Source organism: Symphalangus syndactylus, chromosome 13, assembly GCF_028878055.3.
Source record: "Symphalangus syndactylus isolate Jambi chromosome 13, NHGRI_mSymSyn1-v2.1_pri, whole genome shotgun sequence".
NCBI lineage: Eukaryota > Metazoa > Chordata > Mammalia > Primates > Hylobatidae > Symphalangus > Symphalangus syndactylus.
The window spans coordinates 45,828,287-45,967,453 of NC_072435.2; the positions used below are offsets into that span (position 1 = coordinate 45,828,287).

General features: G+C 50.8%; 6 protein-coding genes across 30 annotated transcripts; 1 reads left to right on the forward strand and 5 right to left on the reverse strand.

Annotated features, from left to right (window-relative positions):
- Positions 1–3,222: 3,222 nt before the first annotated feature.
- Positions 3,223–8,075, reverse strand: LPAR2 (lysophosphatidic acid receptor 2). Of its 3 annotated transcripts, none has more exons than XM_055236137.2 (3): positions 7,902–8,075; positions 6,350–7,091; positions 3,223–4,102 (listed from the first exon to the last, which is right to left on the reverse strand). In XM_055236137.2, the coding sequence occupies exons 2-3, from the start codon at positions 7,089–7,091 to the stop codon at positions 3,789–3,791; spliced, it is 1,056 nt and encodes a 351-aa protein (XP_055092112.1). In that variant the 5' UTR covers positions 7,902–8,075; the 3' UTR covers positions 3,223–3,788. The 3 variants fall into 3 exon arrangements, with proteins under 3 accessions (XP_055092112.1, XP_063472503.1, XP_063472504.1); XM_063616433.1 differs by having other exon boundaries at positions 6,350–7,779; XM_063616434.1 differs by lacking the exon at positions 7,902–8,075 and having other exon boundaries at positions 6,350–7,889.
- Positions 8,076–9,269: 1,194 nt separating this feature from the next.
- GMIP (GEM interacting protein) lies at positions 9,270–23,765 on the reverse strand. 16 transcript variants are annotated; one of them, XM_063616199.1, is made up of 21 exons: positions 23,600–23,757; positions 22,628–22,712; positions 22,069–22,144; positions 21,903–21,960; positions 20,538–20,663; positions 20,388–20,452; positions 20,196–20,303; positions 18,231–18,311; positions 17,988–18,158; positions 17,749–17,886; positions 17,201–17,388; positions 16,752–16,864; positions 16,542–16,622; positions 15,479–15,556; positions 15,250–15,404; positions 14,860–15,048; positions 14,627–14,764; positions 14,342–14,538; positions 13,638–14,025; positions 10,263–10,329; positions 9,270–10,126 (listed from the first exon to the last, which is right to left on the reverse strand). In XM_063616199.1, exons 1-21 carry the CDS (start codon positions 23,616–23,618, stop codon positions 9,753–9,755), a joined length of 2,895 nt encoding a protein of 964 aa, XP_063472269.1. In that variant the 5' UTR covers positions 23,619–23,757; the 3' UTR covers positions 9,270–9,752. The 16 variants fall into 16 exon arrangements, with proteins under 16 accessions (XP_063472269.1, XP_055092061.1, XP_063472270.1 ...); XM_055236086.2 differs by having other exon boundaries at positions 16,542–16,631; XM_063616200.1 differs by having other exon boundaries at positions 16,542–16,631; positions 22,628–22,700; positions 23,600–23,753.
- Positions 23,766–25,554: 1,789 nt separating this feature from the next.
- Positions 25,555–44,290, reverse strand: ATP13A1 (ATPase 13A1). Of its 4 annotated transcripts, XM_063616169.1 has the most exons (27): positions 43,514–44,231; positions 40,174–40,263; positions 39,877–40,067; positions 37,713–37,785; positions 37,371–37,526; positions 37,225–37,294; positions 37,038–37,144; positions 36,432–36,561; positions 36,256–36,311; positions 35,906–36,032; positions 35,694–35,831; positions 35,497–35,617; positions 34,919–35,076; positions 34,344–34,519; positions 34,159–34,269; positions 32,970–33,095; positions 32,070–32,178; positions 30,554–30,640; positions 30,139–30,338; positions 29,965–30,061; positions 27,954–28,114; positions 27,769–27,883; positions 27,484–27,680; positions 26,560–26,702; positions 26,229–26,340; positions 26,004–26,147; positions 25,555–25,889 (listed from the first exon to the last, which is right to left on the reverse strand). In XM_063616169.1, exons 1-27 carry the CDS (start codon positions 43,907–43,909, stop codon positions 25,779–25,781), a joined length of 3,702 nt encoding a protein of 1,233 aa, XP_063472239.1. In that variant the 5' UTR covers positions 43,910–44,231; the 3' UTR covers positions 25,555–25,778. The 4 variants fall into 4 exon arrangements, with proteins under 4 accessions (XP_063472239.1, XP_055092052.1, XP_063472240.1 ...); XM_055236077.2 differs by lacking the exon at positions 30,554–30,640 and having other exon boundaries at positions 43,514–44,290; XM_063616170.1 differs by lacking the exon at positions 32,970–33,095 and having other exon boundaries at positions 43,514–44,232.
- Positions 44,291–48,040: 3,750 nt separating this feature from the next.
- On the forward strand, positions 48,041–70,003 carry ZNF101 (zinc finger protein 101). 2 transcript variants are annotated; one of them, XM_055236132.2, is made up of 4 exons: positions 48,041–48,695; positions 59,213–59,339; positions 59,997–60,057; positions 60,455–70,003. In XM_055236132.2, the coding sequence occupies exons 2-4, from the start codon at positions 59,306–59,308 to the stop codon at positions 61,545–61,547; spliced, it is 1,188 nt and encodes a 395-aa protein (XP_055092107.1). In that variant the 5' UTR covers positions 48,041–48,695; positions 59,213–59,305; the 3' UTR covers positions 61,548–70,003. The 2 variants fall into 2 exon arrangements, with proteins under 2 accessions (XP_055092107.1, XP_055092106.1); XM_055236131.2 differs by lacking the exon at positions 48,041–48,695 and adding an exon at positions 48,711–49,467.
- Positions 70,004–86,513: 16,510 nt separating this feature from the next.
- Positions 86,514–115,800, reverse strand: ZNF14 (zinc finger protein 14). Of its 3 annotated transcripts, XR_010115312.1 has the most exons (5): positions 115,617–115,800; positions 96,748–96,894; positions 96,476–96,536; positions 93,594–95,483; positions 86,514–90,217 (listed from the first exon to the last, which is right to left on the reverse strand). XR_010115312.1 is itself a non-coding variant. In XM_063616352.1 (4 exons), exons 2-4 carry the CDS (start codon positions 96,881–96,883, stop codon positions 93,746–93,748), a joined length of 1,935 nt encoding a protein of 644 aa, XP_063472422.1. In that variant the 5' UTR covers positions 96,884–96,894; positions 115,617–115,800; the 3' UTR covers positions 92,880–93,745. The 3 variants fall into 3 exon arrangements, 2 of the variants coding, with proteins under 2 accessions (XP_063472422.1, XP_055092084.1); XM_063616352.1 differs by lacking the exon at positions 86,514–90,217 and having other exon boundaries at positions 92,880–95,483; XM_055236109.2 differs by lacking the exon at positions 86,514–90,217 and having other exon boundaries at positions 92,880–95,483; positions 96,748–96,874; positions 115,617–115,798.
- A 15,992-nt stretch (positions 115,801–131,792) lies between these two features.
- Positions 131,793–134,631, reverse strand: LOC129460209 (uncharacterized). 2 transcript variants are annotated; one of them, XM_063614896.1, is made up of 2 exons: positions 133,915–134,631; positions 131,793–133,475 (listed from the first exon to the last, which is right to left on the reverse strand). In XM_063614896.1, the coding sequence occupies exons 1-2, from the start codon at positions 134,535–134,537 to the stop codon at positions 133,373–133,375; spliced, it is 726 nt and encodes a 241-aa protein (XP_063470966.1). In that variant the 5' UTR covers positions 134,538–134,631; the 3' UTR covers positions 131,793–133,372. The 2 variants fall into 2 exon arrangements, with proteins under 2 accessions (XP_063470966.1, XP_063470965.1); XM_063614895.1 differs by having other exon boundaries at positions 131,793–133,663.
- Positions 134,632–139,167: the final 4,536 nt, after the last annotated feature.

Sequence of the window (139,167 nt, forward strand, 5' to 3'; positions counted from 1 at the left end):
AAATAAAAAAAATAAAAATAAAAAATAAAGTAGCTGGTCATGGTCCCAGCTACTTGGGAGGCTGAGGCGGGAGGATAAGTTGGGCCCAGGAGGTCGAGGCTACAGTGAGCTGTGTTTGTGCCACTGCACTCCAGCCCGGGTTAGAGAGCAAAACCCTGACCCCAACCCCAACAAAGTAGTACCCTTCAGAGAACTTGGAGGAGTGGGCACTGAAAACTTCAGGGAGCAGCAGAGACAAAAATTTGAAGCCACTTGGTGGAGACGGGAGATCGACAAGAGGAAATGGGACAAGGTCTCGAAGGAGGCCCACGGGGTGCAGGTTAAAACCTGGAAGAGCTGATGTGAACAGCCAGCTCAGAGCACCTGAGACAGAGTTGCCTTTTTTTTTTTTTTTTTTTTTGAGACATTATTCTTACTCTGTTGCCCAGGCTAGAGTGAGTGGCATGACCTTGGCTCACTGCAACCTCTGCCTCCCAGGTTCAAGTGATTCTCCTGCCTCAGCCTCCCGAGTAGCTTACAGGCACCTGCCACCACACCTGGCTAATTTTTGTATTTTTTAGTAGAAATGAGGTTTCACCATGTTGGTCAGGCTAGTTTCAAACTTCTGACCTTAGGTGATCTGCCTGCCTCGGCCTCCCAAAGTGCTGGGATTATAGGCATGAGCCACCTTACCTGTCCCACTGTTGCCATTTGGAGGTCATCAGGGGTCTCTGCTGCATAGAAATTAGTTGGCAGCCTTGGCACTCAAAGTGCCTGGCCAGGGCCATTTAATATAGAAGGACCTGGGAGTTTTGGGTTCTTTGACAATGCATATTTTAGTGGTTTAAGAATTTGGCACAGGTAGCCGGGTGTGGTGGCTCACATCTCTGAGTGACCTGGGTTCAAATTCTAGCTGTTATTCAGCATGGGATTCAAAAGTAGGGACATAACCCCACCTCCCCACTGGTGAGGTGGGAGCAGAGAATGACATCCTGGCACACACTGTGCCTCGGAAGGGGCCTCCCTAAGCATCTCAGAGGGGGCTCATCATGGGTCTGGCACTTATGGGTTGGGTGCTGTGGGGTGAGGTAGGGAAAGCCCAGCTGAGCTTGGGACCAACTCTGGGCTTTGTGGGAATCTGAAGTCCCTTTCCTAGGGGCCTCTCTGGTCCCTCTGGGCATGTATGTGACATCTCCAAGCTGTGTAACCATGGGCCAGATCACAACCTGTCTGAGTCAGTGTTCTTACATAAAAATCAGTAAGACTGGCCGGGCATGGTGGCTCACACCTGTAATCCCAGCACTTTGGGAGGCCAAAGCAGGCGGATCACGAGGTCAGGAGTTCAAGACCAGCCTGGCCAATATGGTGAAATCCCATATCTATTAAAATACAAAAAATTAGCCAGACATGGTGGTGCATGCCTGTAGTCCCAGCTGCTTGGGAGGCTGAGGCAGAAGAATTGCTTGAACCTGGGGGGGCAGAGGTTGCAGTGAGCTGAGATCATGTGAGACTGTCTCAAAAAAAAAAAAAAAAAAAAAAGGCCAGGCATGGCGGCTCACGCCTATAATCCCAGCACTTTGGGAGGCTGAGGCAGGCGGATCACCTGAGGTCAGGAGTTCGAGACCAGCCTGGCCAACATGGTGAAACCCTATCTCTACTAAAAATAAAAAAATTAGCTGGGCGTGGTGGCATATGCCTGTAATCCCACCTACTCGGGAGGCTGATGCAGGAGAATCACTTGAACCTGGGAGGCAGAGGTTGCAGTGAGCTGAGATCGCGCCATTGCACTCCAGCCTGGGCAACAGAGCAAGATTCCGTCTCAAAAAAAAAAAAAAAAAAAAACGCCCAGCTCAGTGGCTGATGCCTGTAATCCCAGCACTTTGAGGCCGAGGCGGGTGGATCACAAGGTTGGGAGTTCAAGACAAGCCTGGCCAAGACGGTGAAACCCCGTCTCTAACAAAAATACAAAAATTAGCCGGGTACAGTGGCAGGTGCCTGTAATCCCAGCTACTTGGGAGGCTGAGGCAGGAGAATCGCTTGAACCTGGGGGGCGGAGGTTGCAGCGAGCCGAGATCGCACCACTACACTCCAGCCTGGAGGAGAGTGACACTCTGTCTCAAGAAAAAGCACCTAAAGTGTTTACCAGTGTGCCAGGCACATCAGAGGAGCTTGAGAAATGGTAATGCTCAAATCCTGCATACCACTACCTGAACCCCACAACCTGTGGCTGGAAGTGTGAATACAGGTGGTGGGGAATGGGATAGAAACGGCTGGACACGTGACCTTGAACCATCAGGGCTCATACAAAAGGGCAGTGGGGAGGGAGGGGGCTCATAGGGTCCAGACACTACCCTGAGCTGCAGAGAAAGACAGGGAGACAGGCAGTGAGATGGAGGCAGAGCAACAGATGGGGAAAACAAAGAACAGAAGCAGAGGGAAACAGATGTAAGACCCCAGTAAGAGAGAGGGGCCGGGCATGGTGGCTCATGCCTGTAATCCCAGCACTTTGGGAGGCCAAGGTGGGTAGGTGGATCGCTTGAGGTCAAGAGTTCGAGACCAGCCTAACATGGTGGGACCCCATCTCTACTAAAAATATAAAGATTAGCCAGGCACGCGGTGGCTCACACCTGTAATCCCAGCACTTTGGTAAGCTGAGGCGGGTGGATTCAAGGTCAGGAGTTTGAGACCAGCCTGGCCAACATTGGTGAAACCTCATCTCTACTATAATACAAAAATTAGCCGAGCATAGTGGCAGATGCCTATAACCCAGCTACTCAGGAAGCTGAGGCAGGAGAATCACTTGAACCCAGGAGGCAGAAGTTGCAGTGAGCTGAGATCAAGCCACTGCAATCCAGCCTGGGTGACAGAGCGAGACTCCTTCTCAAAAATAAACAAATAAATAAATAATAAAAATAAAAATACAGAGATTAGCTGGACGTGGTGGCGCGTACCTGTAATCCCAGCTTCTTCTGAGGCACAAGAATCTGGAACCTGGGAGGTAGAGGTTGCAGTGAGTTGAGATTGTGCTACTGCTCTCCAGCCTGGGCTACAAAGTGAGACCCTGTCTAAAAAAAAAAAAAAAAAAAAGAGATGGAATAACAGCCAGCCAGACTGAAGAAGAGTGAGCACAGGGCCAAGGAGATACCACGTTGAAGGATCCTTTCTGGACCTGGGCCAAGGTAGACAATTCCAGGACACAGGGACAGATACACTGAATTGATAACAAATGTTTTGGAGACCTCAGAGTGAAAAGAAAGGTTTACTCCTTGTATCATCCCCTCCCCGTGGACTGCTTCAATTCTATCGGGGACAGGCCAGCCCCTGAAGGCTGCAAGGAGCCACAAACCTTTCCCAGCTCACACTCTGCACCCCTCAGTCTCTGCTGCTAAAGAATCAGCCTCAGGCAGATGGGGCGTCCACAGTCTGTCCTCATTACCCAGTCACACTGGGTAGCATGGCCTGAGAGAGCCCTTATCTCTCCCCACCTTAAAACCCTCAGTATCACACAGCAGGAACCAGTCCACAGGGCTTACCAAGGATATGCAGTGAAAACAGAAAAATGTCTGTTATAAACCCCCTAAACCTGAGATGGCTGAAGAGCCAGATTCCTGCACCCCATCTGACTCCCCCGGGCAGTGGGAGATGACCTGAAGCCCCCATTCCCTGGGCAGAGTGGTGTGCCTGGGGAGGCCTGGCACGTTGGCCTGCCAGTCAGTCAGTCCCGCTGGTTGGGTTGAGCCAGGAGCACCCACAAGTCATCAGGGGCTGTGGATTTGTTGCTTGCCGCATACCGCTGAAGTTCAAGGTAGCTAAAGGGTGGAGTCCATCAGTGGGTGGCCGTTCTCGGGAAGCATGATGCGAGTGCTGGCACCTCCCTGGGCAGAGGATGTATAGTGGACAGACTCGCGGGTGGACTGGCGGAGGCACGCACAGCAGAGGAGGCGGCGGAAGGTGCGGCGCATCTCAGCATCTCGGCAAGAGTACACAGCAGCATTGACCAGTGAGTTGGCCTCGGCCAACAGTAGGAAGTACTTTTCTACAGCCAGGACATTGCAGGACTCACAGCCTAAACCATCCAGGAGCAGTATCACCTGGCCTGGTGTCCAGCAGACCACGAACGCCCCTGTGGGACAGAGGTGGAAATGAGCAGGGCAAGCTGTCAGAGTCCTCGCACCTACAGCTCTCAGTTTGGGGTTGGAGTGGTCTCCAGAGCTCGAGCAATAGCAGTGAAGTTTGCAGTGCAAGAGCTGCCTGTTTTGCTGATTCTGCAGTGTGACAGGAAGACCTGCTAAGATGGGACATCTATGCTAATTGGCACACAGTGGCCAAGGCACCGGACATTTTGTGTGTGTGTGTGTGTGTGTGTGCGTGTGTGTGTGTGTTTGAGATGGAGTCTCGCTCTGTCACCAGGCTAGAGTGCAGTGGTGTGATCTTGGCTCACTGCAACCTCTGCCTCCCAGGTTCAAGCGATTCCCCCACCTCAGCCTCCCAAGTAGCTGGGACTACAGGCGTGTGCCACCATGCCCGGCTATTTTTTTTTTTTGTATTTTAGTAGACATGGGGTGTCACCATGTTGGCCAGGATGGTCTCGATCTCCTGACCTCGTGATCCACCCGCCTCGGCCTCCAAAAGTGTTGGGATTTCAGGCGTGAGCCACTGCGCCCGGCCTGTGTGTGTTTTTTGAGACAAGGTCTCCTTCTGTCACCTAGGCTGGAGTGCAGTGGCACGATCACACCTCACTGCAGCATTTGACAGGCTGAGGCAGGAGAATCGCTTGAGGCCAGGAGTTTGAGACCAGCCTAGGCAATATAGTGAGACCTCGTCTCTACAAAAAATAAAAAATTAGCCAGGTATGGTGGCACATGCCTGTAGTCCCAGCTACTCAGGAAACTGAGGCGGGAGGATCGCCTGAGCCCTGAAGGTCGAGGCTGCAGTGAGCTATGATGGAGCCACTGTAATCCAGCCTAGGCAAGAGTAAGACCCTCTCTCTTAAAAAAAAAAAATTGAAATTTAAAAATATGGGCCGGGTGCGGTGGCTCATGCTTGTAATACCAGCACTTTGGGAGGCCGAGGTGGGTGGATCACGAGGTCAAGAGATTGAGACCGGCCAGGCGCGGTGGCTCACGCTTGTAATCCCAGCACTTTGGGAGGCCGAGGCGGGCGGATCACGAGGTCAGGAGATCGAGACCACGGTGAAATCCCATCTCTACTAAAAAAAATACAAAAAATTAGCCGGGCGTGGTGGCGGGCGCCTGTAGTCCCAGCTACTCGGAGAGGCTGAGGCAGGAGAATGGCGTGAACCCGGGAGGCGGAGCTTGCAGTGAGCCGAGATTGCGCCACTGCACTCCAGCCTGGGCGACAGAGCAAGACTCCGTCTCAAAAAAAAAAAAAGAGATTGAGACCATCCTGGCCAACATGGTGAAACCTGGTCTCTACTAAAAATACAAAAATTAGCCAGGCATAGTGGCACGCACCTGTAGTCCCAGCTACTCAGGAGGCTGAGGCAGAATCACTTGATTCTGGGAGAATCAAGGAGAATCACTTGAACCTGGGAGGCAGAAGTTGCAGTGAGCCGAGATTGCACCACTGCACTCCAGCCTGGGTGACAGAGCAAGACTCTCTCAAAAAAAAAAAAAATTTTTAAAATACTTATAGATTAAAAAACAACTTAAAGGCTTTTTGTTAAAACAGGCTTAGCACTGCTAAAAACTCCTTTTTTTTTTTTTTCTGAGACAGAGTTCTGGAGTTTCGCTCTGTCACCCAGGCTGGAGTGCAATGGTGCGATCTCGGCTCACCACAACCTCCGCCTCCTGGGTTCAAGTGATTCTCCTGCCTCAGGCTCCCAAGTAGCTGGGATTACAGGCACGCACCACCATACCCAGCTAATTTTGTATTTTTAGTAGAGACGGGGTTTCTCCATGTTGGTCAGGCTGGTCGCGAACTCCCAACCTCAGTTGATCCGCCCGCCTCGGCCTCCCAAAATGCTGGGATTACAGGCGTGAGCCACTGTGCCCGGCCAGCACTGCTAAAAACTCCTAAGGGCTTCCCATGAAACTCACAATAAGACTCCTGTTCGTGCCCCTTAAGGCCTTGCTGAACTCTCCTCCTCACAAGCCCGCTTTCCTCTTTAGAGGCTCTGGCCTGGTACTGCCTCGAGGTTTTTACTTTGTTTCCTCTGCCTGGAACTCTCTGTTCCTATCCTCAGCATTCAGGCCTCTGCTCACATATCACCTCCTTGGAGAACATTCTCCACCTAAGTCATCCCCCTATCGCCCTCTATCAGTTAGCTTGTTTTGTTCATTGCTTCGCAGTGTCTTGTGGGAGATAGGCGGAAGCAGGATCCCTGTGGCCCACTGAGGGCCCCACTTACCCAGGATGATGACAACAGTCTTGACCAGGCTGAGCGTGGTCTCTCGGTAGCGGGGGTGGCAGCTGACGTGCTCTGCCATGCGCTGCACTCGCCGCCGCACGTAGAAAAAAATGCGGATGTAGACGGCCACCATGAGCAGGAAGACAAGCAGGCTCGACAGAGCCCAGACGGCCAAATAGGAGCGGCTGAGCAGGGGTGCCATGCGTGAGCAGCGGTCCAGGGCACAGAGGCAGTGCCAGGAGTGGGCAGGCAGCAGCCCCAGGCCTAGGGCAGCCACCCACACTCCCACAATGAGCATGACCACACGGCCACGGGGCAGGCGGCTGTGCAGCTGCACGGCCATCACACTGCGGTGCCGCTCCACGGCGATGGCCAGCAGCGTGGCCACCGACGCAGTGAGGCTTGTGTCCAGCAAGCCCTGCCGCAGGAACCAGCCCTCAAGTGAAAGTCGAGCTGTGCGCGGACCAGTGTGGAACATGAGGAAGAGGTAGGCCACGCCCGCGAAGAGGTCAGCTGCGGCCAGGTTGCCGAGCAGGTAGTAGATGGGCTGGTGGAAGCGGCGGTTGGAGGCGATGGCTGCTATGACCAGCAGATTGGTCAGCAGCACCAGCACGCTGACAGTCAGCCCCAGTGCCACCACGACCACATCCTTGGGCCGCCAGTGGGAGCTGAGCTCTTTGCCACTGTTGTTATAGAAGAAGCCGATGGTCTCGTTGTAGTAGCACTGGCTCATGGTGACCATCTGGGGATACAAGAGATCAGTGCATGTGGCACTTCTTGGAAAGACACAGGGAGGGGCGGCAGCTGCAGAGGAGGGTCAGCGCAGGAAGGACAAGGGTCTCGAATTCAGATGCCTCAGAGCAAAGTGGCAGTGGTGACGACCACGGTGGCCTGGAAAAAGCAAGCTCCATGGGGCTAGGGTGGGGGTGGAGGAGCAGCTGTTTCTTACCTACTAATAAGACCTGTGTGCAAGACATCACCCAAGTCAATAGGTTTTTGAACCAGAAGAAGTGAAACAAAACCCACCTATGGTCGAATCCCAGCCCACCTGCCGCCAACGTGTGACCCGGTTTGGGTTGTGGGGAGAGGAGGGTTAGGGCAAGACAAAGGGGTGTGAGCTGCGCGAAGAGATGAGGGAGGGTCACTTTGGTGCCGGAGTCAGTGTAGGGAGCAGAGACCCGGGAGCGTGTGCACACAAGGGTGAGGTCACTTGCTAGAACCCTGCGAGGGGGTGATGCCGAGGCGTGGAGGTGATCGGAGTGGACAGAGAGGCGGCCCCAGAAGTTGGTCGGCGGGATTTGGGCGCGAGTGCTTCCCAAGCGGGCGGGGCAATAGGCTGTTCCGGGTGGGACGGAGGACACTGGCGGTCTCCGGGACAAAGACAGCGGTTGGGGAAGGGAAGGCTGGCCGGGCCTCCAGGCGTCTCCAGACTGGGGAAGGGGTAGGGGGTTAAGGGATCAGAGGGCGGCGTCCTGGCCCCGCAGGCACGTGCCGCGCCCTTCCCCCGGGCCCAGGCCCGCACCCGCCCGCCTCCCGTCCGTGCAGGCCTCACCTGGGCCTCCCGTCACGCCGCAGACAAGGCGGGCTCGCGGGGGTTCGGGGCGGGCCCGAGGCCCATGGCCCGGCGACTGCGGCGGGAGCGGTAGAGCGTCCGGGTGCGCCCTGTGCGGGCTGCTGAGAGGGCGCGGGAGGCGGGGTCTCCCCGGCGCCCCGCCCCCGCCACCTGGGGGAGCCCCGCCCCGCCCCGCCACCTGGGGGAGCCCCGCCTCCCCGGCCGCGTCGGGGGCGGTGTCGCCCGGAACCACAGCCCCCCTATTTCCTCCCCCCCTCGCGGCCCCTAGGTCGCCCCTATTTCCGGCGCGGGACCCCCACCCCGGTCCCTGCACACCTCACAAGCCCGCAGTTTCGGGCCTGCGGGGCTGAGTCACTCGGCGACCCGAAAGTTCCCTCCGTGACCCCGCGCTGCCCGGACGGAGCTCCAGGTGGTCTTGGGTCCGCGCCCCCGCTCCGGACCCCTAACCCTCCCAGCCCCACCCCGCTCTCTTCTTCGTGTCCAATCGGCCGCCGAGTTACAAGCCACTCCCTGATCCGACTTGGCTCCCACCGCCCGGACCCCCGCCCAGCCTCGGCTTTCCCAGCTCGCAGTAACAGCGAGCCGAGGCCTCCAGTGCGAGGCCCACCTCTGCGGCCCCAGCTGATCGTCGGGCGCACGCTAGGGTTTTGCAATCCCGCCCTCGTACCCCTCACCCTGGGACAGCGCTGCCCCCTGCAAAGCCCGGCCCTGCCCTGCCCTGTGGCTTCCTCCCTCGGCCTCCCTGCGGTGGCCCCGGGCTCCCACGGTCCGGAGCACACAGCCCCATTGTCCCGGTTATCTGTACTTTGTTATACTGTATTTGATTATGCAGGACCGGATCAGGGACGCAGAGCTCCGGGAGGGCCGGGCTGGCGTGACTCAGCCGGGTGCTGCGACCCAGCCCCAGCTGCCTTTAGGTAGGTGCTGCAGGGTGTTTGAGATGCAAGAAGGAGGCCTTGAGGCCGGGCGCAGTGGCTCACGCCTATAATCCCTGCATTTTGGGAGGCCCATGCGGCCGATCACGAGATCAGGAAATCGAGACCATCCTGGCCAACATGGTGAAACCCCGTCTCTACTAAAAGTACAAAAAAATTAGCTGGGCATGGTGGCACGCGCCTGTAGTCCCAGCTACTTGGGAGGCTGAGGCAGGAGAATCGCTTGAACCCGGGAGGCGGAGGTTGCAGTGAGCCGAGATGGCGCCACTGCACTCCAACCTGGCGACAGAGCAAGACTCTGTCTCAAAAAAAAAAAAAAAAAAAGAGGCCTTGATTCCCCTAATCTGTAACATGGGGGCAAGGAGTGCTACCCATGCTGGCCTCTCCCATAGCAGAGATGCACCCAAGGGCATACAGGACACAGTTTATTAGAGGCCATCAGACCTCAGGCACCACCAGGATGTGGAGTCTGAGCTGCCCACCTCCTCCAGGAAGGTCACTTCGAGTCTGCGAAGGAGGCAGGCAGGTGTGGGGGAGTGACCACAACCAAAGTAGCAAAAGCACCCGTCCCAGGGGTCAGAGACTAGAGTGGACCCCAAGGATCTCATAACCTGTATTGACCCTGAGTATTGACCCTGAGTGACCTCTAAGCCCGAGCAGCCCTGATGCTTGGCAGTGACCTGTGTCTAGTGGGGGGACTCTGGGACATTATCCCCAAAAGCGTTTTAGGCCTCCCCTAGGCCATGTGTTAAATAGTTTTTCCTTATAGGAACCTTGGACCTCTCCCAACCCTGAACTCCTGGCGGTGTGTTTGGCCACTAGGTGGTGGGAGGTAGGAAGATAAGGGTCCATCTTCACAATCTGGGCCTCTTCCTTATTTAAGGTGCCAGGGTGGTCAGAGATGGTCCTCGGCTTCCTCAGCCTGGACGTCCGGGCAGCAGGTGGCCCTGGGCACAGCCTCACTGTCCAGTTTCGAGAGTAGCCGGGCTGTCTCCTGGGTGATCTCAAAATGCTTGGGCAGCGGGGTGCGGCGCAGGGGGCTGCCCTCAGGGGAGGCAGCTGCAGGGCTGGGTCCCCGCCTCCGCAAACTCCCTCTGGGCACTGATGTGATGGGGGTCTCCTCGCACAGCTTGGAAGCCACCAGGGCCAGACTGGACAGCTGGTGGGTTACAGGCCTCACACCGCCCCGGGGATACTTCACTGGCTGGCGGCTGAAGTGGCCACGAGACTGTGTCCCCAGGAGTGAGTCCTCTGGGCCTTGGCTGGACACTGTGTGTGGAGTGGGTGGTCAGTGCAGAGCACCTCCAAGTTCTCTGGATATCCCCCCCAGGAGTCACCTTTTAGCCAAGCCACCCTGGGGCCAGGGCACCCCCAGAACTCCTGAGCCTCTCCCTAACATACTCACCTTCCCCTCCCCCATCTTTGGTGTCTTCAGCCACGTCTTCTCTCTGGTCACTCTGTGGAGTTGGAATCTGCAGGGAGAAACCCAAGAATGAGACCCCAACACTAAAATCCCAGTTCTTTGAGATTCCTGGAGAGCCGAGGGCTTATTCCTGGAAATGCAAAAGGAATAGCCAGTGCAAAAGCCCTGAGGTAGGAGTGTGCCTGGTGTGTTAGGACGCAGCCCCACCCTGTAATGAATGAGGGAAAGGTGGTAGGAAGTGAGACCAAAGAGGAGTGGGCCCAGGTGGCTCTGCCAGCCACCCCTGACTTCGCACCTACTCTGCACTGGGTGTGGACCACCACTGAGCTCCTCCTAGGCACAGGGCATGGACCACCACAGAATGTGCACCTGTCATCCTTTGCAGTTTTGGTGTTTGGGGATAGACGATGCCCTTATAAGTGTACTGCTTGGCCAGGCATAGTGGTGCATGCCTGTAATCCCAGCACTTTGGGAGGCCGAGGTGGGTGGATTATCTGAGGTCAGGAGTTCGGGACCAGCCTGGCCAACATGGTGAAACCCCGTCTCTGCTAGAAATACAAAATTTAGCCGGGTGTGGTGGTGCATGCCTGTAATCCCGGCTACTAGGGAGGCTGAGGCAGGAGAATCGCTTGGACCTGGGAGGTGGAGATTGCAGTGAGCTTAGATTATGCCCCTGCACTCCAGTCTGGGCGACAGAATGAGACTCCGTCTCAAAAATAATAATAAGCGTACTGCTTGCCCTTCCAGCATAGAGCAGTGTCATTCATTGAGTCTGGACCGTGGGCTCCATGAGGGTGGGAAAATCCTTGTTTAGCAAACAGCCAGCCCAAGGAGTGGCTCAGCCCTCTCCACATTAGGACCAGGCGGTGCCTCTGAACTACCATCCTGGGCTGCTCTCTGCAACCTTACCAACCTTACTGTTCCATCCTTAGCTAAATGGTTGGCAGTGTCTACACATTAGACACTGTCCCGAGCACTTTATGAGCCATTCCAGCTCTCAGAGACCCACAGTTCACCAGCAGCCACTTCCCAGCTCTGGGCTGCTGCAGGAGAGATCCTTGCTCTCAGGAATGGCAGATGCAGCAAGATACCAGCAGCACAGGCCTTGGGCATGGACTGTTCTAGCAATCCGGAGTGGCGGGTGCTGCTGTCTTCCTGGTTCACAGCTGAGCTCTGGATCCAGACTGGTGACCTTTGTCAAAGATTCTAGGCTGGGTGGCCGGGCGCGGTGGCTCAAGCCCGTAATCCCAGCACTTTGGAAGGCCGAGGCGGGTGGATCATGAGGTCAGGAGATCGAGACCATCCTGGCTAACATGGTGAAACCCTGTCTCTACTAAAAACACAAAAAAATTAGACGGGCGTGGTGGTGGGCGCCCTGTAGTCCCAGCTACTCGGGAGGCTGAGGCAGGAGAATGGCGTGAACCCAGGAGGCAGAGCTTGCAGTGAGCCAAGATCGCGCCACTGCACTCCAGCGTGGGCGACAGAGCGAGACTCCATCTCAAAAAAAGAAAAAAAAAAAGATTCTAGGCCGGGTGCAGTGGCTCATGCCTGTAATCTCAGCACTTTGGGAGGCCGAGGAGGGCGGATCACCTGAGGTCGGGAGTTTGAGACCAGCCTGGCCAACATGGTGAAACCCCTACTCTACTAAAAATACAAAAAAAATTAGGCTGGTGTGGTGGTGCATGCCTGTAATCCCAGCTACTCAGGAGGCTGAGGCAGGAGGATCGCTTGAACCCAGGAGGTGGAAGTTACGGTGAACCAAGATCATGCCATTGCACTCCAACCTGGGCAACAAGAATGAAACTCTGTCTACAAAAATAAAGGATTCCAACTGTGGCCGGGTGCGGTGGCTCACGCCTATAATCCCAGCACTTTGGGAGGCTGAGGTGGGTGGATTACTTGAGGTCAGGAGTTGGAGACCAGCCTGGCTAACGTGGCGAAACCTTGTCTCTGAGGCATGAGAATCGCTTGAACCCGGGAGGCGGAGGTTGTGGTAGGCCGAGATTACACCACTGCACTCTAGTTGGGCGACACAGTGAGATTCTGTCTCCAAAAAAAAAAAAAAAAGATTCCAACTGCTTACAGTCCCCTTTTAGGGCCATTAACTACTCAGAGCCTTCATTGTTTCATCTGTAAATGATTTTCACTAACACTATCTACCTCTCAGGACTGTGGAGAGGACAACAGGAAGTCTCTATAGTGTCCCCTGCACAGCAGGTGCGCATTCAGTGGTGGTCTGTGCCCTATGCATAGGAGGTGCTTTGTGGTGGTCCACATCCTGTGAATAGCAGATGCAAGTTCGGGATAGCTGGCAGAGCCACCTGGGCCCACTCCTCTTCAGTGTCACTTCGTACCACCTTCCCGTCATTCATTACAGGATGGGGCTGCGTCCTAACACACCAGGCATGCTCCTACCTCAGAACCTTTGCACTGGCTATTCCCTTTGCCTGGAACACCCTTCACCTGATCTCCATGTGGCCAGCTCACTCCTTCATGTCTTTCCAGTCTTTGCTCAAGTCCATCTGCTCTCTAAGACTTGCCCCCGCCATCCTTAGTGCTACAAACTGCCTTCCACCTCCCACCGTGCTGCTCCCTGGTGTTGTGTGTCTTACTCCACTTTTTTTTTTTTTGAAACAAAGTCTTGCTCTATTGCCCAGGCTGGAGTGCAGTGGCATGATCTCGGCTCACTACCTCTGCTTCCTGGGCTCAAGCGATTCTCCTGCCTCAGCCTCCTAAGCAGCTGGGATTACAGGTACACACCACCACACCTGGCTAATTTTTGTATTTTTAGTAGAGACAGGTTTCTCCTTGTTGGTTGGGCTAGTCTCGAACTCCTGACCTCAGGTGATCCACCGGCCTCAGCCTCCCAAAGTGCTGGGATTACAGGCGTAAGCCGCCGTGCCCAGCCATTACTCTACCTTTTCATGATCCATTACCCTTATCATCGTCACCTCATCACATTCCAGATAACTGACTTTTTGTCATGTTTATGGTTGGTCTTTCCCCACTAAAACGCAGGCACTGAGAGGGCAGGGTCTTTGGATATTTAGCTCGTGGATGTATCTGCAATGCCTATGACAGTGCTTGGCCCAAAATACGTGTTCAATAAATATTCTGTTGGAGGAAAGAATGATCACCCATGTTAGCACCTCTGCAGGGCTGTCCCCTTTTGTTACATCATCACTGCCCACTGCTTATTCCTCACTATTCCTTCCAGAATGAACACAAGTTAAATGAGGAAGGGAGGAAGAGAATGAAGGAAATTTTAAAAGGAAAGGAAGGAAGGTGAAAGAGAAGGTAAGAGAATTGAACAGAGGTAAGGCCCTCTCCATGGCTGTGGGCCCAGTGGGTTCCTACCTCGGTAGGCATGGCCGTGGGATGCTGCTCCAGGGTACTGTGGTGCTGGGGGTCTGGGCCGGGGTCCGAGGCTAGGACTGGGGGCTGGGATTCCGGGTCAAGGTGCGGGGGTGGCAGTTGGGAGCTGGTTGTGAGGGGCCCAGGGGCTGGACTGGAGTCTTGGGGTGGGGGCTCAGTGGCCTGGGGGAGCTCATCCATCCCAAAGATCTGCTCGTAGTGCACGATGAGGAACTCCACAAGCTGGGCCTGATGCCCAGAGTCCAGCAGGCAGGTGACAGGGATGGCGCCGGCTCCCCGCGGGCCGTCCAGTGGCCGCAGCAGTGTCGGCCCAAACACAATGCCCAGGTTGTTGGCAGACATCTTGTTTTCCATAAACCGTGCAGCCACCCTGGGGATGGTGTGAAGAGAAAGGTCAGGGTACAGGGTGCAAGGTCATTGGTCTGAGGGTAAGGGTGGGACCCACAGGCCAGCCTAGTGGTGACTTGCCCATGTCACAGGTGTAAGTCGTCTGAGACCAGCAGCCACATATCCAGAGCTGGAGGTCAGGGGTCAGTACCCAAAGTTATGAATCATGGATTAAGGTTCAGAGTTCAGAAAACACAGGTCAAAGGTCAGAGGTCACTGTCAGGGGTCAGCCAGGGAAGTCAGTAGTTGCATGTCCAGGGAAGAGGGTCGCATTTCAAGGCTCAGGGACCCATGCACACCTGAACAGATGGGCCACCAGGTGCCGCAGGGTGTTGTAGTTAGAGTCAGGCAGCTGTACCAAGAGGGTCTTCAGCGAGCGGATAACCTCAGGGCTGGGGCTGGGGGTCCCAGGGTCGTCCCCAGGGTCTGCATGCAAGGTCTTAGCCAGAGAGATGAAGGCATCGTAGAGGTGGAAGGGGATCACGGGGTCGGTGAGCTGGGGGTGGAACGGAGGGCGCAACACGAGTGTGGGTGGGCTGTGGAGGGCCCCTGCCCACATCCCCCTCAGTGTCCTGAGCACCCACCTCCTGAAGAAATCGCTTGAGGACACTCGAGACATCATGAGGCGAGTTTCCCGACAGCTCCACCAACGCTCGGCCATTCTCAAAAGCCTGGCACAGCCGTTCTACGCGGACCCGGGACCCGCTGACCCGGTAAATGCCCTGCAGGGTGAGGGTGAGAAACAGATGCCCGGTTCGTGATAGTCCATTGATTCGGTCAGGTCACTTCTGGGGATGATGAAGGGTCAGGGCAGCACCTGCACATCTAGGGCACGGTGTTCTATCTCAGCCGTGCACTTCGTGACCACAAAGGGTACCTCCTCCGGGAAGTCCCTGGGTAGCTGCAGGAAGTCAACCCCAAAGAGGGGTGTCCGGGCTGGGAGCCGCCTGTGTCCACAGAGGATCAGGAGTGTCTCCAGGCAGCGCTTGTGGCAGGTCAGAAAGCACTGTGGGGAAGGTCACAGGGACAGGGAGGTCATTAGGGACCAGCAGGGGAAGAGAAGGTTACAAGGATCCTCAAGGAATGGGGGCTCATGGGAGACATCAGGTTAGGGTGGGTCCCGGGGGCAGAAAGGCTGTAGGAATCTCAGGTCAGGGAGATGATCAAGGGTCAGCAAAGGTCATTTGGTCATTAGCCCAGGCCACACCTCCTCACACTCCGTCCCGCTGACCATGAAGGCTTCGCACTCGCGGCACTTGGCTGGGCCCCGCAGTCGCCGCAGCCGGTGGGTCTGAGCCGCGCTGGACAGCGTCCACTTCCTGAAGGGGCTGCCCAGCCCATTCTCCAGCCCGTCTCCCAGGTCTGCAGGGAGACAGGGTCAGGAGTGCCTGGTGCCCTGCCCTGTCCCATCCTGCCCTACCCTGCTTCAGCCTCACCAGGGTCTCGCTCCTCAAAGTCATCTGAGGACTCAGTGCCTGTGGACGAAGCCTTCACCAGCCGCCTCGTGCCAGCGCCTGGGGTCAGAGGAATCATGGGAGATTCCTGGGCTATGGGAGACACTCCTGGTTTTTAGCGCTTCCAGAACCACCCACTAATTCCCAAGGGGTCAGAGGTCTGGAGGGGGATTGGACAGGTCAGTGGTTAAGGGTTGGAGAATTGGGTCAGCAACCTGCGGGGGTGGTTCATAAGCTGGATCAAGAGGTTGAGGAAATAGGCCGGGCGCAGTGGCTCACACCTGTAATCCCAGCACTTTGGGAAGCTGAGGCAGGAGGATCACATGAGGCAAGGAGTTTGAGACCAGCCTGGCCAACATGGCAAAACCTCGTCTCTACTAAAAATACAAAAATTAACCAGGCATGGTGGCAGGCACCTGTAGTCCCAGCTACTCAGGAGGCTGAGGCATGAGAATCGCTTGAACCTGGGAGGTGGAGGTTGCAGTGAGCCGAGATCATACCACTGCACTCCAGCCTGGCCAACAGAGCAAGACTCTGTCTCAAAAAAAAAAAAAAAAGAAAGAAAGAAAAGAAAAGGCCGGGCATGGTGGCACACACCTGTAATCCCTGCACTTTGGGAGACCAAGGTGGGTGGATCACCTGAGGTCAGGAGTTTGAGATCAGCCTGGCCAACATGGTGAAACCCTGTCTCTACTAAAAAATACAAAAATTAGCCGATGTGGTGGTGCACACCTGTAATCCCAGTTACTCCAGAGGCTGAGACAGGAGAATCACTTGAATCTAGGAGATGGAGATTGCAGTGAGCCGAGATCATGCCACTGCACTCCAAGCTGGGCGACAGAATGAGACTGTCTCAAATAAAGAAAGAAAGAAAGAAAGAAAGAAAGAATTTTAAAAAAGGTAAAAAAAGAGGTTGAGGAAATAGGTCAGGGGTGTGAGGTAGGTCAGAGGTCAAAGATAGTTAAAGATTGAGGGTCAGAGCTTGGCCAGGGGCTGGAGGATGGTCACAGGTGGAGTGTGGGTCAGGACCAGGTCCTATCCCTACCTGGGCTGGAAGTGGGAGAGTCCAGGGACCGAGACTCGCTGCTGCCACCCACGCTGTCCACATCACTGCCTGGAGTGGGGCCTGGAGTCCCTAGGTGGCACAGGTCAATAAGGATGGTCCCCTGCTCCCGAACCCCACTCTTGCAGCCCACCTATGTGTGGATGGAACGAACTCCTGGCACCACTCCCACCCGGCCCTCATTGCACTCACCTTGCCAGCGCCAGCCTGTGCCTGGATCCTCCCAAGGGCCTGGCTCAGCTGAATTCTCATCCAGCCTTGGAGGTAGAGGCCCAGAGAGCTTCTTTCTGATGTCCAGAGGGGAGCTGAGAAGACAGAAGTTTGAAGGTTTGAATCCCAGGAAACTGGCCTGGGGTGATGGCACCCAGGCATCATGTCTAGGTACCAACTCCAAGCACTTGGGTCTGCAAGCCCTGACACCCATGGGCATTGTGGCCCCTGAAATACAGTAGCCCCATATTCCTGCCCCTGTCCCTAGGACTGGGACAACCCATTCACCCTCCTAAGACCCCCGAGAGCCTGGAGTACTAAATTCCACTAAGGCTTTGCGTTCTCTAACCTCGAGTAACCAGCCTGCGGTGCCAACAGCCTGGCATCGCGATTCAGGGGCTCATTCCCGACTTCCTGCTCCAGTGACCCACCTGTTTGCGGAGGGAACGAACTCCTGGAAGGAGAAGGCGGGCGGCGGGGCCTCGGGCCGCAGCGCCCGTACGAACTCCTGGTAGCGCTGGCCCGGCTCAAAGGGCGCACAGCACTCGGCCAAGGCGGCGAAGGCGCGGGGACCACGCTCCGCCTGCGCCCCCCGCAGCCCGAAGAGACTTAGGGTCACCTGCCGGGTAGAGACAGCAGGTTGGGGAGGGGCGGGGCCTGGGAGCCTGGGGGCAGGGCCAGAGCTGGGGCGGGTCTTGGGAGAGACGCGAACGTGGTCAGGGTTTGGGACGCACCTGGGCGGCCTTGGAACTAGGGCAGTCGGCCAGGGGACCCAGGCGTGGTCAGAGCAGGGGCTGGTCATCCAGGGGACAGGACCCCATGGGGTGGAGCCGAGACAGTGGGTCTGGGGGCGGGAACTGGCTGTCGAGGGAAATGGCCTAGTCGTGGTGTCTCCAGGGTGGCTTAGGGGCGAGGAGTGGGGCACTCAGTCGGGTCCCCAACGGGGTGAGGGGAGGATGGCCTTGGGGATGGGCCTCACCCGCCTCAGCACTTCATCCCCCTGAAACACCAGCTTGCGCACGTGCGACACGATTCGCTTCTTTGCGATCTCCAGGTCCTGCTGCCGCGCGTTGGCCTCGCGGACACAGGCCTGGTACAGCGCCTCGGCCTCCTGCGCCTGGGGAAACGGGAGGCCAGGGGCGGGGTGGGGCGCGTGTGGGCGAGAGTGGAGGGCAGGGGGCGCCAAAGCGCTACAGGGGCTCGGGGCTGGGTGCCCACCTTGGCGTGGGCCTCCTCTCGCGAGCGCCGCCGCCGCTCCTGCTGCTTGCTAGGTCCCAGCGAGGCCTGGGGGGCCGGGTCCTCAGGGGACCCCTGGGAGCGTGCCCGCAGGTCCTCGCTGCGTTGCACATACTGCAGCTGGGCGCGCCGCAGTGCCTGCACCGCCTCATTCTGGGGGATGATGAGGAGGTCAGCCTCCCGGCGTCTCTCTCAGCCTACCCCTCCACCCATTCCAAGCCTCACCATCCGCTTCTGCTCCTTCATCCACTGCTCCTTGAACTCCTTCCGCCACTTCTCAATCTCAGTCCGTTTGGCGGCGAGGGGCTGGCAAGGGTTGGGGATGGGGATGAAGACGCTGCCTTAGGGCCACCCCAGAAGCAGCCACCCAGTCCTTCCATTCCTGCGCCATGTGCTTTGCCACCTCTGGACTCTTTTTTTTTTGAGACGGAGTTTTGCTCTTGTTGCCCAGGCTGGAGTGCAAGTGGGCAATCGTGGCTCACTGAAGCATTGAACTTGAACTCTTGAGTTCAGGCAATCCTCCAGCCTCAGCCTCTCAGTAGCTAGGACTACAGGCATGTGCACTAGGCCTAGTTAATTTAAGAAACAATTTCTTTTTTTTTTTTTGGTTGGCCAGGTGTAATGGCTCATGCCTTTAATCCCAGCACTTGGGAGGCCAAAGTGGGCAGATCACCTGAGGTCAGGAGTTTGAGACCAGCCTGACCAAGATGGCAAAACCCCGTCTCTACAAAAATACAAAAATTATAAAGATGTGATGGCACACTCCTGTAGTCCCAGCTGCTCGGGAGGCTGACGCAGGAGAATCACTTGAACCCAGGAGGTGGAGTTTGCAGTGAGCTGAGATCATGCCACTGCACTCCAGCCTGGACGATAAAGTGAGACTCTGTCTCAAAATATAAATAAATAAATAATTTTTTTTTTGGCAGATAAAGACAGGGATCTCACTATGTTGCCCAGGTTAGTCCCGAACTCCTGGCCTCAAGCAATCCTCCAGCCTCAGCCTCCTAGTAGCTAGCACTACAGACATGCGCACCAGGCCCAGCTAATTAAAAAACTTTTTTTTTTTGTACAGACAGGGGGGTCTCACTATGTTGCCCAGGTTGGTCTCAAACTCCTGGGCTCAAGCAATCCTCCCTCCTTGGCCTCCAGAAGTGCTGGGATTACAGGCATGAGCCACTGTGCCTGGCTGGACCCTTTTCTGAGTCAGTATTCTCCTCCTGGGGTCTTCTCCAGACCTGCTCTTTCCTACCCCTGAGTCCAGAAGTCTCATGTGGTCACCCCATCCTTTCTGCTTGGAAGCAGAGACACCAAGCACTCAGCACCTCGTGCCCCTCCCCACAAACAAAAATGAAGTTTTTGGCTGGGCGTGGTGGCTTACGCCTGTAATCCCACCACTTTGGGAAGCTGAGGTAGGTGGATTACCTGAGGTCAGGAGTTGGAGACCAGCCCGGCCAACATGGTGAAACCCTATCTGTACTAAAAATACAAAAATTAGCTGGGTGTGGTGGCAGGCGCCTGTAATCCCAGCTACTCAGGAGGCTGAGGCAGGTGAATTGCTTGAACCCAGGAAGCGGAGGTTGCAATGAGCCGAGATCGCACCAATGCACCCCAGCCTGGGCAAAAGAGCAAGAGACTGTCTCAAGAAAAAAAAGTAAAGTGAGGCCGGGCGCGGTGGCTCAAGCCTGTAACCCCAGCACTTTGGGAGGCCAAGGCGGGCGGATCACGAGGTCAGGAGATCGAGACCATCCTGGCTAACACGGTGAAACCCTGTCTCTACTAAAAAATACAAAAAATTAGCCGGGCGTGTTGGCGGGCGCCTGTGGTCCCAGCTACTCGGGAGGCTGAGGCAGGAGAATGGCGTGAACCCAGGAGGTGGAGGTTGCGGTGAGCCGAGATCGCGCCACTGCACTCCAGCCTGGGGGACAGAGAAAGACTCCATCTCAAAAAAAAAAAAAAAAGAAAAAAAGTAAAGTGAAGTTTTGCAATTGCACAGGAAGCCCAGCTTGAATCTTTGCTGGGTAACCTTGGGCAAGTTCCCGAGCATCCCCGGGCCTCAGCTTCCTCATCGGTGAAATGGCGATGTTGGTAGTGGTGCCTTCCTCCCAGCTTTCTGGGAACCGAGGGGATCAGGCCTGAAGGACAGCAGGACAGCAGGGTGCCCTCTATAACATTCCGCCCTGCCCCCCTCACCTGGTAGTAGTCTCTTTTCTGCTGGGCCACTGTCTCCATGGCCAGGGCTCCCAGGCTGAGATCGTGCTCCAGAAACAGGGTGTAGATGTACTGCAGAGGCATGTGACTCTGGGGGAGACACAGTGGTGTAGGAGGATACTGAAGATCTGTGGGGGACAAAGGTGGGGTTCTGGGGGGTCTGGTCATGACTACCTGCTGTTGAATGGACACCTTGCCAGCTTCAGCGATCTTCATGGTGCTCTTAGCAAACTCCAGCTCTAGGGGAAGAGAGAGAAGGGCTCTGGGTCTAGCTGGGGTCTGGGGACTGCCTGGTGACTGGGGCTGGGTGGAAGAGGTCCTCACCATAGCTGGCTCTCTTTTCAGTCCAGGCAAGCAGTTCCTTGGCATAGCGGCTCCAGGTCTTGGCATATTCCAGGGCTGCGTCCACACCCCCCTTTGTCCGAATGAGCCGCAAGTCCAGTTCCTTCCCTGGGGAAGATGGATGGACCTCTGACCTTTGCACCCTAGTCAGCTATGGATGTCTTCCCTAAGCCCCCAGACCAGACCAGTGGCACCTGTCCTACAGCCTTACAGCTCCCCAAACACTGCTTTGGGATCACTTGTTCTGGTTGCAATTTTACAGATTCACTGTTTTTTGTTTTTGATTTTTTATTTTATTATTTATTTATTTATTTATTTTTGAGACTGTGTTTCGCTCTTGTTGCCCAGGCTAGAGTGCAATGGTGCGATTTTGGCTCACCAAAACCTCCACCTCCCGTGTTCAAGCGATTCTCCTGCCTCAGCCTCCCAAGTAGCTGGATTACAGGCATGCACCACCACGCCTGGCTAATTTTTTGTATTTTTAGTAGAGACAAGGTTTCTCCATGTTGGTCAGGCTGGTCTCCAACTCCCAATCTCAGGTGATCTGCCCGCCTCGGCCTCCCAAAGTGCTGAGATTACAGGCGTGAGCCACCGCGCCCGGCCTGTGTTTTTTTTTTTTTTTTTTTTTCTTTTTTTGAGGCGGAGTCTCAATCTGTCGCTCAGGCTGGAGTGCAGTGGCCCTATCTTGGCTCACTGCAAGCTCCGCCTCCCGGGTTCACGCCATTCTCCTGCCTCAGCCTCCCGAGTAGCTGGAACTACAGGCATCCGCCACTGCGCTGGGCTAAATTTTTTTGTATATTTAGTAGAGACGGGGTTTCACCGTGTTAGCCAGGATGGTCTTGATCTCCTGACCTCGTGATCCACCCACCTCAGCCTCCAAAGTGCTGGGATTACAGGCATGAGCCACCGTGCCTGGCCCTGTGTTTGATTTTTTTGGACATGGTCTTGCTCTGTCATCCAGGCTGGAGTGCAGTGGCGCAATCGCATCTCACTGCAGCCTCAAAGTCCTGGGCTTAATCAGTCCTCCAGCCTCAGCTTCCAAAGTAGCGGGGACTACAGGCACACACCACCACACCGAGCTAATTAAAAAAATATTTTTTCTTTTGGTAGGGATGGTGTCTTACTGTTGCCCAGCACGGTCACGAATTCCTGGCTTCAAGTGATCCTCCTACCTCAGCCTCCACCCAGCCTGGGGTCTCCCTGAGGGCTGGGACTGAGATCTGTTGTGTGTACTGCCATATTCCCAAAACCTAAACGATGCCTTGCATGGAACAGGGGATCAGTGGTGATTTGTTAAAGGAAAGACTCCTGTCTGTCCCCACTGTCCTGGCCTCCAGACCCCCCTACCTGTGAGGGGTACAGGACCCTCTGGGGAGGGGTCGCTCCAACAGCTGGCTTCGTTGGTCTGTGGGGGAGGGAGACAGTATTCAGAAGGAAACAGGGCAGGGACCTGGCCTTCCTAAGACCCCCTCTGCCTGAGGCCTTCCTCCCTATTCCCTTACTCCCCACTCACAACAGTGGCTGTAGGGGTCTTGTCAGGTTCTGGGTCTTCTGAGAGTAGAGGGTCTCCAGCCAGCATCTCAAGGGTCCTGGGGGATAAAGGTGTGTCAGGATGCCACCTTACACCCAGTCTGTCCTGCCAAGGGGTGCTGGGGACCTTAGGGGTGTTTGTGGCAAACATCACCCCTGTGGCATCCCTTGTGTCTGGGAGGTCCGAAGAATGGTGTTTTGGGGGAATCAGGTGAGTTTTTTTTAAATAGGACTTGAAAAAGGGTCTGAAGGGCCCCAGGTAACTTTGGGGTTCATAGAGTGGGATTATAGGGATCGCAAATGTTTTAAGGGGTTACAAGGATATGTAGGGGTTCTAGGACCACTTTGGGGATTTCCAGTTTATTTAGGGGGACACTTTTAGGATACCCAGGCATTTTGGAGGGTCCCATCCTAGACTTCTCTGGTTATTAGGTATGTAGGCCCAGATGTTACAGGTTCCAAATGGGACTTCAGGGCACCTAAATGGTTAGGGGCTTGGGGCATCTTGGCAGGATTTGGGGGTGATCCAGGCTCAGACTCACACGTTCTCCAGTGAGATTTCGAGGTTGTCCAGGCTCCGGAAGATGTCACTGTACCTCTTCCTGCCCTCAGGAGCTGGGGGAAGTCCTGGGGGAGGTGAGTGTAACACATGGGCTAACCACTGCCTCCCTCCACCCACGGCACCTCAACCAGTCTCATTTGGAGGGGGTGGAAGAGAAAGGGAAAGAGAGAGAGAAAGAGAGGGCTGGGGGGGCTTTGTTGGGGCCAACTCGAGGCAGGCAGATGGACTCACACACCACCAGAGACCAGAGACAGCTGCCCGGGGAACAGAGACACCCACACCCTGGGTCTGCCTGCACCCAGAAGCAAACCAACAAAACAGATGCCCCAGATGCAACCACGCTGTCCCGAGAAGAGAGCCGGCCTGACAATGGAACCACAGGCTAGACAGATGGAAATACACAAGGGACAGCCAGGCAGAGCCTGGGACAGAAACACACATGGAGAGACTGAAGCCATGAGGGACATAAAGACAGAATGACACTCCACATACACAACACAGACACAAAGACGGATGGAAACACCAAGTCGGACCCTGCCACATTTCTGCTGCTGCCCCACTGCCCCCTCTCCTAGGGGGCCCAGACCAGCACTGCCGGCTCCCCAGGGCTACAGAGGAGCCCTGTGGGGATCCTACCGCGTTGCCCTCTCCCTCAGCAGTCGTGGCACCCTGCCCCCATCACAAAAATCAGAAGCAGAAGCAGCCACTTCCCCTTCCTGGGCCCCCTCCCCCAGGCGTCTGGGGTGAGGGATCAACAGGGGGAGGGGGAGTGAAGGGCTGGCGTCCCGAACTCATCCAGGCATAGGGCTTCCCACAATGGAGGATCCCTGGGTCCTTCCGATTCAGGAACTCCTCTCCTGGCTCTCAGGACGGAGTGGGGCAAGTGTGTCCCCTCAATGTAGGAAGCAGGGGATGGTCGGAGGAGGCCCCTCCCGGATCCCCGACCCCCTACCCGGCTCTGCTGCGTCCATGTCTGGGCCCGGGGATCGCTCTGCGGGGACCGGGATGGGGATGGGGTCGCGCGCCGGCGGGGCCAAGCCCCGATTTCCTGCCGCCGCAGCCGCCGCCGCCTGGGTTCCGCGTCGCCCTGCCCAGCGGAGACCACGCCCCCGCATGAGGCCACACCCCCGTAGCCCGGAAGCCTTGATAGTGCCCTTCTCTACCTGAGCCGCCTGAAACTAGGTCGGGCCAGGGCCCCCTGAGCGACCACTCGAGGCTACTGGGCATCCTAAGACTTCATCTAGGCCATAGTTTCCCTCCCAGATCTTTGTGCTACCCCAAATCTCACGGAACCCCAGCCCCCTCCTCCCTGAATGGTTGCAGAGTCCACCCGTCCCGGGGAGCCTCTCCCAGGAGCTCCCACAACCCGCGACCCCGGTGATCCCCTTGCCCGGGTTGTCTCTCGGAGCCCTGAAACCACCTGGGCCTCGCTGGAGCCATGGCGCCCCCTGGTGGAGGCCTGATATTCTGTCCGATTCCAACCAAAATTCTTTTTTTTTTTTTTTTTTTTGAGACGGAGTCTCGCTCTGTCGCCCAGGCTGGAGTGCAGTGGCGCAGTCTCGGCTCACTGCAAGCTCCGCCACCCAGGTTCACGCCATTCTCCTGCCTCAGCCTCTCCGAGTAGCTGGGACTACAGGCGCCCGCCACCACGCCTGGCTAATTTTTTGTATTTTTAGTAGAGACGGGGTTTCACTGTGGTCTCAATCTCCTGACCTCGTGATCCGCCCGCCTCGGCCTCCCAAAGTGCTGGGATTACAAGCGTGAGCCACCGCGCCCGGCCCCCAACCAAAATTCTAATACTGGGGCTGGGGGACGCCCCTTCCGTGACCCTCAAAGCTAGATCAGGCTCAAGAACCCATTTACAGCACACCAGGGAGCAGCCCTTTTAGGTAGGGAGTGGTTTGTCCAGAAGCACCAGTTCTGGGGTTGCCACAAGCTGCTTGTCAGTTATAAAAATGCTCCCATACCCAGCACAGCGGAATTTTGGGGCTGGAAATAGACTTTAGTTTGTGAACTTTGTGTCCAACGGTTTTGGCTGTTAAGGAGGCAAGGATTCTCCGACTGGCTCCGTGCTGCCTACTCTGCAGTTCTTGAGTTGTGATGAGTGAGTCCATTGAAAGGAATAACACTATCGACCTAAGAGCCAAGCCAGGTTTCCAGGTCACATACTGGCTGATGCTCAGCCAGAGCTCCGACTGTGACATGAGATGGTAGAGCAGTGCCGGACCCCAAAGAGCGTGACAGATTCAGTACTTGTTTTTTGTTTTTTTTGAGTCGGAGTCTCGCTCTGTTGCCCAGGCTGGAGTGCAGTGGCGTCATCTCGGCTCACTGCAAGCTCCACCTCCTGGGTTCACGCCACTCTCCTGCCTCAGCCTCCCGAGTAACTGGGACTACAGGCGCCCGCCACCACACCCAGCTAATTTTTTGTATTGTTAGTAGAGATGGGGTTTCACCGTGTTAGCCAGGATGGTCTCGATCTCCTGACCTTGTGTTCGGCCCGCCTCGGCCTCCCAAAGTGCTGGGATTACAGGCTTGAGCCACCAGACAGAGTCAGTACTTGTAATGATACAGATCATATTCCTCAAGTCTGAGACACCACCCGAGAGGAAGGCGTGCTGTTATGTATTATGGGAAAGAAAAAAATACCACACATCCTAAGGCTTCTCTCAGCAACTGAGTTGTTAAAACGTGAAACAGACCTCAAAAATATGGGGATGCTTGTTAAACTAGAAAATATGCACCGAATTTTCTGGGCAGGGACAAGTCCATGTTCAAGTGCTGAAAGTGCTGGAAGGTTTCACCAACATCACACAGCCTGTGGGGAGGGTGCTGGCACCTTCCTCAGTGACCCTCTGTCCCCGAGCCCCCAGCAAACACCGTGTGGCGCAGACGAGGTGGAGGCAGGGCTTTTTAAAATCTCAGATGCTGCTTTATTTACCAAAGGTGCTGGCTTGGGGCTGGTTCTGCTGGCCAAGCCAGCGAATGGCTGTGGGGGTCCCAGCTCAGTCTTCCAAGGGCGAGACTGTACAGCCTTGCTGTGGGGGGTTGGGGGCAGGGTTCCCTCCCGGGGCCCTGGTGGGGTTCCCGCCCAGCGGCAGCCAGGGTGGGCAGTGGGTACCAGCACTGCCATCTCAGGAAGGCACTTTCAGCTTCGGGGTCCCCAGGAAGAACTGCAGGACGCGGTCGGCCAGGAGCGCCAGGCAGAAGTCCAGGAGCAAGACCTGGGCGATGACCAGCTTGAACTGTCGGGGCAGGGAGGGATGGTGAGCTGGAGACCTGCAGCCCAGCCCAGGGTCACCGCCAGAACAGGGACCCATCAAGCTGAGCCCCAGGGTCACCTCCACAGGGCCACTGACCTCCACAGGGATGTCCACGAGGCCAAACTGGCTGTTGAAGTCGGGCGAGGAGCCGAGGAGCAGGCCAATGATGGCCAGGAGTGAAACTGCCAGACTCCACACCAGGGGCTTGTTCTCGGGCAGGCTCTCCATGAAGGGCGGGCCCTGTGGGGATGAGGGACAGATGGCTTCATGGGCTGGGGCTGGGTGGGCAGACGGAATGTTCGGGCGGGGCCCAGGCCTTACTTTGTAGTTGATGGCGAAGGTGGCCATCTGCATGGCCATGGCCATGATGTAGACGGTGCTATTGACCAGGCTTGGCTCAAACTCCTTGTACAAGTCCACGAACTGCTCCTGCCTGCAAGGACACATGGGAGTCAGGGCCCCCTCTCCTGCTCCGGCTCACACACACTCTGTGGCTTCCTGCTGCCCTGGTGCAGAGCTAGGGCTCTGCCTGGCCTAGTGCCCCTCCCTGGACACCCTGGACAACCCCCAGGGTCTCCTGCTGATGTCTGTGGAGTCATCCTCCTGCTACTCTCAGCTGCAGGGACATCACCTCCTCCAAGGCAGCACTTACTTCTCAGGGCTCCGGGCCTGGGCCTCACGGTACAGGTAGACGAGGCTCAGGAAGTGCACAAAGAACTGGAGCATGACGGTGAGGATGGTGTACAGGTTGAAGATGTTGGGCAGGGGCCGTTCTCGGGAGAGGGTCTTGAGGGGCTGCAGCAGCAAGGCGGGTGGGGGAGTCAGGACCTGGGTCACTCGGGGCCACCCTGCCCACGCAGCAGGCAGTAACATCCCCTGCCTCCTGGGAGACCTTGTGTAGAGCTGCCACCAAATTCTGGGGGATTCCATGGGTCGGCACCAGTCCCCGGAGCCCTGCCTGCCTCTCACCCCTGAGCCCAGGGCTGCCTCCATGGCCCTGGCTCTGCCATCCAGGCTCCCTGTGGCAGCGATGGGGGCCTGAGAATCATGAAGCAGATCCTGCCCTCCCTGGAGCCCACGGGACAGGCACAGTCCCGCCCAGCCAATCTCCCACCCCCTCCAGCCACCGGGGCCTCCCTGCGTCAGCCCATGCCTGTTTGGGGCCTTTGTGTTCAGTTCCCGGCCGCTGGCCCCCCTGGTTCTTTACGCCTCGGCCTGAGTGTCAGTGTTGCACAGGCCTCCCCAGCTGTCCACCAGCCTGTCCTGTGTAGCCTGTGATCCACTTAGTTGTTTTTTTACCCTCTTGATGATTGTTTCTTGTTTGTGGGGCTCTGTGGGGCCCACCCCCGGGACCCCTGCCTGTGGACAGGTGTGGACCCTAAGCTGTGTCACCTGGAGGGGTCTGGGAGCCTCAGTCCGCACCTGCCCTGCCGGCATTTCCTGAGCCATCCCAGCTACAGCCCCCACCTCTGGGGCCCTGGGTCCTGTAACTTGGGGATGACAATTCCCGTGCCTATATCAGCCTGGCCCTGGCAGGCCCATGCATCCTTGGACTTCCAGCACCTCTGGGGCCCACCTTGGAACGGGAGATGAAGAGGAAGCAGCCGGCCAGCAGCAGCCCCTGTAGGGTGGCCTGGAAGTCACTGAACTTGACCCCCTCCAGGTAGAGGACGCTCTGGCTGTAGGCCAGGATGAGGGCATTGAGCGCCAGGATCTTGAACATCTGTAGCGTGGTCACCAGTGTGCAGCGGCCCTGCTTGATCACGTGGCAGACTGCAGGGTGGTGGGGAGGCAGGTGTGGGTGTGGGTAGGGGTGCCAAGGGGGGAACGAAGGGAGGGGGAGCGGGGGCGGGCAACTCACTGCACTGGATGGACGAGAGCTTGGAGGTGAAGGGTGCTGCGATGCTGGCATCCCCCAGTTTCACAATGGGTGTGTTCTCGTCCTCGAGGTCTCGCAGCACCTGGCTCAGGCGGTCCTGCAGGGTAGGCAGCAGGCTGTCAGCCCTGGCCAGGATGGGGTGCAGCGCCTCCCCTCTTGGAACTCACCCTCTGGGAGGTTGGCTGCTCCTCGGAGGGAGGGAGCCCCGACCGCTGCTTGGCTGTCCTGGAGGTGGCTCTGATGCCACTGTTGCTCAGGGTTGGGCTGTCCCGGGGCCGCCGTCGCCGCTCGACAACCCGCTCAGGGGCATTGGCCAAGAGCGCCACACCTGGGGAGCAGGAGGGTGTCAGACCCGGAGGAGCGGGCTCCACGGAGGGGCAGATTGCTGGCTTCAGAGCCACTGGTCCTGAAGTCCCCCAGCTGGCTCCCGTGAAGACAGTTCCCAGACTTCCCCATTTCACCTGACACCCTAAGGAGACCTCAGAGAGTGCCCGTGTTGCTTTCTACAAACTACTTTAAGAAAACAAACCAGCAACAACAAACCCCCGCAACAAATGCAATGAAAAAAACACACAACACAAGATGGGTCAAAACTAAACTGATTTTGGCCGAGCACAGTGGCTCACACCTGTTATCTCAGCACTTTGGGAGGCTGAGGTGGGCGGATCACCTGAGGTCAGGAGTTTGAGACCAGCCTGGCTGATATAGTGAAACCCCATCTCTGCTAAAAATACAAAAATTAGCCAGGGGTGGTGGCAGGTGCCTGTAATTCCAGCTACTCGGGAGGCTGAGGCAGGAGAATCGCCTGAACCCGGGAGGCGGAGGTTGCAGTGAGATGAGATCACACCACCGCACTCCAGCCTGCGCGACAGAGTGAGACAGTCTCAAAACAAAACAAAACAAAAAAACCTAAAGTGATTTCAAAAGAAATAGCCAAGGAGCATGATTCTAGGAAGCAAACAACCCTCAATAAATGCTTTAGTAGATAAAAGCAGATAAAAATATTGGAAAAGCAAAAAAACAACGTAAGATTGATCTTTAAAGTTCAATTTAACACCTGTGTTCTTGCAAAAAAAAAAAAAAAAAAAAGAAAAAAAAAGGCCAGGTGAGGTGGCTCACGCCTGTAATCTCAGTATTTTGGGAGGCCAACGCAGGCGCATCACCTGAAGTCAGGAGTTTGAGACCAGCCTGGCCAACATGGTGAAACCCCGTCTCTACTAAAAATACAAAAATTAGATGGGCATGGTGGCTGGTGCCTGTAATCCTAGCTACTTGGGAGGCTGAAGCAGGAGAATTGCTTGAACCCGGGAAGTAGAGGTTGCAGTGAGCTGAGACCGTGCTATTGCACTCCAGCCTGGGCAACAAGAGAGAAACTCTGTCTCAAAAAAAAAAAAAAAAAAAAAAAGACAGGGTTCGGCGGGATGCAGTGGTTCACACCTGTAATCTTAGCACTTTGGGAGGCCAAGGCAGGTGGATCACTTGAGGTCAGGAGTTGGAGACCATCCTGGCCAACATGGTGAAACCCCATCTCTACTAAAAATACAAAAATTAGCCAGGCATGGTGGCACGTGCCTGTAATCCCAGCTACTTGGGAGGCTGAGGCAGGAGAATCGCTTGAACCCAGGAGGTGGAGGTTGCAGTGAGCCCAGATCGCGCCATTGTACTCCAGCCTGGGTGACAGAGCAAGGCTCCATCAAAAAAAAAAAAAAAAAAAAAAAAAAAAAAAAAAAGACAGGGTCTTGCACTGTCACTTAGGTTAGAGTGGATCACACCACTGCCTTGAACTCCCTGACTCAAGTGATCCTCCCGCCTCAGCCTCCCAAAGCACTGGGATTTCAGGCAGGAGCCACAGTGCTCAGCCATCTGTGTGCTTTTGACAGAGAGCTGGGGCTATGAACCCATGGCTTCAGCTCTGGGTTTTCTGAGTCACTCTCCCAACTTGTTGCCTCTCTCCTGGCCTCTGGCCTTCAACCTGCTCTGTTCCTGGGATATTCGCATCCCTTCCTGCCCTCAAAGCCCCTGACCTTGCCACCCCCTCCCATCCCCTGCACTGCTTCCTCACAGGAATTAGTGCCCCCATGGCTGTCACCAAGGGCCGGGTCTGTCTTTCTAGCTCAGTGACATGTCCTCAACACCTGGTCCACAAAGGAAGGAACCACCCTAGCCCACAGCACTCACCCACATCAGCGTGCTTCAGGGCGCCCACGTCGTTGGTGCCATCCCCACACATGAGGGTCACGTAGCCCAGCTCCTTCAGGCTGGTGATGACAAACTCCTGTGTGGGCAGAGACAGGCTGAGCAGGGTCTGCGTGCCTACCTCTGTGCCCCTGACCCCTAGGGCTGTGCGCATACCTTCTGCTTGGGGGCCACGCGGGCGAACACCTGCACGTGGGGGATGAGGTGGAGCAGCTGCTGGGGGTCGGTGGCCTGCAGGTGGGCCAAGCCGTCGCCTGTGAGGCACAGTGCATACTCCAGGGCCAGTGCCTTTGGGGAGCCCCGGGCCAGGGGCAGCACGATGCTGCCGTCAATGGAGCGCCACTCACACTGCCGGCCTGCGGGCAGCACCTAGGGTTAGGGCTGGGGGCTTGGCTGCCCCGGCTCAGAAGCACCCTCCCTCCACTCGGACCCCAGCACCGGCCAGTCTCTCCTCTCTGGAGCCAGCACCTCCCTACCCACCCAGGTGACCCCCAGCCCTTCTCTGGGGACTCCATAAAGAACGTCCCTCAGGTACGCAGGGAACCAAGGGCCTGGGGCCTGAGCTACTTGCCTGAGAGCACAGGACACAGCCAGATTAGAACCTGGGCAGTCTGACCCCAGCTAAGCCATGTCCCCACCTCATGCAAGGCCCCCCAACCTGAAACACACAGAAGGGGGCTATTGTACTCTCCTTGGGAAACCCCATACCAGGCCCTCACCTCATTTATCCCTGTGCCTGTGGCCTCTCTGAAATCCTGTTTTCTTGGGGGTGGGCCCCCTCCCCACTCTGACGGGGCCCGAGTTCTCAACATCCTCTTGCTCCACTTCCCCTTTCTTGCTGGCTGGCCCTGGCTTGGATGCTGGGCGCTAAGGATGGCCAAGGGTGGCCCACCAGCCCTCCTGACACTGGCCTGCTCACCCTGGACCATCTCAAGTGGAAGGGCAGCACACCTCCACCTGGCTTGTGCTGCAGCTGCTGCTAGACCCGCTTCGCTTGTCAATCAACAGTCCTGCTCATCCGCTCCATGCCACCTGTCCACAATCCCCAGGCCCTGGAAGACCCCGGTAGCTGGGGCTGGGACAGGGGGAGGGCAGGGACCGAGTCTTCTGAGAGGTGGCCTGGAGGTTCTGGAAGCCGCTCTGGCCCAGACCTGTGAATGTTTGCTGCCAGCAGCCCTGAGGCAACCCTGTTCCATGTGGTTCTTCTTAGGGCCCTGTCAACACTCATGCAGACCCTGAACTGCGTGCGCCCACGGGGGCTTCACCTCTAGCCCTGGGGCAGGTATCTGGTAAGCCCCACACCTCTAGCTGGGAGGGGCTGGGTCTCTATGTCTGCCTCTTCATCAATCTGAATCCAGGGCATTGCTCAAAGAGGTCACCGGGGAGAGGTTGGAGCCTTGAGCTCTGGAGTCAGGCTGTCTGGATTCCAATTCTTAGCCATGGGGACATCAAGTGACCTGGGCAAGTGGGTTCACTTCTGAGCCTCTGTCCCTTCTCTACAAAGCAGGGGCCCCGAGAGCTGACCCAGCCAGCTTCCTCCTCTGTGGCGTGGGGAAGGCAAGCCACCCCGTGTGGTGCAGGATGGGGTGGAGGGACCAACGCAGTAACACGCACGGAGCGCTCCGCCTGGGGTCTGGTCAGGCTGAGCACTGGGCAAACTGTGCCATCAACTGTGGCTGAGGATGACAGCTGTCCCTGTTCTCGGGAAGGGAGCACTCGGTACATGGGCAGCTTGCCGGGCCAAAGAGGGTGGGAAATCAGGATGACGCTGAGGATGGGGAGTAAGTGTGGTAGGAGCAGTATCTGCCCATGAGTGCACAGGAAACCTGAGCTGGCAGTCAGACTATCGCCTCATTATGGTAAACACCTACATGCCGCACATCCTGGGACCTGTGACCCAGTGAAGGCTCACATGCTGTCTGAGGTGCCCAGTGGGCCAGGGCTGTGAGTAGTGGTGCCGCCGTGGTGCCAGGCATTTGAAGACACTGTGCTGCTGAGGCCTGGCACACAGGTGGGCTGTTGCGATGTGAGCTGTTCTTGGACTCAGGGTCCCCTTTCCCCCACCGTGGGCCAGGCTAGGGCCTCACCTTTCTCGGAAGGAGGCTGCAGGATCAGCGTGTGGGCCTTTTCAATGAAGTGCAGCTCCTGGGCCACGTGGCATGCAGTGAGCGGGTTGTCTCCTGTGATCATGACCACCTTGGGGAAAGAGGGGCAGATGCTCAGCAGGGCACCCTGGAGCCAAGCTCTAGGCCAGAGACAAGGCTGCCAAGTCTCCTTCTAAGGCAGGCCACGGTGGGAGATCCTGGGCCTCTAACCGAGATGCTGAATGGGCTTCCAAGGGCCACAATCCACCCCAATCCAGGTCATTTTACACAAATGACACGTGTATGTGTGTCCTTCTGAAGACACCCTTAGCTTGGATTTGCAATACAAATGAACAACCTGCCCCTGAGCTGGACCCTCTTGGCTTGGTAGCTGCCCATGGGGGTAATATTTCAGCAAAGAGGAGGATGGGACCATGACCTCTGGGCTTGGTGGGGACTAATCACATCACCCATCTGACCCAGAGTCATCATCCTCTGAGACGGCTCACTCACCCCTTATACCCTAAAAAGACACCTTAAGTCCCAAAATATAAAACACAAGCCACCAGGACAGGCAGACAGTGCCCCCCACCCCTCAACTCCCCAGCCTCGGCTTCCTTCTCTCTAGGATGGCGGTGGATTGGGGAAGTGGAGAGAAGCGCCCCCACCTTTCCATGATGCGGGGGGGTGAGGGGAGTGGTCTGTGGAGGTGAGAGGAGCCAGCACAGGCGGGTCCCAGAGTGTCCTGGGGCCAGCGGCAACGTTAGCACCTGAGCTATGATCTTGCTCAGCTAAAACATGCAGCCTGTGAGACCTGCGTGCCCTCCCCACCACGAAGTTGTAATTGTCATCTCCTCGCCTCTATTTCCCATGCGGAGGGTGGAGCCCAGCATCGTCCCATACCCGGTGGGACGCATTCTGGATCTCCCGGATAACGGCCTTGGAGTCAGCCTTGAGCGGGCAGGAGACCACAATGAAGCCGACGAACTTGAGGCTGCACTCCAGGGCCTCCCGCTTGACCTCCCGGGCCTGTGGACAGACAGGGGCACCCTCACCACCTGTCCCTCCCTCTGCCCACACTCTGCATTTCCTGAGCTCTGACCATGCGCTGGGAGCCATGGGGACGATGGAAGGCCCTGTTCCTGTAGTGGGCACATGTGAGGGTTGGGAGGGGAGAAATGCCAGGAGGCTACCAGGCACGCTCGAGGGGTGGGATCTGGCAGTGACTGGGGGGTCTGGGTCCCCCGAATGTGGCTCTATGTCCTGGTTGTGGACATGGGCACATCACAGAGTCCCTTGTGGCTCAGTTTCCGAGTCAACGAAGTAGGGACTCTCCCAATAATATTGGAGTTTAGCCATGAACTCTTACTCACTGGGGCTCCACCACATACCAGAGACTGGGCACAGACCCCTGGCCTTAGGGAGCTCACACTGCACCAGGGGAGATGCATGATCGAGAAAGTCACAGAAATCGGAGTGCTGAGTGCCATGAGAGAGGAGGTGAGAACGGAATCCAGAGAGGGGTGGAAAGGCCTCAGAAGTGGCCACTATGAAGGTGATGAGGACCTGTGTCACTGGGAAGGGGGCTCCGGGTGCAGGAACAGGGCAGAGCATGCAGGCTGTGAGCTGTGGCCTGGGCTCTCCACACAGCACTGCAACCTGAGGCTAAATTCTAGAAGGATCAGCAGCTGTAGGGTGCAAGCAGAAAGAACGAGAGCCCAGGAAGAAGCCAAGCGGCAGACGTGCTGGTGGTGGAGGCGGAGGGTGGGCTTTGTGGAGGATGGATGGGCGAGAGGGCTGAGGATGCCAAGCCCTGCCCAAGACCAGGGCAGAAGAGTAGAGCTAGGGACACACCAGGACTGGGGCAGGTAACGCCTGCGTGTGCTCTGCGTGAACCAGGACTGGGTGGGTCCCAACAGCAGGGGACAGACTGAGTGTCATTTGGAGTCTCCAAAGGTAGAAGCTGGAGGTAGGGCAAGGAGGACAAAATCACAACCATTCAACCTGGCACTGTAGGACACAGAAGGTGACTCAGGGAGGAGCTGACGGGCCAGGCACATGGTGAAGGCGGTGGGGGAGCCTGGGCCCGTACCTGCTGGTGAGTGAGGTGTCCCAGCTCCTTGTACCCCAGCGCCAGGACGCGGGCTCCTTCCCGGGAGATCTCGGTGTGGATGTGGTGGTAGTCGGGTGGGCACTGGGAGAACTGCAGGGAATGCAGGGGGATGTCACGGGCTGCCCCACGCCCCCACCCTGCACCCCAGGCTGGGGCCAGCTCACCATGGAGTGCAGAGTTTCGGGGGCCCCCTTCACGGCCGCGATGTAGCAGAGGTCAGTGGAGCCCAGCTTCTCATACGAGGCAAGCACGGACATTCGCTTCAGGGCACTGGCAAAATGAAAGCGCTGGTGAATTTTCAGCCCCTGAGTTTTAATACTTCGGGGGAATACTTTCTCATCTGGAAACAAATAAGTACGAGTCCTGAGGGGCTTTGCTCCAAAGAGGCAGCCAAGCCCCTACCTCTCACCCCGGCCTCCCCCACCTCCCTCCTGCCTCCCCCAGGGCCTGATCCGGGGCTCTGGGCTAGAGCAGGGGTTGGTCCAGAGCTGGAAGACCTGGGCTTGGAGGACCCTGGCACTGTGGCTTCGGCAAGGGCAGGGCAGATTCCAACCCAGAGGGACACCCAAGGACGTGGCCTGTCCTGGGTCTAAAGTGAGCCTCTGGCCACCCACCTCGGGGAGCTTCAGAGCTGTAGGCCTGCCTGTCCCCAAGATCCTCTGAGCGGTGCAGCCCACCTGCCTAGGGCTATGAGAGCCAGTGGCTCCCCTTTGCTGGGCCTGAGGCCCCAGCTCCTCACCTTTGGTCAGCGTCCAGTCCACGGCCGTCAGCATGGCCTTCTCTAGAGGATCACCCACGAGGGTGCCGTCGTCCAGCTGCATGAGCGAGTGGCATGAGGCCAGGGCCCGGTGTGTTTCTACAGGGATGCTGGACACTGGGGTCACCTCCTTCCCGTCTCTGCAAGGATGGGGAACAGCTGGTTACACAGTGCAGGCGGGTAGGGCGAAGCTGCATCTCCACCAGCGGAAGGACCCCCAAGGCCATTCATTCTGTGCCTGTCACTGGGGGGCCTGGGCGCCAACTGGGTCTTTGTGAGACCTGCACCTGCTTCACAGATGCCCCCAGAAGCCAGGCATTGTGCATGGGGGTCATGCGGTCGCATGGCTGGTGTGGGATGTTCCACGCCTGAGCTGAGCCCCCGTGCCGCTGCCATGGCTGACACCCAGGACTTTGTGGGGAGCCCCTGGAAATGAACCCCTGAGGCAGGGCCTCTGAAGGGCCCTCACTGCAAGGGCTTGGGGTGGATGGGCCACCTGTCTCTTGACTTCCCAGAAACCCCATCTGGGTGACCTTTGCTACAGGGCCCCTGACGCTTACCTCAGCCCGGCCACACCGCGCACCACCAGGCTGTCACTGGTCAAGGTCCCCGTCTTGTCAAAGCAGCACACCTCGACCTTGCCAGCAAACGGGATCCGGAAGGGCTCTGTGCAGTACATGTCTAGGGGCGGGAGTGAGGTCAGGGGTCCTGCTTGGCCCCAGCCCACTCAGCACCCCATCCCATTTGACACACTCACAGAGCTTGGCCAGGGCGATGAGGGAGGTGTTGACGGCCAGGGACAGCTCGATGGGCAGCTCAGGAGGCACGACCGAGGTGAGGATCAGGGTGCACTCCAGAAACAGCTTGTAGCGGTTCCGGCTGGGGTCCTTGGTACCTGTGGAGACAGGGCCTGCCAGCCTGGAGCCTCGGAGGGTGGGCGCAGGGGACCACGGAGGCCGTGGTGCTTACCTTCAATCCATACATAGGCGGCTGCAGCGATGGCAAACACCAGGAGGAAAAGGATGAAGATGAAGGTCTCCAGGTTGTTCGCAGTCACCCTCTTGACCCCGAAGAGGATAGTGCGCAGCAGCTTGCCCTGGAGGAATGGAGGGACAGCCTTTCTGCTGTGTGGACTCCCTCCAGCAGCTCAGGCCTGGAAGCGTGGGCCTGGTCTTGGGGTGGCCTCTGCACCCTGGCCCAGGTCCAGAGCTGTGCTGCCAGAGTCAGCCCGTGGGGCAGATGTTCTGGGGTCAGAAAGGGCTGATACCTTGGCTGTCCAACTGCCCTGGGGCCCGCCCTCCCCAGACCCGGCCCTGCACCTGGGATGTGTTGAATCCGGTCCGCAGGACGTAGGCCACGCATCCGCTGTCAACCGCTGGGGAGTGAAGCAGAGTCACCGTCATGCCTGTCTCCTTGTCCTGACTCCCTCATGATCAAGCAGACGAGCAAAGGGGGTGGGAGCCCAGATACCCCCAGACGCCCATGAGGCACCTACGCTTCAGGCCCGTGGTGGCTTTCTGTGGGGGGATGTGCTGCACCACCTTGGTGCCCCCGAAGATGACGTGTAGCCGGGAGTCGGCCTGGAGGTCCAGCACCCGGTCTGGGCTGAGGTCTTCGATGGGCTCCTGGGGAAGAAGATCGTGAATCTGGATGGCCAGGCCTACCTTGCTTCCTTCTCCATCTGAGTTCCTGGACAGCTGGACCTTGAGGCTGGAATGAGCCAGGGGGCTCACCACCCAACCAGCACATCCCACCCAGCTCCGGGTCCTCACCCTCGCCCCATCCTGTCTTCTCCCCATTGCACTCACAGTGCCTGCTCTCTGGGGCCTGCACTTGGCTTCGTCCGGGACTCACCCCCTCTGGGCTGCTCCCAGCCCACCTTGGTCTGATATCCCAGGGCACCAATGTACCCTGGATGCCCTTGGCTCTCTCATCTCCTTCCTCGCCCCCACCACCCAGCTCCCCAGTCCAGAGAGCTCATCCATGCCCACACTGCCTCCTCCGCCTGTGCCTGAGGGGGATCCCCACCACCCCCTAGGCCTCCACCTCCTGGCCTGTTTCCTCCTGAATAGCTTGAGGATCCCCATCCTCCACCAAGTACCTTCATCTGTGGCACGGACTCCCCCGTGAGCATGGCCTCATCTACGATGCAGCGGCCTCGCAGCAGAAGCATGTCACACGGCACCAGGTTCTCCTGTGGGGAGCGGCCTGCAGGGCAGAGGCAAGAGGGTTGGCCAGAGGCCCTGAGGCTGGGGCTCCCACTGGGACTGAGCAGAACCTGGCCTCACCGATTGAGACGATGTCCCCTGGTACGATCTCGTCACTGGCAATGGGCCTCCACTTGCGGCTTCGGTAAACCTGGGCGGGGCACGGGTGTCAGCACAGAAGCTGCATCTGTGCCGCAACCCCACCTGGGTCTCCCCGGCAGCCACACCTGGATCATGTGGGGCTTGTTGCCCATCTTCCGGATCTCCGACATGTTCCGCATCTGCTGCTGCACCAGCGAGGCCTCGAATGCCACCAGCATGGATAGCGTGAAGACGCTGTAGTACCAGTACTCATCCAGGCACCAGAGCCCCACACAGAACACCTGTGGGATGCCAGCCTGTCTGTCCTTGCCCTACCCGCCCTGTTCCCATGAGCCTCTTCCGCCCGCCAGATCGGACATGTGAGGATGGGGAGAGGCTTCCAGGTTTAGAAGTGGTGGGCAGGCTTGATCCGGCTAGGAAAGCCCCAAGGGAGGAAATAGGGAGATGGGCCAGAGCTGCTGCCTTACCTGAAATACAAAGAAGGGGGCTGTGGCTCTCTCCTTGAAAAGCTCCGAGAAGTCAGGCACCACCATCTCGGCCCTGCAAGAGACCAGGCCCCATCCTGTTCCCAGGGCAAGGCCTCTGGGGTATGGAGTCTCCACCCTGACCCCTCCAACCTGAGCATGGCAGGCCGCTCTCAAGAAACCAAGAGCCATATGTGGGTGTCGGGAGCCCTGGCGAGCTTCCAGGTAGGAGGATCCATTTGACTGTGGCTCTCCCTCATCCTGGCTGCGCCTGGGGTAGACAGGCTGCCCGCCCACAGCCCTCAGCTCTGCATTAAACAGATGAAGCTCCTGAATCTGCAATATGCTCTTCCCGGCAGCCTGGGGCTGGTGTCAGACGAGAGCCCATCATCTGGTCGAGTGACGCAGCAAGTAGAGAAGGAACCTCTGATTGAAGGATGGAGGCCCTGAAGCTACAGATAGCAGAAGACACTGAGACCCAGCCCCACCAAAGCTGAGATTTTCTACGATTCCTGAATTAAAGCCCCAGAATGGGTCGAGTAGGGTGGTTCACGCCTGTAATCCCAGCACTTTGGGAGGCCAAGGCAGGAGGAGTGCTTGAGCCCAGGAGTCAGAAACTAGCCTGGGCAACACAGCGAGACCTTCTCTTTACAGAAAATTTAAAAATTAGCTGGGGGTGGTGGTGTGTGCCTGTGATCCCAGCTATTTGAGAAGCTGAGGCAGGACGAATGCTTGAGCCCAGGAGTTCAAGGCTGCAGTGAGCCATGATCACGCCACTGCACTTCAGCCTGGGTAACAGAGTGAGACCCTGTCTCCAAAAAAAAAAAAAAAAAGCTCGAGAATGCAAGGACTCGGGCCTAAGGGTGTGTTCTGCAGTACTCTGTGCCATGGTCCAATCTGATCAGGGCACCAGTCATGTCAACAAGGGTCATTCTCGCTCTGCCCTTTAACTGCATGGACGTCTTACGTACGGGATGTGAGAAGAGGAAACCAAAGAGCAACCCCACTGCTATCAAACAATAAGCCCTTCTGTTGTATCTTGCTGGGTACCTTTGCGTGAGTAAGAACAGCATGAAAGGGAACGTAGTTGCCACAGGCCATTAATGTGACTGGCCAACTTGGGGTAGGGGAAGTTGCTAAATGTTTCTTATAAATCCTTGTATTAGATTGACAGTTGTAGTCAACATATTTGTAATCTCTGAACAGTGATTAAGTCAGGAAAGAGCTCCCTAGGTGTTCTGTGGGTTTCCAGGTTGAGGACCACCGTAACAAGGCCATGACGGGGTTTGGAGCCCAGTTCTCTGGCTCCCAGCCATGTGTCAGCATTTGCAGTTTTGGTGAAGATGAAGGGAGAGGGTGTGCACCGCACATTGGCCATTGTACTCAGTACAAAAGGGCAGACATGGTCACTGTCTTCGTCACCATTCCTGAAGCGCTGAGATGCGTAGACTCGAAACAGTGAGGACTGAAACATTTAGGTTGGGTGCAGTGACTCATGCCTGTAATCCCAGCGCTTTGGGATGTTGATTTAGGAGGACTGCTTGAGGCCAGGAGTTTGAGACAAGCCTGGGCAACATGGCGAGACCCCATCTCTACACAAATAAACAAACATTTTAAAAGAATTTAAAATGAAGCTGTTGCTGAGGAGGGGCCACAGACTAGACTCCTGTGAAGAACCTTACACTCAAGGTCTCACACCCCAGGGCACGGGCTTCCAGCTGCAGACCCTCTGGGGTTCCTGCCAGCAGGCAAGTTCAGGGGAGACTGGACTCAGAGCACGTTGCTCAAACGGCATCACAGTCACCTGGGACATTTGGCTAAAAGGGCAGATTTGGCCGGGTGCGGTGGCTCATGCCTGTAATCCCAGCACTCTGGGAGGCCAACATGGGAGGATCACCTGAGGTCAGGAGTTCAAGAACAGCCTGGCCAACATGGTGAAACCCCCGTCTCTACTAAAAATACAAAAATTAGCCAGGCGTGGTGGGGGAAGCCTGTATTCCCAGCTACTTGGCAGGCTGAGGCAGGAGAATCCCTTGAACCGGGGAGGCGGAGGTTGGGGTCAGCTGAGATCGCGTCACTGCACTCCAGCCTGGGTGACAGAGTGAGACTCAATCTCAAAAATAAAAAATAAAATAAAAATAAAATAATAGTAAATAAATAGACTCACTTGTTGCTCCCAAATTTCTTCTCAGCTGCTCGGATCTCTGAGTCTTCCTGGAAGCCTCTGTTGCTCTGATAGTATGAGAAGGCGTTTCCCACAGGAAAGGCCACGGGGAGAAACTGCTTCTTCTCCAGGGCATCGTAGGAATACTTGATCTTCTGGAATTCGAAGGACAGCACCTCGAGCCCGTCTTCGCCCTGTGGTAGAAGGTGTGTTTGCTTTAGAGGCCCCTGACCTTGGGGTGTCAACGCCTGGGAATCCCACTCAAGCCCCTCCTCCAGGAGCCCAGCAGGCAGTCCCTACCTCATTGCGGTGCAGGGCCACGAGCTCCGTGGAGCCATTGTTGGGGGTTGGCACCACCTTCACAAAGGTCGCTTTGCTGGGGTCGTACTCCTGACAGAGACAAAGAAAGCACTGCGGCTTAGCTCTTCTCAACCTACAGTTCCAAGACCTCCCTGGGAGGTTTTGGGTATAGCAGCTCTATGGGTATATTCCGAAATGCCACTGGGCTCTGGTGCTGCCTCTGTCACTCCCTCGTCTGTCATCAGGACAAAGGAGACCACCTTGCTGTGCCTCTGGTGCCACACTCAAAGCTGGGAGAACAAGGCTGGGCGCGGTGACTCACACCCATAATCCCAGCACTTCGGGAGGCCAAGGCGGGCGGATCACTTGAGGCCAGGAGTTCGAGTTCAGCCTGGCCAATGTGGCGAAACCCTGTCTCAACTAAAAATACAAAAATGAGCCGGACATAGTGGTGCACACCTGTAATCCCAGCTACTTAGGAGGCTGAGGCAGGAGAATCTCTTGAACTGGGAGGTGGAGGTTGCAGTGAACTGAGATTGCAACACTGCACTCCAGCCTGGGTGACAGAGTGAGATCCTATCTCAATTAAAACAAAAAAAGCAAACAAAAAAAACCAGCCAGGCACAGTGGCTTGCACCTGTAACCCCAGCACTTTGGGAGGCCAAGGTGGGTGGATCACGACGTCAGGAGATTGAGACCATCCTGGGTAACACGGTGAAACCCCATCTCTACTAAAAATACAAAAAATTAGCTGGGCATGGTGGCAGGTGTCTGTAGTCCCAGCTACTTGGGAGGCTGAGGCAGGAGAATGGCATGAACCCAGGAGGCAGAGCTTGCAGTGAGCTGCGATCGCCCCACTGCACTCCAGCCTGGGCGACAGAGAAGGACTCTGTCTCAAAATAAAAAGGCTGGGCGCAGTGGCTCACGCCTGTAATCCCAGCACTTTGGGAGGCCGAGGCAGGGGGGGATCACGAGGTCAGGAATTTGAGACCAGCCTGGCCAATATGGTGAAACCCCGTCTCTACTAAAAATATAAAAATTAGCTGGGCATGGTGGCAGGCACCTGTAGTCTCAGCTACTTGGGAGGCTGAAGCAGAACAATCACTTGAACCTGGGAGGCAGAGGTTGCAGTGAGCCAAGATTGTGCCACTGCACTCCAGCCTAGGCAACAGAGCCAGACTCCATCTCAAAAACAAAACAAAACAAAAACCCAAAAAACAAAACAAAAACAACAACAACAACAAAAAAAGCTGGGAAGCTGGGTGCACAGGTAACACCTAATGCCCAGGGCTCTGCTCTGCTGATGGTGACATGAACTCAAATAGGAAGAAGGCTGCCAGGCACCCACCCAGTACGTCCTCACATGAGCCAAGCCCCTGCCCCCATCACAGGCCCCCTGGCCTCCTGCTCAGCTCTGCCTCTTCCACCAACCCTGCTCACTACACTCCACAGCTCCACACGCACATGGGGCTCGACCCTGCCTCAGCAAAGGGCCTTGGCATGTGCTGTTTTCTCTGCCCGGAATACACATTCACACAGCTCCCTTGCTGCCTCAGGCTTTTGCTGAAACATCACCTTCTCAGGGGCCCCTCCCTGGCTGCCCCATCTAAAGTTCCCCGCAATGTCCCATCCTGTCCTGATGTTAGATGTCATCTCTCTTTAGCATCAACTGCTGACTATGAGTTCTCCCTCCCAGTAATACCACAAAGGCAGGGGGATTTGCCTGTTTTGTTCACTGCTGTTTCCCCAGCATCTAAGACACAGAAATGTTGAATGGAGCTCATTCAGTGCTCCCTGGATCCCGTGAACCGCATCCATCCCTCTGCTGCTCTGCTAGACCGAGCTGCATGGAGATGGGGGGAGCACAATGATGACCCACAGAAACAAAGCGCCACCGCCACCGCATAAGTGGTTCATGGGCCTCCAAAGCAGGCAGCAAATAACAACAATCACATAACTACAAACGTGACGTCACGGAAAGAGGCTATACACTGTGATGGCCCCAGGGCGGGCACTTTGCAGATATCATCTCCGCTTCTCACGATGGCACCCAGTAGGTGTTACGGTTCTCAGTTTACAGAAGGGGGAAACTGAAACTCAGAGAGCAGAAGCAGCCCTTTCTGAGATCTGAATCAAACCCAGATCCACATCTCCTGGCTGATGGCTGTTCAGCTCCTCCCACTTCTCCATCCCTGGAGAGGAAGTTAAGAGCTAAGCTGCTTAGCTGAAGGTCAAAAGGCAGCTGAAGTTTGAGCGGTGCCACAGTCCCCTTAACCCCTCCTCTATTTTGTCCCTCATTGGTGTCTTTCATTGTACTACCTCAAAGCCACCAAGTTGAGCTCCTCCCCTGGGATAGATAGTCTCTTTGAAGGACAGAACAGCTTCAGTCTCTCAGGAGAGGAGAATGAGGATTCTACCCACATTCAGAGCCAGCCAGGGTGGGGGGCTTCTGTCTTTCTGTAGCCCTTGATGCTGTTCCCTTTTCCTCTTCTTGAGGCAAACACACTCCTGGGATCAGAGGGGAAGCTTCCTGATATACCTCAGTGTCCATGGCTCCAAACCTGCTGGTGTCACCTGACGCAGGCCCAGAGAGAGATGGCAGTCACTGCTTCAGGCCCAGGGAAGCTCACAGTCACCAACTCCTCCGACGACACTTGGTCACTCAGAACTCTAAACTGTGGGTCAGGAGCGCGACCTTGCTTGCTGTTGTATCCAAAGCAGAACTCACTATCACCACCCTCATTTTGCGGAAAGACATCATGTAAGTGACTCGCTCATAAACACCTCTGCCTCTCTTCAACATTGTAATTAACTGCATTTCATGCTCCTTTCCATCACAGTATAGAAGACCACTAAGCACTGGACAGCAAGACTTGGTTCAGTCTAAGAACCAACTAAGCTTCATAGATGGGGGAAACCTATCCCAGTGGTCTTGCCTTACACTTTGAAAACCAAGGTAGGAGACAGATGAGATGGAAGGTAGGGCCGTTTCCAGAACAAGAGTAGTCGCTAATATGGGAACTAGCATTAACAACTCCTACCTGACCTGGGCGACGCATGCTGGGCCCTGCGCTAAGCCTTTGACAAGTATTACATTACTGAATCTAAATAACCATAACAGGGAAGACTTCAGAAAAAGGAAATAACCCGCACCAGGCATGCAGCAAGTCAGCAGCGGGGTCATGATTAAGCCTGCGCCAAGTGTAGAGGGTGCCCCTGGGAACCCAGGCCAGGCAGATGAGTGGCCCAGGTCGCGATGGTGACCGACAGGAAGGCCGCAGCTGGGACCCACGGCGAGGCCCGACAGTGCTGGGGGTCGGGCTCGCGCGTACACACTTACCGGGGTGCAGGTGAGCGCGCAATGCGCGTGCACAGACCAATGCCCCGAGAGGACAGTGAGCGCGTGCGCGAGGCAGATGGTGGCAAGCACGAGCAGCGCGGCTTCGGGGATCTGCACCCAACTGCTGCCCCAGCCCCAGCAGCCAGCGGCTGCGGCACCCAACCAGGCCGGGTAGAGCAGCCCCGCGAATGGCAGCACCGTGAGGCGCCGCAGCAGCGCCAACCGCCGGTACGGCCACACGGCAGCGACCAGCTCGTCACCGTTAGCTATGAGCGCCGGCCCGGCGGCAAGGAGCGCGCGCGGCTGCGGCCCGGGCTTGGGCTGCCCGTCAGGCCGGGCCCCGCAAGGCCGGGCCCCGCAGGGCACCGCGTTGCCCACCGCCGCCGCTGCCGCCATCTTTCCTAGCGCCGCGCTCACTTCCGGGCAGAGGAACGCCTCACTTCCGAAGTTTTACTTCCGGTAAGCCCTGAGCGCCGCCATGGCAGCCTGGACTAGGAAGGACCAGGGCAACAGAAAAGGCTGGTCCCGGCAGGGACTACTTCGGGTGCCGCCATGACAGGCTGTGGCCGGAAGAAGAGGCAGGGCGTCGCCATGACAGAGAGGGACTGAAAGACCTAACGCTGCCTGCCTCTGCTGCCACGCCGGACTGAGACCGGAAAAGACAAGGCCGGCAAGGCGGGCTCGGCGCCACCATGACAACCTGAACCAAAAAAAGCGAGCCCTCCTCCTTGACTACACCAGCACCACCTGTCACGAGGGGCGAAGCCTGGACTCTGCGGAGGCGGGGTCGGAAGCGCCGATGTTCAGGAGGCGCGGCCTGTTGCGGGGGCGGGGCTTGTGAGGGGCGGAGTCAGGGACCGCCCCGGAACACAACCACACTGGACAAGAGCCTTAATGTGATAGATAAGAATTACAAAAGCTAGCCGGGCGCGGTGGCTCACACCTGTAATCCCAACACTTTGGGAAGCCGAGGCGGGCGTATCACCTGAGGTCAGGAGTTCAAGACCCAACATGGTGAAACCACGTCTCTACTAAAAATACAAAAATTAGCCAGGCATGGTGGCACATGCCTGTAATCCCAGCTACTCGGGAGGATGAGGCAGAATTGCTTGAGCCCGGGAGACGGAGGTTGCAGTGAGTCAAGATTGCTCCACTGCACTTCAGCCTGGCCAACAGAGCAAGACTGTCTCAAAAAAAAAAAAAAAAAAGAAAAATGAATTACAAAAACTTACCACTTTAGGCCGGGCGCCTGTAATCCCAGCACTTTGGGAAGCCGAGGCGGGCGGATCACAAGGTCAGGAGATCGAGACCGTCCTGGCTAACACAGTGAAACCCCGTCTCTACTAAAAATACAAAAAATTAGCCAGGCGTGGTTGCAGGCGCCTGTAGTCCCAGCTACTCGGGAGGCTGAGGCAGGAGAATGGCCTGAACCTGGGAGGCGGAGCTTGCAGTGAGCCGAGATCGCACCACTGCACTCCAGCCTGGGCGACAGAGCAAGACTGTCTCAAAAAAAAAAAATTATATAGTTCTATATTATTAACTGTACTGTTGCATAAATGCTATTTGAACAAAACCACAATAGGACTACTTAAGAGTACCAATTTTTTTTTTTTTTTTTTTTTTTTTGAGACGGAGTCTCGCTCTTTCACCCAGGCTGGAGTGCAGTGGCGCGATCTCGGCTCACTGCAGGCTCCGCCCCCCGGGGTTCACGCCATTCTCCTGCCTCAGCCTCCCGCGTAGCTGGGACTACAGGCGCCTGCCACCTCGCCCGGCCAATTTTTTGTATTTTTAGTAGAGACGGGGTTTCACCGTGTTAGCCAGGATGGTCTCGATCTCCTGACCTCGTGATCCGCCCGCCTCGGCCTCCCAAAGTGCTGGGATTACAGGCGTGAGCCACCGCGCCCGCCCAAGAGTACCAATTAGTAGGATTAAACAGTATGTGTGACAAACAGTAACAATATTTTGTTTCTTTTTGTCCTCTGATACAGCAAATTTATTTAAACTTAAAATTTATTGGATATTTAAATTTTGTAGCTTATATTGTTGCATATTCTTTTTTAAATTTTTTGAGATGAAGTCTCACTCCGTCGCCCTGGCTGGAGTGCAGTGGCGCGATCTCGGCTCACTGCAAACTCCACTTTCCGAGTTCAATCGATTCTCCCATTTCACCCTCCCGAGTAACTGGGATTACAGGCGCTTGCCACCGCGCCGGCTAATTTTTGTACTTTTTTTTTTTTTTTTAGACGGAGTCTCACTCTGTTGCCCAGGCTGGAGTGCGGTGGTGCGATCTCAGCTCACTACAACCTATGCCTCCTGGGTTCCAGTGATTCTCCTGCCTCAGCCTCCCCGGTAGCTGGGACTACAGGCGTGTGCCACTATGCCTGGCTAATTTTTTGTATTTTCAGTAGAGATGGGGTTTCACTATGTTGGCCAGGTTGGTCTCGAACTCCTGACCTTGTGATCCTCCCACTTTGGCCTCCCAAAGTGCTAGGATTACAGGTGTGAGCCAGCGCTCCTAGCCTAATGTTTTGTGTTTTTAGTAGAGATGGGTTTCGCCATGTTGGCCAGTCTGGTCTCAAACTCGTGGCCTCTAATGATCTGGCCGCCTCAGTCTCCTAAAGTGCTAGGATTACAGGTGTGAGCCACGGTGCCCAGTCCTAGTCTTTATTTTGTTTCCTTGGAACGGAGTCTCACTCTCGCCCAAGCTGGAGTGCAGTGTGGCAATCTTGGCTCACTGCAACCTCTGCCTCTTGGGTTCAAACGATTCTCCTGCCTCAGCCTCCTGAGTAGCTGGAATTACAGGCATGAACCACCATGCCTGCTAATTTTTGTATTTTTAGAAGAGACAGGGTTTCATCATGTTGGCCAGGCTCGTCTGGAACTCCTGGCCTCGAGATCTGCCTGCCTCGACTTCCCAAAGTGCTACAGGTGTGACCCGCTGCGGCCACCCACTGCATATTCTGTTTTTTTTTTTTTTTTTTTTTTTTTTGAGATGGAGTCTCACTCTGTCGTCAGGCTGGAGGCTGGAGTGCAGTGGCGTGATCTCAGCTCACTGCAACCTCCGCCCTCCGAGTTCAAGCGATTCTCCTGCCTCAGCCTCCCGAGTAGCTAGGATTACAGGCGCCTGCCACTGCACCTGGCTAATTTTTTGTATTTTTAGTAGAGACGGGGTTTCACCTTCTTGGCCAGGCTGAGTCTTGAACTCCTGACCTCGTGATCCACCCGCCTCGGACTCCCAAAGTGCTGGGATTACAGGCGTGAGTCACTGCGCCTGGCCCTGTTTTTTTTTTTTTTTTTTTTTTGAGATAGAGTCATGCTCTGTCGCCCAGGCGCAATGCTGTGATCTCAGCTCACTGCAACCTCCCCCTCCTGGGTTCAAGCAATTCTCCTGCCTCAGCCTTCTGAGTAGCTAGGATTACAGGCAATGTGCCACCACACCCGGCTAATTTTTGTAATTTTAGTAGAGACGATGTTTCACCATGTTGGCCAGGCTGATCTCCTACTCCTGACCTCATAATCCGCCTGCCTCGGCCTCCCAGAGTGCTGGGATTACAGGCGTGAGCCACCGTGCCCGGCTGCATATTCTTAAGATATACGACTTTGTAAAAGGAGAAAAGAAATGTAATAGGACTTAATAATCAGATAGTATTGAATAAGATAATCTTCAGTAAAAATAGGAATAACATGTTTCTGTCCCATTATACAGTTTGATATACTTACTTTTTCAGTTTTTTCTCCAATATTAATTCTTTCCCATACAAGGTCCAAGCTTCTGCTCTTGGAGTCTGGGACTGGACCCCTTTCTGGTAGTAGTATAGAATGTTTACTCCAGGCCAGGCACGGTGGCTCATGCCTGTAATCCCAGCACTTTGGGAGGCCAAGGCGGGCGGATCACGAGTTCAGGAGATCGAGACCATCCTGGCTAACACGGTGAAACCCCGTCTCTACTAAAAATACAAAAAAAAAAAAAAAAAAAAAAAATTGGCCGGGCATGGTGGCACATGCCTGTAGTTCCAGCTACTCGGACTCGGGAGGCTGAGGCAAGAGAATCACTTGAACCTGGGAGGCAGAGGTTGCAGTGAGCTGAGATCGTGCCACTGCACTCCAGCCTGGGCGACAGAGCCAGACTCTGTCTCATAAAAAAGAGAAAAAAAAGTGGTTTACTCCAGTTTTTCCCTGCATTTAATATTTTTTTTCCCTGGCCGGGCGCGGTGGCTCACGCTTGTAATCCCAGCACTTTGGGAGGCCGAGGCGGGCGGATCACGAGGTCAGGAGATCGAGACCACGGTGAAACCCCGTCTCTACTAAAAATACAAAAAATTAGCCAGGCATGGTGGCGGGTGCCTGTAGTCCCAGCTACTCGGAGAGGCTGAGGCAGGAGAATGGCGTGAACCCGGGAGGCGGAGCTTGCAGTGAGCCGAGATTGCGCTACTGCACTCCAGCCTGGGCGACAGAGCGAGACTCCGTCTCAAAAAAAAAAAAAAAAAAAAATAAAATAAAAATAATAATAATAATATTTTTTTTCCCTTTAAGGCATGTTTTTATTTTCTTGGCTGAAAACGAGTAGCCTAAGTAAGGTGTAGGAAGCCTTGGCCATGGGACCAATAGCCTCATCTTAAATTCCTGATTTCTGGAGGACATCAGGGCCTCCTACCTGTTCCAGTGTGACCTGGGAGTCTCTCCAGCTCTAAGGCGGAGGGATGGGTTCACTGAACACGGAGTCTGGAATTCCATGCACACTTATGTGACCGGTGTTCCGGAAAAAGAAGCAGGAGGCGGCTGGGCGCGGTGGCTCACGCCTGTAATCCCAGCACTTTGAAAGGCTGAGGCCGGCGGATCACGAGATCAGGAGTTCGAGACCAACCTGGCCAACATGGTGCAACCCCATTTCTACTAAAAATACAAAAACTAGCCGGGAGTGGTGGTGGGCGCCTGTAATCGCAGCTACTCGGGAGGCTTAGGCAGGAGAATCGCTTGAAACCGGAAAGCGGAGGTTGCAGTGAGCTGAGATCGTGCCATTGCATTCCAGCCTGGGCAGCAAGAGCGAAACTCTGTCTCAAAAAAAAAAAAAAAAGAAGCAGCAGGAAGGACCCACTGAGTACAGGAAGCCGACAGGGCCTGCTCTGGAAAACCAGGAGCTGTAAAGTCAGCCGAAAGGACGAAGAGACTTGAAGTCAATCAAGTAAGTTTTATTAACCTGCTGGGCTGCTCCCCCACAGTTAGAGGAGGCAGCCCCTCTTACAGACTACAGCAGGGCTTTATAGGGCGAGGAACTGGGTTGGGGTGTGAGAACTGAGTCGGGGGTGCAGGTGTCCTGACCGCATCCTGGAGATGTTTTTGCCAGCTTTGTTATGCAAGGTGGGCAGGTGTTCTGACCGCATCCTGAAACTGTCTGCCGGTTCAGCTGAAGTCTCTTGAACAGTTACTGGAAGGGTCAGTGGGGAGGAGGTCTACTTCTAGCCCGGTGGGAGTTGTGTGGCGGTCACAAAGGACTGTATTGTAAGACTGATGGGGGAAGGAGGGGAACAGTCTGGTTGTGTTGACCCTAACAGGAGCAAGTTCTGCTTCCATGCAAGTCCAAGTCCAGGGTCCCAGAGAAAGTCCCGCCCTGCGACGGGCTGCGGGTAGCACCTGTCAGTCACCACACACACAGCGGGCGGATTATCTGAGGATTCCGATCACCTCTCCTGTCGCTCAAGCCCCAGGGGCGGGACCTGGGGCGCCATCCAGTCAGAGGCCCTGTGGGTCAAACTGTCCAGTCAGGTGCGCCGGGAGGAGGGGCTACTCCCAAAGCCCGACGCGGTCTGTTTTCGCGCGGGCCCCGCATTCGGGTCCGGGTTTTAGTTCCTCAGGGAGGCCCCTGGTGCCCCGGATACAGCAGATTCTGTCGTGTGGGACCTGTTCTGGCTGCTCCAGCCCCAGGGAGGACCCAGGACACCCGGAAGCCGGAAATGGTGAGAGTGCGGAGCCGGGCGTCCGGAGACCTGAGGAGGAGCTGGTCGGAACCGGCAGTGGCTGGACCTGGGCCTCCCCGCGGCGACTGTGGGGTCTGGGACCCGAGTCCCTCAGGCGCAGCTCGACCCTTGGTCCCCTCGGTCGCAGGGTGGAGCTGGACCAGCCGCCGGGACCCCGGGTGTCCTGTCCCGGCCCCGGAGCCTTCTCAGGGCAGCTCCGCGCCCGCAGCCCCGCGTCTCCCCAGATCGTGCGGGGGCCACAGGATTGTCTTAGGGGGAATCCCGCCTCGGGTGTGGGGTTCGTGCGGGAGGAGCCGTGGCCTGTGGGGTCCCCCGTTCCTCCTCCCATAGGCGGTTTCCGTTTCCTTCGGAATCTTCCAAAGGTGTAGGAAGCTGGGTTTCAAACCCATGACCCCGTCCCCCAGCCTCGCTCCTCCCAGGGCTGCAGTAAATCTCTAAATTTCCCCGCATTCCCCAGCCCTAAGTTCTCCCTCCACTACATCCACTTCACATTATTATCATTATTTCTATTATTTTTGAGACGGAGTCTCGCTCTGTCGCCCAGGCTGGAGTGCAGTGGCACAGTCTCGGCTCACTGCAGCCTCCGCCTCCCGGGTTCAAGTGATTCTCATGCCTCAGCCTCCTGAGTAGCTGGAATTACAGGTGCCGGCCACCACGTCCGGCTAACTTGTATTTTCAGTAAACAGGTTCACCACGTTGGCCGTGCTGAAGTCATGATCTCAGGTATCTGCCTGCCTTGGTCTCCCAAAGTGCTGGGATTACAGGCTTGAGCCACTGCGCCTGGCAAGACCCAGTGTTTTAACTGTCATCTTTTCCAAGGAGCCCTAGATGGCACTTCTCAAAAGGTTCATTTTCCGTTTGTGAACATTTCACATGCGAGCAAAGCAGAAAATAACACCCTGACACTCCAATGTTAAAAAAAAAAATCACTGTGCCTGCCCTCTTTTTACCTTCCCTAGGCGAGGACACCTTATCAGACAGTCTTTGGGTGGAGGCTCCTCTTGGGAACTTCACACGGTATTGGGTCCTCAGCCCACCCTCCTATCTTTCTGGTCCTAGGTTTCAGGACCGTCCAGGGATTTCTTCCAGCTGCCCTAGGAAGAATGGGTGAAAAGTCTGTCCTGGCGTGGTTAATCTTTCCTGGTTGTTTGATGAGCCTCCTAGGGAGGAGTTCTTGTCTTTTGAAAAGAGATTTCCTTAGGAAATTCCAGAGGGAGTCCCTGCTGGCCCTTGGGGGTGGGGTGGGGCCAGAAACAGTAGAAAGAAACTTCTTCCTTCTGAGGCAGCTCAGGCTGGAATGCAGTGGCACAGTCATGGCTTACTACAGCCTCAACCTCTGGGGCCCAAGCAATCCTCCTGCCTCAGTCTCCCAAGAAGCTGGGACCACAGGCATGCTCCACACCCGGCTAATTTTTATTTTTTGTAGAGACAAGGTCTCACTATGTTGCCCAGTCTGCTCTGGAAGTCAAAAGCGATTCTCCTGCCCAGGTGGCTCACGCCTGTAATTCCAGCACATTGGGAGGCTGGGGCGGGAAGATCTCTTGAGCCCAGAAGTTTGAGACCAGTCTGGGCAACGAACGTGGTGAGACCCCATTTCTACAACAAATACAAAAATAGCCGGGTATGATGGCGCATGCCTGTAGTCTCAGCTACTCAGGAGACTGAGGTAGGAGAGCCATCTGAGCCTGGGAAGGTTGAGACTGCCGTTAGCTGTGATTGCGCCACTGCACTGAACGACAGAGTGAGACCCTGTCTTTAAAAAAAAAAAAAAAAAAGGAAATCTTCCATTATGGCTGCAGAATATGAATACATTTCCACAAAAAAAGGCATAGTAGGCCGGGTGCGATGGCTCATGCCTGTAATCCCAACACCTTGGGAGGCAGAGGCGGGCGGATCACGAGGTCAGGAGATCGAGACCATCCTGGGTAACACGGGGAAACCCCCCCTCTCTACTAAAAATACAAAAAAATTAGCCAGGCGTGGTGGCGAGCTCCCAGATACTCTGGAGGCTGAGGCAGGAGAATGGCATGAATCCGGGAGGCGCAGCTTGCAGTGAGCTGGAGATCGCGCCACTGCACTCCAGCCTGCGCGACAGAGCGAGACTCAGTCTCAAAAAATAAATAATAAAAAAGGCATGGTAGATAAGCAGAAATTAGTGATTTACAAAGATTCACCAGCACATCAGCTTCTCTCCTTTGCAGGTTGGGGAATTTGTGATGGTGGATAACTCTGTTCTGTTTTATGTTACCTGGATTTGACAGATTAATGCTGAATCCTTTGGGATAAGTTTGGCAACATCTAGAAGTAGTCAGATATGATCTTTTGTTTACTGAGTGGTTTATTATGGAAAAAATACTGAATGACATCTGAAAGTGATAGATACTCATCTCTTTTCCTAAGGATACTAATCTTACTCCTAGGGCTCTCTCATGATCTCATGTAATCCCAGTTATTTCCCAGAGTTGCTGCCCCTAATATTAATACCGTCACCTTAGGTGTTAGGATTTCTTTTTTTTTTTTTTTTTTGAGACAGAGTCTTGCTCTGTCACCCAGGCTGGAGTGCAGTGGCTCCATCTCAGCTCACTGCAAACTCTGCCTCTCAGGTTCAAGGGATTCTCCTGCCTCAGCCTCCCGAGTAGCTGGGATTACAGGCGCCCGCCATCACGCCCACTAATTTTTGTATTTTTTTTTTTTTAGTAGAGACAGGGTTTCACCATGTTGGTCAGGTTGGTCTCGAACTCCTGACCTCAGGTGATCCGCCTGCCTCGGCCTCCCAAAGTGCTGAGATTACAAGTGTGAGCCACCGTCCCTGGCCTTTTTTTCTTTTTCTTTTTCTTTTTTTTTTTTGAGATGGTCTTGCTCTGTCACCCAGGCTGGAGTGCAGTGGCGCGATCTCAGCTCACTGCAACCTCTGCCTCCCTGGTTCAAGCAATTCTCCTGCCTCAGCATCCCAAGTAGCTAGGACTACAGGTACCTGCCACCACGCCTGGCTGTTGTTTTTTTTTTTTTTTTTTTTTTGAGACAGAGTCTTGCTCTGTCGCCCATGCTGGAGTCCAATGGTGCAGTCTCAGCTTACTGCAAACTCCGCCTCCCAGGCTCAAGCGATTCTCTTGCCTCAGCCTCCTGAATAGCTGGGATTACAGGCACGCGCCACAGTGCCAAGCTAATTTTTGTATTTTTAGAAAATGTTGGCCATGCTGGTCTTGAACTTCTGACCTCAGGTGATCCATCCGCCTCGGCCTCCCAAAGTGCTGGGATTATAGTCGTGAACCACTGCGCCTGGCCTGATATTTTTCAATGTATACTTTTTTCATCATAATCATTTTATTCGTGAGACATTTTCAGACTTCAAGAAAAATTTCAATAGGCTTTGTTCTTTTCTAAAAATTTACTTCAACGGCTTGTAACAGCAATACAAGATGAACTGAGGGCAGGAACACTGGCAAACACCTGTAATTCTAGGTACTTGAGAGGCTGAGGGGGGAGGATCGATTTAGCCCAGGAGTTCAAGTCCAGCCTGGGCAACATAGTGAGACCCCCATCTCTTAAAAAATGTGTGTGTGTGTGTATATATATATAAATTATATGTATGATTATATATATAATATATTTATAAGTTATATGATTTTATATATATTTATATATTTTATGTAAAATTATATATATTTATAAATTTATTTATTTATTTTGTTTTTTTACTTTCGAGACAAAGTCTCGCCCTGTTGCCCAGCCTGGAGTGCAATGGTACAATCTCGGTTCACTACAACCTCCACTAAAGCGATTCTCCTGCCTCAGCCCTCCTTCACACCCGATAGCTGAACCTGGTAGTTGAATCCTGAGTAGCTGGGATTACAGGCGCCCTCTACCATGCCTAGCTAATTTTTTGTAGCTTTAGTAGAGACAAGATTTCACCACGTTGGCCAGGTCACGATCTCCTGACCTCATGGTCCTCCCGCCTTGGCCTCCCAAAGTGTTGGGATTACAGGCGTGAACCATCACATTCAGAGAATGGGCTTTTTTTTTTTTTTTTTTTTGGTCTCTGTTGCCCAGGCTGGAGTGCCATCGCACGATCTCAGCTCACTGCAACCTCCGCCTCCCAGGTTCAAGTGATTTTCCTGCCTCAGCCTCCCAAGTACCTGGGATTACAGGCACCTGCCACCACGCCCAGCTGATTTTTTGTATTTTTAGTAGACACGGGGTTTCAACATGTTGGCTAGGCCAGTCTGAAACTCCTGAGCTCAGGCAATCCTCCCACTTCGACTTCCCAAAGTGTTGGGATTACAGGCATGAGCCACTGTGACTGGCTGGTATTTTTATTTCTGAAAAACAAAACAAAACAAAACAAAAAAAAACAGACATGGGATTTTGATAGGGATTGTATTGAATTTGCAGATCATTTTGGGTAGTATTACCTTCCAAATAATGTAAAGTCTTTTTTTTTTTTTTTTTGACACAGAGTCTTGCTCTATCACTCAGACTGGAATGCAGTGGCATGGTCTTGGCTCACTGCAACGTCCACCTCCTGGGTTCAAGCGATTCTCCTGCCTCAGCCTCCTGAGTAGCTGGGACTACAAGTGCATGCCACCACGCCTGGCTAATTTTTTTTTTTTGTATTTTTAGTAGAGGTGGGATTTTACCATGTTGGCCAGGCTGGTCTCAAACTTCTGACCTCAGGTGATTTGCCTGCCTTGGCCTCCCAAAGTGGTGGGATTACAGATATGAGCCACTGTGCCAGCTTTTTTTTTTTTTTTTGAGACGGAGTCTTGCTCTGTTGCCCAGGCTGGGGTTCAGTGGCATAATCTCGGCTCACTGCAACCTCCACCTCCTGGGTTCAAGCAATTCTTCTGTCTCAGTCTCCGGAGTAGCTGGGATTACAGGCACGTGCCACCACACCTGGCTAATTTTTGTATTTTCAGTAGAGACAGGTTCAGTAGAGCAGGCAGGTTCACACCATTGTCCTGCCTCAGCCTCCCCAGTAGCTGGGACTACAGGCGCCTGCCACCACACCAGGCTACTTTTTGAACTCCTGACCTTGTAATCCACCCACCTCAGCCTCCCAAAGTGCTAGGGTTGCAGGCATGAGCCACTGCACCTGGCCAAATAATGTAAAGTCTTTGAACACATGAACACAAGATATTTTTCAATTTGTCTTTAATTTCATTCAGCAACATTTTGTTGTTTTCAGTGTGCAAGTAGTCTTTTGACTTCTTGGTTTTGTAATTTCTAAGTGTTCAATTCTTTCTTTTTTTTTTTTTTTTTGAGACAGAATCTCACTCTGTCGCCCAGTCTGGGCTATTTGGTGTCCTGGGTTTTGTATTTGTTGAGGTTTTTTAAATTATTATTATTATTATTATTATTTTGAGACAGAGTCTCGCTTTGTCACCCAGGATGGAGTGCAGTGGTGCGATCCCAGCTCACTGCAACCTCTGCCTCCTGAGTTCGAGGGATTCTCCTGCCTCAGCCTCCCAAGTAGTTGGGATTACAGGTGCCTGCCACCACGCCCGACTAATTTTTGTATTTTTAGTAGAGACAGGGTTTCACCATCTTGGCCAGGTTGGTCTTGAACTCCTAACCTTTTGATCCATCTGCCTTGACCTCCCAAAGTGCTGGGATTACAGATGTAAGCCACCATGCCCAGCCTATTGTATTCTTTTTGGTGCTATTGTTTGTGGTATTGTTTTCTTAATTTCTTTTTCACATTATTCAGTTTTGGTGCATATAAATGCAACTGACTTTTTTGGTCTTGAGACAGTCTCCCTCTGTTGCCCAGACTGGAGTACAATGGTGTGATCTCGGCTCACTGCAACCTCTGCCTCCTGGGTTCAAGTGATTCTCCTGCTTTAGCCTCTCGAGTAGCTGGGACTACAGGCGTGGGCTACCACACCTGGCTAATTGTGTATTTTTAGTAGAGATGGGGTTTCACCATGCTGGTCAGGCTGGTCTTGAACTTCTGACCTCAAGTGATCTACTCGCCTCGACCTCCCGAAGTGCTGGGATTACAGGTGTGAGCCACCACACCCAGCCCCATTGTTTTTCATATTTGAACCATCCTTGCATTTTGTGGATAAATCTCTCTTGATCATGTCATATAATCCTTTAAATATGCTGTCAGGTATGATTTGCTAGCATTTATTTGAGGATTTTTTGCATTGATATTCATAAAGGTAGTTTTTGAGTTTTCTTTTTTGTAGTGTGTGTCTCTGGTGTCAGCATAATTTTGACCTCATAGAGGGAGTTTGGAAATGTCCCCTCTTCAGTTTTGGAAGAGTTTGAGGAGGACTGATAGCAATTCTTTTTTAAATTTTTGGTGGATTTCAGCAGTGAAACTATTTGGTGTCCTGGGTTTTGTATTTGTTGAGGTTTTTTAAATTATTGTTATTATTATTCTTTTGAGACGGAGCCTCGTTTTGTCGCCCAGGATGGAGTGCAGTGGCGCCATCTCGGCTCACTGCAACCTCCGCCTCCCAGGTTCACACCATTGTCCTGCCTCAGCCTCCCCAGTAGCTGGGACTACAGGCGCCTGCCACCACGCCAGGCTACTTTTTTGTATTTTTAGTAGAGACGGGGTTTCACCGTGTTAGCCGGGATGGTCTCGATTTCCTGACCTTGTGATCCACCTGCCTCTGCCTCCCAAAGTGCTGGGGTTACAGGTGTGAGCCACTGCACCCAGTCAATTTATTATTTTTCTTAATTTATTTTATTTTTTTGAGACAGAGTTTCACTCTTGTTGCCCAGACTGGAGTGTAATGGCGTGATCTCGGCTCACTGCAACCTCTGCCTCCTGGGTTCATGCGATTCTCCTGCCTCTGCCTCCCAAGTAGCTGGGATTACAGGCGTCCGCCACCACGCCCAGGTAATTTTTTGTATTTTTAGTAGAGACGGAGTTTCACCATGTTGGCTAGGCTGGCCTCGAACTCCTGACTTAAGGGGATCTACCCACCTTGGCCTCCCAAATTGCTGGGATTAAAGGCATGAGCCACCATGCCTGGCTGGTTTTTTTTTTTTTTTTTATTACTATGCCAATCTCCTACTACTATAGCTCTGTTCAGATTTTTTGTTTTTTCATGACTCAGTCTTGGAATATTGTGTGTGTGTAGACATTTGTCCACGTAATCAGTTATATAATTTGCTGAAGTATTCTAAAGGACTTCTGAAATTAAGCCTGAGTTGTACAGTTTTTTGTCCTCTGCTGTATATGTATTCTGCTGCTGTTTCTGTGAGTGTGAGGGGTGAGGTGAGGGGAATCATTCTATCGACCTATGACTTAGCCTCATTTAAAGATAATAGGCTGGGCACAGTGGCTTATGTGTATAGTCCCAGCACTTTCAGAGGCGAAGGTGGGCAGATTGCTTTAGCCCAGGAGTTTGAGAGGAGCCTGGGCAACATAGGGAGATCCTATCTCTACAAAAAATACAAAAATTAGCTGGGTGCGGTGGTGCCCACCTGTAATACGGACCAAGGTGGGATGATCACTTGAGCCTGGGAGGTTAAGACTGCAGGGGCCGCCGGGCGCGGTGGCTCACGCTTGTAATCCCAGCACTTTGGGAGGCTGAGGCGGGCGGATCACGAGGTCAGGAGATCGAGACCACGGTGAAACCCCATCTCTACTAAAAGTACAAAGAATTAGCCGAGCATGGTGGCAGGCGCCTGTAGTCCCAGCTACTCGGAGAGGCTGAGGCAGGAGAATGGCGTGAACCCGGGAGGCAGAGCTTGCAGTGAGCCGAGATCGCGCCACTGCTCTCCAGCCTGGGTGACAGAGCGAGACTCCGTCTCAAAAAAAAAAAAAAGACTGCAGGGGCCATGATTGTACCATTGCACTCTAGTCTGGACAACAGAGTGAGATCCTATCTCAAAAAAAAAATATTATATCAATCTTTATTTATTTGGAGAAAGTCTCACTCTGTCACCCAGGCTGGAGTGCAGTAACACAATCCTAGCTCACTGCAGCCTTGAATTCCTGGGCTCAAGCAATCCTCCTGCCTTAGCTTCCCAAGTAGCTAGGACCACAGGCACCTGCTAACATACCCTGCTAATGTTTTAAAAAAAATTTTCTAGGGATGGCTATAACTTTTAATTTTTTTGTTTTTTTGAGGTGGAGTCTTGCTCTGTTGCTCAGGCCCACCACGCCAGGCTAATTTTTCTATTTTTAATAGAGACCAGTTTTCACTTTGTAGGCCAGGCTGGTCTTTAACTCCTGACCTTAAGTGTTCCGCTCTACTACTCTACATGCCTGCTCTGTTATTAACCAAGTTTTCATGTGAATACTGGCCCACTGAAGACTCTTCTTTTTCCTTGATCTATTTGTTTATCTCTCTGCTAATAGTATGCTGTCCTGAATGTGATGGTTTGGAAATCCTTGGTGTTTGTTAGGCAAGCCATCCACCTGCTATTCAGAAGGCTTTGACAATTATTAGACGTTAATTCCTGCACACCAGGTGGTGGGAGTTTTGGAAAAGTAGCTTTTGTTGACCTAAAATGTCTGTTTTGGGGATTTTTTTTTTTTTTTTTTTTTTGAGACAGAGTCTCACTCTGTTGCCCAGGCTGGAGTGCAGTGGCATGATCTCAGCTGACTGTAATCTCCGCTTCCTGGGTTCAAATGATTCTTCTGTCTCAGCCTCCCAAGTAGCTGGGACTACAGGCATGTGCCATCATGCCTGGCTAATTTTTTGTATTTTTAGTAGAGATGGGGTTTCACCATGTTGGCCAGGCTGGTCTCAAACTCCTGTCCTCAAGTGATCCACCTGCCTCGGCCTCCCAAAGTGCTGGGATTACAGGTGTGAGTCACCACACCCAGCTGTATTGGGTATTTATGAAATTTTATAAGGATATCATTTGGAAGAAGGGACATCTTATTGAGTTTTTTCTAGGAACACATGTTATCTTTCCACTTACTCCATACTGCTTTGACATTACCTGATAGAAATTTAAAAATTCTTCCATTAGGACAATTAAATATTGATCATGAGTCTTATTTACTACTTGATTAAATTTGGTCTAGAGTAAACTGCTTGCAAGCTTCAGGATATTCTCTCTTAGTATAACCACATGGGATGAGCTCAGTTCCCCAGTGGACAAGTTGTGACAACACGTGACATATTGTCTCCCAGGAAAGCTCATTAAAGACTCTGTGCCCAGAGTGTTTTTCTGGGGCTAGTGCCCTAGGCACCGCTTCTAGTTTGGAACAAAAGAGTAGGCTTTCAGAAGGAAAACAGTTCAGTCAATACCATCCTGTTTGTCAATACCATAAACCGTTTAGCCACAGTGAGCCACTTTGTCACTTAAGTTGATGGGATCCCTCTCGTAGTCTAAGTTGACCCCGATAGTAGCAGAGGTCGAACTTGGTGAACAGGCCTTTCTAAGGATACCCAGACTCAGGACTGCTGAAATGAGCGCTTTCTGCACACCAGGTGGTGGGAGTTTGTTGTGATGGGTACTAGAGATCGACTCTGCAAAGAGCATTCGGGGCAACGCAGCAACACAACTGACTCCCTGGACCCACCACGGAGAGGGTCCTCCTCTGTGGCTGGCTCTCTGAGTAGGTCAGTTCTCACACCGGAACTGCTGTGAGGGAGGAAGTGCGTGTAGATAGAGAGGAGGAGGCTGATGACTCAATCGTGGAGTGAGTGTTTGGAGAGCCCGGCGTCATGGGATTACTCATGTATTGAGTAGAGATCCCCAGTGCTGAGTCTCACCCCTCCTCCTCCACACCTGTGGGATGTTTCAGGACTCAGTGGCCTTTGAGGATGTGGCTGTGAACTTCACCCAGGAGGAGTGGGCTTTGCTGAGTCCTTCCCAGAAGAATCTCTACAGAGATGTGATGCTGGAAACCTTCAGGAACCTGGCCTCTGTCGGTAAGAAGGACAACATTTCCTTCCTTAGCCAATTAGAAGACAATTGTGCTTTGGTCACCAGTGTGGTTGCACAATTTGGAATGTGGAAAGAGAATACGTTGGTGAATAAATCGGGCATCGTGGGCCAGGTACAGTGGCTTACCCTTGTAATCCTGGTGCTTTGGGAAGCTGCAGTGGGAAGATTGCTTGAGTCCAGGAGTTTGAGACTAGCCTGGGCAACATGATGAGACCGTCTCTTTAAAAAAAAAAAAAAAAAGGTGGGGGGTGGGCAATTGTGGCGGCTCACGCCTATAATCCCAGCACTTTGGGAGGCCAAGGCAGGTGGATCACCTGAGGTCAAGAGTTTGAGACCAGCCCGGTCAACATGGCGAAACCTTGTCTCTACTAAAAATACAAAATTAGCTGGGTATGGTAGTGCATACCTGTAATCCCAGCTACTCGGGAGGCTGAGGCAGGAGAATCACTAGAACTCAGGAGGCGGAGGCTGCAGTGAGCAGAGATTGCATCACTGCACTCCAGCCTGGGTGGCAAAGTGAGACTTTGTCTCCAAAAAAAAAAAAAATCAGGCATTGTGGCAGTGTTTAATGAACTTAGAACCTAGTGATTTTTCTGTAATTTTAAATAATTCATAATGATTTCTCTGGGTCTACATTTTAGGAATCCAATGGAAAGACCAGAACATTGAGAATCTGTACCAAAATCTGGGGATTAAGCTAAGGTAATCTCCACTCACAAGAGGAAGCAGTGTCTCTTGAGGGAATCTTAGCATGTCAGGAAAATTAAAAAAAAAAAAACACAAGACAAATAAGTACAATGTTAGGTTTTTAACTGATTATTAGAAGATTGCCACCAAAAATCTATCCTTCAATGTAATGTAGATGTCGAGTGTCTGGACAGGGTACTAAGAACCTGTGACATGGACGTCACTGTTTGGATAATTGCTATGGGGAGCTGGGTAGCAGAATCATCAATACACTTCCTTTCTAATAATTCTGACCCAGGAGAATACCTCCACTTCTCCTGATTTTGGTAGCAGCATAAGTCTTAAGACATGTCAATTAGTAGAAAAGCATTAATAAACCAAGCATTGATAATGCTTTTGTCATTTTTCATAGAAGTCTGGTGGAGAGACTCTGTGGACCTCAAGAAGGGAGTGAACACAGAGAAACTTTCAGCCAGATTCCTGATTGTCACCTGAACAAGAAAAGTCATACTGGAGTGAAACCATGCAAATGCAGCGTGTGTGGGAAAGTCTTCCTCCGTCATTCATTCCTGGACAGGCACATGAGAGCTCATGCTGGACATAAACGATCTGAGTGTGGTGGGGAATGCAGAGAGAAGCCCCGTAAACAGAAACAACGTGGGAAAGCCTCCATTTCCCCCAGTAGTGGTGCACGGCGCACAGTAACACCAACTCGAAAGAGACCTTATGAATGCAAGGTGTGCGGGAAAGCCTTTAATTCTCCCAATTTATTTCAAATCCATCAAAGAACTCACACTGGAAAGAGGTCCTATAAATGTAGGGAAATAGTGAGAGCCTTCATGGTCTCCAGTTTCTTTCAAAAACATGGAAAAATGCATACTGGAGAAAAACGCTATGAATGTAAATACTGTGGAAAACCTATTGATTATCCCAGTTTATTTCAAATTCATGTTAGAACTCACACTGGAGAAAAACCTTACAAATGTAAACAATGTGGTAAAGCCTTCATTTCTGCAGGTTACCTTCGGACACATGAAATCCGATCTCACGCACTGGAGAAATCCCACCAGTGTCAGGAATGTGGGAGAAAACTCAGTTGTTCCAGTTCCCTTCACAGACACGAAAGAACTCATAGTGGAGGAAAACTCTACGAATGTCAAAAATGTGCCAAAGTCTTTAGATGTCCCACGTCCCTTCAAGCACATGAAAGAGCTCACACTGGAGAAAGACCTTATGAATGTAATAAATGTGGTAAAACCTTCAATTATCCCAGTTGTTTTCGAAGACATAAAAAAACTCATAGTGGAGAAAAGCCATATGAATGTAAAAGGTGTGGTAAAGCCTTTGGGTGCTGCAGTTCCCTCCGAAGACATGAAATGACTCACACTGGAGAAAAACCCTTTGACTGTAAACAATGTGGTAAAGTCTTTACTTTTTCAAATTACCTTAGACTTCATGAAAGAACTCATTTGGCCGGGCATAGCCAGTGCTTTGGCAGGAGGTAGGGGGATCACCTGAGCCCAGGAGTCTGAGACCAGCCTGGGCAACATAAGAAGGCCCCATATCGGCTGGGTACCATGGCTCATGCCTGTAATCCCAGCACTTTGGGAGGCCGAGGCGGGTGGATCACCTGAGGCCAGGAGTTCAAGACCAGCCTGGCCAACATGGTGAAACCCCATCTCTACTAAAAATACAAAAAAATGGCCAGGTGCGGTGGCTCACGCCTGTAATCCCAGCACTTTGGGAGGCTGAGGTGGGCGGATCACGAGGTCAGGAGATCGAGACCACGGTGAAACTCTGTCTTTACTAAAAAAAATACAAAAAATTAGCCAGGCGTAGTGGCGGGCGCCTGTAGTCCCAGCTACTCGGGAGGCTGAGGCAGGAGAATGGCATGAACCCGGGAGGCAGAGCTTGCAGTGAGCCGAGATTACGCCACTGTACTCCAGCCTGGGCGACAGAGCGAGACTCTGTCTCAAAAAAAAAAAAAAAAAAAAAAACAAATTAGCTGGGCATGGTGGTGGGCACCTGTAATCCCAGCTACTCGGGAGGCTGAGGCAGGAGAATCGCTTGAACCTGGGAGGTGGCTGTTGCAGTGAGCCGAGATCACACCATTGCACTCCAGCCTGGGCGACAAAAGCGAGACTCCATCTCAAAAAAAAAAAAAAAAAAAGAAATTGCGTGGTGGCTCATGCCTGTAATCCCAGCACTTTGGGAGGCCGAGGCAGGCGGATCACAAGGTCCAGAGATCGAGACTATCCTGGCCAACATGGTGAAACCCCGTCTCTACTAAAAATACAAAAATTAGCCAGGCCTGGTGGTGTGTGCCTGTAGTCCCAGCTACTCGGGAGGCTGAGGCAGGAGAATCACTTGAACCAGGGACTTGGAGGTTGCAGTGAGCTGAGATTGCGCCACTGCACTCCAGCCTGGTGACAGAGCGAGACTTCGTCTCAAAACAAAAAAAAAAGAAAGCCCCATATCTCCAAAGATAAAACAAATTAATTGGGTGGGGTGGTGCATCCCTGTAGTTCTAGCTGCTCAGAAAGCTGAGGTGGGAGGAACCCTTGAGCCTGGGAGGTTGAGGCTGCAGTGAGCTGAGATCGTGCCACTACCATCCAGCCTGGATAACAGTGAGACTCTGTCTCAGAAAAATAAAAAAGGGAAAGAAATAATTTTCATTTATACAGGAGAGAAATCCTATGAATGTAAGGAATGTGGGAATACATTCAGTTTCCAAAGATATGAAAAGACTAACTGGAAAAAAATCCAAAGACCTCAGATATTCGAGTTCTATTCAGAGCCATAAAAGGACTCATACTGGAGAAAAATTGTAGAAATGTACAGAATATGGGGAAACTCATTGCTCTCATCTCCATTGAAAGACACGTGTCAGTGCACACTGGAGATGGATGATACGAATTGAGGAATACACGCTGGATGGAAATGTTAGTAGTTTGGAAAATACAGGAAACTTCAATTTTAACAATAATTAAAATTCACATGGGCTGTGCACAGTGGCTCTCGCCTGTAATCCCAACACTTTGGGAGGTTGGGGTGGGTGGATTGCTTGAGGCCAGGTATTCGAGACCAGCCTGGCAACCTGGAAAAATCCCATGTATACAAAAAATACAAAAGTTAGCCAGGTATGATGGTGTTCGCCTGTAGTCCCAGCTACTCAGGAAGCTGAGGGGGGAGGATTGCTTGAGTTTGGGAGGTCGAGGTTTCAGTGAGTGGAGATTGTGCCACTGGACTCCAGCCTGGGCGACAGCGAGACCCTGTCTAAAAAATTAATCATGTGAGAACATCCACTCGAAAGAAACCCTATAAATGTAAGTAATTTTGAAAGCCTGATGCAAATTAATTATTATATAATGCTCGAAAACTTAATCATCAATGAGTTATTACACAAAGTTATATAGCATTTATCAGTGGCTCATTCTTTTTTCTTTTTTTTTTTTTTGAGACGGAGCCTCGCTCTGTCGCCCAGGCTGGAGTGCAGTGGCGCGATCTCGGCTCACTGCAAGCTCCACCTCCTGGGTTCACGCCATTCTCCTGCCTCAGCCTCTCCAAGTAGCTGGGACTACAGGCGCCCGCCACCACGCCCGGCTAATTTTTTGTATTTTTGGTAGAGACGGGGTTTCAACGTGGTCTTCATCTCCTGACCTCGTGATCCGCCCGCCTTGGCCTCCCAAAAATGCTGAGATTACAGGTGTGAGCCACCGTGCCTGGCCTTTTTTTTTTTTTTTTTTCCTGGAGACACAGTCTTACTCTGTTGCCCAGGCTAGAGTCAGTGGCGCGATCTTGGCTCACTGTAGCCTCTGACTTCTGGGTTCAAGCAATTCTGCTTCAGTCTCCGAAGCACCTGGGATTACAGGCGCACGCCACCATGCCCAGCTAAATTTTTGGTATTTTTGTAGAAACAGGGTTTTTCCACATTGGCCAGGCTGGTCTTGAACTCCTGACCTCAAGGAATCCACCCTCTTCAGCCTCCCAAAGTGCTGAGATTATAGGCATGAGACACTGCGCCCGGCCTTTGTGGCTCATTCTTAAAAAGGATCTTTGGGGCCAGGCGCGGTGGCTCACGCTTGTAATCCCAGCACTTTGGGAGGCCGAGGCGGGCGGATCACGAGGTCAGGAGATTGCGACCACGGTGAAACCCCGTCTCTACTAAAAATACAAAAAATTAGCCGGCGTGGTGGCGGGCGTCTGTAGTCCCAGCTACTCGGAGAGGCTGAGGCAGGAGAATGGCGTGAACCTGGGAGGCGGAGCTTGCAGTGAGCCGAGATTGCGCCACTGCACTCCAGCCTGGGCGACAGAACGAGACTCCGTATCAAAAAAAAAAAAAAAAAAAAAAAATGGATCTTTGGATTATGGGTTTCCACTTTTGCAAGGAAATGTGAGAGGGCCGGGCGCGGTGGCTCACGCTTGTAATCCCAGCACTTTGGGAGGCCGAGGCGGGCGGATCACGAGGTCACGAGATCGAGACCACGGTGAAACCCCGTCTCTACTAAAAAATACAAAAAATTAGCCGGGCGCGGTGGCGGGCGCCTGTAGTCCCAGCTACTCGGAGGCTGAGGCAGGAGAATGGCGTGAACCCGGGAGGCGGAGCTTGCAGTGAGCCGAGATTGCGCCACTGCACTCCAGCCCGGGCGACAGAGCGAGACTCTGTCTCAAAAAAAAACCAAAAACCAAAAAAAAAAAAAAAAAAAAAAAAATGTGAGAATTCCATAGATAACTCTTTAAGCAGTGGTACCTGAGGTTTTATAATAGGAAGTGTTTTTATCCTATGTCAGTAAAATTTTTTTCTATCCATTTTAGTTTTCATTTTTTTTCTACCCATTTTAAAGAGTGTTGGATCTGTGGGTGAAGTGAAATTTATTTCTAATATGTAAGCAGGTTTAATTTTTATGTAGTGTTTTAATTGTTCTGTGATTAATGGGCCATTACAAAATGAGTCTATTTTTGTTTTCTTTTGTTTTTGAGACGGAGTCTTGCTCTGTCACCAGGCTGAAGTGTAGTGGCGTGATCTTGGCTCACTGCAACCTCCACCTCCCGGGTTCAAGTAATTCCCCTGCCTCAGCCTCCTGAGTAGCTGGGACTACAGGCGTGTGCCGACGTGCCTGGCTAATTTTTTGTATTTCAGTAGAGACCGGGTTTCATTGTACTGGCCAGGATGGTCTTGATTTCCTGACCTTGTGATCCACCCCACTTTGGCCTCCCAAAGTGCTGGGATTACACGAGTGGGCCACCATGCCCAACCCATGAGTCTTTTTTAATAGAGATTTCTTACTGGTGTTATGTGGCAGGTTCTGCATATTCCTCACCCATCATATGTATTCCACTTTCCCTTATTATGGGGAAAACTACTCTTTTTAATGGGGAAAACCACTCTTTTTGGCATGATACAATGTTTACTCCATTTTCTTTGCTAATAAGGACTTGGTATCAATTTATCAGTATGTAAAGTTTACCATAGAGTATTGTCTCATGTGAATCATTCCCATTTTTAGCCCTTTACTCTTTGTCATTATTTCTGAGTATTATTTGGATGGTTCATTTTGACTTAAGGACAGCCCTGTGATATGACAATATTTTTATCTAATCTGATGGAGAAATGATGTTAGCTGCAGGTTTTTAATAAATGCCTTAATTCAGTTTGAAGAAGTTCCCTTCTGTTCATTATTTATTGAGTGTTTCATCAAGTGGTATTGAACTTTTTCAAATGATTTTTTGCATCTATTGGGATGATCCCTTTTTTTTTTTTGAAACAAAGTGTTTCACTTCTTGCCCAGGCTGGAGTGCAGTGGCATAATCTTGGCTCACTGCAACCTCCACCTCCCGGGTTCAAGTGATTCTCCTGCCTCAGCCTCCCAAGTAGCTGGGATTACTGGTGCCCTCCACCATGCCTGGCAAATTTTTTGTATTTCTAGTACAGATCGGATTTTACCATGTTGGCCAGGCTGGTCTTGAACTCCTGACCTCAGGTGATCCGCCCGCCTCAGCCTCCCAAAGATCCTGTGGTTTTTAGTCAGTTTTGCATTGCTGTAAAGGAATGCCTGACACTGGGTAATTTGTAAAGTAGAGATTTCATTGGCTTATGATTCTGTAGGTTATAGAGGAAGCATGGTATCACATCTGCTGGGTGATAGGCCTTGGAGCTCTTACTCTTGGCGGAAGGTTAAGTGGGAGTAGGTATGTCACATGGCAAGAGTAGGAGCAAGGGGGAGAGAGGGGAGGTCTCAGACTTTCTTGAGTGAGCACTCACTCATCCCTAAGGGAGGGTGCTAGGCCATTCATGATGGATCTGCCCCAATGGTACGATACTTCCCACTAGGCCCAACAGCCAACACTGGGGATCACATTTCTTTTTGAGATGGAGGTTTGCTGTGTCACCGAGACTGGAGTACAATGGCGCGATCTTGGCTCACTGCAACCTCCACCTCCTGCGTTCAAGTGATTCTCCAGTCTCAGCCTCTCAAGTAGCTGGGATTACAGGCGCACCACTATGCCCAGCTAATTTTTGTATTTTTAGTAGAGATAGGTTTTCACCATGTTGGTCAGGCTGGTCTCGATCTCCTGACCTCGTGATCCGCCCGCCTTGGCCTTCCAAAGTGTTGGGATTACAGGCGTAAGCCACTGCGCCCGGCCTGGGGATCACATTTCAACATGAGATTTGGAGAGGACACATCTAAGCCATATAATTCCACCCCTATCCCTCCAAATCTCGTGTTCTCATATTGCAGAATACAATAATCCCTTCTCAATAGTCACCCAAAGTCTTAACTCATTCCAGCATTAACTCAAAAGTCCAAAGTCTCACGTGAGACTCATGAAATGAAATGTCCATGTTGTGGGGGTTGGGGGGGGGGGCGGGACGGAGTAAAACTGCAGGGCCTTTGTATGCAATCACTTAAGTTGTTATTAGCTTAAAATAGACTTCGATAGCTAAGATTCTTTATGTAACCCTCATGGTAGCCCAGAAGAGAAAACCTATAGCAGATACACAAAAGAGAAAGGAATCAAAGCAGAAAATCATTAACTCTCAAAGAGAGACAGAAAGAGAGGAAGAGAGGAATAAAGGATCTAGAAAACAGTTAAAATGGGAATAGTAAGTCTTACCTATCAACAATTACTTTATTTTTTTTTTTATTTTATTTTATTTTTTGAGACAGTCTCTGTTGCCTAGGTTGGAGTGCAGTGGTGCGATCTCAGCTCACTGCAACCTCCGCCTCCTTGGTTCACGCCATTCTCCCGCCTCAGCCTCCTGAGTAGCTGGGATTACAGGTGCCTACCACCTCGCTGAGCTAATTTTTGTATTTTTAGTAGAGACGGGGTTTCACCCTGTTGGCCAGGCTGATCTCGAACTCCTGACCTCAGGTGATCTGCCCGCTTCTGCCTCCCAAAATGCTGGGATTACAGGCATGAGCCACCGTGCCTGGCCTCTATTTATTTAGAGACAGGTTCTCGCTGTGTCGCCCAGGCTGGAGTGCAGTGGCGTGATCTCACCTCACTGTAAACTCTGCCTCCCAGGTTCAAGCAATTCTCCTGCCTCAGCCTCCTGAGTAGCTGGGGTTACAAGCACATGCCACCACACCTGGCTAATTTTTGTATTTTTAGTAGAGACGGGGTTTTACCATGTTGGCCAGGCTGGTCTCGAGACCTCAAGTGATCTGTCTGCCTCAACCTCCCAAAGTGCTGAGATTACAGGTGTAAGCCACCATGCTTGGCCAACAATTACTTTAAATGTAAATGGATTAAATTTCCAATCAAAATATATGGAGTGGCTGAATAGATTTTTAAAACCCATAAAAAACACTACTGAACTCGGCCGGGCACGGTGGCTCATGCTTGTAATCCCAGCACTTTGGGAGGCCGAGGCGGGCGGATCACGAGTTCAGGAGATCGAGACCACAGTGAAACCCTGTCTCTACTAAAAAAATACAAAAAATTAGCCGGGCGTGGTGGCGGGCGCCTGTAGTCCCAGCTACTCGGAGAGGCTGAGGCAGGAGAATGGCGTGAACCCGGAAGGCAGAGCTTGCAGTGAGCCGAGATTGCACCACTGCACTCCAGCCTGGGCGACAGAGCAAGACTCCATCTCAAAAAAAAAAAAAAACACTACTGAACTATAAGCTGCCTACAAGAAACTCCCTTCATTATTATTGTTACTATTCTTTGACACAGTCTTGCTCTGTCGCCCAGGCTGGAGTACACTGGCATGATCTCAGTTAACTGTAACCTCCGCTTCCTGGGTTCAGGTGATTCTCCTGCCTCAGCCTCCCGAGTAGCTGGGACTGCAGGCGTGCACCACCATGCCCGGCTAATTTTTGTATTTTTAGTAGAGACAGTGTTTCACCATGTTGGCTAGGCTGGTCTCGAATTCCTGACCTCATTATCTGTCTGCCTCAGCATCCCAAAGTGCTGGGATTATAGGTGTGAGCCACAACTCCCTTCATTTTTATTTGTTATTTTTTGAGACAGAGTCTTGCTCTGTCGCTCAGGCTGGAGTGCAATGGTGCAATCTTGGCTCACTGCAAACTCCACCTCCTGGGTTCAAGGGATTTTCCTGCCTTAGGCTCCAGAGTAGCTGGGATTACAGGCGCGCTCCACCACACCTGGCTAATTGTTTGTATTTTTGGTAGAAACGGGGTTTCACCATATTGAACAGGCTGGTTTCTAACTCCTGACCTTGTGATCCACTAGCCTCGGCCTCCGAAAGTGCTGGGATCATAGGTGTGAGCCACTTCGCCCGGCCACAACTCCCTTCATTTTTAAGGATACACTGGTTGGGCGCAGTGGCTTACACTTTGGGAAGCCAAGACAGGCAGATCACTTGACACCAGGAGGTCGAGGCTGCAGTGAGCTGTGATTGTGCCACTGCGCTCGAGCCTGGGCAATGGAGACCCTGCCTCAAAATTAAAAAAAAAATGGTATATGCAAACGATGTAATATTCCTTAGCCTTATAAAAGGACATCCTTTCACATGCTACAACATGGATGAATGTTGCGGGAAGTCAGGGACCCCAAACGGAGGGACTGGCTGAAACCATGGCAGAAGAACGTGGATTGTGAAGATTTTATGGACATTTATTAGTTCCCCAAATTAATACTTTTGTAATTTCTTACGCCTGTCTTTACTGCAATCTCTAAACATAAATTGTAAAGATTTCATGGACACTTATCACTTCCCCAATCAATACCCTTGTGATTTCCTGTGCCTGTCTTTAATCTCTTAATCCTGTCAGTTGAGGAGGATGTATATCGTTCCAGGACCCTGTAATAGTTGCGTTAACTACAAAAATTGTACAGCATGTGTGTTTGAGCAATATGAAATGTGGGCACCCTGAAAAAAGAACAGGCTAACAGCAATTGTTCGGGGAATAAGAGAGATAACCTTACACTCTGACCGCCGGCGAGCGGGGCAGAACAGAGCCATATTTCTCTTCTTTCAAGAGCAAATGGAAGAAATATCGCTGAATTCTTTTTCTCAGCATGGGGTATCCCTGAGAAAGAGAATGCGCACCTAGGGGGAGGTCTCTGAACTGCCCCCCTCCCTGGGGCGTACCTGTCTCTTATGGTTGAGACTGCAGGGGTGAAATAAACTCCAGTCTCCCATAGCGCTCCCAGGCTTATTAGGAAGAGGAAATTCCCACCTAATAAATTTTGCTCAGACCGGTTGATCTCAAAACCCTGTCTCCTGATAAGATGTTATCAATGACAGTGGTGCCCAAAACTTCATTAGCAATTTTAATTTCGCCTCGGTCCTGTGATCTCGCCCTGCCTCCACTTGCCTTGTGATATTCTATTACCCTGTTAAGTACTTGATGTCTGTCACCCACACCTATTCGTATACTCCCTCCCCTTTTGAAACTCCCTAATAAAAACTTGCTGGTTTTTGTGGCTTGTGGGGCATCACGGATCCTACCAACGTGTGATGTCTCCCCCGGACGCCCAGCTTTAAAATTTCTCTCTTTTGTACTCTGTCCTTTTATTTCTCAAGCCAGCCCACGCTTAGGAAAATAGAAAAGAACGTACGTGATTATCAGGGTAGGTTCCCCAATAGATGAACCTTGAGGACATTATGCAGAAATAAGCCAGTCCCGAAAAAACAAATACTGTGTGATCCTACACAGATGATCCGTGGAAAATTGTCAAATTCATAAAATCAGAAACTGAATGTTAGTTGCTAGCAGGTAAGGAGGAGAGGGGGAAGTGAAGAGCCGTTATTCAGTGGGTACAGAGTTTCAGTTTTTTTTTTTGAGACGGAGTCTCTGTCTCCCAGGCTGGAGTGCAGTGGCGCAATCTCAGCTCACTGCAAGCTCCGCCTCCCGGGTTCACGCCATTCTCCTGCCTCAGCCTCACTGAGTAGCTGGGACTACAGGCGTCCGCCACCACGCCCGGCTAATTTTTTTGTATTTTTAGTAGAGACGGGGTTTCACCGTGGTCTCGATCTCCTGACCTCGTGATCCGCCCGCCTCGGCCTCCCAAAGTGCTGGGATTACAAGCGTGAGCCACCGCGCCCAGCCTCAGAGTTTCAGTTTTGCAAGATGAAAACTTTCTGGAGATTGGTTGCAACCCCAGGTTAGTATAGTTGGTATTACTGATCTGTACGCTTAAAAATCATTAAGGGCTGGGCATGGTGGCTCACACCTGCAATTCCAGCACTTTGGGAGGCCGAGGCGGCCAGATCGCTTGAGGTCAGGAGTTCGAGACCAGCCTGGCAAGCATGGTGAAACCCTGTTTCTACTAAAAATACAAAAATTGGCCGGGCGCGGTGGCTCACGCCTGTAATCCCAGCACTTTGGGAGGCCGAGGCAGGCGGATCACGAGGTCAGCAGATCGAGACCATCCTGGCTAACACAGTGAAACCCCGTCTCTACTAAAAATACAAAAAATTAGCCGGGCGTGGTGGTGGGCGCCTGTAGTCCCAGCTACTCGGGAGGCTGAGGCAGGAGAATGGCGTGAACCCGGGAGGCGGGGCTTGCAGTGAGCCGAGATGGTGCCACTGCGCTCCAGCCTGGGCGACAGAGCGAGACTCTGTCTCAAAAAAAAAAAAAAAAAAATTAGCCAGGCGTCGTGACGCATACCTGTAATCCCAGCTACTCGGGAGGCTGAGGCAGGAGAATCGCTTGAACCCGGGAGATGAAGTTGCAGTGAGCCAAGATCATGCCACTGCACTCCAGCCTGGGACACAGCAAGACTATGTCTCCAAAATAAAATAAAATAATAAAAAATATATAAAATGGGCATACACACATAGCCCTTCAGACAAATAAAATCAAGACCTTGTCACTGCACATACAGCTGCAGACACAACCAACTCACAAGCCCTCCAGAGTAATGTCCCAGTGACACCAACGGATTCCCCCAGACAGGCAGAGCCCAGGCCCTTGGCACTCCATCCCTACCGGCACTCCATCCCTACTGCTTTCCCTCCCTCCTCGGGGACTAAGGCCCATCTGATACATTTTACATATATATAAATAAAATATATATTATGTTTATCTATAAATATATATTGTACTTTATTTAATATTAAATATTAATATATTTTTATTTAATATTAAATATTAATATATTTATATATATAAATTATATATTTATATATTATATTAATATATAGTTATATATAAATAAATTATATATTAATATATAGTTATATATAAATAAATTATATACTTATATATTATATATAAATATAAATAAATATATTTATATATGTGTATATATATATTTTTTTGAGATGGAGTCTCGCTCTGTCACCCAGGCTGGAGTGCAACGGCGCGATCTCGGCTCACTGCAACCTCTGCCTCCCAGGTTCAAGCGATTCTCCTGCCTCAGCCTCCTGAGTAGTTGGAATTACAGGCCCCTCCCACCACGCCCAGTTAATTTTTGTATTTTTAGTAGAGATGGGGTTTTGCCCTGTTGGTCAGGCTGGTCTCGAACTCCTGACCTCAGGTGATCTGCCTGCCTTGGCCTCCCAAAGTGCTGGGATTACAGGCATGAGCCACCGTGCCTGTCCCAGAGACCCCATATCTTAAAAAATTAAATTAGCTGGGTGTGGTGGCGTGTGCCTGTGGCCTCTGAGGCAGGAGGATAACTCGAGGCCTGAATTTGTGACTAGCCTGGGCAATATAGTGAGACCTGGTCTCTTAAAAAAATACTAAATCTTTATCACTTACAAAGAAATGGGAACTCTGAGACCCCACCAGTTTAAATAAGTTTTTGTGGCCCAATGTAAGTTAAACAGGGTGTTGAAGGATTGGAACTTCTGTTTTATTTTAGAGATGGTCTCACTCTATCTGGAGTGTGGTGGCGTGATGATGACTCACTGTAGCCTCAAGCTGGGTTCAAGCGACCCTCCAGCCTCAGACTTCCAAGGAACTAGGACCACAGGCTCTATCAACCACACTTGGCTATCATCTATCTATCTATCTATCTATCTATCTATCTATCTATCTATCATCTTTCTATCTATCTATCTATCTATCTATCTATCTATCTATCTATCTATCATCTATCTATCTGTCTATCTGTCTTATCTATACAGTCTCGCTCTTGTTGCCCAGGCTGGAGTGCAATGGTGTGCTCTCGGCTCACTGCAATCTCTACCTCCTGGGTTCAAGCAATTCTCATGCGTCAGCCTCCTGAGCAGCTGGGGTTACAGGCTTGAGCCACCACTCTCTGCTAATTTTTTGTATTTTTAGTACAGATGGGGTTTTGATATATGGGTTAGGTTGGTCTCGAATCCTGTCCTGAAGCGATCCACCCGCCTTGGCCTCCTAAAGTGTTTGGATTACAGGTGGAGCCATTGCACCTTGCCAGATAAAAGTTTACACTGCTCTTTTTCTCTCTAGTTTTTGTTTGTTTTGTTTTTTTTTTTGTTTGTTTGTTTTTAGACAGAGTTTCACTTTTTGTCCAGGCTGGAGTGCAATGGCGTGATCTCAGCTCACGGCAACCTCTGCCTCCCGGGTTCAAGCGATTCTGCTGCTTCAGCCGCCCGAGTAGCTGGGACTACAGGCATGGGCCACCATGCCCGGCTATTCTTTTTTTTTTTTTTTTTTTTTGTATTTTTAGTAGAGACAGGGTTTCACTATGTTGGCCAGGCTGGTCTCGAACTCCTGACCTTGTGATCCGCCCGCCTTGGCCTCCCAAAGTGCTAGGATTACAAGCATGAGCCACCACACCCGGCCTCTTTTTCTTATTTTTTGTGACACTGGGTCTCACCCAGGCTGAGTGCAGTGGCAGGATCACTGCTCACTGCAGCCTCGACCTCCGGGGCTCAAATGATCCTCCTGCCTCAACATCCCGAGTATCTGGGACTATGGGTGTGCGCCACCATGCCCAGCTAATTTTTTTATTTTTTTTCGAGACGGAGTCTCGCTCTGTTGTCTAGGCTGGAGTGCGGTGGCACCATCTCGGCTCACTGCAACCTCTGCCTCCTGGGTTCAAGCGAGTCTCCTGCCTCAGCCTCCTGAGTAGCTGGGACTCCAGGCGTTCGCCACCATACCTGGCTAATTTTTGTATTTTTTAGCCAAGATGGGGTTTCACTATGTAGGCCAGGCTAGTCTCGAACTCCGGACCTTGTGATCTGCCTACCTTGACCTCCCAAAGTGCTGGGATTACAGGCATGAGCCACCGGGCCTGGCCTTTTTTTTTTTTTTTTTGAGATGGAGTTTCACTCCTGTTGCCTAGGCTGGAGTGCAGTGGTGCAATCTTGGCTCACTGCAACCTCTGCCTCCTGGGTTTAAGTGATTCTCTTGTCTCAGCCTCCTGAGTAGCTAGGATTACAGGTGCCTGCCAGCACGCCCAGCTAATTTTTGTATTTTTAGTAGAGACAGGGTTTCACCATGTTGGCCAGGCTGGTCTCTACTCCTGACCTCAAGTGATCCACCTGCCTCGGCCACCCAAAGTGATGAGATTACAGGCGTGACCTACCATGCCCAGCCCAGCTAAATTTTTTTTTTTGTTTATTTTTTGTAGAGATGGTCTCCTTTGCCCAGGCTGGTCTCCAGCTCCTGGATGCAGGCAATCTTCCTGCCTTGACCTGGCAAAGTGCTAGGATTACAGGGGTGCACCTGGCATGGTTATGGTTTAACATTATGAATATAATTCATGCCACAGAATGGTGCACTTAAAATGGATAAAATAAAATTTTGTATGAAAAATCCTTTAGCTCTATGAAACACCCAGTTAGGCTGGGCACGGTGGCTTATGCCTGTAATCTCAGCACTTTGGGAGGCCGAGGTGGGAGGATCATTTGAGGTCAGGAGTTCCAGCCTGGCCAACATGGTGAAACCCCATCTCTACTAAAAATACAAAAATTAGCTGGGTGTGGCGGGCGACTGTAATCCCAGCTACTTGGGAGGCTGAGGCAGGAGAATTGCTTCAACCCAGGAGGTGGAGGTTGCAATGAGCTGAGATCGCGCCACTGCACTCCAGCCTGGGAAACAGAGTGAGACTCTGTCTCAAAAAAAAAAAGAAACACCCAGTTAAGATGATGAAATAAGCGCCTGAGTGGGAAACTATTTTCAAACTACACGTGCAGCAAACAACTAGTATCTTGAATATATAAAAAAAACTCTTCCTTCCTTCCTTCTTTCCTTCTTTTCTTCCTTCCTTCCTTCCTTCCTTCCTTCCTTCCTTCCTTCCTTCCTTCCTTCCTTCCCTCCCTCTTTCTTTCTCTCTCTCTCTCTTTCTCTCTTTCTCTTCTTTCTTTCTTTCTTTTTCTTTCCTTCCCTCTGTGGCCCAGGCTGGAGTACACTCGGCTCGCTGCAGACTCTCTGCGTCCGGCTCCCGTGATTCTCCTGCCCTGGCCCGCGGGCTGCCTGGGATTGCCGGCGCGCGCCACCACCCCTTCCTGGTTTTTCTCCTTTGGCTGGAGGCGCGGTTTCGCCATGTCGGCCAGGCTGGTCTCCAGCTCCTGACCTCGACTGGTCCGCAGCCTCGGCCTCCCGAGGTGCTGGGACTGCAGACGGAGTCTCGCTCACTCGGTGCTCGGTGTTGCCCAGGCTGGAGTGCGGTGGCGTGGTCTTGGCTCGCTGCAGCCTCCGCCTCCCAGCCGCCTGCCTTGGCCTCCCAGGGTGCTGAGATTGCAGCCTCTGCCCGGCCGCCGCCCCGTCTGGGAGGTGGGGAGCGTCTCTGCCTGGCCGCCCATCGTCTGGGATGTGAGGAGCGCCTCTGCCCGGCCGCCCCGTCTGGGAGGTGAGGAGTGCCTCTGCCCAGCTGCCACCCCGTCTAGGAAGTGAGGAACGTCTCTGCCTGGCCGCCCATCGTCTGGGATGTGAGGAGCGACTCTGCCCGGCCGCCACCCCGTCTGAGAAGTGAGGAGCGCCTCTGCCCGGCCGCCCGGTCTGGGAAGTGAGGAGCACCTCTGCCTGGCCGCCCCATCTGGGATGTGGGGAGCACCTCTGCCCGGCCGCCCCGTCTGGGAGGTCTACCACAGAGGCCAGAAGCAATGTGGGGGCTGGATGTGGTGGCTCACGCCTGTAGTCCCAGCACTCTGGGAGGCCGAGTTGGGTTGATCACTTGAGGCTAGGAGTTCGAGACCAGCCTGGCCAACATGGCGAAACATATGAAAAATACAACAGACAAACCAACCAACCAACCAAGCGACAACAAAACAGGTCTACCCTGGAGTCATACTCTAATTTTTTCTATTTTCCTCTCTTTCTGATCCTTTATCCCACTTTCTTTTTCTTCCTCTTCCGTCTCCTCCTTCTTTGTCAAATAGAGGATTGAGTTATTATCATTGATCCATACAAAGTCCCTCTCTCATTTATTTTCTTTAATTCCCACCCCCCATTTCTATTCCCCGTCTTCCCATGTGCAACCTTCCTAATATGTTTGATATGCATCTTTTTGTTTGTATGTACTTTTAGAAAATGTTTATTGTTTTGTGTGCAAAAAAAAATATTATTTTAAAATGAGTTTAAAATATGATTTTAAAATACATGTTGCAAAAACTGAAAGAACAGCAAGCAGAAATGAACAAATCTATAGTTGTAGGTAGGAAGGGATATTTAACATATATCTCTGAGAAATTGAAAGACAAAAGAGGTTAAAAAATTATTGTGTCTTGGCTGGGTGTGGTGGCTCATGCCTATAATCCCAGCATTTTGGGAGGTCGAGGTGGGAGGATCACTTGAGCTTGGAGTTCGAGACCAGCCTGGGCAACATGGTAAAACTCTGCCTCTATAAAAGAAATACAAAAATTAGCCAGGTACAGTGGCCCATGTCTGTAGTCCCAGTGACTCGAGAGGCTGAGATGAGAGGATGGCTTGAGCCCAAGGGGGTGGAGGTTGCAGTAAGCCAAAATCATGCCACCGCACTCCAGCCTGGGTGACACAGTGAGTCCCTGACTCAAAAAAAAAAAAAAAATTATGTCTATAGAATATTTGAATAAAACAGTGAATGAGCTTGGCCTAATACATATTCTTTTAGGTTGAGTTCCCTAGAAGCAGACCCTGAGACAGGGATTTGGAGAAATGTGACTTATTGAAGGAATGATCTTCAGGGAAACAAGAGCCTCTAAGGGAGTAAAAAAAGCAGAAAAGAGAAAGGAAAGTACCCGGCAAGATCTCAGCCAAATTCTGTTTTTGGCCTTATCTGGAGTGGGGAAGGAGGCTTGGAATGTTCCAACCGTATTATAGAGTTGTCATGCCTTGAAGCAAGTAAGGAAAACACAAAGGCTGAGGAACTGTTCCATATGAGAGAGACTAAAGAGAAGTGAACACTAAGTTCAATACATAATTCTGGTTTGGATCCTGAAGAATGAAAAAATATAGTAATAAAGGACATTAGAACAATTGCCAAATTTTGAATAACGATTGGAGATTAGATAACAGAGTTGTATCAGAGTGAAATTTCCTAATCTTTGATCACTGTACTATAGTTATAAAGGGAAATATCCTCATTCACAGAAAGAACATACTGACATATATAGGACTTGCTATGATTTGAATGATTTGAATGTGTCTCCCAAAAGTTAATGTGTTGGAAACTTAATTGCCATAGTAACAGTTTTAAGAGATGGGGTCTGGCCGGGCGCGGTGACTCACACTTGTAATCCCAGCACTTTGGGAGGCCGAGGCGGGTGGATCACGAGGTCAGGAGATCGAGACCACGGTGAAACCCCGTCTCTACTAAAAATACAAAAAAAAATTAGCCAGGCGTGGTGGCGGGCGCCTGTAGTCCCAGCTACTCGGAGAGGCTGAGGCAGGAGAATGGCATGAACCCGGGAGGCGGAGCTTGCAGTGAGCCGAGATTGCGCCACTGCACTCCAGCCTGGGTGACAGAGCGAGACTCCGTCTCAGAAGAAAAGAGATGGGGTCTTTAAGAGGGCTCAACCCACATGAAGGGATCAATGAGCCAAGAGGGCTCAACTCACATGAAGGGATCAATGTTTTGATCATGGGAGTGGATTAGTTATCATGGGAATGGATTCCTGATAAAAAGGATGAGTTTCACCTGAAAAAAAAAAAACTGTCACCCTTGTTTAGAAACACGGACATCTAACAGTGATGTCACCATATATAATAAAGGGATTCTAGGTTTGAGCCACCACTCCTGACTCTTAAGAGAATTTTGAAATGTAAAAAGCCATGATATCTCCAAGGCAATCAAATTCCTATTCTCACTGGTATATTTAAGAAAAACAGGCCACACGCATTTGCTCACATCTGTGATCCCAGCACTTTGGGAGGCTGATCGCTTGAGCCCAGGAGTTCAAGACCAGCCTGGGAAACATAGTGAAATCCCATCTGTATTAAAAATAAAAAAATTAGCAGGGTATGGTCACCTGCTTCTGTAGTCTCAGCTGCTCAGGAGGCTAAGGTGAGAAGATTGCTTGAGCCAGGAGATGAAGGCTGCAGTGGGCTATGATTGAGCCATTGCACTCCAGCCTTGGTGACAGAGTGAGACTGTCACCAAAAAAAAAAAAAAAAAAAAAGGCTGGGTGTGGTGCCTCATGCCTGTAATCCCAGTACTTTGGGAGGCCGAGGTGGGCGGATCACTTGCGATCAGGGGTTTGAGACCAGCCTGGCCAATATATTTGGTGAAACCCTGCTTCTACTAAAAATACAAAAGTTAGCCAGGCATGGTGGTGCGCACCTGTAATCCCAGCTACTCAGGAGGCTGAGGCAGGAGAATCGCTTGAACCCCGGAGGTGGAGATTGCAGTGAGTCAAGATTGTGCCACTATACTCCAGCCTGGGCGACACAGCAAGACTCTGTCTCAAAAAAAAAAAAAACGAAAAGAAAAAAGAAAAACAAAAAAGGGGTATGTAAATTTAGCATAAACCTGGAAACCAATGCTGTTAACAAATTGGACCAAAACTCCTAATGAGTTTACTTATTTCAACCACTTTATTCAAATATGCATATCCTACACAATACACCCAGTTAAAGTGTATAATTCATAGGTATAGTAGATTCACAGACACATGCAATCATCACCACAGTGGATTTGCCTCACCTCAAAGAGAAACCCCTGTACCCTTTAGGTATCCACTCCCTCCATCCTCCCATCTTTTTTCCTCAACACCCAGCCCTAGGCAGTCAGCAGTTGACTTTCTTTCTCTGCAGATTTCTCTGCTCTGGACTTCCATGTGAATGAAATCATACCATACGGGGAATTTTTAACTGGGTTTCATTTATTATAGTTTTTTGAAGGGATATCCATGTTGTAGTATGGTCCTGTACATCATTTAGATTATGATGGAATTATTAATATTTTCCATTGTCTGGCTATTACATATTTTATCCATGCATTCAATGATGGATTGGTTTCTACCTTTTGGCTGTCATGAATAACACTGCTATAAACATTCATGCTCAAGGTCTTGTGTGGACATATGTTTCTATTTATTTCTACCTACAACAAAAACTGATGTCATATGGAAATTCTGTTTAGTAGTTTCTTTTAAATTTAAAAGGTTTGAAGATTTATTATTTTTTTCTTGTGGCAAAAACTCTTAAGATTAAATATACCGGCTGGTCATGGTGGCTCACGTCTGTCCCAGCACTTTGGGAGGCCGAGGCAGGTGGGTTACCTGAGGTCAGGAGTTCGAGACCAGCCTGGTCAACATGGTGAAACCCCATCTCTACTAAAAATACAAAAATTAGTTGGGCATGGTGGTGTGTGCCTGTAATTCCAGCTACTGGGGAGGCTGAGGCATAAGAATTGCTTGACTCTGGGAGGCGAAGGTTGTAGTGAGCCAAGATCGCGCCACTGCACTCCAGCCTGAGCAACAAGAGCAAAACGCTGTCTGAAAAAAAAAAAATTAAATATACCATGTTAACCCCAAGTGTATAGGTCAGCAGTGTTAAGTCTATTCACACTGTTGGGCAACAGATCTTCAGACCTTTTCAATCTCGCAAAACCTAAAATCTATATCCATTAAACACTACTTCCAACTGCCCACCACCCCAGCCCCATTCTACAGCCCCCATTCTCAGCAACGACCTTGCTGCACTGTTTCTGCATTTTGACTACTTCAGCTAGTCCATATGAACGGAATCCTACAGCATTTATTGTTTGATGACTGCCTCATTTCACTCAGCCTAATGTCCTCAGGGTTCATCGGTGTTGTACCAACCGACAAAGTTTCTTTCTCTTCTCTTTGAGATCTTTTTGTAAAATCTTTGTGATATACACCCATAAGTGGAATTACTGGATCATATGGTCATACTATTTTTCTTTCTTTCTTTCTTTCTTTCTTTATTTTTAGATGGAGTCTCACTCTGTTGCTAAGCTGGAGTGCAGTGGCATGATCTCGGCTCACTGCAACCTCCATCTCCCGGGTTCAAGCCATTCCCCTGCCTCAGCCTTCTGAGCAGCTGGGATTACAGGTGCGTGCCACCACGCCCAGCTAATTTTGATATTTTTAGTAGAGGTGGGGTTTCACCATGTTGGCCAGGATGGTCTCGATTTCCTGACCTCGTGATCCACCTGCCTCGGCCTCCTAAAGTGCTGGGATTACAGGTGTGAGCCACCATGCCTGGCCTTCATTTTTTTACAACCTGTTCTTCACAATGCTGTTTTTCATAATGGCTACACCACTTTACAATCCCACCATAAATGCATAAGCACTCCAATATCTCTATGTCTTTACCAACACTTTTTATTTATTTATTACTTATTGAGATGGAGTCTTGCTCTGTCGCCCAGGCTGGAGTGCAGTGGCATGATCACAGCTCACTGCAACTGCCGCCTCCTGGGTTCAAGTGATTCTCCTGCCTCAGCCCCCGGAGTAGCTGGGATTACAGGCACGTGCCACCACACCCAGCTAATTTTTGTTTCACCATGTTGGTCAGGCTGGTCTCGAACTCCTGACCTCGTGATCTGCCTGCCTCGGCCTCCCAAAGTGCTGGGATTACAGGCGTGAGCCACCGCGCCTGGCCTGCTATGCTGATGTTGGCCATTCTAATTGGTGTGAGGAAATATCTCATGCGCTTTTTTTTTTTTTTAAGACAGAGTTTCTTGTTGCCCAGGCTGGAGTGCAGTAGCGTGATCTCAGCTCACTGCAACCTACGCCTCCTGGTTCAAGTGATTCTCCTGCCTCAGCCTCCCAAGCAGCCAGGATTACAGGCATGTACCACCATGCCCAGCTAATTTTGTATTTTTAGTAGAGACAGGGTTTCACCATGTTGGTCAGGCTGGTTTTGAACTACTGACCTCAGGTGTCCCGCCCGCCTTGGCCTTCCAAAGTGCTGAGATTACAGGCGACAGCCACCATGCCCGACCTCATTATGCTTTTAATTTGCACTTCTTTTATGATCTCTGATGGTGAGTGTGTGTGTACAGATATTTCAATGGCATCCTTTTGTATTTTGCAAAAACAGGGAGTATATATATACTATTTTTGCAAAATAGCAGTTGAAATTTTGGTGCAGATTGTATTAAATCTGTAGACCACTTTGGATAGTGGAGACATCTTAACAATATTAAGTCATCTGGGCTGGATGCAGTGGCTCACGCCTGTAATCCCAGCACTTTGGGAGGCCAAGGCCGGTAGATCACTTGAGGCCAGTTTGAGACTAGCCTGGCCAACATGGCAAAACTCTGTCTCTACTAAAAATACAAAAATTAGCCAGATGTGGTGGTGCATGCCTGTAATCCCAGCTACTCGGGAGGCTGAGGCAGGAGAATTGGTTGAACCCAGGAGGCTGAGGTTGCAGTGAGCCAAGATCGCGCCACTGCACCCTAGCCTGGGAGACACAGTGAGACTCTGTCTCAAAAAACAAAAAAAAATATAAAGTCATTTGATCTATGAGCATGGAATTCTCTGAGAATACAGAAAAACACAGTAGTTCTTTTTCTTATTATCAAACAATAACATGCAACACTTCTGCGACCAGATGTGGGGGGTCTTTCCACACATACCAAGCAAGCAATTCTGCAGAGCATTCCTCTCCAGCAGACACCAGGAGGCTGCCCCCTAACTGATCTAAATTCTGATGCAACTTGGAGATAGCATCAGATTCCACAGGTTCAGGTCCCAGTGCCATAAGACTGCCCTCACCTCACGTGCCAGTTAATTAATTAATTTTTTTGAGATGGAGTCTTGCTCTGTCACTGGAGTGCAGTGGTGCGATCTTGGCTCACTGCAACCTCCACCTCCCGCGTTCAAGCCATTCTCCTGCCTCAGCCTCCCGAGTAGCTGGGACTACAGGTGCCTGCCACCATGCCTGGCTAATTTTTGTATTTTTAGTAGAGTCGGGGTTTCACCGTGTTGGCCAGGATGGTCTCGATCTCGACCTTCTGATGTGCCTGCCTCGGCTGCCCAAAGTGCTGGGATTACAGGCGTAAGCCACCGCGCCCGGCCTGGAATTTTTTTTTTTTTTTTTTTTTTTTTTTTTTTTTTTAGACGGAGTCTCGCTCTGTCGCCCAGGCTGGAGTGCAGTGGCGCAATCTCGGCTCACTGCAAGCTCCGCCTCCCGGGTTCACGCCATTCTCCTGCCTCAGCCTCTCCGAGTAGCTAGGACTACAGGCGCCCACCACCACGCCCGGCTAATTTTTTGTATTTTTTAGTAGAGACGGGGTTTCACCGTGGTCTCGATCTCCTGACCTTGTGATCCGCCCGCCTCGGCCTCCCAAAGTGCTGGGATTACAAGCGTGAGCCACCGCGCCCGGCCTGGAATTCTTAATAGGACCATTAGGATTAAACAAATCTTACTGGGGGTCTGAAGAAATGATGTAATCAAGCGCCCGGCTTGATTACATCATTGGATATTGGTGATAGACTTAAAACTTCAGCCCCTCTCTCCTCCAGGTGAGGCAGGGAACTTCAGGCCAATTCGTGCTGACTTCCTAAAGCTGGGTCAAAGGAAAACACCAAGGTCTGGGAGCAGAGAATCTAAGGCCAATTAACGCCAACGACCTAAAGCTAAACCAAAAGGAAAAACCCTATCTCCCCAAGCCTGGAGCAGTAAAGGATCAAAGGCTACTTTCCCTCCAGCCCTCCCACTTCCACCACATCTCAGATGGAAAGTGCCCCGGATTGGCTGCGGGCCAAGCACGGCCCATCCCTTCATCTTCAGAGGGCACCAATTCACCTCAGCCTTTAACTAGCCACCAGCCAAATCCTTCATCCAGATAAGGGGTAACTGATGGGGACCTCGAAAGGAGTACTTAAAACCCAGAAAACTTTGTAACTGGTCCCTTGAGCTGCTTGCTCGGGCCCACTTCCACCCTGTATTGTGCTTTCTCCCTTTAATAAATCGCTGCTTTTGCGGCTTCGGTCCTGGGTTTCGTTCCTTTGTGTGTTTTGTTCAGTTTTTTTTTTTTTTTTTTTTTTTTTTTTTTGAGACGGAGTCTTGCTCTGTCACCCAGGCTGGAGTGCAGTGGCGCGATCTCGGCTCACTGCAAGCTCCGCCTCCCGGGTTCACGCCATTCTCCTGCCTCAGCCTCTCCGAGTAGCTGGGACTACAGGCGCCCGCCACCACGCCCGGCTAATTTTTTGTATTTTTGGTAGAGACGGGGTTTCACCGTGGTCTCGATCTCCTGACCTCGTGATCCGCCCGCCTCGGCCTCCCAAAGTGCTGGGATTACAAGCGTGAGCCACCGCGCCCGGCCATGTTTTGTTCAGTTCTTTGTTCAAAAACTCCACGGACCCGGACAAGTAACACAGGGGAGTCAGGGGTGAAGCAGAGTATCCCAACCATCTAATCACACGGTTGCTTCCCCTGGCAACCACCCCATCCTGAGGCTATGCACCGCCCCCAGTCACTAGTCACCTCAACATCACTTTGATTCCAAGGCTTTTAGGAGCTGTAGGCCAAGGAAACAGGAACAAACCAAAATAAATATTTCATAATATCACAGATGTCTTTCTACGTATTTGTATCTTTCTTTCTTTCTTTTTTTTTTTTTTTGAGATGGAGTCTCCCTCTTGTTGTCCAGGCTAGAGTGCAGTGGTGTTATCTCGTCTCACTGCAACCTCTTCCTCCTGGGTTGAAGTGATTCTCCTGCCTCAGCCTCCTGAGTAGCTGGGACTACATGCATGCACCACCATGCCCGGCTGATTTTTGCATCTTTAGTAGAGATGGGATTTCACCATATTGGCCAGGCTGGTCTCAAACTCCTGACCTCAGGTGATCCGCCTGCCTCGGCCTCCCAAAGTGCTGAGATTACAGGTGTGAGCCACTGCGCCCAGCCTTTTTGGTTTCTTTTAGCAATGCTTTGTAGCTTTCAGTGTAGAAGTCTTTTATTTTCTTGGTTACATTTATTCTCAAGTATTTGTTTTTGTGCCATTGTAAATGGGATTGTTTTCTTAATTTTCTTTTCTGCCTGGTCACCACTAGTGTGTAGAAACACAATTCATTATTATTTTTTTCTCTGATTTTGTTTTTTTCGCCTTTGCTGAAATCCCGTAGAGTCAGCCCTCCATATTTCTGGGTTCTGCCTCCATGGATTCAACCAGCTATGAATTGAAAATATTCAGAAAAAAATTGGATGGCTGTGTCTGTAATGAATATGTGCTTTTTTCCCCCTTATTATCTCCTAAACGACTTATTATAAAAATTATTTACATAGCAGTTGCATTGTATTAGGTATTATAAATAACCTAGAGATGATTTAAAATATATAGGAAGATGAGTGTAGGTTATGAAAAAAGAACTTTTGGCCAGGTGCGATGGCTCACACTTGTAATCCCAGCACTTTGTGAGGCCGAGGCGGGCGGATCACGAGGTCAGGAGATCGAGACCATGGTGAAACCCCGTCTCTACTAAAAATACAAAAAATTAGTCGGGCGTGGTGGCGGGCACCTGTAGTCCCAGCTACTCGGAGAGGCTGAGGCAGGAGAATGGCGTGAACCCGGGAGGCGGAGCTTGCAGTGAGCCGAGATTGCGCCACTGCACTCCAGCCTGGGCGACAGAGCGAGACTCCGTCTCAAAAAAAAAAAAAAAAATACTGTGCCATTTTATACAAGGGCCTTGAGTTTCCATAAATTTTGGTACCAAGGGGCACACTGGAACCAATTCCCCAGGGATACTGAAGACCTACATTAATTTTAAGTTTTAAAAATGGAATCTTTCTTTTTTCTTTAGACAGGGTCTCGCTCTGTCACCCAGGCTGGAGTGCAGTGGAGCAATCTTGGCTTACTGCAACCTCTGCTTCTGGGGCTCAAGCGATCCTCCTGCCTCAGCCCCCCAAGTAGCTGGGACTACAGGTGTGAGCCACAACACTTGGTTGATTTTTGTATTTTTGTGTGTGTGTAATAATAATATATATATATATATATATATATTTTTTTTTTTTTTTTGTAACTGTCTCTGTTGGCCAGGCTGGAGTACAGTGGTGCGATCTTGGCTCACTGCAACCTCTGCCTCCCCGGTTCAAGCAATTCTCACGTCTCAGCTTCTTGAGTAGCTAGGACTATAGGTGTGTGCCACCACGCCCAGCTAATTTTTGTATTATTAGTAGAGGCAGGGTTTCAGCATGTGGGCCAGGCTAGTCTCGAACTCCTGACCTCAAGTGATCCACCCACCTCAGCCTCCCAAAGTGCTGGGATTACAGGTGTGAGCCACTGTGCCTGGCCAAGTTTTGTATTTTTTGTAGAGATAGGGTTTCACCATGTTGCCCGGGCTGGTCTCGAACTCCTAAACTCAAGCAAGTTGCCCTCCTCGGCCTCCCAGAGTGCTGGGATTACAGGCGTGAGCCACCACGACTGGCCTAAAAATGGAATCTTTAGGGATTTATTCACAGGGATCTTGCCATTAACAAAAAGAGATAATTTTATGTATTCCTGTCCAATATGATGCTTTTTTTTTTTTTTTATTGTGTAATTGGTCTGTGAGGGCTGGTGGTGTGTTGAACAGAAGGAGTGTCCTTTTTCTGGATCTTAGAGGAAAAGCTTTGTCTTTTACTGCTGAATATGGTGTTAGCTGTGTTTTCAAATATGGCTTTTATTACGTTGGGTATTTTTCTTCTATTCCTAGTTTGTTAGGTTGTTCTTTTTTTAATCCAGAAAGGGGTGAATTTTGTCAGACGCTTTTAGTATACATTGAATTTCCAAATGGCTCAAATTATGGACTTTTGTTTCAGGTTTTGTTGTTGGAATAAAGAAAACAAAAATCTATTTTCCTTCCTTCACTTTTTTTTTTTTTTTTTTTGAGATGGAGTTTCGCTCTTGTTGCCCAGGCTGGAGTGCAATGGTGCGATCTTGGCTCACTGCAACCTCTACCTCCCAGATTCAAGCGATTCTCCTGGCTCGGCCTCCCTAGCAGCTGGGATTATAGGCGCCCATCACCAGGCCCAGCTAATTTTTTTGTATTTTCAGTAGAGACGGTGTTTCAGTATGTTGGCCAGGCTGATCTCGAACTCCTAACCTCAGACGATCCACCCACCTCAGCCTCCCAAAGTGCTGGGATTATAGGTGTGTGCCACCGCGCCCGGCTCTCCTTTACTTTTTGTTTTCTGCTCACTGGAAATACTTTGGGGAGGGGAGGGCCCTCTCTATTACAGCATGTGTATTTTTTTTTTTTTTTTGAGACGGAGTCTTGCTGTGTCACCCAGGCTGGAGTGCAGTGGCGCGATCTCGGCTCACTGCAAGCTCCGCCTCCCGGGTTCAGGCCATTCTCCTGCCTCAGCCTCCCGAGGAGCTGGGACTACAGGCGCCCGCCAACACGCCCGGCTAATTTTTTGTATTTTTAGTAGAGACAGGGTTTCACCGTGTTAGCCAGGATGGTCTCGATCTCCTGACCTCGTGATCCGCCCGCCTCGGCCTCCCAAAGTGCTGGGATTACAGGCTTGAGCCACCGCGCCCGGCCTCAGCATGTGTATTTTTTTTCCTCCAGAGATCTTCAAATAACTACTATCATTTAGGGGCCTCTTGCATGGTGAGAGATGCTTTGTGTGGTTTAAGGACACAGGGCTTTATTTAGGTCTGAACTAACATCTTTGCTGAGCTACAAGGATGCCATGAGGGTTATTTCTGACAACCTTGGGGGATCCGGGTCTTTGTTGCATTAGAGGCATGAGCAGCAGCAGCAGCAGCAGCAGCAGAGGTATTTAAGGGTCCTGGAGAGTGTGGACCTCAAGATACAATCTAATAGCAGCTTCCCAGTCCCCACTCTTTTTATTCTTTCTGTTTTTCAGTTGACTGCTTTTTCAGGAATAACTACCTGATGGGCCCACAACTTGCACAGAAAAAAAAAAAAAATCTCCCCACCAGCCTGCACCCTAGATGAAGGCCAATACCCAGCATTAGTCACAGCTTCATTCTAAAATACACAGCCACAGCTAGGCCAGGTGCAGTGGCTCATACCTATAATCCGAGTTCTGGGAGGCCGAGGCGGATGGATCACCTGAGGTCAGAAGTTCGAGACCAGCACGGCCAACATGATGAAACCCCATCTCTACTAAAAATACAAAAATTAGCTGGGTGTGGTGGCACCCTCCTGTAATCCCTGCTATTCGGGAGTCTGAGGCAGGAGAATCGCTTGAACCTGGGAGGCAGAGGTTGCAGTGAGCCAAGATCATGCCACTGCACTCCAGCCTGGGTGACACAGAGAGACTCTGTCTAAAAAAACAAAAACAAAAAAAACAAAAAAACCACAGCTAGGTCCCAGCCAAAACATATGACCCAGGACTGTGTAAGAGGGGCTGCAATTAGCCGGGCGCGGTGGCTCACGCCTGTAAGACCAGCACTTCGGGAGGCCGAGGAGGGCGGATCACGTGAGGTTGGGAGTTCGAGATCAGCCTGACCAACATGGAGAAACCCCGTCTCTACTAAAAATACAAAAAATCAGCCAGGCATGGTGGCACATGCCTTAATTCCAGCTACTCAAGAGGCTGAGGCAGGAGAATCGTTTGAACCTGGGAGGCAGAGGTTGCGGTGAGCCGAGATCGTGCCATTGCACTCCAGCCTTGGGCAACAAGAGCGAAACTCCGTCTCAAAAAAAAAAGAGGGGCTGCAATCCCATACTTCTGCTCCTCAATGTAAAGGAATTATGCAAACTGCTGACTTAGCTCAGCTGAATCCGGAACCAAGGCTGGCTAGGCCTCAGCAACGCAACACAGGGCAGCAAGCAGCAGCTCAAAGTACACACTGGCTGCCGGGCAGCAGAGCAGGTTAGCAACCCGGACGAGAGAACAGACCCGTGGCGTGGTGACCAGCATCCAGACATCTTGTTCATGGTGCCAACTGCCAGTGTTGCCTGAAAACGTGTGGTTCTGATGTTGACACGCATGGCTATGTGGCAGACACATAGTGAGTGAGTATAAAAAGGCTTATTACATAATTGAGGTCTCAGGGCGCTCACAAGCAGGTGTGAAATGGCTTGAGAGCAAGGAAGATTGCATTAATTCCTACTGTGAATGGTGATGCAGGAATCCTCAAATAAACACCAGCAAACCATAGGAAGCAACATTAAAAGCATTACATAACATAGCCAAGTGAGATTTATTCTTGGAACATAAAAATGGTTCAAAATATGAAAACTGATCATTGTCATATACCACATTAGCAAAATGATGGAAAATGACAATTATCTCAATTGATGCCATATATGAAAAACCCACATCATTTTGACAGTGAAAAACTGGATCCGGAAAAAAAGGATGTATGCTCTAACAGGTTTTTTTTTTTTTTTTTTTTGAGACAGAGTTCTCACTCTGTTGTCCAGGCTGGAGTGCAGTGGCACCATCTCAGCTCACTGCAGCCTCCACCTCCCAGAGGTTCAAGTGATTCTCCCGTCTCAGCCTCCCGAGTAGCTGGGACTACAGGCAGATGCCACCACACCCAGCTAATTTTTGTATTTTTAGTAGAGACGGGGTTTCACCATGTTGGTCAGGCTGGTCTCGAACTCCTGGACTCAAGTGGTCTGCCCACTTGGCCGCCCAAAGTGCTGAGATTACAGGTATGAGCTACTGCGCCCGGCCCTAACTAGTTTTACTCAATGTGTTAAGGGAGATGCTGTCTGGGAAATCAGGCAAGAAAATGAAATGGAAGCAATTCTAGATTAAAAAATATATACACGCAGCCCCACAGCCTCCCAGACCGACATACAAGAGATCATAACCATTTTCACTGTACACACAGGTGGACACACCCAGAGACAGACACAGAAACTCACAGATAAAAATGGCCCAGAGATACCAACAGATGCTTGCAGAGACACACAGACCCCAGGCCTGCCCCCTCTACTCCAGGTTGCTCTCCTTCCTGAGGAATAACCACTATGATCTACTGTATATTTTTGCTTATTCTCTTGTTTCTTCTCTTCTAGAATGTCAGGTTGGAGGAGACAGGGATATTAGTGTAGATTTGTTCATTACACCAACTAGAGAGCCTGTTGTATCAAGGAGATTAATACTTATTGAATTGGCCAGGTGCGGTGGCTCGTGCCTGTAATCCCAGCACTTTGGGAGGTGGAGGTGGGCGGATCACCTGAGGTCAGGAGTTTGAGACCAGCCTGGCCAACATGGTGAAACCCCATCTCTACCAAAAATATAAAAATTAGCTGGGCATGGTGGTGCATGCCTGTAATCCCAGCTACTCCAGAGGCTGAGGCAGGAGAATTGCTTGAACCTGGGAGGTAGAGGTTGCAGTGAGCCAAGACTGTGCCATTGCATTCCAGCCTGGGCAACAAGAGCGAAACTCTGTCTCAAAAAACAAAACAAAACACAAAAACACTTATTGAATTGTAGGACTCAAATAGACACACAAACAGGTTGTACACAAACCTCGCCATAAGCTCACATACACTTAATCTTCAAAGACTGAATTGTTCTCACCCACATCCCATGTAGCAGAGAGGTGCTTCCAGCCCCCAAGCCTCTCACAAAAAGTGGCTCTTTAGCCCATCCTGATGGGGAAGACATTTTACACTACTTGAGCATATAGACTCTAAAAAGTGCTTTTCTGTAAAAGTAGAAAATGTGAGTTCAAGGATGCAAAAGTAAGGGCTGGAAATGGATTGATGCTGCTGCTCCAGCCCTTCAACTGTTATAAATTGTAGGTGATTCCAGAAACATCCCTCATGACTTGACCGTGTGTCAGTTTGCTTTTCCACTGAGAGCACAGTGGTGGCAGCAAAGACATGGATCTCATGGCTCAGCTTCATGCCCTCCTCTGAGCTCTTCCTGGTAGCCCTCACCTTCACTAAGGGCACATCTGCCAGCAGACCTTGCTCCAGATGGCCTCACAGGACCCCACCATGCTCAAGCCTTGCAAGGCTGCCCCCTGACCCACATCTGCCGTTGGGGTAGGATGGAGGCCTACAAAACTCAGACTAAACATCTTGAAGTGACAGAAATATCACTTCTGGTATCCAGGGAGAGACAGGAAGTTGCTGTGAGGTTGGACGGTGAGCTGGCTTCCCTCATTCCTGCTACAACCCTGGCGGGACACTCTGACTTGCTATCTAGGTAACAGTGGGCACTGCCTCCACCAAAGGAAGGGCCTGACACCTACCATGGCTGCACAGCTCAGCAAAGGAGGAACTCTTCGGTGCTGTCAGGACACAGTTTCTTGGGAGTTCAGTACACCTTGCATTCTGGGAGTGACATGAAGCGAGTTGGCTCCATGGCCGGTGGCGCCTCTCTGATATGGCGGCTTCCAGTATACCACAAGGCTGGAGTTCTGCAGGGTGGGTTCTGTTCCACGAAGCAGTTAAGTGCTGGCCTTGGAGGCAAGGCTATGAAACCAGCCCTGCAGCAGCACACGTGACACGCACTGAGGAGAGAAGACCTTGTCATTGTCAGTGCCTAAGCCAGATGGAATGTGCCAGAAAATCTGGGGTGGGCAAATTAGGGAAGGTAAGAAGTAGATTGTGTCCTGCAGTATATGGCCATACTACCCTGAATGTGCCTGATCTCGTCTGACTGTGTTCTGTAGCTGGGACACGGTAGGGCATGTCTCTATGACGCCACTGTTGGTTTTGAGACTTCTGTGGTGGTTGGTGCAGAGCTGGTGGTTATGGGACAGTGGATCCTGTATGGTCAAGGGGCATGACACACATTCTGCCACAGCTTCTTCAGCCCTCACTTTAGAGCTACCTGGATTGTCACAGAGAAATGTTCCAGTGTGAACTTTTATTTATTATTTTTTTTTTTGAGACAGAGTCTCTCTGTCACCCAGGCTGGAGTGCAGTGGTGTGGTCTCGGCTCACTGCAACCTCCACCTCCTGGGTTCAAGCGATTCTTCTGCCTCAGCCTCCCGAGTAGCTAACAGGCACGTGCCACCATGCCTGGATAATTTTTTGTATTTTTAGTAGAGACGGGGTTTCACTGTGTTAGCCAGGATGGTCTCAATCTCCTGACCTTGTAAGCTGCCCGGCTCGACCTCCCAGAGTGCTGGGATTACAGGTATGAGCCATCGTGCCCGGCCTTAGTGTGAACTTTTAAACACATTTACCAGCAAGAATCTACAGTGTGGGTTTGGATGGGAAACGGAGCTGGACGTGACCTTCAGATGGCCTTGGAATAACATGATGCTGACAGCCATGAATTAGGGTGTCCACAGGCAGATCCCACTGGAGAACTATGGGATGCACCTTTGTTTTCAGAACCACAGCATCCCCAAAGATCTGACCTAAGGACACTGAGGAAAAGTTAAAGGCAGATTGTGGGAGCCCTCTCAATTCTGTGCAGTCACGTATGTGAGCTAAGGGCTGGGAGTGTTTCTTAACTTCAGACGGGGTTCCAAGAAAGGCCTGTTGGGACCCAAGTCCTTTCTCCTCAGTCCTTCAATTCATCCTAAGGTGGTGGAAAGGGTTGCATAAGTAATGGAAGACATTTCCATATTGCTTACATTTAAGAAGCTGCTCTTAAATGTGTGCATGGTTTCATGGTCTCAAAATCAACTAGGATGCACAAGAAACTCTTAGAAATGACAGAAAAGAAGTTAAATGAATATGAAACTGAAGAGTTTCGTTTCCATGGATATTTAAAAACCAGTCAACTTGAAATGGATATTCAGATTAAAAAGATAAAACATAAGATTGATAATCTTACAGCAGAACTGGAAGGTGCATCTTCAAAATGTCTATATCTGGCTGAAAACAATCAAGTTCTTCAACAGGAATTATTATCTATGAAAACGATACAACAGAAATGTAAAGAATTTGAGAATAAAAAGGTGTTGGAACAAGAAGTGAGAGGAGTTAGCTAGCTTGCCTTAGGTAAACAGCAAGGGAAGGGTTTTTGGAGAGCCCCCGACCCACTGGTCAGTGCCTTATTCCCACATTTAACAAGTTCTCTGATTGGATTAAAAAATAATAATAATTAGCACAGGGAGTCATGCCTAGAGATATGCCCACAGCTGCACAGACAGAACTTTTAGCCCACTCAGATAAGGAAACTTGCACAAACCTTTAGTCCACTTAAGTAAAGGAACAAGGCCCAACATAGAAATGCCTTCGTCCTTTGTATAACTAGTGGGCTTCCAGGAAATAGCCTCTAGTCCTTTTATTGGCATATACCTGGTGGGCTCCGATAGGTTCTGGTGGGCACTTCCTTTTTTTAAACATTCTTTAGCCTCTATGAATCATCACTCAGCCTCTGATTGGTCCCAGGCCAAGGTCCTGGGCCAGGCTGAATCATGCTTTGCCAAGACAGCCTTCAGACTAGTCAGCACATTTCTTCCCCTTTCCAGTCTCTAAAAATCCCAGACCCAGCCTCATAGTGGGCAACCCATTTGGGCTCCACTCTCTGCTGCAGAGAGCTTTCTTTTTTTGCTTATTAAACTTTTGCTCCAATCTCACCCTTGTGTCTGCCTTCCTTAATCTTCTTGGAAGTAAGACAAATAACTCCACATACTACCTCAGAAAACAAAAAACTGCTACACTGTGGTGCACTGGCAAGCCTGTAACAGAAGTAGTAAATCTGAAAAGTCATATGGAAATGAACGTGATATAGAATATGTAGAGAAGTTTAAATGAGAGAATGAAGAAAGAGCAAGATAAGAAAGAGAAAAATTAGAAGTCCATCTACGGAACGAATGAGATACTAGCAGCAGTCTGCACCAAGCTTCTACAGACAAAGTGCGTCAAATGTTTACTCTCCATTTTTACTATAGGCCAGTCCAAGAGTTACCTTGTGCTGAAAATCTTAATAGTGTGGGTCTCAACAGAGAACATATTATGAGAGAAAACTTAAGGATCCCTACCTCATACCCAGAGACCTCAAATAGCAGCATGAACTACTCAACCAAGATTCAGCCAGATTGGATAGAAAAAAATAACTACAGAAGTAAAAAATGCTGTTGCTGAATTGGAAATTAGCTCTCATATGGTTTCTTCTGTAGAATCCACTGAAGAATGAGTCACATCTAAATCAATATGTCCTTTGGAAAGCATAATGAGAATATGTTCCAATTTTAAAGAAAAATGTTATAATTTATAAGATCGTAGAATTTTATTACTGGGCTGTTTACGTGATACTTTCTTTCTCATTAAATATAACCTGACAATGTTGTTGTATCATCAACAACAACAAAAGAACTAGGATGAATAATTTCCCACATTCTTAATATTTATAGGGTTTCTCTCCAGTATACATTCTCATGTGTGCTCAAAAGGCTGTGTGAAGGCTTTCCCAAATTTCTTACATTTGTAGACTTTCACCCCACTCTTGAGTCCTTTCATATATTCACAGTCTAGAGGACAGTTGAAGATTTTCCCACTTTTTTTTTTCTTGAGACAGTGTCTCATTCTGTCGCACAGGCTGGAATGCAGTGATGTGATCTCAGCTCACTGCAACCTCTGCCTCCAGGTTCAAGCGATTCTCCTGCCTTAGCCTCCCAAGTAGCTGGGATTAGAGGCATGCGCTACCATGCCTGGCTAATTTTTTTGTAATTTTTAGTAGAGATAGGGTTTCACCATGTTGACCAAGCTGGTCTCGAATTTCTGACCTCAAATGATCTGCCCACCTTACGCCTTGGCCTCCCAAAGTGCTGGGACTATAGGCATGAGCCAACAAGCTTGGCCTTTTAAAAAAACAAAACAAAACAAAACAAAAACAGATTTCACTGCAGCAGGAGTCCTGTCTTTGAAATGAATTAGGTCAACTGAAGGCTTAATCACAATGTTTACATTCATACGGTTTCTCACCAGTGGGAATTCTTTCGTGTTCAAAAGAAACTGGAACAATCAAGGGCTTTAGAACAATGTTTGTATTCACACAGCTTCTGTCCAGTATGAACTCTTTTGTGTATTCAGAAGGAGCTGGAACAACCAAAGCCTTCAGAATGTTGCTTATATTCTTAGACTTTCTCTCCCATATGAGTCCTTTCATGCAGTCGAAAGTGACTGGAAGAAATGAAGCCTTTTCCACATTGTTTGCATTCATAAGGTTTCTCTCCAGTGTGAGACCTTTCATGAATTCGAACAGAACTTGAAAATCTGAAGGCTTTCCCACATTGTTTACATAGATAGGGTTTCTCTCCCGTGTGAGTTCTCTCATGCATTCGAAATTTACTGGAAGAAATGAAGGCTTTTCCACACTGTTTACATTGATATGGTTTCTCTCCAGTGTGAGTCCTTTCATGCAATCGAATTTGACTGGAACGAAGGAAGGCCTTACCGCACTGCTTACATTCAAAAGGTTTATTTCCAGTGTGAATTTTTTCATGTTCTCGAAGGGAACTTGAAAAACTGAAGGTTTTACCGCATAGTTTACATTCATAGGGTTTCTCTCCAGTGTGTGTTCTTTCGTGCAGTCGAAAGGAACTGGAACGAATGAAAACTTTTCCACACTGTTTACATTCATAGGGTTTCTCTCCAGTGTGTGACCTTTCATGAATTCGAAAATAACTTGAACACCTGAAGGCTTTCCCACACTGTTTACATTCATAGGGTTTCTCTGCATTGTGAGTCCTTTCATGTCTTTGAAGGGAACTTGAAAAACTGAAGGTTTTACCACATTGTTTACATTCATAGGGTTTCTCTCCAGTGTGGGTTGTTTCGTGTTCTCGAAGAGAACTTGAAAAACTGAAGGTTTTATGACACTGTTTACATTCATAAGGTTTCTCTCCAGTATGAGTTCTTTCATGCAATCGAAGAGAAATGGACCAACTGAATGATTTACCACATTGTTTACATTCATATGGTTTTTCTCCAATATGAGTTCTTTCATGCACTCGACAGGAATTACAAGAGTTGAAGGCTTTCCCACATTCTTTACATTTATAAGGTCGAGCCCCAGTGTGTGTTACTACATGTGCTCGAAAGCTTGCAGAATAAAAGAAGGCTTTTCCACATTCTTTACATTCATAGGGTTTCTCTCCACTATGAGTCCTTTTATGCCTTCGAAAAGAACTGAGAAAACTGAAGGCTTTACCACATTCTTTACATTTGTAGGGTTTTTCTCCAGTGTGAGTTCTTTCATGAGTTCGAAAGTATGTGGGACAACTGAAAGCCTTACCACATTGCTTACATTCATAGGGTTTCTCTCCAGTGTGAGTCCTTTCGTGTCTTTGAAAAGATTGGTAACATATAAAGGCTTTCCCACACTGTTTACATTCATAGGGTTTCTTTCCAGTATGAGCATGTTTTTGAAAAGACTGGTAATATATGAAGGTTTTTCCACATTGCTTACATTCATAGGGTTTCTCTCCAGCATGAGTCCTTTCATGTCTTTGAAATGGCTGGTAATATATAAAGGCTTTCCCACACTGTTTACATTCATAGGGCTTCACTCTAGTGTGAGTTCTTTCACGTTTGCGAAAGCAGTGGCGATAACTGAAGGTTTTCCCAACTGCTTTACGTCTACATGGTTGCTTTTCATATTCCTGATACTCATTTGGTTTCTGTTCAGTGTGAGATCTCATGTGCCTATTAAGGGACGAATGATGCATGAAGTCTCTTCCACAAAAGCTGCATTCATGTGGTTTTGCTCCAGTAAAAGTTTCCTTGTTGATATTAACATTGGGCATCTGGCTAGTGGTTTCTCCACATTTGCTACCTTTTCTACTTTCACAGAGTCTCTCAACCATATGACATCTGTAAAAAATGAGCAGCACATTATTAGTGGCTTTTTAATTATTTTGTATTTATTAGTAGGTATGAGAATTACATTTTAACCATTTTCAGAAAAAGTGTAGGATATCTGCCCTGTCTGAATTGTTTGAAAGTTAATATATTCAATGCTCTGGAAGAAGACTCAACCATAGTTATGATCAAAACAGTCAATTTTTTTTGTTGTTGTTTAAATAAGAGATGGAGTCTCATTCTCTCACCCAGGCTGGAGTGCAGTGGCACGATCACAGCTCACTGAAGCCTTGAATTCCTGGGCTCAACCAATCCTCCCATCTCAGCCTCCTGAGCAGCTGGGACTAGAGAGTGCCACCATGCCCAGCTAATTTTTTTTTTTTTTTCGAGATGGAGTCTTGCTGTGTCGCCCAGGCTGGAGTGCAGTGGCACGATCTAGGTTCACTGCAGCTTCTGCCTTCCGGGTTCCAGCAATTTTCCTGCCTCAGCCTCCTGGGTAGCTGGGATTATAGGAGCATGCCACCACGGCTGGCTAATTTTTGTATTTTTAGTAGAAATGGGGTTTTGCCATGTTGGCCAGGCTGGTCTTGAACTCCTGATCTCAGGTGATCCGCCCGCCTTGGCCTCCCAAAGTGCTAGGATTACAGGCATGAGCCACTGTGCCAGGCCTTTTTTTTTCCCCCCAGATGAGGTCTTGCTATGTTACCCAGGCTGGTCTTGAATTCCTGGCCTCGAGTGATCCTACCTCAGCCTCCCAAACTGCTGGGATTACCTACATGAACTATTGTGCCTGGCCAAAATAATAATATTTATAGAAGGGGTTTCTAAATGCTATTTCAAAGTGATTTATTTTTCACATCCTGAACATCTATGATGTTTTTAAGAAAACATTTTCAGTGAAAGTTTTCTAGGAATAAGTAAATTTGAAGCTGTGCTTAATTGTTTTGCTTGCTTTCTTTTGAAATTCCCCCATGGGCCACTATTTTTCTGTGGATGCAACTCACCTTCGATTTCTCCCCTGGTTTCTGTGGTCATCTTCAATGTCCTGGTCTTCCCACTTTTTTCCTAAAATGCATACCCAGAAAGACCATTATAAATTATTAGAAATTATAGAAAATTGTTACAGTCTAGTTTCATGATTAGCTGTGACTCTGTCTGATTCAATCACCAAAAGATTCCCTTTCCACATTTCAAATCCTGGAACACAGCTGTTGAGCAAGAAACACTTGTTCTGTGTTCTATATTTAACTGAGGAAAGAAATGTTGATATCCTTACCTAGGCAGACCAGGTTTTTGAAGGTCTCCTGCATCACATCTTCATAGAGCTTTTTCTGTGAAGAATCCAGCAAAGCCCACTCCTCCAGGGTGAAGTTCACAGCCACATCCTCAAAGGAGACTGAGTCCTGAAACATTCCACATATGTCTACAGGAGGGTGGGTAAGACTGGCAGTACTGGGGATCTATACTTGATTTGTAAGAAGTTCCCATACAATTCTGTGTTCTCCAAACATTTGGTGTATGACTTGGCTGTCAGAACTACGACTGTCCACACTGACTTCCTAAAATTCATGCTGTCATGAACACACAGAAATTACTTCTATTTTTTTCTTTTTTTTCTTTTTTTCTTTTTTTTTTTGAGACAGAGTCTTGCTTTATTGCCCAGGCTGGAGTTCAGTGGTGTGATCTTGGCTCACTGCAACCTCCGCCTCTGGAGCTCAAATGATTCTTGTGCCTCAGCCTCCCAAGTAGCTGGGACAGGTGTGTACCATACCCAGCTAATTTTTTGTATTTTTAATAGAGACGGGGTTTCACCATGTTGGCCAGGCTGGTCTGGAACTCCTGAGCTCAGGCAATTTGCCCGCCTTGGCCTCCCAAAGTGCTAGGATTACAGGCATGAGCCATTGTGCCTGGTCAATTACTGCTAAATTTTTACTGTGATCATATGAAACCTTATTGTTCTCTAAAGGTGGACTCAAGCTCACACTGGAAAAGAGAAATGCTATACAAATGAAACAAATTTTAAGACCACTAATCCCTTGAAAGAAAAACTCATTTCCTACTTATTACGCACCATATCACTCAGCATTTCATTACACATGGAATCAATCTGGATAAGGTTTTAATAAATAAATACACCTTCAAGAACTGTAGGCTTTTATTTTATTCCCATCAACAAACGAGAGGCCAGGAGGCCTGTGGAAAGCTAAATTGTCACAAGGAGCTGCTGGCCATGTCCTGAAGGACTCCAGGCCACTACTGCAGTGGGGTAATTAAGGAATCAGAGAGATTGAGGGGTTGAGGAGGAATTATTTAATTACTTAGGTGCACCGACCTAGTTGGATTAACATCCAAAGAACTGAGCCCCGAACAAAGAGTCAAGCTACCTTTTAAGCATTTTGTGGGGCGGGAGGAGATTTGTGCAGGGGGAAGTGTACTACAGAAGCGAGAAACAAAGACAGTTAGTCAATTAAAACATGTATTACATTATTTCTTACTTTTCAAGGAACAACAACATGTTTTACGACTAGAGATTATCTGTTTAGTGACCTTGCAGCTGCACAGCTAGAGAAACAGTCTTCACAATGCCTGGGAAAGGGAGATATAAGGCTCACTAGCCACAGAAAAACAGGCAGTCAATTTTTAAGGGACTTCAGATCTTTCTCTTCCTCAGGGGGAACTGGTTTTTCTTACATACAACTGAGTTTCTGCTTATACATTTTAAAAATTTCTTTTAATTCCTGTTCCACTATCAGTACTCAAATCCAGCTGGCTGAATGAAAATATTCCTTTGCAGAAGTATTAATTTCAACTTGTTTGTGTAATATTTATCACAGGCTCAGTTCTTCCTTTTTCTCTCTCTCACATTTCATGGATCTAGGAGGTTACTGGGAAGTTAGAGCTCAGGCCTGAGGACAAATGTATGGCAACTTAGACCTCTACAAAATCTATATACCAGGAGAGGGTTTATTATGCGTTTACTTGGGACTTTGGGAAGAGTCGCGTAGGCTGGCTGGGGGTTTTCACTGAGGTTAGGGTGTGGGCTAGTGTGGGAGTTCAAGCATACAAGCAGGGGCTAATGTGGATTGAATGTCTCACCAGCACCAAATGAGGGTGACCCAGGCTTTCTTCCTACCACATCTGGATGTAGGGTACATAGTAGAAAAGGAGGAATGAGATTTTATTTATTTCATTTGTTTTGAGACCAAGTTTCGCTGTTGCCCAGGTTGGAGTGCTGTAGCGTGATCTCGGCTCACTGCAACCTTCGCCTCCCAGGTTCAAGCGATTCTTGTGCCTCAGCCTCCTGAATAGCTGGGATTACAGATGTGCACCACCACACCTGTCTAATTTTTGTGTTTTTAGTAGAGACAGGGTTTTGCCATGTTGGCCAGACTGGGCTTGAACTCCTGGGCTCAATCGATCCGCCTGCCTCCACCTCCCAAAGTGCTGGGATTATAGGTGTGAGTCCCCATGCCTGGCAATAATGAGATTTTAAAGCTATCATCCATCAAACATCACAAAAAAATGAAGTCAGAGACTTCCAATTTCTGGTCTTACAAGTAAAGAACGTAGAAATTGTCAATCCCAGCCGTGCAAGTAAAAAATAAACAAACATCAAATCAATTACTCTTCTTAGATCCATTAAAGAATTGAGGGTCATAAGGCAAAGTTTTCTCTCTAAAATTTGAGAGACAAATAGGAAAAGTAACAATTTTGTAATATTCCCAGAACATAATGTTCTTCTTAAGAAGACCTGTTCTCAAAAAAATCCATTTCAACAAAAGCCCAACCTACTATGATTTTACCAAAGCCTATGTGACATGGGGGCAGGGACACAGAAGCATGTGTGAAGGTGAACCGTTTTTCGTCTTCCCAACACCAATACAAGGTGTCTTTTCCAATACCATTCTCCAAGTCTCTGACATCAACTATGCCCTAAAATTAATTCAATTCTAAGTACCCAGAATTAGACTCCACAGGTTAAGGATTCAGTCCCACAAGACTGCCCCCATGTCAGATGCAAGACACACGGTGGGGTGCCCAGGCCACCCATGCTTCTACATGCCAACTACAAATCTGGAGTTCCCACACCACCCTTTATAGTTCAATAATTCACTAGGGCCTCCCTCAGAAGTCAGGAGAGTGATTTACTTAGCATCACTGGTTTAATTACAAAACATACAACTCAGGAACAGCCAAGTGGAAGAGGCCCATTGGTCGGTATGGGGAGGAGGTGGGATGATTCCATGCATTCCCTGGGTGTGCCATCCTCACAGCACCTCAATATGTTCACCAACATGGAAGTTCTCAGAACCCCAATATTTATGAAGGTCCCAACACACAGATATGATTGATTAAATCATTACACGCTAATGATTAATTCAATCTCCAGCTCCTCTTTTCTCTTGTGAGGCTGGGGGCTAGGGCTGAAAGTTCAAGGGTGGGTCTTTCTGGTCACCAATCCTAATCCTAAAGTCATCTAGGATCTCCTAAGAGTGCTACTTTGCAAACAAGGAGGATCCTTTCACCCTTCTCACTTGCGAAATTCAAGGGATTTAGGAGCTGTGTGCTAGGAATCACATACAAAGACTAAGTATCTTTCTTATCAAATCACAAAACATCGCAGCTCGGCACAGGCTCACTAAAAGACTGAGATCAAATCATAGGACTATAACATGTTTCCCTTCCACCTACACCTTACCACTATTGTCATTAGGGTTTCTGTTTAAAAACAGGTGACTGCAATGAAAGAATATTGCACTGTTTCTTTCTGCATGTTTCAGACTTTATTTAACAAGTGTCTAGAGAACCCCAAAGATGACAGAAGAGAGAAAAGCAAGGACACCAAAGGAAATTTTAACCTCTGACATCAGTTACTGAAAACAGTAAACAGAAACAAAACCCAGTAGGATAAACCTAAAACCTCACACTCAAGGCCTATTTACCTCAGTTTCTTTTTCCCAGTACATCTTGTCCAGTTTTCAACAAAAATTATATGAAATACGAAAAGGTTTTAAGAACAGAATTAGAAGACAGAGGTCAGGCACCAGAACCAGATTAGGTATAGAAGAGATGTTGGAATTGTCAGATCAGAAATTTAAACCAAATATGATTAATATACTAAGGGTTCTCATGGAAATGTTGAACAATACGAAAGAAAAAATAGACAATTTAAGCAGAGATATAGAAATTCTAACAAAAAATCAAAAAGTAACGAAGGACATAAAATACACCACAACAGAAATGAAGAACAGCCTCACAGGTTCATCAATACAGTGGATATGTCTGAAGAGATGATGAGTGATCTCGAAGAACTGTCAGTATAACCCGTCAAACTGAAAAGGAGAAAAAAGACATCAGAAGATCCAAAAACTGTCAGAAAATTACAAAAAGTGGAACATACACATAATAGCACTGACTAAACAAGAAAGAGAAAGAAACAGAAGAAACAACTGAAGCAATAATGACTGATAATTTCCCAAAATTAATGTTATACATGAAAGGACATATCCAGAAATGCCAAGCAACATAAATACCCCCAAATCCACACCTGGGTGTATCATATTCAAGGAGAAAATTAAAAGACAAAGAAAAACCTTGAAAGAAGTTACAGGGGGAACAAACAACATCTTTGTTATAAAAACATATAAGAATTAAGTCAGATTCTTTTTTTTGAGACATTGTCACACTCTGTTGCCCAGGCTGGAGTGCAGTGGCACGATCCCGGCCCACTGCAACCTCCACTTCCTGGGTTCAAGCGATTCTCCTGCCTCAGCCTCCGAGTAGCTGAGATTACAGGTACACAACACCACGCCCAGCTAATTTTTTGTATTTTCAGTAGAGATGGGTTTTGCCATGTTGGCCAGGTGGGAGTCAAACTCCTGACCCCAAGTGATCTGCCCACCTCAACCTCCCAAAGGGCTAGGATTACAGGCGTGAGCCACTGGGGCCAGCCCAAGACTCTTTACAGAAAGTGAAAGCAAGAAGAGACTGGAGTGAAATGTTTAAAACATCATAAGACAAAACCCCCGACCACATAGAATTCTGGATAGAGCAAGAATATCCCTCAAAATGGAAGAGAAATAAAAGCTTTATGAGATAAAAAAAGATAATCTGTCACTAGCGTACCTGCCTTGAAAGAACTGTTAGAAAAAATTCCCTACAAAAAAGAAAAATGATAAAGAAGGGTATTAGAGAAAAAATAAATACAAGTAAAATACAATCTCTTTTTTGCAATCTGACAGATGAGTTTGTCCAAAACACTAACAGGAACAATATATTTGTTAAGTCCAGCTTATGAATAAATGATATGTATGGCAGCAATGTTACAAAGGACAGGAAAGGAGGAATTGGGAATACTTTTTCATGAGGTACTTGCACAACAAGTGAGGTAGTATAGTGTTCTTTAAAAGAGTCTTGGGTTACTTGTAAGCATGTATTACAAACTCAAAGGCAATCACTAAAACTTAAAAAACAACAATAAACTATAATTGATGTGCTAAGTGGGGAGAAAAATGGCATCAGGTAAAATGCTTAATGAAAGCAGATAAGGTAGAAAAAGAATGGAAGCTGGGAAAGGAAGAACAACAACAAATAGAAAAACATAAAAAGAAAAAGGGAGACATTAATACAACTAAATCAATAACATGTTAAACATCAATGGTCTAAATACAACAAATGGTGGACAGATACTGTCAATAATGGATCAAATATATGGTGTTGAAAATAAACACACTTTAAATATACAGGTATAGATACATTAAAAATAAAGGAATGAAGAAAGATATGCCAAGCTAACACTAAGAAAAAGAAAAGTAACATAGCTATGTTCATTTCAGACAAAGCTGACTTCACATCCTGGAAATCTCAGTGACACAGGGGCATTATGTAATAACAAAGTAATCAATTCACCAAGAAGACAAGGCAATCCTTAGTGTGTATGTGCATAAAAACAGAGTGGCAAAATAATGAGGCAAAACTGATGGAACTGCAGGGAGAACTGCATGGAGCCATGAAGTATAGCTGGAGACTTCAACACCTCTCTATCAGCAACAGCAGATCCAGCAGGCAGAAAATGAGGAAGGACATTGTTGAACGGAACAGTACCATCAAACAACTGGACTGAACTGAAAATCAAAACACTTAGACCAGCAATAGCAGGATATACATTCTTCTCAAGTTCACATGGAACATTCACCAAGATAGCCCACATTCTGGAACATAAAACATATCTTTTTTTTATTTTTTGAGATGGAGTCTCGCTCTTGTTGCCCAGGCTGGAGTGCAATGACACAATCTTGGGTCACTGCAACCTCTGCTTCCTGGGTTCAAGTGATTCTCCTGCCTCAGCCTTCTGAGTAACTGAAATAACAGGTGCCCGCCACCATGCCCAGCTAATTTGTTTGTATTTTTAGTAGAGACGGGGTTTTGCCATGTTGGCCAGGCTGGTCTCAAGCTCCTCACCTCAAGTGATCTGTCTGCCTCGGCCTCCCAAAGTGCTGGGATTACAGGCATGTGCCACCATGCCCTGACAGGAAATTGGGCAGCTCAATTTTCTAAGAGCTCCTAAAATAATTGGAAGCCCCTAAAATTAAAAATAATCAGGGAACTCATTTTACATCAAGGACTACACAAGTGACATCAGATCAATGAGATACACAATGGAATTTCCACCTACCCTATAATCCCACAGCAGCAAGATGTATATGGAAATTAAACAGGCTACTAAAAAGAGAATTGAAAACCCTAGACAAAATGAGCACATCCCAAGAAGCTCTTAACCCAGCATGTTTTAATTTAAATAAAAGAGAAAGAGTTCATAAGAACAACCTCCTACTCTTACTTTATTTATTTATTTTTATTTCTTTATTTATTTTTTTGAGACAGAGTCTTGCTCTGTCACTCAGGTTGGAGTGCGGTGGTGCGATCTTGGCTCACTGCAACCTCCACCTCCCGGGTTCAAGTGATCCTCCTGCCTCGGTCTCTCAAGTAGCTGGGATTACAGTCACGCACCACCATGCCCGGCTAATTTTTGTATTTTTAGTAGAGACGGGGTTTCACTATGTTAGTCAGGCTGGTCTCAAACTCCTGACCTCATGATCTGCCCGCCTTGGCCTCCCAAAGTGCTAGGATTACAGGCATGAGCCACCACCCCCGGCCCTTCCTACTCTTACTTAAATCAACCAACCTTAATAGTCACAAAGGATAAGGAAGACAATGATACAAAGATTACACCTTACAAGGGGAGCATTTGACTAAATTACAACACTATCTCCCAGCAGGACATCTTGGCCCACGGATATGAAAATACTTATTGACTACAGGTAAAAGAGACTTAGAATTATGCAAAATCTCCAACTTTTCTCCAAATTGTCACTAGACCTAGATTTGTTACACCTTTTACAACAGTGGCACTACACTGTTTTCTTCAAGTCACTGATTGCATCAATATTACCATAAGAATAATTGAAGGTGTACTTCAATTCAGTTTTACGTGACACTCACCTAGTATTTTTAACTTCAACATCACCTGTAGCCATCACTGGAATAACTCATTTACTTGCTTAAGAACAACAACCTGGGCTTGGTGCGGTGGCTCATGCCTGTAATCCTAGCACTTTGGGAGGCCGAGGTGGGTGGATCACTTGAGGTCAGGAGTTCAAGACCAGCCTGATCAACATGGTGAAACCCTGTCTCTACTAAAAAATACAAAAATTAGCCAGGTATGGTGGCAGCCACCTGTAATCCCAGCTACTAGGGAGGTAGAGGCAGGAGAATTGCTTGAACCCAGGAGGCAGAGTTTGCAGTGAGCCAAGATCACGCCATTGCACTCCAGCCTGGGCGACAGAGCAAGACTCAGTCTCAAAAAAAAAAAAAAAAAAAAAGAAGAAGAACCACCTGGCTACAAATTTGTGTAGCTTCTCAGTTGGTCTTACCGCCTTTCTTATTCACCTCTGCTAGTCATCAGAGTGACTTTACTGTCTTGTTATTACTTAAATTCCAACCACATAAACCAGGGTAACACAAGCATACACACCACTGCAGACAAATGACAAATTACACCATCTGCTTGCCAAGCACAGTATCTGATTAATAATTTGCAGACTGACAGCAACAGTGCACTCCCAGCATGGAGACTTAGTTTCTCCAAGATCACCTTTAGCCTTTCTAAGATCTCCTATGTCTCACCTTATTCTACATATGGCTAGCCAGTTTTCCCAACACCATTTATTAAATAGGGAATCCTTTCCCCATTTCTTGTTTTTGTCAGGTTTGTCAAAGATCAGATGGTTGTAGATGTGTGGTATTATTTCTGAGGGCTCTGTTCTGTTCCATTGGTCTGTATCTCTGTTTTGGTACCAGTACCATGCTGTTTTGGTTACTGTAGCCTTGTAGTATAGTTTGAAGTCAGGTAGCATGATGCCTCCAGCTTTGTTCTTTTGGCTTAGGATTGTCTTTGCTATATGGGCTCTTTTTTGGTTCCATATGAACTTTAAAGTAGTTTTTTCCAATTCTGTGAAGAAAGTCATTGGTAGCTTGATGGGGATGGCATTGAATCTATACATTACCTTGGGCAGTATGGCCATTTTCACTATATTGATTCTTCCTATCCATGAGCATGGAATGTTCTTCCATTTGTTTGTGTCCTCTTTTATTTTGTTGAGCAGTGGTTTGTAGTTCTCCTTGAAGAGGTGCTTCACATCCCTTGTAAGTTGGATTCCTAGGTATTTTATTCTCTTTGTAGCAATTGTGAATGGGAGTTCATTCATGATTTGGCCCTCTGTTTGCCTGTTATTGGTATATGGGAATGCCTGTGATTTCTGCACACTGATTTTGTATGCTGAGACTTTGCTGAAGTTGCTTATCAGCTTAAGGAGATTTTGGGCTGAGACGATGGGTTTTCTAAATATACAATCTGCAAACAGGGACAATTTGACTTCCTCTTTTCCTAATTGAATACCCTTTATTTCTTTCTCCTGTCTGATTGCCCTGGCCAGAACTTCCAACACTATGTTGAATAGGAGTGGTGAGAGAGGGCATCCCTCTCGTGCCAGTTTTCAAAGGGAATGCTTCCAGTTTATGCCCATTCAGTATGATATTGGCTGTGGGTTTGTCATAAATAGCCCTTATTATTTTGAGATACATCCCATCAATACCCAGTTTATTGAGAGTTTTTAGCATGAAGGGCTGTTGAATTTTGTCAAAGGCCTTTTCTGTATCTATTGAGATAAATCATGTGGTTTTTGTCTTTGGTTCTGTTTTTTTTTTTTTTTTTTGAGACGGAGTCATGCTCTGTCCCCCAGGTTGGAGTGCAATGGTGCGATCTCAGCTCACTGCAAGCTCCGCCTCCCGGGTTCACACCATTCTCCTGCCTCAGCCTCCTGAGTAGCTGGGACTACAGGCGCCTGCCAACACGTCCGTCTAATTTTTTGTATTTTTAGTAGAGATGGGGTTTCACCGTGTTAGCCAGGATGGTCTCGATCTCCTGACCTCATCATCCACCCACCTCGGCCTCCCAAAGTGCTGGGATTACAGGCTTGAGCCACCAAGCCCGGCCACCGTCTTTGGTTCTGTTTATATGATGGATTACATTTATTGATTTGTGTATGTTGAACCAGCCTTGCATCCCAGGGATGAACTCAACTTGATCATGGTGGATAAGCTTTTTGATGTGCTGCTGGATTCAGTTTGCCAGTATTTTATTTAGGATTTTTGATTCACTATTCATCAGGGATATTGGTCTAAAATTCTCTTTTTTTTTGTTGTGTCTCTGCCAGGCTTTGGTATCAGGATGATGCTGGCCTCATAAAATGAGTTAGGGAGGATTCCCTCTTTTTCTATTGATTGGAATAGTTTCAGAAGGAATGGTATCAGCTCCTCTTTGTACCTCTGGTAGAATTTGGCTGTGAATCCGTCTGGTCCTGGTCCTGGACTTTTTTTGGTTGGTAGGCTATTAATTGTTGCCTCAATTTCAGAGCCTGTTATTGGTCTATTCAGGGATTCAACTTCTTCCTGGTTTAGTCTTGGGAGGATGTATGTCCAGGAATTTATCCATTTCTTCTAGATTTTCTAGTTTATTTGAGTAGAGGTGTTTGTAGTATTCTCTGATGGTAGTTTGTATTTCTGTGGGATCGGTGGTGATATCCCCTTTATCATTTTTTATTGCATCTATTTGATTCTTCTCTTTCTTCTTTATTAGTCTTGCTATCGGTCTATCAATTTTGTTGATCTTTTCAAAAAACCAGCTCCTGGATTCATTGATTTTTTGAAGAGTTTTTTGTGTCCCTATCTCCTTCAGTTCTGCTCTGATCTTAGTTATTTCTTGCTTTCTGCTAGCTTTTGAATGTGTTTGCTCTTGCTTCTCTAGTTCTTTTAATTGTGATATTAGGGTGTCAATTTTAGATCTTCCCTGCTTTCTCTTGTGGGCATTTAGTGCTATAAATTTCCCTCTACACACTGCTTTAAATGTGTCCCAGAGATTCTGGTATGTTGTATCTTTGTTCTCGTTGGTTTCAAAGAACATGTTTATTTCCGCCTTCATTTTGTTATGTACCCAGTAGTCATTCAGGAGCAGGTTGTTCAGTTTCCATGCAGTTGAGCAGTTTTGAGTGAGTTTCTTAATCCTGAGTTCTAGTTTGATTGCACTGTGGTCTGAGAGACAGTTTGTTATAATTTCTGTTCTTTTACATTTGCTGAGGACAGCTTTACTTCCAACTATGTGGTCAATTTTGGAATAAGTGCGATGTGATGCTGAGAAGAATGTATATTCTGTTGATTTGGGGTAGAGAGTTCTGTAGATGTCTATTAGGTCCGCTTGGTGCAGAGCTGAGTTCAATTCCTAGATATCCTTGTTAACTTTCTGTCTCGTTGATCTGTCTAGTGTTGACAGTGGGGTGTTAAAGTCTCCCATTATTATTGTGTGGGAGTCTAGTCTCTTTGTAGGTCTCTAAGGGCTTGTTTTATGAATCTGGGTGCTCCTGTATTGGGTGCAGATATATTTAGGATAGTTCTTCTTGTTGAATTGATCCCTTTACCATTACGTAATGGCCTTCTTTGTCTGTTTTGATCTTTTTTGGTTTAAAGTCTGTTTTATCAGAGACTAGGATTGCAAGCTCTACTTTTTTTTGTTTTCCATTTGGTTGGTAGATCTTCCTCTATCCCTTTATTTTGAGTCTATGTGTGTCTCTGCACATGAGATGGGTCTCCTGAATACAGCACACTGATGGCTCTTGACTCTTTGTCCAATTTGCCAGTCTGTGTCTTTTAATTGGAGCATTTAGCCCATTTACATTTAAGGTTAATATTGTTATGTGTGAATCTGATCCTGTCAGTATGATGTTACCTGGTTATTTTGCTTGTTAGTTGATGCAGTTTCTTCCTAGCATCAATGGTCTTTATAATTTGGCATGTTTTTGCAGTGGCTGGTACCAGTTGTTCCTTTCCATGTTTAGTGCTACCTTCAGGAGCTCTTGTAAGGCAGGCCTGGTGGAGACAAAATCTCTCAGCATTTGTTTGTAAAGGATTTTATTTCTCCTTCACTTATGAAGCTTAGTTTCGCTGGATATGAAATTCTGGGTTGAAAATTCTTTTCTTTAAGAATGTTGAATATTGGCCCCCACTCTCTTCTGGCTTGTAGAGTTTCTGCCGAGAGATCTGCTGTTAGTCTGATGGGCTTCCCTTCATGGGTAACCTGACCTTTCTCTCTCGCTGCCCTTAAGATTTTTTCCTTCATTTAAACTTTGGTGAATCTGACAATTATGTATCTTGGAGCTGCTCTTCTCAAGGAGTATCTTTGTGGCATTCTCTGTATTTCCTGAATTTGAATGTTGGCCTGCCTTGCTAGGTTGGGGAAGTTCTCCCGGATAGCATCCTGAAGAGTGTTTTCCAACTTGGTTCCATTCTCCCCGTCACTTTCAGGTATACCAAGCAGACGTAGATTTGTATTTTCACATAGTCCCATATTTCTTGGAGGCTTTGTTAATTTCTTTTTACTCTTTTTTCTTTAAACTTCTCTTCTCACTTCATTTCATTCTTTGATCTTCAATCACTGATACCCTTTCTTCCACTTGATCAAATCAGCTACTGAAGCTTGTGCATGCATCAAGGAGTTCTCGTGCCATGGTTTTCAGCTCCATCAGGTCATTTAAGGTCTTCTCTACACTGTTTATTCTAGTTAGCCATTTGTCTAATCCTTTTTCAAAGTTTTTAGCTTCTTTGTGGTGGGTTCGAACATCCTCCTTTAGCTCAGAGAAGTGTGTTATTACCAGTCATCTGAAGCCTTCTTCTCTCAACTCATCAAAGTAATTCTCTCCGTCCAGCTTTGTTCCATTGCTGGTGAAGAACTGTGTTCCTTTGGAGGAGAAGAGGCGCTCTGATTTTTAGAATTTTCAGCTTTTCTGCTCTGGTTTCTTCCCATCTTTGTGGTTTTATCTACCTCTGGTCTTTGATGATGGTGACGTACAGATGGGGTTTTGGTGTGGATGTCCTTTCTGTTTGTTAGTTTTCCTCCTAACAGTCAGGACCCTCAGCTGCAGGTCGGTTGGAGTTTGCTGGAGGTCCACTCCAGACCCTGTTTGCCTGGATATCACCAGCGGAGGCTGCAGAACAGCAAATATTGCAGAACGGCAAATGTGGCTGCCTGATCCTTCCTCTGGAAGCTTTGTCTCAGAGGGGCACCCGGCTGTATGAGGTGTCAGTTGGCCCCTAATGGGAGGTGTCTCCCAGTTAGGCTACTCAGGGGTCAGGGACCCATTTGAGGAGGCAGTCTGTCTGTTCTCAGATCTCAAAATCCATGCTGGGAGAACCACTACTCTCTTCAAAGCTGTCAGACAGGGACGTTTAAGTCTGCAGAAGTTTCTGCTGCCTTTTGTTCAGCTATGCCCTGCCCCCAGAGGTGGAGTCTACAGAGGCAGGCAGGCTTCCTTGAGCTGGGGTGAGCTCCACTCCGTTCGAGCTTCCCGGCCACTTTGTTTACCTACTCAAGCCTTAGCAATGGTGGACGCCCCTCCCCCAGCCTTGCTGCCGCCTTGCAGTTCGATCTCAGACTGCTGTGCTAGCAGTGAGAGAGGCTCTGTGGGCGTGGGACCCTCCGAGCCAGGCACGGGAGTGCCTGGTGTGCCGTTTGCTAAGACTGTTGGAAAAGTGCAGTATTAGGGTGGGAGTGTCCCGATTTTCCAGATACCATCTGTCTCAGCTTCCCTTGACTAGGAAAGGGAATTCCCCGACCCCTTGCACTTCCCAGGTGAGGTGATGCCCTGCCCTGCTCCATGGGCTGCACCCACTGTCCGCCAAGCCCCAGTGAGATGAACCCGGTACTTCAGTTGGAAATGCAGAAATCACCCATCTTCTGCATTGCTCATGCTGGGAACAGACTGCAGCTGTTCCTATTTGGCCATCTTAGAACCTCAAGGCCGAGTACTGTTATATCTTAGTTGTTACAGTGTTATATTTAATCAGATACACATTACATATCCAATAATTAATACAAAACAAAGGATTGACACAAATAGACTAAAATAGTTAATTTTTTTCTTTTTTGTAGTGATGGGGTCTCCCTATGTTGCTGGTCTCAAGCCGTCCTCCCTCCTCGACCTCCCAAAGTGCTGGGATTATAGGTGTGAGGGAATGCACACAGCCTAAAATATTTTAGAATATAAAAGGGATATAATAGATACAACAACAACTACTACTACTACTTCTGTTCCTACCACTCCTACTAAAGCCACGATAAAAATTCCTGAGCATAGATATCCAACAATGCCAACTCATACCTAAAATCACACGATTACCAGAACACACTCCACATATACTTAATGAAAATATATTATTTTTTGAACAACTGCCAGAAAAATCAAGGGACTAATAATATGTAGTCTCAGACCATTTGAAATGAATGCCTAAAGAGTTTCTACACACACATCCAATCAATGCATCTTTATAGACGCTTGGCATGTATTCCCACACACCCCTTAGAAGACCACATAAATGCGACTCAACCAATGTATGTAGCTATAATCAAGCATTCAATAACATCTCAAACCAATGGACAGCACACATAATAATAGAAAAATGTTACCAGAAACAGACATGCCAATCAAAACAGATCATTACCTAGCCTGGCCATCATGGTGAAACTTCGTCTCTACTAAAAATACAAAAATTAGCCGGCATGGTGGCTCATGCCTATAATCCCAGCTACTCTGGAGGCTGAGGCAGGAGAATCGCTTGAACCCGGGATGTGGAGGTTGCAGTGAGCCGAGATCGCGCCACTGCACTCCAGCCTGGGCAACACAGTGAGACTCTGTCTCAAACAAAACAAAACAAACAAACAAAAAAACACAACAACAAAACAAAACAGATCATTAGATACATTAGATAAAAGCAATCTGTCAGACCAAACACTAATCCCAGTACCACAGTCAAACCATATACTGGGGCCAGGCGCAGTGGCTCACGCCTGTAATCCCAGCACTTTGAGAGGCCGTGGTAGGTGGATCACAAGGTCAGGAGTTCAAGACCAGCCTGGCCAACATGGTGAAATCTTGACTCTACTAAAAATACAAAAATTAGCTGGGCATGGTGACGGGCACCTGTAATCCCAGCTACTCAGGAGGCTGAGGCAGGAGAATCACTTGAAACTGGAAGGCAGAGGTTGCAGTGAGCCAAGATCAAGCCACTGCACTCCAGACTGTGCGAAAGAGTGAAACTCCGTCTAAAAAAAAAAAAAAAAAAAAAACATATACTGGAAGAACTAACATGACAAGCTTAAATATGACATATACTCCTACAAGTCATTTGTTGATACTTGATCTGAATTCTGGTACCAACCCGGACTTGAAGGAAGTAAAGATTATGATTACAAAGCAGATCTAAAAGATGGTACAACACCAGACACAGCTATCACACCAATCATTCATATTACATATACCCAACTTTCAGACCTCCACGGGAAAAAATGCCAATGCCACTGGGATACCCACTGGACTGTGATATATAATAGAAGAGGATAAGACATACTATAATGATTCTCTAACTTTCCACTTTTGGGAAAGTTTGCCTTCCCCAGCCTTGTTATAATTATGCCAAAAGTCAAACTTATTTGACAGAACCACAATTCTTTGACAGAACTAAAAAAATCCTCATTAGTAGAATTCGATTGGAAACAAAGATTACACTCAGTAATCTTTTTCCCCCCAACAAGATGGAGTCTTGCTCTGTTGCCCAGGCTGGAGTACAGTGGCGCGATCTCAGCTCGCCGCAACCTCCGCCTCCCAGGTTCAAGCGATTCTCCTGCCTCAGCCTCCCAAGTAGCTGGGATTAAAGGCACCCGCCACCACACCCAGCTAATTTTTGTATTTTTTAGTAGAGACAGGGTTTTACCATGTTGGCCAGGCTGGTCTGGAACTCCTAACCTCGTGATCCACCCACCTTGGCCTCCCAAAGTGCTGGGATTACATGTGTGAGCCATTGTGCCTGGCCCACCCAATAATCTTAACTGATCCTGATCACTTTACACACACAACTTTTTTTTTTTTTTTTGAGACAGAGTCTTGCTCTGTCATCCAGGCTGGAGTGCAATGGCGCAGTCTCGGCTCACTGCAACCTCAGCCTCCTGGGTTCAAGCAATTCTCCTGCCTCAGCCTCCCAAGTAGCTGGAATTACAGGCGCCTGCCACCACATCCAGCTAATTTTTTGTATTTTCAGGAGAGACAGAGTTTCACCATGTTGGCCAGGCTGGTCTCGAACTCCTGACTCAGGTGATTCACTCACCTCGGTTTCTCAAAGTGCTGGGATTACAGGCATGAGCCACCACGCCTGGCCTACACACACGACTTCTGAAACACATGCTAAAACAACAGAAGATTATGTAGACAGAGTTGTCCTAAATGTACTTGTTTTCAAGGGTACCAATTAAACACCACAACTGAGAAACTTATAAAAAAAAATGTACAGAATCAACACCACCCAATCAGACATATATTTTAAGGGACAACCAACATTAATATGCTTCCACTTTAACATATATTAGAGCTATATTTCATCATCCTACAGGTGAAAAACCTTACCCTCACCCATTTTTCAATATAATTTACTAAAACGGCTACACATACCTAGACCAACAAGCTTTACAAATCAAACTGAATGAACAGACACAGCACCATTCAGAATCTGACATAATTCAACACATACTAAATTCACATTCATGGCAAACTTGGCTACAATATATGCAAACTACCTTTATTTATTTAGTTTTTTTTGAGACAGAGTCTCAAGGCTAGAGTGCAGTGGCATTAGCTCACTGCAACCTCCGCCTCCTGGGTTTAAGCAATTCTAATTCTCCTGCCTCAACCTCCTGAGTAGCTGAGATTACAGGTGTGCGCCACCATTCTTGGCTAATTTTTTTTTTGTATTTTTAGTACAGACAGATTTCGCTATGTTGGTCAGGGTGGTCTTGAACTCCTGATCTCAGGTGATCCGCCCGCCTCGGCCTCCCAAGGTGTTGGGATTACAGGCATGACCCACCATGCCCAGCCCGCAGTTTTATTTCTTAAGAGCAGGGTTTGATTTTAAACACAAACTTAACTCCCAAATGTCAACTACCACTTTCATACTCTCCTCTATCTCACAGACAATGAAATACAATCAATGATAACTCATATAAATGACCTCACAGAATATCAAAAGGTGTTTAATTACAATATCAATTACAAGGTAGGCACCTTAAAAACCAATCTATTTACATTAAGAAACTTGACGGTGAAAGACTGACTGCAAACCCAATGTACTAAGTGAAGTACTTTACTAACTCAGACTTGGAATAACATAAGAAACCCAATACAGGCCGGGTGCAGTGGCTCATGCCTGTAATCCCAGCACTTTGGGAAGCTAAGGCGGGTAGATCACCCGAGGTTGGGAGTTCGAGACCAGCTTGACCAACATGGAGAAACCCTGTCTCTACTAAAAATACAAAATTTTAGTATTTTGTGGTGGCACATGCCTGTAATCCCAGCTACTAGGGAGGCTGAGGAAGGGGAATTGCTTGAACCTGGGAGGCGGAGGTTGCGGTAAGCCAAGATCATGCCATTGCACTCCAGCCAGGGCAACAAGAGCGAAACTCCATCTCAAAAAAAAAAAAAAAAAAAAAAAAGAAAGAAAATATAAAAAAAGAAACCCAATACAATCAGGAAAATTATTTACAAAACACTGGCATAAAGCAGCTGTAGTTCAACTAGATGCTCATCAGGATGTGAAGATTCAAGGTAACATATATTACGCCTACTTGAATTAAGGAGACTCACTACTAGCTTCTGACCCAAGTACACAGACAGATAAAAGATATATTCTAGAAATAACCGCCTTAGAAAAACCATTATCTATTGATGATTATTTTATACAAAAATAATTAGTATTCCCATTCTGAAAAACTATATACTACACCTTTCAGGATATGGTACCAAAACTACATATGGTACCCAAACTGACATATCAGCATCAAAAGAATACCCACAATCAGCCAGGTATGGTGGCTCATGCCTGTAATCCCAGCACTTTGGGAGGTTGAGGCAGGCAGATCACCTGAGGTCAGGAGTTCAAGACCAGCCTGACCAACATGGTGAAACCCCATCTCTGCTAAAAAATAAAAGAATTAGCCGGGCGTGGTGGTGGGCGCCTGTAATCCCAGCTATTCAGGAGGCTGAAGCAGAATTGCTTGAACCAGGGAGGCAGAAGTTGCAGTGAGCTGTGATCACGCCATTGCACCCCATCTCAAAAAAAAAGAAAAAAAAAAACTACCCACAATGACTCTAGACTTAGGAACCTTCCACTGGATAATTGCTCAGAGAAAAACACACTGACCTATTACAATCACAACATACACTTACAATCAGAATGTATCAAAGTGGTGTATGTCATAAACATCACTCTCACAAACACCTCAAAGCTTACCACTTAGCCAGGCGCGGTGGCTCACACCTGCAATCCCAGCACTTTGGGAGGCCGAGGCGGGCGGATCACAAGGTCAGGAGATCGAGACCACCCTGGCTAACAAGGTGAAACCCCGTCTCTACTAAAAATACAAAAAATTAGCTGGGCGTGGTGGCGGGCGCCTGTAGTCCCAGCTACTGGGAAGGCTGAGGCAGGAGAATGGCTTGAACCTGGGAGGCGGAGCTTGCAGTGAGCCGAGATCGCGCCACTGCACTCCATCCTGGGCGACAGAGCGAGACTCCGTCACACACACACACACACACACACACACACACACACACACACAAAATGCTTACCACTTATATGGAACAAATGACATACAGAGATTTTGCATCATCATGGCACTGCAACATAGGCGAAATCTCTCGGGTAGAAACCACACAGATAAACACACACAAACAAGAAAATTTAAAAGAACTTGAACAAGCTCACAATAAATTCCATCCAGAAGCCAAAGAAACTAAAAATCGCACACATTCACGCAAGGGAACAAAATTACCCAGAGCGAAGGGAAACTGAAATTCAGGGTGGCTAGAATTAATATTTGATCAAGGAGTCCAAAGGGAAGAAACACAAACTTTCTGATCAGTTAAGATAAGGAGTCCCCTTCCCCGCAGTTCGAAAAGAAAGCCCACATTCAGAAGGTCAAAAACATCCCCAGGCTTGAGTGCTGGGAGCACTAGAGGGGGTCAGTCCCTGGTGATGAGGACAGGGGCGTTTGAACAGCCACAGGAACCTGACCCCGGCTGCAAGGACCTGCCCAGGCTTCGGTTCTCACAAGTGAGGAAACGCGCCCGTGGATTCATCGTAAGGTTTCCAGCCAAGTGGATTCTTAAACGCACAAACCCCACAGACCGAGATGGGATCTCCCCAGGACCCTCCCGCTGTCACCGAACAATCCGGGGAGACGCGGGGCTGCGGGCGCAGAGCTGCCCACAGAGGGCTCCAGGGCCGGGGGCCGAGGTCGCCCCGCGGGGACTGGACAGGACGCTGGGGCTCCCGACTGCCGGTCCAGCTCCCACGGAGAGGACCGAGGGCCAAACTGCGCCCGCCGTGGCCCCCGGGTCTGCAGACCCCGGAGTTGACTGCAAGGAGGTCCCCGGCCTCGGCCACAGACGGTTCCAACCAGAAACCTCCCCTCGGACACTGGCCCCGCACACTCACCATTTCCCAGCGTCCGGGAAGTCACGGTGTCCTCCCCACGGATCTGTCAGTACCTGCAGGTCACGGCGCGACAAAGGATGCGCTAGAGCCACCTTCGGCCTTCAGGAGCAGGTGAAACGCAATCTTGCCATGGGCCAGGAATGGCGACGTCCGCACTGCGCAGGCGCAGCGTGGCCCCGCTCACATCATTTCAGCTGAGGTCCTGATTGGACAGATCCAATGGCCCCGCCTCTTTATCGCTGAGTGACAGCGGAGCAGGAAGGGGCGTGGTTGAGCTGGCCTGGCTTCAGTCCAGCTTTTCCCTGCCAGGATTTTTGCCTTTAAACCGAATGTATTCTTTGCCTCCCATCCATTTTAAGTGTTCTCTTCAGTACTGTTAAATACATTCACGTTGTGAAGCCAATTTCTAGAATTGTTTTCATCTTGCAACACTGAAGTCTGTCTCGTTGCACAACTCCCCGTGCACCTCTGCCCTCAGGGTCTTTTGCAACCTCCATTCCACTGTCTGAGTTCGTGAATTTGACTGTGGCAATCTCATGTAAATGGCATCATAAAGTATTTGTCCTTTTCTGACGTGCTTATTTCACTTAGCATAATGTCCTCGAGCTTCACCTTGTAGTATGTGTTAGGATTTCTTTCTTTCTTTTTTTTTTTTGAGACGGAGTCTCGCTCTGTCGCCCAGGCTGTAGTGCAGTGGTGCATCTTGGCTCACTGCAAGCTCCGCCTCTTGGGTTCACGCCATTCTCCTGCCTCAGCCTCACTAGTAGCTGGGAATACAGGCGCCCGCCACCACGCCCGGCTAATTTTTTGTATTTTTTTTTTTCAGTAGAGACGGGGTTTCACTGTGTTAGCTAGGATGGTCTCAATCTCCTGACCTCGTGATCCGCCCGCCTCGGCCTCCCAAAGCGTTGGGATTACAGGCGTGAGCCACCGCGCCTGGCCTTTTTTTTTTTTTTTTTTTTTTAAGAGACAGGGTTTTCCTCTGTAGCCCAGGCTGAAGTGCAGTGGTGTGATCATTGCTCACTGCAGTCTTCAACTCCTGGATTCAAGCAAGCCTCCATCCTGAGCCTCCTAAGTATCTGGGACCACAGGCATGCACCACCAGGCCTGGCTAATTATTTTAATTTTAATTTTAATTTTTTGTAGAGATGTGCGTCTCCTTCTGTTGCCCAGGCTGGTCTTGAACTCCTAGTTTCAAGCGATCCTCCTGCCTCGACCTCTGAAAGTGCTGGGATTACAGGTGTGAGCCACTGCCACCGGCCAATTTACTTCTTTTTTTTTTCTTTGGAGATGGAGTTTCGCTCTTGTTGCCCAGGCTGGAGTGCAGTGGCGCTCAGCCACCGCAACCTCTGCCTCCCAGGTTCAAGTGACTCTCCTGCCTCAGCTTCCTGAGTAGCTGGGATTACAGGCACCCACCACTACTCCCAGCTAATTTTTGTATTTTAGTAGAGATAGAGTTTCACCATGTTGGCCAGGCTGGTCTCGAACTCCTGACCTCAGGTAATCCGCCCTCTTTGGCCTCCCAAAGTGTTGGGAGTGTGAGCCACCTCTCCTGTCCCCAATTTACTCCTTTTTAATGCTGAATTATATTCTATTGTATGTAGATATCACATTTCTGGATTTTTCTGGATCTATTTATCTTTTTTTTTTTTTTTTTTTTGAGACAGAGTCTTGTTCTGTTGCTCAGACTGGAGCACAATGGCGTGATCTCGGCTCACTGCACTCCACCTCCTGGGCTCAAGCAATCCTCATGCCTCAGCCTCCAGAGTAGCTGGGGTTACAGGTGTGTGCCAATATGCCCAGCTAATTTTTGTAATTTTAGCAGAGATGGGGTTTCACCATGTTGCCCAGGCTGGGCTCAAACTCCTGGGGTCAAGAGATCTGCCCACCTTGGCCTCCCAAAGTGCTGGGATTACAGGCATGAGCCACCTCGCCTGGCCTTATTTATCCTTTCGTGGACACCTAGGTTGCTTCTACCTTTGGCTATGGTAAATAATATGTCTATGAACATGGGTGAACAAATATGTGAGTTGCTGCTTTCGGTTTTTTAGGGTATGCTCAGAAGCGGACTTCCTGGATCATATGATTACTTTGTATTTATTATTTATTTAAGGAATGGCCATACTTTTTCCTAGCAGCCATAGCATTTTCCATTCCCACCAATAGTGCACAAGAACCTCAAAAGGTGTTCTCACTTTTTTGGTGGTGTCCTTTGAAATACAAAAGTTAACAATTTTGCTGGGCATGGTGGTTCACGCTTGTAATCCCAGTACTTTGGGAGGCTGAGGCAGGAGGATCGCTTGAGGCCAGAAGTTTGAGACCAGCCCAGGCCAACATTCCGAGACCCTGTCTCTACAAAAAATAAAAAAATTAGTTGAGTGTGGTGGCGTGCACCTGTAGTCCCAGCTACTCAGGAGGCAGAGGCAGGAGGATCACTGGGGGCTGGAGGGTTGAGGCTGCAGTGAGCCATGACTGTGCCACTGCACTCCAGCCTGGGTGACAGCGCAAGACCCTTTCTCACACACACACAAAAAGATTCATTCTATGCTAGGCATTGATATTTTATTTATTGTTTTATCATTTTATTTTTTGAGAAGGATCACGCTCTGAGATTATGCCTGAGCTGAGACTTAGAGTGAGGTTAGCCAACTCTTCGAGTGAGGTAAGGCTAGCTCTCCAACTTTAGCCCTTTTCCCTGTTCGCCTTTCTCTCTGCCATTACTGAACTGCTGGTCATGCCCTCCTCACCAATTTCTCTCTCTCCTTTTTTTTTTTGACAGAGTCTCGCTCTGTTGCCCAGGCTGGAGTGCAGTGGTGCGATCTTGGCTCACTGCAACCTCCACCTCCCGGGTTTAGGCAATTCTCCTGCCTCAGCTTCCCAAGTAGCTGGGATCACAGGCACGTGCCACCACGCCTGGCTTATTTTTGTATTTTTAGTAGAGACGGGGTTTCCCTGTGTTGGCCAGGCTGATCTCGAACTCCTGACCTCAAGTGATCCTCCTGCCAAGGCCTCCCAAAGTACTGGGATTACAGGCATGAGCCATCACGCCTGGCCGATTTAGGAACTCTTTAAAAAATGTTTAAATAAAGCATTTTTGTATCGTCTTTTTTTTTTTTTTTCTTGAGGCAGAGTCTTGCTCTGTCGCCCAGGCTGGAGTGCAGTGGTGCGATCTCGGCTCACTGCAACCTCTGCCTCCCAGGTTCAAGCGATTCTCCTGCCTCAGCCTCCCGAGTAGCTGGGATTATAGGCATGCACCACCACGCCTGGCTAATTTTTGTATTTTTAGTAGAGATGGGGTTTCACCATGTTGCCCAGGCTGGTCTTGAACTCCTGGCCTCAAGTGATCCACGTGCCTCAGCCTCCCAAAGTGCTGGGATACAGTACAGGTGTAAGCCACCATGCCCAGCCAATTTAGCAACTCTTTCTAAATGTGGTAATACAGATACCTCAAAGCTAAAATAATATTCCTAAGCCTTTAACTTTTTAAGTAATGGAACGTTGTGTCTCAGCAGAATATTGAGTTGCCTTTCTTTTTTTTTTGAGATGGAGTCTCACTCTGTTGCCCAGCCTGGAGTGTAGTGCTGCAATCTTGGCTCACTGCAACCTCCACCTCCCCGGTTCAAGTGATTCTCCTGCCTCAGCCTCCCTAATAGCTGGGATTACAGCCACGCACCACTATGCCCAGCTAATTTTTGTATTTTTAGTAGAGACGAGGTTTCACCATGTGGGCCAGGCTGGTCTCGAACCCCTGACCTCAGATGAGCCACCCACTTCGGCCTCCCGAAGTGTTGGGATTATAGGCGTGAGCCACTGCGCCCGGCCGAGTTGCCTTTCTTCTCAACTAAAAATATGCCTGTTTGTATCACCATGGCCGTGCCTGTCTATTGTGTATTTTAATTCAAATCAAACTATCATAATAGTTATGCTAATAACACATAAATAAGAGTTTAATAAATTTGTTTATTATATCAGTTATGTGATCTATATAATTTCTCTAGTCTCTACTTCATTTTATATTCTCAGCCAGATGCCCAGTAGTGGTTTTATCTTTTTAAAGTGTGAGATAATCTCCCCACTTCTCCCAATTCTTTCTTCTTTCACTCTTTTTTTTTTTTTCTTAATTTATTTTTTTTTTAGAAAGGGTCTCCCTCTGTCACCCGGGCTGGAGTGCAGCATTGCGATCGTAGCTCATTGCAACCTCACCTCAAGCAGTCCTCCTGCCTCAGCCTCCTGAGTAGCTGGGGCCACAGGCCCATGCTCCCATGCCTGGCTAATTTTTCCATTTTTGTAGAGATGGGGTCTGCTATGTTGGCCAGGCTGGTCTCAAACTCCTGGCCTCGAGGGATCTCCCCGCCTCTGCCTCCCAAAGTTCTGGGATTACAGGCATGAGCCACTTTACCTGGCCCCAAATGATGGCTTTCTTATTCTTTCATTTCTTCAACGTGGATAAAGAACTAAAACAAAACAAAACCAACAAAGAGGGGAGAAGGGAAGGAAAGCATGTTAATTTGCTGCTCAAATGCCCCCAGATGTGGTGGTCATGTCAAGCTGACTTAATGTGTTTTTGATCTGTCACTGGTTTCCTTTGAGCACTTCCCTACTTTCTGGCCTAACATAAGATGATGAACATAAGATGATCCAAGCTTATCTTGTATTTTCTCTGCTCCAGCCCTGGAACCGGCCATTTTTCTTAGAAGCAGGGGTGGAGAGCATCCTCCCGCCATGCACCTTCACTAGGCCCCAGTGGGAAGAACTGCTGCCCATCTGCTCAGGTGTGGTGAAACTAGCAAAGGGTCTCCTGGCTGCCTGGGGAGAGTCTCTGTATGTGGTCCTCAGCCCAGCCTGGAGGGTCTTGGGCTGGCTACCATGCTGCCTCTACTGTGTCTCTAGATCCAGGCTCTGCTGGAAGAGCCCTGGGAGGCCCAGCAGAAGGGGGAGACTGGTCTGACAAACATCCCTCTGTTCCTCTGGCTCCAAGGCTCAGGAATAGGGCCAGGTGACATGTCCAGGTGGTGCCAGGACCCCTCACTGTCCCCTTGGAGATGGGCCCAGACAGCCTTGTGGGGGCACCTGGAGCCTGAGGCTGACCGTCCCTCCCTGTGTCCTGGATGAGGAGCCCTGTCCTGAGAAGACCCCCAGGGGCTGGCCTGCGGGTGCAGCCACAGGAAGGGGAGGGTCTGTGGGCTGAGTAGGGGGGGCACTGGTAGAGGACTTTGGGCACTGCGTGTCAGTGGTCTGATCAGCGGGGGCCTTGTCATTAGGAATCTGGTCAGAGGATGGGTGTGGTGACTCATGCCTGTAATCCCAGCACTTTGGGAGGCCTAAGTGGAAGGATCGCTTGAGTTCGGGAGTTCTAGACCAGCCTGGGCAACATGGTGAAACCCCTTCTCTACTAAAAATACAAAAAGTAGCTGGGTGTGGTGGTGTGCACCTATAGTCCCAGCTACTCAGGAGGTGGAGGTGGGAGAATTGCTTGAGCCCAGGAGGTCAACTCTGCAGGGAGCCAAGATTGTGCCACTGCACTCCAGCCTGGGCAACAGAGTGAGCCCTGTCTCAAAAAAAAAAAAAAAAAAAAAAAAGTAAAGTCCAAAAAAAAAAAAAAAATAGGAACCTGGTCAGGGAGGATTGGTCAACAGGGACTTGGTCATCCAAGGCCTGGTCAGTGGGGCCTTGTCATTGGGGAACTGGTCAGTGGTACCTGGTCAGCAGGGACTGGGTCAGTGGGGCCTGGTCAGCTGGCTGCTGGGTGACCTCGTGTAAACAGTTTATCCCTGATGCCTCCTTGCCTCCATCCCTGAGTCACAGCCCCCCAGAGGTCTACTGGGAGGAAGAGGTGAGAAGGTGAGTTGAATCCAGGCCTGCCCCTCAGACCTAGCACTTTACATACTACCTGAGTCCCCCAAGGGAGGGGCCAGCTCTCTGCCCTCTGTCCTCAGCCCTCTGCCCTCAGCCCTCTGCCCTCAGCTCTCTGCCCTCTGCCTTCAGCCCTCTGCCCTCTGCCTTCAGCCCTCTGCCCCCACTCTGTCTGCATCCCCAGGACAGACCCATGTGGAGAGGGCAGAGACTGAGGAGCGCCCATGGATGCTCTGATGCTGACCATGGGCCCTAGGGTGACAGTGATGAGGACGTGGGTGTGCACGTGAGTGCGACACACACACTCACACATGTGTTCACCCACGCGGGATGCTCACATGCACAGACACATCACACATACTCAGGTTGACAGTTCAGGGGGTGGAGAATGCTGACTCTCGGCCCTTTGTGGGTACTGTGACCCCAAAACATCACCATGCCAAATGCCCACCTGCCTGCCTCTGTGTCATGCAGCAGTCAGAGGCACATCGGTGTCTGTGAGTGTTGGGCATGTAGGGCTCTTTTCTAGGCGAGAGGCACATCTCCGAACAGCTGCCAGATCTGACTCAAGAGCATGACCTGCTCTCTTCCTTCCCTGCTGACTTGGGGACAGTCACTACCTGGTGGGTGATGCTGGTCTCTGGGCAGCTGCCAAAGAGGGTCATTCCTGGGCACTCATCAGTGCTTGTTCTGTGCTGACCATGTACACAGTTTCTTATTCATCCTCATGGTGACTCCAGGGGGTGGGTGCTGTCCCCAAGTATACCCATTCGACGAGTGAGACATCTGAGGTTATAGGGGTGGTCACTGGTCCAGGAACCCAGATGTGACCCTGGGCCATGCTCTCACCCATGCCCTGTGCTGTGTGGGACTCACTCCCTTACGTGGTGCCCCTTATGCCCTTGATCCCAAATCTTTCTAAAATTTTCGACAGCAATAGGACAGAGCCTGGCCTTGGAAGAGCCCCTGTGGGTGGGGTGGAGGGTGGTCTTCCATCCAGGCCTGTGTCCTAAGGTGGGTCCCTGCAAGAGAAGATCTCATCAACCCAGACTTCGGGTGCAGTCAGTGGGGGTCGCTGTGGGACCCACTGGACATATGGGGTCTCCTGTCTGGGAGTGGGGTGGGGAGCCCTCTGTCCTTGGGCAGTTGTGGGAAATGAGGGCGCCCCAGAGGGTTGGCTGGAGGGTGATGATCATTCCTCCTCTTCACCGTGGACTAGGGCTCTTCCCCACAAGGCCCTTCCTCTGTCTGTTCCTCTACAGGCCTCACCCTTTCTTTGTTCCGAATGTTCATGGGATGGGGCCCTCTGGGGTTCTCCAGGACCAAGTCCTCAGAGTTCTCGTTCTTTCTCAGTGACCCCGGAACATGAGGCTCCTTCCTGTATTGACAGCTCAGAACTTGGGATCCACTGTCCCTCCACCTGAGACATCTTCATGAGCAGAGAGGCTGCGTTGACCCCAAACCAAGCACCCTCCCGTTTGGCTGGTGTTATTCTTGAAGCAGCGTCACTGGCCAGAGGGAGTGGAGATGGGGATGAAATGGAGCAATCACGAGGTGTCTTGTTCCCTGTAAGAAACTGGGCATCTTCATGGTCCCTGCATGATCCCAGGAGGCTGAGCATATGGAGCTCTCTGATCCCTGACCCCAGTCTACCTGCAGGTGTCTGAAATAGCGCACCACAGGGCCCCTCACCCTCGGCAGATGGACACCGTTCCTCCCGTATGTGCCTGATTCAGGGCATTTGGGGACAATGGGCCTCTGTGTCCAGGTCCCCCTGTTCTCAAATCCTCAGGAAGAAGCCCACCTCTGGCTGGGGCAGGGACTCCAGAGACCCCAGCAGGCATGGGGACCCTAGGTCTGGCCCCTTTTCACCTGGAGCGGTGGTGGCATGGGGTTCATCTGGCCGGTGGCGTCTCAGAGTTGGGTGGAAGCGGTTTGGGTGTTCTCTGAAGCACCCAGGTGCAGTGTGACCTTTGGACAATGTTGTCTCGCAGGATGGACACAGAAAAGGATTACAGCTGCTCTGCCCGCGCATGAGCGGGACATCATTGACAAGTGTGAGGAGGTCCGGGTCGGGCTGTCCCTCGAGGGAGGCGAGGCCACCCGTCTCCAGCTGTATCCTGGTTGGAGTGTCCTGGGCTCCCTCTGGATGCAGGACCAGGACCAGCTGCTGGGAACTTCATGCCCCCACACCCCTCACCTTGGCCCCCTCACCCTGAATCCCCTCTGGGTCACAGGGATGCTGAGCAGAGGTGCCTGCAGACGCGGGGCCTGAGGATATTGACAGCTACAAAGTCACCGATCACCTCGGGATTCCGCAGTGAGTCCTCTGTTCCCACCCTCACCACCCAGGGATGGGTTTTGTTTTTAGAAAGGCCTCACTGAGGCAGGACACATCTCCCCATCTCGTGCCAACCTCCTTTCTAGCATAGAAACTCCTCCCCTGTTAAAGTCCTTTACATGCTCAAACTGCCTGCTTTGGGTTCCTATTGAACTTATACTCCACCCTGTGGTACAGGGGCTAATATGCTGGGCTGTTACGACTTCAGCCCAGGTTCAATTCCTGGTCAGGGAACCAGTGCCACTTGTCTTATTTGCATGACTCTTTACCCTTTGAGAGGTGAATCCGGAAAATCTGCAACAGGTCTCAGTTAATTTAGAAAGTTTATTTTGCCAAGGTTGAGGATGTGCCCATGATGGTCTCAGGAAGTCCTGACGACATGTGCCCAAGGTGGTTGGGACACAGCTTGCTCTTTTTTTTTTTTTTTTGAGACGGAGTCTCACACTGTCTCCTGGGCTGCAGTGCAGTGGCGCGATCTCTGTTCACTGCAACCTCTGCCTCCCAGGTTCAAGCAATTCTCATGCCTCAGCCTCCTGAGAAGCTGGGATTACAGGCACCCGCCACCATGCCCAGATAATGTTTTGTGTCTTTTTTTTTTTTTTGAGACAGAGTCTTACTCTGTTGCCCAGGCTGGAGTGCAGTGGTGCCATCTCAGCTCACTGCAAGCTCCACCTCCTGGGTTCACGCCATTCTCCTGCCTCAGCCTCCCAGGTAGCTGGGACTATAGGCGCCCCCCACCACCCCTGGCTAATTTTTTGTATTTTTTAGTAGAGACGGGGTTTCTCTGTGTTAGCCAGGATGGTCTCAATCTTCTGACCTCGTAATCCACCAGCCTCAGCCTCCCACAGTGTTGGGATTACAGGCATGAGCCACTGCGCCTGGCCCACAGCTTGCTTTTATACATTTTAAGGAGACATGAGACGTCAATCAATATATGTAAGAAGTATATTAGTTCCATCCAGAAAGGTGGAGACAACTCAAAGCAAGCCCCCACCCCCCGGGGGAGGTAGATGGAGGCTGGGAGATCAGACCTTGCAGGGCACTTGGGGACATCAGGTGGGACAGGCCCCAGGTGCACCCTCAGTGCACTGGGCAGGTCTCAGGATCCTGGCCTGGTAATGTGGTCACTCCCTCGAGGACTGCTGTTGGGGCCCAGTCACCCACACTGGGCCATACACGTCCTTTCTCAGGACTGGACATTCTCAGCTCCCGCAGAGGGCACTGCCTCTAGCCCAGGAGGGGCAGCCCCATTGTGTAGCCCAAGCCCATGCTCTACAGGACCCTAGTGGTCCCTGCCCCACCCACACACCCCTCTTCTCCCAGGTCCTGTCCCTTCACAGGCGTCAGCCCACAGGGAGACCCTCTTCCTACCTTCCCTGTGTGTCTCCTGGGCTGAGACCAGGGGTGGGGCGGGAAGAGACATGGCTGGTCCTTCCCTAGGACCGCTAGGGGAGGAGGAGGACAGCTCTCGGCCCAGCACAGGCCTTCAGCTCTGTCTGGGTTGCCTTACGGTGAGACAAAACTGCCATCCATCAGTGCCCTGGAGGCAAAGGTAAGACCTGCTGCCTGAGAGGCTGGTCCAGGGGCAGGAGGACTTGGCAGGTGGTCAGCAGCCTGTGGGCACCAGCGATGGTGAGTGGGAGTGACAGGCTGTCCCTGCGAGGGGTGGCAGTTCCTACTGTACCTGACTCCAAGACTCTCACCATTGGTGGTTTGACCAAACTCCAAACTGAGAACCGCAGTCACGGTTCAGGGGTTGCTGTCTGCTTGCACCAGGACCCCACCTGGAGGCTGGTACTTGACCAAAGTCCGGTGTCTGTGGCCTGAGGATGGCATGTCCCAGGTCATGAGGCCAGGTCATGGACGCCTGTTCAGTCAGAGGGTCTCAGTCCCCGGGGCCTGCCCTTTCCTGGTTCTTTTTGTGGTTCAGTCCCGTCAGGGCCTTGGAGCCCACGATACAGCTTCCAAAGTCTGCTCCAGGAAGCCTTGGCAGCTCCTCTAAATTGTGGTGATAGTTGACAGCAAAGACGTCAGGAGATGAGAGGCACAGAGAAATGGCTCCAGACTCTTTAAGACGGGCAGGGATATAGGAGCAGCAAGGAGGTGACATGGGGAGAGAGGGCCCCCATGACCACTCTCTACAGAGTCAGGGGAATGGGCTCCCATGGCTGGGTCCTGGCACTGCCTGCCTCTCAGAGGGTGGGTGACACACTGTCCTCACCCGGGACAGCAGGTCTGGTCACCAGCTTTCCTGTTTGTCCCTGCAAACCTCAACTTGCAGGAGACAGTGTGATGCCAGGGCATGAGCCAGCACTAGCTCAGCAATAGGGACACCCCCTGGCAAACTGAAGGAATAGGTCGAGATGAGAATTCATAACTCTGAATCGTGGGAGGGAGGCCTGGTCCTAGGTAGACCGCACCTCTCCTGAAAAACCATCAAGTCAAAGGCTGGAGACTTCCAGAATCCTCAGGCTCCCATCCTCCCTGGGGCTGCCCCAGAGCCTGTTTCTCCAGAGTGTTCTGTCCCAAGTTGACAGACAGCGTGTATAAAGGCATTCTCCATAGATGTGGGGCCAAGTGTGGTCACACTTCCTGGAAGTTGAGAATGCGAAGGCAGAGAACTGGTGGAAATAGGAGGTATGACCCTTCCGAAGTCAGCCAGAGCAGGACAAACAGGCCAGGCTGTGTTGGGAGCCCAAGCCTCCAGCTGGAGGGAACGCAGAGCCTGGGTTGAAGGTGGAGGGGGCGTGGTCAGATGGACATCCTAGGCAGAGACGGTGATGCCAGCACCAAAGGTGAGCTGAGCTCCAGGACTAGTTGGATTGTAAGGAACCAAGCCAGAGGAGGAGCTTTCTGCAGAAAGGAAACCAACCAACCTTCCTTCCTTCCTTAAGGGCTGCCTGTGGACGACTGCCGTGTGGGGCAGCGAGTCTTCTCTCTGTTCAGAGGCTGCTTCCTCTTCTTGGCCCTGCGCTGGAGGTCATGAAGATGAAGGGAAAGAGGTCCCCCCGGGAACTTCCACCAGATCAACCTGGATGTCAGCCATACACTACGAAACCACATGGTGTTCTGGCCACAATACAGTGTCAAGTAAGGCTTGCAGGGCTGGAGAGTTCCTGGGGAGATGGGGTGAACCAGAGGGATGGGAGCTTCACCAGAGCAGAGGCAGGGGTCACCCAGGAGGGGTGACAGAGCCACCAAAAGCTTTCCAGGCCCAGGGAGCAGCTAGCACAATGGACTGAGTGCCTTCCTGGCTGCAAGCCCTGGGCCTGGCTGGGATATGTGGGGTCAGAGCCCAAGTGGCTCCCGAGCAAACAGAGAGCAATGAACAAAATCATGAGAAATGGTGGAAAGTTCGGTGACCTACGGGAGGGCGGCAGGATGAGGGGCTCGGGAGCCTTCCCAAGCAACACTGACAACACCAAATGCCAGGACGATGTGGGGCCCCGGGGACCCTTGTCCCTGCCAGGTGGGAATGCGACAGGGCACAGCCCCTTTGGGAGCCCGTTGGGCGACTCTTCACGAAACTCAGTGGACTCGCGCCACATGTCCAAGAAGAGTCTCAGAGACTGATCCCACTGATTTGAAAACTGATGGCCATGTAAAAACTGCATGCCACGTCCACAGCTTGATTCACCACCACTCACAGTTGAAGGCCACCAAGACAATCTTCAACACGGGAATAGTAAAATCCACTTTTACCAAAACATTTCATAAAAGTCAGTGACCCTGAAGAGCTCACTGCTTATTCTGCATGTCTTCTGGACCTGGAATTGGATTCCTTGTTGGAACACGATAGAACAAAGCAGCATCCGTGTGAACTCAAGCCCTCTTTTCTCTCTTTCCTAGGCTGCAGCATGTCTTTCTTGTCCTGGTGGCGTATTCTGCATCTAATCCCGTGAGTATTCCCAGGCAACAATATTCCCGGGTCACATTCCCATATTCATAGGCATGGATGTCTTGGATCGGGGGTGTCATTGCTTCTTTAAAATTCAGTATCTGACACCTACCAAGACGCAGCGGGTAAGACTCAAGCTCGCTGCTGGCTTGAACATTCAAGCAAGGCAGAGAGGGAGGGTCTCAGAGGGGTCATGCTGAGATGGAGAGGGCTCAGGCACAGACTCCTGGTCTAACCTGAGCCTGACCCCCAATCTCAGAACAAGAAATGACACCCTCCTCCTGGGCTTGCCCCAAGGCCCAGGAGCTGGTCAGTGTCCCAAAATGGTCCTCCCAGGAGGCATTTTTGACAAGTTCCCAAAGTACTTGATGGATGTCGCTCTTGTCACGAAATGAGTGTGGATCCCGCGGAAGCTGTTTCTTCATTGGAAAACTGGCAGGGATCCAATATCCCCTCCGCCCAAACCCCACTGGAGCACAGCAGACAGGGAGGGGGTTCCCGAAGTGCCTGCTCCCACTGTGCCCCAGTTTCCAGATCACTCCTGGAGGGACAGCCACTGAGCTGGCTCCAGGGGCTGCACACACAGGGTCTGGACCCAGCCTCCCTCTCATACCTGGCAGGCAGCCTCTGGGTCTTCCCAGGACCCTGTATGCGGTGGGCTCCCAGCCTGCCCTGTTGGCCAGCCTAGCTCACAGATGCTGTCCCAAGCCTGGCACGGTGGCCTCCCTGGCCTGGCATCTGAGGGGGAGGGACATCCATGGTCCTCTCCTATGTCGTCTCGGGCCACGTGGGCTTGGACGCTCGCTACAGGAGTCTCTCTGGACTCCTTGTCAACTGAGACGTGCGTGACCTGCTCAGTCCTGACACCCAGTGTCAGGAGAGGGGTGAAGAGGCTGCACCCCAAATCCCCCAGGGCCTGTGGCAGGCCTCCCCAATGACATCAGCCCTCTCAGGTGACCTCAGCGCTCCCAGGTGACATGCTTCCATGGTGACTCTGGTTCTTGCAGGAGCTGGGCTACTGCAGGGCCATGAGGCGCATTGCTGCCACTCTCCTCTATCTGCCCGGAAAAGACATCTTCTGAGTGCTGGCCCAGCTGCTGGCTGGTGAGAGGCACTCCTCGCAGGGTAGGTGGACAGCTGCCCACGGGGACTCACACAGCCAGGCCTGGGGACGGTCACCCTGGCTAGGTTATCCCAGCTTCCAGGCAAGGAGACTTCCTTGGGTCCCCAGCTCATTTGGAGCCTCTAGGATGTTGCCTGCTGTGGGTCATGCAGGAGCCTGGGACTGGATAGGGACCCCCATACCCTGAGTTAGATGCCTCTCATCCCCATCAGCAGAGGGCATCGCAGCCTCCCTGCGGCTGCCTTCTGTATCCCGGAGCCTCGGTCCTCCAGCCCCGACTTTGCGCAGGCAACGCTCACCTCCCTGAGGGTCCTCCTGCCTCCTGGTGGCTGCCTGTGCTCCTAGCCATCCTCGCCACCCTTGGACAGGCAGATGAAACCCAGACAGTAATGCTTCCTCATCGCATGTCCCCTAGCCTGACTCCATGAATGTCCAGAAGACAGTAATGCACCCCCAGCACCCACCCCGCTCACCCTGCTGGCCCCTGCCTGCCACGTTCCTCCCTCTCGGCCTCCACGGCAGGCCTCTCCTCCTAATACCTCAGCTCAGGGCCCCACTGGGCAGCTCCTCCCGCCAGGATCCAGGGGACATTCCTGCCCCTCCCCGCCCTGGGCCAAGGCTGCATGCTGGAGTGGCCAAATGGGAGGGTGGGAGGCCTGGGGGTCTGAGGACCCCTGCCAGTGCCAGCTCTTCCAGCTGACGGCTCCACATCTTGGGAGCAGGCTTTGATTTTGTGATAGGTGGCGGGCTCTCAGGATTCTGCAGTTCAAATTGTGCCAGGCTCCAGAGACTCTAAGCCCACCTGGGACATGTGCTATGCACATCATCCCCGAAGCTTATGAGGACTTGGTGAGGAGACGGTCCCCTCGGCTCTTCCCCAGAGGCTTGGGGATCGGGGGTAGAGGGAGGTTCTGGCTCCTCCTCATGGCGGGGTGGGAGGTGGAGTCTCAGCAGGGGCCAGACCTGGGATGTGGAGTTCTCCGTGGGATTGTAGTTGGGTTTCCTTTTTCTGCTCTGGAGCAGGCAGAGGCTCTGGGACGGGGACTGGGCTCTGGCTGAGCTGGGCTAAGGGAAGTGTGTCCACCGAAGGTCCATGCGGGGGGCAGGTGTGGAGGGGTGCCCTGGGGACCGCCCAATGTTCTGCCCCTCAGGGAAGGGCTGCAGAGTGGCCTGAAATAGGGATGTTTTGGCGGCAGCCCAAGGGGCCCTGAGGGCCTCTGCTCCTCCCATCAGGGCAAGGATGAGCTGCGTGCCCAGAATTCCATGTTTACACTGGCTCCTCTGGTGCTTTAAATGGGGGTAATAAGGCACTGGAAGCTCCTAGCCCAGGGACCCTCCTGCCCCGCGCTGCCTGGCTCCCCCAGCCCAGGGGTCCGGCTTCCCCAGGAGGACCTGGCTCACCCCCACCCAGCAGGAGGCACAGGCGGGTCCCCACAGGGCGCACAAGCCAGGCAACACCCGAGAGGGGGCATCCCACAGCAGAGGCCAGGGCCAGTTCTAAACTCGGAAGAGCCCAGGGAACTCCAAGGCCCTGGGGAGCCCCTCCCTCCAGGAGCCACATCCCTGCTGAGATGAGTCCCCTCCGTGGGGAGCTGCAAGATCTCTTCTGACCCAGCCTCACGGTGGCAGCTCATCCCATGGGGAGGGGTTCCTGGCACTCCAGGGGACTGAAACCACAGTGGGCCCTGCTTAGGCCACCAGCTCCCAGCCTGGAAGGGCCAGGTCCTCTCACACCTGCTGTCCCCACAGATCCCCTTCAGGTTCAGCCTGAAGATTGAAGGATGCAGTAATGGCAATGGCGCCCATGGCCTTCAAGGTTCACAGAAGCAAGTCCCCCTGTGTCTGAGGTTTCCTGGGGAGCTTACGGGACAGAGCCTGGCTGGCCTGAGGCCACTGTCCCCATGACCTTCTGCTTTCATCAGAAGGGATGGCCAGGCCTGGCCTGTAGGGCTGGGCAGGGCATAGTGAGTTCTCCCAGACCCTGAGCCCACCCTTGAAATGAGTGATCCATGTGAAAGGTGGGAGTGTGGTGGGCACCTCCCTGCCCGGGCCTCCCCAGGCCATGGCCTCCTGTGCACAGCTGGACCCCAGGGGTGGCCACAGAAGGACCCAGTGCTGCCCAGTGGGAGATGGCATTGTTGGAAATGGGGTGTGGACACCAACCCCTCCCAGGAACCCCTCCCGGCCTGATGCCCTTCTTGTCCCTTGAGCGACCATGAACCTGTCCCAGTCCAGCCTGTGGGAGGGAGTTCTTTCAGGACCAGTTCTCCCAGGCCTGGGCCCTGGAGGATGCCACAGTGCTCAGGCACTCTGAGGCCTTTGTGGGGGAACTGATGAGCCAGTGCTGGGACCCGCCACCCCCTGGTGGGCTCCAGCACCAGGTCCCCTCCCAAGTCATCCTCTGGAGCGTTCGATAGTGGAGAGGGCCCCAGCCCCACCAGCCCTACTACCTGGCCCTTCCTCCTGCACCTCTTTTTCTGCCTTTTCCTCCTCTACACTAAGCAGCTTCTGGGCAGGTGCTGAGCGCATATGTACTGGACATGCTGCTCAGACAGGCAGGGGCTAGAGAAAGACCCCTCAATGCCCCCTATGCTTTTTACATCCTCCCTCCTGAGAGGATGCTCAGGACCTCTCACCTGAGAGGTGCGAGCTCCCTGAACCACCATCCCAACATCAACAGATGCCAAGAGGAGCAGGGGCCGCTCACTCCAGAGTGCCCCTCCAAGGATGTCAGGGCAATAAGCCTTGAGCCAGGGGAACAAGAGAATCAGTGTCACTGATCCAGAGGATTCGGGGAGAGGACACGGGTGGGAGCCCTGGCCAGGGCCAGATCCAAGAGTTCAGCCAGGTGTGGGAATGGTCCAGTCCAGGCATGGAGTGGACGGTCCCGGAGGGCAAAGGGGGCCCCGTGCCCGGGACCATCTCACCCACTGTGGAGACAGTGTCTCGTGTGAGGTGGCAAGGGGGCTAGGTGACAGCCAAGGCCTCTCCCACCTGGTTCTGAATCAGGGCTGTTACCCAGGCCTCACAGCCCTGGGATGAGGAGGTGAAGGAGGAAGTCTGGAGCCAGCCTGAATCCTAAGCCACTGCCCCAGGAGTGACATGAGGTGCCCCAACGGCTCCCCGTGCCCTGAGGGATCCACACACCCCTTGCTCTGTGATCAGCAGCCTGCAGGGGTGTCCTCAGAGTCAGACTCAAGAAGCCACGCAGGAATGCCAAGGACACCAGAAACTCAGGTCTGTGGGGCCCAGCCTTGTGAGGACTTAATGGACTTGGAGGAGAAGCTGACCACTCGCATCTGCTGTTTTTTCAGCCAAACCCGATCGAGAGTCCTTGGTATCCAGGCCTCTGTGAGCATAGCCCCTCTGCAAGGGAGATGGGCTGGTCTGCCGCTGCCTACCAGCTTAGCCCCAGGGGCCCATGCAGCCAGCCCCTTACCCCGGAATGCAACCCTGGTCCTCTCCCACCCTGACCTGGCTGGCAGTCTCCAAGACTGAGGCCCAGGGGCACGAAGAAGCTTCCAGAAAGCTCAGGGCAGCAGGTTGCTCTCTGGGGATCCTGAGGATTCAGAATGGACCCATGCATTTTCTGAACTCCCTCCCGAAGCTGCCCAGAGACTTGGCTGTCAGAGATCCATGCTTCCGTTTGTAAAATTTTGAACAGGGATGCTGTGCTCTGTCCCTTCCACATCCACCCTACACAGCCCCAGGACCATCAGTGGGGCCCAGCCCTGCAACCCCATCTTGGCCACAACACTAGGCCCTGCTGGGCCCCGTGAAAACTGAGAGGCAGGTCCAGAGATAAGTCCCTTGCATGGGGGCACTTGCATCGGACCCCTCTTGGTGGGCAATGACTAGCATGGCATGGAAGGAGCCAGGGCAGCTCCCAGCCAGTTGCTCTGCAGCCCCAGATGGCTCCTGGGCATTATGAAGTCCTTCTCAACAGGGAAGCTGGTCCCTTTCAGGCTGCCAGAGGGAGGGGTGAACGTGGTGTCCTCCCAGCCCTGGCCAGCCAGGAGCATGCCCTATGGCCTCTGATTTGACTTGTTGGACAGAGTCCCCTCCCAGGGCACAAGTCCTAGGTCCAGAGGGGCCCGGCCTCCACCCCAGCTCTACTTGGTAGGGGAAGGCACCAGGGGTGCCATGGGCCTTTAGTTGCAGCACGGATGGCCACGCAGGGGACATGGCACACCTCACCCGGTTGTTGTACCATTTCAGGTCAGAGAACCCCGGCAAGAACTTGCTGCAGGAACACGCGGTGCTAAGCCTGTGCGGGAGCAGGACATCAAGGGCTGTTCAAGAGCATCCATGGCTACGGTGACTGTGGCCTCTTCTCAGCCTCGTCTGTGTCGGGCAGGTGATCTATGACTCCAAGCTGGGACTGGCAGGTGATGGTGTCCCCAGCATCTCAGCCACGCTGCCAACATGCTGTCGGGAGGCTTTGAGGCCGTGCCCGGTATGCTGCCCACTTCCTTGAGACCCCTTCCTGACACTTTCCAGCAAGTGTTACAGCTGCAGCATGTGCCACCACTGAATACCTTTCAGCAGCCGGTGCAGGCTTGATTGCAGGCGTGCCCGACAGCCATGGCCTCAGCAGCTCTTTCGTGGCAACCAGGACAGTCAGGGCAGTGATGGTGATGATGCCTAGGACGCCAAGTGGGATGGCAGCTCCATGACGGTGGATGAGCCTAGTGGCGGTTCACACCTGGTCCTCAGTGGCTCCCTAGGCCCCCGTGGTGGCAACAGCTTGGCCACCATGAGGCGCAGTCTCAACCGCTTCCCCACCTGTCAAGTCAGGCAGGGAGTTCTTGTGCTTGGCGAGGCGTTGGGCTCTGTGAAGGATGGGGACAAGGTGTGCGTGGCTCTGTGGCTCTATGGCCTCAAGTGGCAGGAGAACCCCTACTCCTTCCAGGGCACTACCAGCAACACCGCTCAGTAGAACAAGTTCAAGGGCATGAATAGCGTCCTCTCCTGCAAGCTGGTGACCGTGCACAGGCAGGTCCCAGTGCATGGCGCAACAAGCACTTGGACCGGCTGGATGCGTGTCTGCTGACATTCCTGGCTATGTCTGTGCCCCACCTACCTGAGAAGTGGGCCATGGGCTGCTTCCAGGAGGACTTCATCTCCAAGCACAGGAAGAGCACGATCTGCGGGATGAGCTACACGGCCGGCCGCCCAGTGCTGGCGCAGTGCCACGTCCTCCAGCACTTCCTGATGTGCCTCAGCGGCACCAAGAGAAGGCCTGGAAACAAGGCAAGAAGGCCTTCTGTATGGCGCAGCACCTCTTGAGGAAAGAAAATAAGAAAACTGCCTCTGATCCAAGCAGAGCAGGTCAGCGAGAAGGTGGGCATCACTTGGGCGAGTGGATGTGGGTATCGAAGATGAACACTGGATACGTGGCCTGGTCATGGGAGGTGGGTGGTGCGAGAAAGGTGACGTGGTGGGTGCCAGCTCGTTCCTGACCCTGAGCACGCCACCACCACTGCCCTCGACCTGCAGGAGGTGGAGAGCATGATTGACAGCTTCATAGGCTTTCTCAAGAAGGTGGATGACGGTGCTGCTGCTCAGCCACAGGGCATGGAGTTCACGGCAAGCAGGTGGGGGGCTTTGAGAAGCAGCATCAGCAGGGGGCCAGCCCTCCCGTGGCCTCAGCCAGGCTTTGGAGTGGGCCCAGCAGGCCTTCTGGGTGGGCCTGAACCAGCCCATCACCTTCACCAGAGGTGCCTACGATACCATCATCAAGCTCTTCCCAGATTGGCCCAGGCAGGACCTGGATTCTGTCTCGGACCTGTTACTGCTGGCCAAGTGGCAACGCATCAAATTCCCAGACATCCTCCACGTTCACAGAGGAGCTCTTACCAAAGTCACGGGGAGCAGGAGACTCGTGGGAGGAGGAATGATGGAGGTGCGGGGGCTGATGGCGTTCAGGAGCGCGGGACACGAGTTCTTTGGCCACTTTGGCTGAAATTCACCATCTCCATCCAATTCGAGGGAGAGATTTGAGATCACAGATGCAGCAATTTTTACGAGTGCAATATATTTTTTCCAAAAATCGATCTAGAATTTGGAAGCAGCTCTTTATAAAGATGAGAGTGTTGAGTGACTGGATGTTGGATTGGGGACTTTTTCCAGTTCAAGGATAATTTCTACAGCAGAATAAAAACTGCTATCAAAGAGCCATGGCCAACTATCTGTGGTAGTACAAGGATGGTTTTGTGTTCAACTGAGGCCAGTTTAGAACAGAGAATTATGTGGGAAATAAACAGAGAACATGGCGATGGAACCATGTGTTGTAACTTCGTAGGCATCCATACTATGGAAGTTCCTTCCTTCTCTCCTTCCTGCTGCCTGTGCCTCCTCCCAGCATCGGGCATCCCCACGTCCTGGGCCTGTGCTGGGAGAGATATAAAGGACACCATTGGCTATAGGCTGGAGGACTGGCACGGTCAGGGGAGCCCGTGAAGTCAGAGTGGCCCCTGAGGACCAGTCCTGGGATGACTGGGTCCAACTGACCAGGCCCCTTCTGACCAGGGCCCCATGGACTGGGCCTCTGCCATGACCTGGCCCTCACTGAATGGGCCCTGATGATCAGGACCCCACTGAAGAGTCCCCCCTGATGAGGCCCCACTGACCAGGCCTTACTGACTGGGCTCCCCCTGACTAGGCCCCGGCTGACCAGGTTGTCACTGACCAGGCCCCACTGGCAGCTGCTCCACCCCCCAGCCAAGCCAGGCCCCCACTGATTGGGTCCAGTGATCAGTCAGCCAGTGGCCAGAGCTGCACCGACCAGGTCCCCGCCGATCAGTTACTTATTAACCAAGCTCCTGAAAACCAGGTTCGCACTGACTGGGCACAAGACCCCACTGACTAGGTCTTTGTGACAAGGCCCTCACTGCCCAGACTCCACTAACTAGGCCTCATGAATGAGACTTTCACTGATAATTTCTTTGCTAGTCATGCCTCCACTGTCCGGGCTTCTAGTCATCATGTCCCCTTGGGCCGCGTCCCTCCTGACTGAACAGGCCCACACTTGAACAGGCCCCCAATGTCTATTCCCCGCACTGACTAGGCCCTCACATCCGAGTCCCACTGACCAGATATTCTGGCCAGGTTTTCACCGACTAGGTCCCACTGCCAGACTCTAAGAACTAGGCCCCACTGGCCAGGCCCCCTCTGACCAGGTTTCTGCTGACAAGAACCTGCTGAAAGGTGTTCGCTGACTAGGTCAGTCCTAACCAGATCATCCATGATCAGGTCCCCACTGATCGTGTTTCCACTGACCAGGCCCAAAGGACTAGGCCCCAATGACCAGGCCCAGCACTGAGCAGCCGCTGCTGACAAGGTCCCCATGGAACAGGCCCCCACTGTCAGGCCCCCACTCACTAGGCCACAATGACTATGTCTCAGCTGACCAGGCCCTGATGATTAGGTTTAATGGGCAAAACCTTCGTTGACCAGGTCCCACTGGCCAGGTCGCCACCGACCAGGTCCCCATAGATGAGACCCTGAGTTACCAGGACCCCACTGACCAGACCTCTACAGACTAGGCCCCAATAACCAAGACCCACTGACCAGGCCCTCACTCGCTGGGCTCCAACTGATGAGATTCTGACTGACCAGGCCCTTAATGACCAGACTAGGTCATTTATTGACTAGGCCCCACTACCCAGGACCCCAATTACCAAGCCCCCACTAATCAGGTCCCAAGTCACCAGACCCCCACTAACTGTCCCAACTGACAAGGCCCCCACTGCCGAGGCTTCCACTGACCAGGTCCACACTGACCAGGCCTCAAGAGATGAGGCCTGACTTACCAAGAACCCACTGACCAGAGAGACCTCCACTGACTGGGCCCAACTGGCAAGGGCCCCACCGACAGGGACCAACTAACAAGGTTCCAACTGACCATGTTTTTACTGACCAGACTTTACTGAATAGGCCTCGCAGCTCAGTATCCAGTGACCAGACCCTCACTGACTAGGTCTCACTGTAAGGCCTCAAGTGACCAGGCCTCACTATCCAAGACACACCCATGAGGCTTCCACTGCCAGGCCCCCACTGACTGGGCCCAACTGATGAGGCCCTCACTGTCCTGGTCCTTCACTGATGAGGTTCCAAATGACCAGGTCCTTAGTGACCAGACCTTTACTGACCAGCCCCTACTAACCAGGACCCCACTGACCAGGTCCTTAGTGACCAGACCTTTACTGACCAGCCCCTACTAACCAGGACCCCACTGAACAGGTCTCCACTGACGAGATCCCAGTTGATCATGTCCCCAGTGTCCAGGTTTCACTGACTAGGCCCCACCAACGTGGTCCCCTGACAAGCCTCCAACTGACCAGGTCCCCACTGACTGGGACCCAACTTACGAGGCCCATTAGCCAGGCCTCACTGACCAGGACTCCACTGACTGGGCCCCATCTGATGGGGTTCTGATTGACCAGTTCCTTAATGACCAGGCCTTTACTGACCAGGCCCCACTACCCATGACCCCAGTAACCAGACCCTCACTGATCAGGTTCCACAGCCAGGCCTCCAGTGACCAGGCCTCACTAACCAGAACCCACGGATGAGGCTTCCACTGCCAGGCTGACTGGGCCCAACTGATAAGATTCCAACTGACCACTTCCTTCACTGATGAGGTTCCAACTGACCAGGTCCTTAACTGACAAGTTTCCACCTGCCCAAGTTCTTCACTGATGAGGTTCCAACTGACCAGGTCCTTAACTGACAAGGTTCCAACTGACCACTTCCTTCACTGATGAGGCCCCAACTGACCATGTCCTTAACTGACAAGGTTCCACCTGCCCAAGTTCTTCACTGATGAGGTCCCAACTGACCAGGTCCTTAACTGATGAGGTTCTGACTGGCCAGGTCTTTAATAACCAGATATTTACTGACCCATTAACCAGGACCCCAATGACCCAGAACTTTACTGACCAGGCCCCACTAGCCAGGACCCCAATGATCAGGCCCCACTGACCAGGCCTCAACTGATGAGGCCTCAACTTACCAGGACCCCAGACCACCACTGACTAGACCCCACTAGCCAGGACCCCCTGATGAGGCCTCCACTTCTAGGCCACCACTGACTGGGCCATACTGACAAAACCCCCAATCAGACCTCCAGTGACCAGGCCTCACTGTCCAGGACCCATGGATGAGGCTTCCACTGCCAGGCCCCCACTGACTGGGCCCAATTGACAAGGCCCCCTCTGTCAACGTCTCCACTGACTGGGCCTTAAATGACGAGGTTCTGACTGACCAGCTCCTTACTGAACAGACCTTTACTGACCAGGCCCCACTAATGAGGACTCCAAAGGCCAGGTCCCCACTGACTGGGCCTCAACTAATGAGGCCCCCACTGACAAGACCACAGTTGATTATGCTCCCAGTGGCCACGTTTCACTGACTAGGCCCCACTGACAAGTCCCTCACTCACCAGGTCCCCATTGACCAGGCCCCAACTGATGAGGCCTCAACTTACTAGGACCCCACTGACCAGACCTCCACTGAGTAGGCCCCACTAGCCAGGCCCCACTGATAGGCCCCCCAATTCCAGACCCCACTGCCAAGCTCCCCACTGACCAGGTCCCTCCACTGACTGATGAGGTTCCCACTGACCAGGTCCTTAATGACCAGACCTTTACTGGCTAGGCCCCACTACCCAGGACCCCAGTAGCCAGGTCCCCACTGACCAGGTCCCTACTGAACAGACCCCCACTGACTGGGCCCCCACTGCCAGATTTCCACTGACTGGGGCTCAGTGACCAGGTTTCCACCGACCAGGACCCCAATAACCAGGTCACACTCACCAGGCCCCCACTGACCAGATGTCAGCTGACCAGGCCCATGCTGACCAGGACACACTGGTGTAGCCCCAAGTGACCAGGCCCTCTGACCAGTCCCCTCTGACCAGGCCCCCTCAGACCAGGTCCTCACTGACCAGGCACCAGCTGCTCACCAGGCTTCCTCTGACTAGGTCTCCAATGATTGTGTCCCCATTGACCAGGCCCCCACTGACCAGGTGCTATTGACCAGGTCAGCACCGACCAGACCCTCACTCACAAGGACCTATTCACCAGGCCCTGCTGACCAGGTCCCACATGACCAGGTCCCACATGACTCCACTGAATAGGTTCCACTGATGTGGCCCCAATAACTCGGCTATATTAGTGTGTTCTTGCATTGCCATAAAAAAACACCTGAGACTGGGAAATTTATAAAGAAAAGAGGTTTAATTGGCTCATGGTTCTAAAGGCTGTACAGGAAGCATGATGCTGTTATCTATTCGGCTTCTGGAGAGGCCTTAGGAAACTTTCAGTCATGGTGG

Bases quoted from the DNA above. Each gene is read 5' to 3' on its own strand.
- LPAR2 (XM_055236137.2), bottom strand. From the start codon at position 7,091: ATGGTCACCATGAGCCAGTGCTACTACAACGAGACCATCGGCTTCTTC. The intron at 4,103-6,349 runs GTAAGTGGGGCC...TCTGTCCCACAG, and splicing joins GACTGTTGTCATCATCCTGG to GGGCGTTCGTGGTCTGCTGG.
- GMIP (XM_055236091.2), bottom strand. From the start codon at position 23,762: ATGCGGGGGCGTGGTCTCCGCTGGGCAGGGCGACGCGGAACCCAGGCG. The intron at 21,961-22,068 runs GTGAGTGGGGAG...CCTCCCCCACAG, and splicing joins AGACCCCTACAGCCACTGTT to ACCAACGAAGCCAGCTGTTG. The intron at 20,304-20,387 runs GTAGTCATGACC...TGTCTCCCCCAG, and splicing joins AGGTGTCCATTCAACAGCAG to AGTCACATGCCTCTGCAGTA.
- ATP13A1 (XM_063616169.1), bottom strand. From the start codon at position 43,909: ATGGCGGCAGCGGCGGCGGTGGGCAACGCGGTGCCCTGCGGGGCCCGG. The intron at 36,312-36,431 runs GTAGGTGCCTCA...TTCACTCCCCAG, and splicing joins AGCCACCACGGGCCTGAAGC to CGGTTGACAGCGGATGCGTG. The intron at 35,832-35,905 runs GTAAGCACCACG...CTGTCTCCACAG, and splicing joins CGCCTATGTATGGATTGAAG to GTACCAAGGACCCCAGCCGG.
- ZNF101 (XM_055236131.2), top strand. The intron at 59,340-59,996 runs GTAAGAAGGACA...TCTACATTTTAG, and splicing joins CAGGAACCTGGCCTCTGTCG to GAATCCAATGGAAAGACCAG. The intron at 60,058-60,454 runs GTAATCTCCACT...CATTTTTCATAG, and splicing joins AATCTGGGGATTAAGCTAAG to AAGTCTGGTGGAGAGACTCT.
- ZNF14 (XM_063616352.1), bottom strand. From the start codon at position 96,883: ATGTTTCAGGACTCAGTCTCCTTTGAGGATGTGGCTGTGAACTTCACC. The intron at 96,537-96,747 runs GTAAGGATATCA...TATGCATTTTAG, and splicing joins CAAAAACCTGGTCTGCCTAG to GAAAAAAGTGGGAAGACCAG. The intron at 95,484-96,475 runs GTGAGTTGCATC...CATTTTTTACAG, and splicing joins AACCAGGGGAGAAATCGAAG to ATGTCATATGGTTGAGAGAC.
- LOC129460209 (XM_063614895.1), bottom strand. From the start codon at position 134,537: ATGGGCTGGTTCAGGCCCACCCAGAAGGCCTGCTGGGCCCACTCCAAA. The intron at 133,664-133,914 runs GTAGGTGGGGCA...CATCCTTCACAG, and splicing joins GCCCATGGCCCACTTCTCAG to AGCCCAACGCCTCGCCAAGC.